This window comes from Rhododendron vialii, chromosome 7a (assembly GCF_030253575.1).
Source record: "Rhododendron vialii isolate Sample 1 chromosome 7a, ASM3025357v1".
Lineage (NCBI taxonomy): Eukaryota > Viridiplantae > Streptophyta > Magnoliopsida > Ericales > Ericaceae > Rhododendron > Rhododendron vialii.
In genome coordinates, this window is record NC_080563.1 from 3054629 (window position 1) to 3174115 (window position 119487).

Sequence of the window (119487 nt, forward strand, 5' to 3'; positions counted from 1 at the left end):
AAAAAGAAGCACATGTGACATTGGGACAATGAATCTTGATCTTTGACCATAAAAGTATTTTCCTTTTTAAAAAAAGAAATCTAAATAAACCTATATGTGTTAAAGGTATCGTATTATCAAAATGTGCTCACCAACCATTTTGGATCTGCGGTAGGTTAAAAATCAAGCAGAAGATGCATGTTAGGTGGAAAGTGTAAACAGGAAACGAGGCTGATTAGTATAGACTAAAATGCTCACATGATCAATTTAGAAAAGTTTGCCTTATTCTGTTTTTGAAAGTAGAATGTCTAGACCAGTTTGCGTGCATCTCGACTAATTTCAAGTTCTTAAGTTAACGATCAGGCAAACTCTCCGATAACTAATACCAAAAACCCATACGGAGAGAGGAGATTGGTGTGAGACTGTGAGCCATAAGTGAGGTTATGTCAGCAATTTGATAAGCTATAAAGCTAACTTAAAGGATGCTTCAAATTTTCTAAATGTTTCAATAGAACATATCGAAACGATTCGGATACTCATCGTAACTGGGCAAATTGCCAAAAGGTAAACCTTTCAACAGCACCAGGGGCCATGAAGAGTTGAGTTTTGTTCACCCTCCACTTAAGAGGGTGAACATTACCCACCTTTTTATTGGTTAAAATGGTGTGGTCTCCATCACAAAGTAATGTCATGCTTACCAAAAAGTGTATTGCATAATAAGCATGACATCACTTTGTGGTGGGATCCACACCATTTCAACCAATAATAAAAAGGGTAATATTCACCCTCTTTTAAAAAGGGTAATATTCACCCTCTTTTAAAAAGGGTGAACAAAATTGCACTCGGCAACGAAAGTAACCGGACAAATTGCCAAAAGGTAAACCTTTCAACAGCACCAGGGGCCATGAAAAAAGCAAAGAATATGCTGAATTCCCAATAGTTTTATTCTTGGTGAACATGGGTCCCATTACCAATCACAATTGTACCAAACCCAACTTTCGACAACAAACAAAAAAGCATACAAGATATACATACAGTGTAACAGAAGGGGAGATTTTCAACCAAACCTTCAAGTCATGACCTCATACCTTCCATCAAGTGAACGTAGATAGAAAGATGAGTAGAAGATAATCTGGATTGAGGATAGGTAGGCTGAAACCAGAAATTCAACCACCACACAAGTCAGTCATCAAATAGGTCAAACCTCTCACATTCCGTTTTCTCTGGTAGGGCCAATTTTTATTGGATAAACCATGAGGTAGATATTTGATTGGCATACCCTTCTTGAATGACTTCATATCTTATATGTAGCGGTGTTTTGATGCATTTTCGGCCATTGAATCCCGTTGAAATTTTCTCATGTGTCGAGATTTTGACATGATCCGTGACTGAAGATGCCATGGAACACCGGTACATGCAAAATTTGGTGTATAGAATTTGAGGGGTTCTTCAATGGCTTTAATCCACTCAGTCCAAAGGAAAAAAAATCCTTGATAACCCACTCACCATTGATGAGCCAATTGCTCAAAAATTGCCAGACATTCCAGAAGGATAATTGAGTGGAATTCAGAGAAGCAAAAATAACAGAAGTAAAAACCCATTTCGGATACGCCCATAATAGTGAAGTAGATTGCTTTCATAAGTTCGACAGTTCATCCAATCCTATATCCATCATTTAAATTCTAACGAGGACACCCATACTACATCTGCCACCACAGCCAAGAACAAGAAAAAAGACCACAAATGTGAAAGGAAGAATATGAAAACCTCATTAACAATCAATCGCGTAACGTTACAAAACTCAAAAAGGTCCAAGAGTAGGTACAAATTACATCATAATTCTCTCTCTGTGGATCTTGTTTTAGTTTGCAGACTTTGCTGCTCGGCTGAACAAGACCAAAGAAACAAAAGAGAAAATTATCTCCTTTTATTACGAGACCTGTAATCCCGCCATGAAATGGCCCGGATCTCTTAGGCTTCACAGTAAACGTCCAATTCAAGAATCCAGCGGAAGCAACTTACATTGGACCACTAGCAACCAAACCCTAGCAAAGTGATTTAGCTGCTGCAATAACAGCCTCTGCTGTAATGCCATACTCCTTGTATATTTTTCCTGCAGGAGCACTCGCCCCGAATTTGTCAATCCCTATTGACTTCCCTCCGCTTCCGACAATCTTTGCCCACCCAAATGTAGATCCCGCTTCAATGCTAACCCTAGCTGATACAGCTGCCGGTAGGACACTTTCCTTATAGGCATCAGATTGTTCCTCAAACAGCTCCCAGCAAACAAAGGACACAACTCTCACAGCCTTCCCTTCCTTTCTGAGTTCATCTGCTGCCTTAGCAGCAATTTCCAACTCAGAACCAGTTCCAATCAAGATGACATCTGGCTTGTTCCCCGAAGAATTGTCCGATATAGTATACCCACCTTTCTCCACTCCTTCAATGGAAGTTCCGGGCAGGTGGGGCAGCTTTTGTCGAGACAGGGCAAGGACCGACGGCCGCTTCCTATTGTCAACCGCGACCTTGTAGGACCCGGCTGTTTCGTTACCGTCGGCGGGTCGGAGCATCATAATATTGGGCATTGCTCGGAAACTCGCCAAGTGCTCAATGGGCTGATGCGTAGGCCCATCCTCCCCAAGCCCGATCGAATCATGAGTCATAACGTAGATGACGCCAGCTTCACATAAGGCAGAAATCCTCATGGCTGCTCTCATGTAATCGGTGAAAACAAAGAATGTTGCACAGTAAGGTATGATGCCAGGGCTGTGGAGGGCAATCCCATTGCATATGGCCCCCATCCCATGTTCGCGGACACCAAACCTGAGGTTACGTTCTTCTGGTGTGGCCTTTTGGAAATCTCCATACATTTTCAATAGGGTCATGTTCGAGGAAGCAAGATCAGCACTGCCACCGAGGAATCCAGGGAGAACCTTTGCAAGGGCATTGAGGCATTGTTGAGAGAGGTTTCTGGTGGCATCAGCTGGGCTCTCTGGAGCGTACGTCTGAGAGAACACAAGTATATATGGTTTTAGCATGTAATATCAAACTTATTGTATAATTCTGCATGTAATTTTCAGGGATTTTGCTTTAACTTACGAAACAAACAAACTGAGTACTTGAGAATTGCAGTCAAGACGGTGAATTTGACTTTGTTTAAGCATTAGCATCTAATTGTGTATTAGGCAAGGCTTGGCCATTACTCCAATCAAACGCAAAATGTCAGCACAGAACAATTTTGCTTCCTCACAAAAGTTAACATTTTACACAGGCCCGCTTAGATTAAAACGGTGACCGAAACTTATTAATGCTCTACTCACCGGGAGAGCTTTCTCCCAACCAGCTGGTAGTTCACCGGTGAAAATAGACTTGAACTCTGCAGCTTCCTCCTTATATTTCTTTTCATATTCTGCAAATTTGGCGTTCCACTCAGCTTCAAGAGCAGCACCATCAGGGACATGGCGGCTCCAGTGCCTATGGAATAAGGTAATCAAATTCATTGAAAGATGAATACTTTAACATTCACATCAATTCTAGAGCAAAAAAAAAAAAACAGTACTTTTTCACATCCTCGGGCACATGGAAAGGTTCAAATGGCCAACCAAGGTTCTTCCTTGTGGCATCAACTTCCTTGGCACCCAGTGCGCTCCCATGTACACTATATGAATTCGCCTTGTTAGGAGAGCCATAACCAATTGTAGTAGTTACCTGCTCAGAGGAGAAGTTGGTTTCAGAAGGCACCAAAACCAACAAATTTAAGTTGGACAGACTTCAATGTATGCTTGAAGGACTCCAAAAGGCAGAACCCACAAAAATGTGAATTGTGATATCTAAAAGTAATGGTTTAGTATTCGAGCTTCCACTTTCTATATCAACTTACTACTTTGCAAAGGTCTCTTTATCATCATCAAGGAGCAAAACAAACTAAATCCATTATAAACCGTGAAAAACAAGAAAAACTTCAAGTAAGAAACTTTTTTCTTCGTTAAAGATTAGTGTAGGCAGTCAATATCTAACCTTGATCAAAGTTGGTTTGTCTTTGACAGACTTTGCTTCCTTGATTGCAGCACGAATTTCATCATAACCTGTGTTCCCATTCTTCACCCAGATAACATGCCACCCAAGACCCTCAAAACGAGTGTCGACATTCTCAGTAAAAGCAATCTCAGTGTCACCATCAATGGAGATATGGTTATCATCATAGAAAGCAATAAGCTTCCCAAGTCCCCAATGACCCGCAAGGGAACAAACTTCATTTGAAATCCCCTCCATTTGACAACCATCCCCCAATATCACATATCTAGATATAATAATACATAAATACAGTCAATCCAACAAGGTTAGTGTTCTACGAAATCCATATCTAAGGAAGAGGAGACGAAAATAAGATTTAAGGATTTATTTTTACGTGTAGTGATCGACAATCTCACTGTCTGGTTTGTTAAAACGAGCAGCCAAATGCTTCTCTGCGAGGGCCAGACCAACAGCATTGGCAATACCCTGACCAAGAGGACCTGCATAAGAGTTAAGAGGACTAGAGGTTAATTCTTATTTGAGTGGCCTTATTTCAGCAAAAGAAAAGAATTATCAGGTCCAAATTCTGACCAGTAGTGACTTCACAACCAGGGGTCTCAAAGTTCTCTGGGTGACCAGGGGTTCTGCTTCCCCACTGGCGGAAATTTTTCAAGTCTTCTTCCTAATAGATAGATTCAAGGGGCAAAAATTTTAGCCATACTCGTTTCATCAGAAATAAGGGCAACAGAAATAATGCATTATGACATGAAAGAAAAACATATGGTTGTTTCCTCCAAGAATTTACTTTTACACCAGACCATGTGAAAAAATCCTAGTGGTAACAGGACCTCATAATCGGAAATACCAAAGCTAGAAGTGAATACCAACTCTTTCCCATTTCATACTTTATATCAAACTATCAAAGTAACTAAGTGGTTAAGAAAAACAACACAACAATAACAGTACACTTGTAATACCAAAACACAATATTGATTTCGCAACATGTTTTGCCTAAAACGGAATGAATAGGTGAACCCGAGCTGAAGTCCAATAGTGCAATATGAACCAGAAGCATTCCCAAACACATAGACAGGAAACTTATATATCCTGGTACTTTTCATTTCTTTCCTGACAACTAAGGCTCCTTTCACTTGCCAATAAATTATTGGGGAAATTATTCCCAAGAAAATTATAGTGAAGTGAAGTAGAAGAAAATGAAAAGTATTTTCCTTTATGCATTCATTTGATATAAGAAATTTAAGAGAAAGTTGAAAAGTAGTAATTTATTTATGTAGAAGCCAGAGTAGAACCAAGATTCCTACAAGAGTTTTGAGGGGACGTTAATACTAGTGGAAAAGTATGAGACTTGGACCCCACTACTTCTACTATCTGAACACAATAAAAATGCAAAAAAATTTGAACATTCTCATTCTTTCCTTTCTTTTCCCTTCCCTGCAACTGAACGGGCCTACAGGGGCATTAAGCCTCAGGTTGGACCTGAAAAACGTGGTTTTCCCGTCGAACAGAAAGTACCCAGATCACAATTTGATTCCGTCACACAAATTCCAACTAAAAAACAGCCAAATTGAGATGGAAAATGCTTAAAACAGCCCAGTTTAAGGTGTTAAAGGTTTAAAAAGTGCATTGAAATACGTGGAAAGTGTATTAAAGCGTGTGAAAATATATGTGTTTTTCCTGTTTTTTTCTGAGCTTATCGACAGCTAGAAGGACCCAATTGAGATATCCAAAGCAAACAACACATAAGTGAATGCATGATCATCTGATCAAACAAATCACATCAAAAAGTCAAACCTTGACACTATCGTATCCAGCGAGGTGAAGCAAGGCGTATTGAAGCATACACCCGTGTCCAGCCGACAGAACAAACCGGTCCCGGTTGAACCAATACGGGTTCTTGGGGTTATACCTCATGACCTCGTCGTACAGTATATGACCCATCGGAGCACAGCCCATGGGCAGGCCCGGGTGACCCGAATTGGCCTTCTCGACGGCGTCGATGGCCAGGAACCGGATGGTGTTGACGGATTTGTCGACGAGGGCGGTGTCGGTGGTCTTGTCGAGGGTCTCAACAACGGCGGAGGCCCGGATGGTGCGGCGGCGCGTGGTCAGGCGTGGGGCGGCGCGTGCGGAGAGGTAGAGGGAGGGTGTTGTGGGGTTGGTGGAGGATTTGAGGGCGGAGTAGGTGGGAAGGGAGAAAGATGGGAGTGGGTTGGAGGCATGGGTGGTGGACCGGGATAGGATGGCTTGGGATAAGGTGAGAGAGGAAGATGAGGCCATGGCTCTCACCCCGGAGAGAGAGAGAGAGAGAGAGAGAGAGAGAGAGAGAATGGGGGGGGGGGGGGGGGGGGGGGGGTGTTTTTTAAGAGAGAGAAAGGGGAGGGGAAACTGGTTCTTGTTTCTGCCGCCGAGTGCCTATTTTGTATGGCTGGAGAGAGAGAGAGATTGTCGATTTGGTAGATTACACTTTGCCCCCTACGGAGTTGAACCTTTTTTAACTTTGACTTCTAAAATTATTTTTTGTTTCTTAGGTCTCGCTAATCATCCATCATTAGGTGGTGAATAATATGCATATAATGCCAAATAAATTAGAATCTTAATACACGTTTCACTATATCAATACGTTTTCAAGGAGAAAATTACATTTTTCTTGGATTTTGAGGCACTTTTTACATATTATTCACTGTTTTAAAGATAGTAATTATCATTTTTCCTTTTCTTATTTCGTCCATGAAGTATCAAATTCTTTTTTAAGACTATCAACTCCTCCGATTAATTTCATTTGATGAAATTATCATGTCGTGTTGTATGAAGCGAGTGATGCCACACAACATTCGTGGCTCAAAAGGAAGTGAGAGAATGGTATGAGAAAAGTTACATAATCAATCGTGTGTGCATCGAGGGTTCAAAAGATATAAGAAAGGAAAAAAAACACAAACTCGATGGTCTAGGCAGGGATGGATTTGTGGATATCAATGAAGAATTGATTGATGAAGGAAGTATGGGCAAGGAGGTCATTTTGCAGCCAAAGCTTGAGAAAGGATTGGTAATACCTGATAGGAGATGGTATTACTAATCCCATAAATTGGGAGGATTGATAATCCCATATTCATCATAATACCATCCCCTTTTGTGCAACCAAAAAACAATGAGTTAGAGATCCCACAGGATTAGCAATCTTATCCCAACCTCCAACTCACTTATCGAACATGTTAAGAGTAGGACGGAAGTTATTTCCAGTGTCCAAATGACAAATAGGGAAAACATTAGGTGAGAAAAGTTATAGTTTCAACTCCTGGTTTGTTTTTGAGAGAGAGACGATGACAACACTTGATTGGCTGGTTGGTGTAGACGAGAAGGGGATGCGGGAGGGGCGTGTGACCGTTAGATCCCAAAGAAAGGTAGATCGAGGCCGTTGATTGTGGGTAGGAAATGAATGCTTTTGAATTCTCCATGGGAATATCCACTAGTACTGTAGTAGTATTTTGTTTTCTCTCTCCTGGTCTACATTTTCGTTGGTTATACTATCCGATAGAAAATTTGTGGATTTGTATGGGAGTGAGTAGGAGAGCACGGGCAGCACGCGAGACGGTTGGTGTAGTAAAAAATTCCAAATGGTTTTTTTTTTTTTTTTTTTTAAACGGAGGAACAACACTTCACCACTAAATGGATAGACTTGATTGAGCAACTCAAACTTCCGGAGGAGCGCACAGTAGTCATAAACCCCACTTACTTCAGAGCACTTACCCAATTGGAAATTAAATCCTAAACTTTGAGGAATACTTTCAAAGTCTAGATATCTGTCCGAATCATGAGGCAATTCTGAGTGTGTTAAATCCAAAGTTTAAGCCAAAGGAGTCGAAATTTTGAGATGTGTTGTAGAAATTTAGAACGGCTACTTTTTGCAATTCTCATATACAACTCCCTTTCTTTCTTTCTTTTAGTCTACGGTCAGGTGTGTTCGGGTCTGTTTATATGCATTTCGATTAATATTTTTTCCGATTCAGTCATAGAGTCAGGTGTGTTCGGTTCCGTTTACATGCATTTCGATTAATATTTTTCCGATTCAATCATAGACAGACCATCTATGTTTGGACTAAGGAATTTACAAAAAATTCATATTGATTGGAATAAATGTAGTACTATCAAAATGCATTTTCTACAGTTTCGCAAAAAAGAATATTATTTGCTGCTTCACCTGATTTGGAGGATTATAATTTGTAACCAGTGGTTATACGGCATGATTACGCGGTGTCATAAGATCCTTAATTACCACACAATCCTGTAAAATCATAAACTTAATCGTCAATCTATACTTGTGTTTTGATTAAAAAAAAAATTAACATCAATAATTTTTCGGTGTTTGGATAGTAGGGGTGGTGGGTTAAATGAAAAGGAGAGATTGTTGGAAGTGCATATTCAAAGAACAAAGAACAAATCCAATTTTGGGTTGAATGTTTGCTCAAAGAATTGCAGGAAACCTCAAAGTACTCGACCCCCACCAACGGTTTTACCTATTAACACAGGGGACTATATAAAAAACCAAGAAACTTTTTGGTATAACAGGTATATAACTCACATGGTATCCCCTTCACAACAAAACGTAGCAAACAAAATTTGAGGACTTCAACTGTAATTTCCGCACAAGCTATTCCTCTTTCCGTACAAAGGCTTGGTTCTTTTTAATTAATTTTTTTTCATTTTATGTGTTTTGTTCGTTCTTTTTTGAATTTTTATTAGATTCACGTGATATTTTTGAGATTAATCATCCTTCTAGACGAGAGGCGTCTAAAAAATACAAAATTATAACCAAAAAAAAAAATCACTAAAGACGAAAAAAAAAATATCAAACAACTGTCTTTTAAAGCTTAAGTGTCGTGTTATTTGAATTTTTTCATTAGTCTATATTTTTATAGATTGGGTATTTTTCATTTTTATATCTTTCAATCCACATATAGGGTATTTTTAGTATTATAAATTGAAAGATACAAAAAATTTCTTAAAATGTTCGGAATAGTAACATGAACACTCCACTCAATATGGAACAAATGCAGTATTTGTTCGAAACTTATTTCAGTACTTTTTACATTTCGCAACTTTTCGTTTAGCTTTTTATCATAATTTTTAGGGTTAATCGTTCATCTTGATGAGACGAATTAATAAAGTATAAAAATATGGACCGATGAAAAGTTTCAAATAAAACGACACTTAAACTCTAAAAGACAGTTGTTTGATACTTTTTTTCTCGTCTTTATTAATTTTTTTTGTCATAATTTTGTACTTCTTAGACTCCTCTCATCTGGACGGATGATTAATTTCAAAAATATCACATGAATCTAATAAAAATTAAAAAAAAAACGAACAAAACATACAAAATAAAAAAATTAATTAAGTTAAATATAACCAAGCCTTTGTACGGAAGAGTAGTAGTTTCTGCGGGAATTACAATTGAAGAGTAGTAGTTGTACCAAAAAGTTTCTCAAAAGAACAGTTCAAATATAGTATCAACAGCTGGTTGGTTACTCGTACCAAGTCGACACGGCTTGACTATTGGTCAAATACACCAAAAAGATCACGAAAATCTGAATCTCAAATTAACGCTCTCTTTCACTGAAATCTTCGTGTCTATGCAAACTTGAATGTAATTAATCTACTTCGTTTAATTTGGACAGAATCCATATAAATTGGTGCCCCATCAAGGATTCAAATCTCATATACAACAGCTCAATTTCAACTAGTAAGCAAGAACTAAGAAGCTAGTCGCAAAATGATTCCACTTACTGATAGACGATAGTCCGATTGCACACAATGTCCATAGATTCATAGGATTCGAAAGCTTGAGTGTTACGATGCAAGGCATCATTTGGTCAGTCTCATCCACACAGGATATATAACCCACCTGTCAATCTTGCTCAAAACTTACATGATTTTTATTCTTTTGCATTTTGAAGCTGAATCCCGGATCCCTTTTCCTGTCACAGAATATGGTGCTGATGCTGAACGAAGAGAGGGAGACTTGTCAATATACGCATATCTTTCATTTCCGTTCCAGTACAAAATGACCCGATTAGTGCAAGCATGCGACCAACTATCACCTGTTGAGAACCATTTAATAGCAAAATCAAATTAGATTGTGATTGATCTTTGTTCTTTCTTTATCAGTTGTTTAAGGCACTTAAGGAGCCAATTGAGAATGAATGTTACCTAGTGCAAGGGTCAAATGGAATGAACCATCTGAATACTTGGTAGTCACCTGATTCAAGAGAACAACCTGCTTTCATGGGAAAAAAAGAAAAAGAAAACACAAACGCGTTCAATAGTTATCAACTAAACTCTATGAGGGAAAGAGCTTGGAAAAAAAAGTACAAATTACGTTATAAAATAGAAACCAAACACAAGAAAGTTGTTGTGAGAAATAAGGAAAAGTGTATTGGGTGTTGTTAATTAACCCCAACACAATCAACTCTTATTTATATAATGGGAAATCATAACATAAGACTACATTAACCAATGTGAGACTAATACCAATATTATATTCTAACAAAAGTCACTGCAGTATTGCAAAAATGACAAGTTCCAAGCAAAATCCTTCGTAACAAGTATTGTGAAAAACATGACAATGAATAAGTATAATAGTTACTCAAAGGCATCTAGTCCCCTCCTTGACCTTTATTGCACTCTAACAAATGAGTACACAAATGTCAACGTTTCATCCTGTCTAAACATGATAATCAATCCCAGAGCATAATTTGAAAAAATACCAAAAGAGAAAAATCATAGTTGTGGATAGAAGAAAACTTGGCATACGCGGAACCAAATTTTTTTAGTCGTGTGGTCAAAAACTAAGATATAGCAGTTTAGGCAATTTAAGAGTTTATTGTGGGTCAAATTAGTTAAAATTGCGTGCAAAACATAGCATTCCTTGTTGAGAAATCAAAGAACGTGGGGTCACTCTGCCCTTGCATATGACTCCACAAAATGGAAACTGCATACTGGAATAAAAATAACAAGTACTAGAAGTCAGCAAACAGGTATAGAAGTCTTACCGCCAAACTGTACTTATTAGCAAGTTTCATCAACTTTAAGGCCATTCCACTGAGTAATCTTGTTCTAAGTGCCATGTCTTCAAAATCTTGACGGAAGTGGAAAGTTACACTGTCAATAATGACCACCTTAACCTGTAAAGACAGTGGGGTGCTGAAACAATGCCATGAGGGGTAGAAAACAAAAACAAAAAGTGACAACAAAACGTTAAAAGAAGTAAGGTTTTGCCTGTATGACAGCAGTCAAAACAAGATGACATTGAGCGATTGTTGAGGTTCAATAGTGAGAGGTTAGGTATCTCATCTCCACAATTAGGAGGGAGAATACAGAAGCAGAAACTTCATCTATGTGCACAGTTTGTATGTTGGGTTCAAAGACCAGAAGAAAGTTAGCTGATATTCTCAAATTTGAGAAACCCAAAATGTTCTGCATATCCATAAACTGTATTTTGCCAACTAGTGAAACAAAATTAAGAAGGTGCTCGTGCTTTGTATGCGTATTGTTATCATTTACGTACATAATCCTGAGGTCAATCCGCTAGTCATATGATGGTGAAAACTGAAAAGTTTTAAAAGTCAAATCAATATGTAAACTAAAGAAAACAGGTAAAGAGAACCACCAAGAGCAAGAGCACAGAAGTGCCAATAATTTGCAAGATATGAAAACCATGCAAGTGCAACACATGAAGTTATATACCTACATCACTATGCTCTGAGATGAATTTTTCTAAATAATTTATCACAGCAATTTGTTCTGTGTAACTGCAGATCCGGAAGTAGAATATATTCTTTAGGAAATCCTTGGGCTGCACTTGAACTTGACTGAGTTGGAAATTTTTCCGTACAAACTCCTGATACTCCGACATATCCTCCACACAGGCTTCAGCAATTTGTAAAGCACGTTCCACCATAAAGCTACCTTCTGTGTCTGCCAAGTACCAACAGAAAGCACACTGTTTGAGCTTGAAGTACTATAGCTTGTAGGTGAACAGTAGAGCTAGCACCAGAATGCCATTTATGACGTCATGAGACTTACCGATATAAATTGCCTTGCCTCCCAGGCCACCAAAATCAACTGGAATTTGAACGTTCACAGCAAGTTGAATCCTGCACACTTTGATTGTATCTCAACAGCGACAAAACTGAACTTAACAGAAACAAACTTGCAACAAAAACAACCCGTACCCCAATTGTGTTTTACCAATGCCTGGTACTCCACCTATAAAGACCAAGAAAACACTCTTTTCACTAGCACAAGACAAGCCTAGTATATGAGCACATAAATTTTTGTGCACAAGATGAACCATGAGTGGACACAGTAGTAGAAATTATACAACTAACCAATTTCAGTTACTTCTTTGCAAGCTATTCCTCCACCCAGGATTTTATCCAAATCTGCACATGATGTAGTAATGCGTCTAGACAAATCCTCCTCATGGAGCATGTCCCAGGCAGTCTGGGCACCTGCATAAGAGGTGATGGAATAAAGGATGGAAAAAAGAAAAAGAAAAAAAGAAACAACACTCTTCAAGTGATCCAAATTCCAAAGAAACACTACATTTACTGGAATCTTCATTTGCGGAAAGGAAACAAAGGTTGTGCTCAAACTCAGGGAAGAGGCTAGGGGGATAGGGATAAGAGATAAGCAGCTACATGCTCGGCATACCAAACATGTGTAATTGGTATCCTGTTGCACCTTTCAAACACTTTCTGTAACCTGTAATATTTTGTAATTTATGTATTCACACATTTTATCAGACAACATTTTGGTAAAAGACATAATCCTTGACAACTTTTTACATCAACATGCCATGATTAAGATATGTGCTTCATTCAGAACTTTAAAGAGTTCAACATTTCATGAATTATAAAGGGACAAATAACACAAGTGAATTTTAGGATGCGAACAGATTAAATACCAGCAATAATAGCATGACTTCCATCAGTTCTGTCCAATCTACCAGATTGTGATGCAGCCTTCAGAATTTCAGAAGCTTCATTCTCCGAAGTCTGCAGATCTACTCAAGAGTAGGTCCAAACAAACACAATAAGTTAATTATTCTTAAAAGATATTTGAACACACAACTGACATATTATAATGCCAAACCAAGCCTTGTGCCCCAATGGTCAGCAGGAGGGTACCAGATATACACCACACACAGACACAGACACAGAGAGAAACTGTGTAATGACTGGCTGAAATACAGAGTGACGGAGCAAGCATGGACCCATATTCTACATAAACATATTTGGGGACTGACAAGTACTTCATTTACATAAAATTTGGCATTACACGAACTAGAACAAATCTTCGCTTTGGAAAATAACTTAATTATCCAGAGAAATACGACGGTTTCTGCTGATCAAACCAACAAATCAGAAACTATCTGATTTTATAAAATTGGTAGAGTTCTGTTTTGGGCCACGAAACCACAATACACACAGAATGGAGAATAAAGCACAATCACAATAAGAAAGCACAACACACATATTACATGGTTCAACAAGATTGCCTACATCCACAACTCACACCATTTCACTTTCTTCTCGAGCGGCAAAGAAGAGATACAACAAATGTTGCTAGGATAGTCAGCAATGGGGCTTGTGAAGCCTAATTCGATTTGGGTTGCACGTTGTTGACTATTCGGGTTATTACAATAATTGGTGATGTAAACCTTAGGTTATAAATACTTGCTATACGCGGCAGCCGATGTAACTTGTACTCTCCTCATTCGATACACAGTGGACAATGGTGTGAGCTGTGCATGTACTCAACTAGATAGTTGGGAACCACGTAAAAATCTCAGTGTCTTGCGTTCTAGGTTTCTGTTCTTGATTATTCGTTGCGATTTGTGTGTTTATTGGTTTGGCTGATTTCTCAACAAGAAATTATATATGTTGGGATACATATCAGCAAAAGCGTGGCCTAAATTCCAATACTAATCAAGCTTCATAAAATCCAACAGTCTGTTCACAGAGAACATACTTTGGGCAAAACAGTGAACAGTTTGCAGGCGATCATTGGAATCAAACTCAAACCAACAACTAAAAGTCGAGCGATTTACAGGTATCTGTATATACTTGTTGACAATAAGGAGATATATAAGGTACCTCGAGCGAGGTCGAAGGGGGATACGGAGGAGAGTGAAGAAAGAGAAGTGTATCCGGCCGAGATCAGCTTCCCTCGCTGTGTTGCTGATACTGGTAGTCTACAAATCTCCATCGCTCTCTCTCTCTCTACTTTCTCTCTCTCTCTCTCTCTCTCTCTCTCTCTCTCGGCGCTTTTTAAAGCACTTTGGCGCGCTCACAGCCTGTTCGCGCCAAAAACTCGCACGGAATTGGGTTTTAAGTCTCCTTAATTTGTTGTTCTCGGAATTTAATTTAGTAAATTCTTTCTTCAACCCAAAGTTTAAGATATGGTTTATATATATTGTATTAAGGGATGTGATTTTGGCGTTCTACTTTTAGCCAATGACACTCCACTTTCTATTTTGCAATCTCACATGATCAACTCACAAAATAGAATGCCAATAGTTAAAATTGGAGTGTCAAAATCAATTTTCTTGTATTAAAAAACTCACAAAATGGAATGCCAATAGTTAAAATTGAAGTGTCAAAATCAATTTTCTTGTATTAAAACATTCGTATTAGGTTCTATGTTCTATTTTTTCTCCATATACCTATTTCTTCTACCATTATATGTGGCAAAGACATTTATACAAAAGTGGAGAATTCGAACATATGAGAGAATGAAAAAATGAGTGAGAAGTCATATTTGTAACTCCATAGAATTGAAGAAAAATAATTCGTGAAAAAACATCAGCCCCAGAATAAATAGTATCGCTTTCTTTTATTGGTTTCTTAATGTAAGTATTTTTTGTTCTTTGAATTTCACTTCAACTTATTCTTTTAAGCTCATGGATTGGAGTCATTGGACGATCCAGTTTGACACTTTCTTCCTTCCCTAGCCCATTTTGATAATTCAAATCATTTACTACCTTTTAGATCTTGTCAATCTTTTGAACGGATCAAAAAAAAAAAAAAAAATCTTTTGAACAAATAGGTTAGATTACACCCAGAAAACACACTAAAAACAAACTGGACTGCCTGTCAATTTTTATGGACCGGAAAGGATCCCTTTCCTTTTGTGTGACTACTATTTTTGAGTTCACAACAAGAGAACAAAAAAAAGGGGGTCAGATTACTACCATTATCCTCAAAACTGTACAATGATAGACTATACAACTTTGAGGGCTCAATACTCTCCTCCTCCTCCTCCTATATCTCTCTCTCTGAACAGAAAACGCATGCAGCTGATCTTACAATGTGGAGATAGAGCAATAACTTTTCTTAATACCACTTCTGAACACTTGATGCAATATCACTCTCCACTGTGGGAAAGCTCTGTTCCTACTTCTCCTGTAGCTGGATCCTTCGGAATCACAAAATCTTTTGTTTCTTTAAACATTGTGCGACGATGGAACTGAACGATGTCTCTCTGTCGTCCAAGAAGTCTGAAGTACTTCCAGCACAACAGAGACCGTGTGATCCAAAGAAATTACTTTTACCTTTGAGATCATGGACTAAAGCAAATGGAAGCCTTGTAGAGATACAGGCTATGATTGTTGTTGCAGAGATGCTTGGATCATAGATGTAAGAGATGGATGAATCCGGGCCGTTTTCAGCGACCGAGCTTCACTTTTACCTTCAGCATATTCCTCTCCAAGTGGCCATCTTGGTCTCAAATCAAGCTGATTCATAGAGCAAACAAAGACCTATTAGTTTGGACAAATTAGATTAGGACAAAAACTACATGAAGCATAATGAGATACTACTAATTAACTAAGAAGTCCAGTCCCAGTCTAAGCTTGTGCAAATCCCCTCATGGGCTAGGCTGCTTACACGACTTACAACCCCAATTTTCTGACAAGCTAATATGAAGAAGTGTAATAATTCTTGACTCAGCCCCCATAGTTTACATGAAGTGTTAAAGGATCGACCGTATGGCTTAATAATCACCTGGCCTTAATGTGGTAAGACTACTTTGAAGAGAGAAGGAAAGAAGGTGAACATTGAACACCTTCATCTTTGATAGTTGATCTACACAATCATTCATCGCTGTCCTTGAAAAAGGTTTCATAATTACTATGAAGGTTTATGTAAAAACGTTCACAGGGTAATCAATCTTAAAAAACATACTATGTTATCTTCAGCTTCATCAGCTGGAGGTGGTGGATCAAACCTTCCCACACGGAAATGCTCAATACCCGTCCAAGCAATCATTACACCTAGCCAGAAAAGAACAAGATGTTAGTCTTCATACGAGGACAAGCATGGTGTACCTTGAAGCAACACTGAATTACTACATATCTAGCCAACTATCTCAAGTTTCCTGTTCGGATAAAAAAAAAATCTCTCAAGTTTCCTGTTTGCTTACACTCAAACCATAAATGTCAAGGTCCCCATCACAATAGAAACTCAAGAACACGAGTGTTCTTTTCTGTATCTCTGTTGATTTCATTAGTCATCTTCCTCAAGGTTCCATCGAGAAGCCCCCATTCACAACTTCATTGCTACGTTGTGACAAACCACTACAGATTACAGAATAACTCACCATTGTCAGTACAAAGGCTAGGAGGAGGGCACACAAGTTCCAGCCCCTTCTTCTTGACAACCTGATTGAGTCGAGCCCTCACATACTGGTTTGATGCAACACCTCCAGAGACTACCTGCAAAAGGTATCAGAAAGACCCAAAACAGTCAAGAGAATGAGAAACAGAAGACACTTGATAAGACAAAATGGAGAAATTGCATTTACATTACCAAATATTTAATGGAGGGCTCAATCTTCAATGCCCATTCAACCGCTCGTTCACACCTTTCCTCCAGATGTAACACTGCAACTCGCTGCAACAAGTTTCCATGGTTCATGGGGGAAAAAACCAAGTAAAAAAGATAGGAACTATTATGATTGATATAGTTTATGATGCACAGAGGCATGCATACAAAGGAATATTATTACCTGGAAAGAGGCGGCAATATCAGCTCGTGAACTTCTGTCTTCACTACTTGCTGAAGAAATGGGAATTTCAGTACTGCTGAAGATAAACATGCAGGCATGAAAAGGGGGCACCAAAAAAATTGAGACAACTGAATAAGAGAAAGTGGAGGAGGAGAAGTGACAAGAATGATGATCAATGTATTCTAGTTCAAGAGGACAAAATGCGTAGTGACGGATATGCTGCATATTAAATAAGAAAACCAAGTGAAGACAGAGAAGTAGATCTCTTAATAGATAGTTTCACATACACATTTCTGGATTCAATTGCCAGCCTCACTTGAGTCTTCAGGCCAGCATATGAGAAGTTGCAATCTTTATGTTGTTTCATTGGAACCTAATAATTAGAAAAAGTCTACACTTTACATGAATGCAAGCATCATATTAGCATGCAAAACGTCCTAGGGATGTGAGGCAGAGGTTAAGAGCGATAGGTAGAGGGGAGTGTTAAGTATTTGAGAACTACTCACAGAGAATTTTACTGATTCGGCATCACCTTCTCGAGCAAGCTCTTCTACAGCAGGCCCTCCACTCCTCCTCAAATCAAGACCAAGCCATTTTGCTGTCTTGTCATATGCCTCACCGATTGCATCATCTATCGTTGTCCCAAGCTGAACATATTGGCCGAGATCGCGTGCAAGAATTAGAAGATTGTGTCCTCCTAAGAAGCATACAAGCAAACACACGATGATAAGCTTCAGGAGAAAATGAGTACAAAGAGACAATGTGACAGAGCTTATAACAAGAGAGATGAAGTGTCAGAGTTCAAAGAAAAAGAGGTGAAACAACAGAGCTTGTCAGCTTGATGATGGGTGTAATTCATGTGGTCGGTGGCAGCCAATGCTTGCATTTGGGTAAATCCTTAAGTTGGATGAACTCGTGAGAGAGGTCGATTGATTTTTTTTTGGGTGCATCGGAATTCAAGGTCGATTGATTCAAAAAGCAGAAAATGATAATGAAATGAACGAGGGTCAAACACCTAGTAATGAAATGTCAGGACCTTGGGCATTCTTATATGAAAGTTCACGTAGAAAAGCCTGAACATAGCCAAGTTGCCAACATGAAAACCAGCTCTTTTTATCTTCTTTTCTTTTTTAATTGGATGAACAGCTGCTTAAACCACTAATTTATTTGTCCATTTTATCAGAATAATGTTCTTCAAGAATGCAACTAAGCTGTGTTGCCTTGCTTGTCCATACATTTCCATAGCTTTTATATCATGCAAAATAGGACAGGTAAGGAGCCAAAAAGGTATGCTTGAACATGAAGTCATTGGTACACTTTTTGACTGACATACAATTGCCTATAGCAAGTATAATAACCGAACAATGGCATCAACTGGCTACACAGTCACATAGCTCCTTTTCCAATAATAGCAACTTCGTGTCTTTTCCCGCTATGAGTTGGGGCAAGTATGCTTAATAACCCATAATCATGCAACAAAACCACCCATACCCGATAACGCAAGAGGTGCCATTGAAAAGCTACTGAACAGGATAAACTTCAATGTGAACTAAAAGAACAGCAAATTGGTGGATTACAAGTCCATACCTGAGATAAGCAGGGCCATAAAAGGAAATTGCAACTCTTGTTCCGTTAACCTAGATAAAGGGAAATATGTTAATGGAAGCATAATGCGTAGACACTTCTTTTGTGTTTTCACTCACAGAAAGCACCATAAACCATATTGAAAACTCCCACCATCAAGTGCTTAAAGGATTCTTCTGCGCTGTGAAGTGCAGCAAAGGGAATTCATGTTTGGAAGTTAAGGAGGAAACAAAACAAAAGGGAAATGAAATTACTCCTATATATGATGTCTGGTAATTTAAATCTACTCATATTTGCAGTGAACATGCATACTTCCACATAATCTTTTACGTTGTACCTGGCTACTAAAGCATGAGCTTCCATGTGATGGACACCAACCATTGGTAAGTTGAAAGAACCAGCAATTTTTCGAGCCTTCTGCACACCAACTACAAGAATTTGCAAAAGAAGGTATCAGAAAGTTTTTTTTTTCTTTCTTTTCTGATAACTCAAGTGTCTCGGCCAGCTTACGGTCACCTCGACTAACCCATACTGTGTAAAGTGAAACGCAAATTTAGGTGCACAATAGGGCATTTTCAGTGCAAAAAATTTCCTAAAGCAACAATTTTTGAAGTGCAGTGAGATGACTGAGAAGCAGAAATGGATTAAATAGAAGAAGATGATGATGATGATATTTTCTCTATCATTATTGTCAAGTATGACTACAATAATTTTCAGCACAGAAAGCTCGAATACTTTAAACAAAATAATCTCGGAGAGCCAAATGCGAAACATTGTCAGGATTTTAGCATACATCAATCAAAACATTATATGAACTAAAAAGTAACAAGCATCTTGTACTTCCTCTGCAGTCAGATAGCCAAATGGAAGCATTTTCAGCATAGCGCATACATCGTATTACTCAACCACCAAAAGTATAATTCAAAAAACCAATTACCACGTAGACAAAGGCTTAAACCAGGTCCAATTGTGACGGCAACAGCAGAAAGATCCAGCTCCTTTACATTAGCTTTATCAAGTGCTTCCTGTACTACCTACACTCCCAAAGCAAAGATTTTGATGTATGTTGGTGTAACAACATCTGTAATGCACAGCACTTTCAAATGGATGCAGCCCAAATTCAAAGAAAGGTGGTACCTTATCAATCACTTGTGCATGTGCTTCTTCGGCCATTTTAGGCGCAACTCCTCCATATCGAGCAAGCAAATCTGCCTGTATGAAGTTTAATATATGCTGGTGGTCATTAGACTCATTACCAGAAAAAACAGTGAGCCAAGATATCAAACCATGAGAACACACCAAAATTTTAAAGTGGCTCGGTCAAATTTGGTTATTGCCAAAATAACATATCAGCAAAAGCTATATGACAAGCAAAACATGGGCCTTCTTTACAGAGGCTGCACGCCGAAGCCTCTGTGCCATGGACGTGGGCAAGCTATCAAATCAAGCATTTCATTTTCTTTCTTGTTTGTGGGAACAATGCGTGGAACTAAAAATTGCATTTTGGTTCAAAAAGATTCGAACTTTTTTTCCCTGCAAGAGACTAGATACCAACAAGTTCTTTTAATTTTTTAAAAAAGTACACAATCTTTTGAATTTAATTAAATTCCTTTTAAGTTCTCATTTTGCATACCGGACATTCTTTTCCGGACAGAAGTTAGAGGAATTATACATGAACTGAAGTCCATGAAACTTAAAATGCTAAACATTGTACCTGAGACGACACAACTTGGCTGAGAATTTCCCCATTACTTCGAACCTAAAAATGAAACCAAATCGATAAAAAAACAAATACCCAGAAAGCTCACAACTGTACCAATAAAACAAGCGGGTGTTTTTGTAAGTATGACTTACAACAGCAGCAGCAGTGTCGTCGCAGCTCGTCTCAATGCCCAAAATGACCAAATTATCGGATAAGTTTGATGGGTTTTCGGCGATGGGTTTTGGGGAATCCGAGTTCGACATCGAGTGTACGGCCGATGAGGAACTGAGTGGAGATGGTGTGGGGGTAAGTTCTCTGTAGGGCAGTTTTGATGTTCTGAGGGCTCTGAAGGAAAAGTAGATCGAGGGTTTGGGCAGAAAGGGTAGGCGGGAAATCGTGGACCCAATAGTCGGTACCAACGACACCATGCTTGAGATAGAGAGAGAGATATGTTTTGCTGCTTCTGCGCTAGGAAATTTTTGGGGGTCGAAATACTGGCAACTGGCAAGTCTTGGAAGGGGAGGTTATGTCATTTCAAAAACATCAGGGGAAGTCCTTGATATTTTCAGATACCTATGACCAAAAACATCAATGGATGCCTAGGGTTATAGTGAACGATTCCAACAGTCCATTCGACAATTAGAGTGGTGCTACAGTACCCGATCGGGAGAATCCCGATCGGAATCCCGATGCTCTTCCGGGCACACTCTAGTCACTGGACGGCCGATTCGAGCCGTCCAAAAATTCTAAAAAAAAACCGAATGGGCCTACGCGAGAATAAACGGCATCCAACGTGTGTAGGTGGCCGATCCAAGCACTCCATTTTTGGCCGATCCAAACACTCCATTTTTGGCCGATCCAAACACAAAAATGGATTGTTTGAATCGGCCATCTACACACGTCGGATGCCATTTATTCTCGCATACGCTCACTTGGTTTTTTTTTTTTTAATTTTTAGACGGCTCGGATCGGCCGTCCGTTGGCCGGAGTGTGCCCGGCGGGGCGTCGGGATTCCGATCGGGATATTGGGTCGGTAAGCCCAGACTTTCCGCGGCAATTAATAGTTGAGATTTCATCTCAGACCCCGTTCCGCTAAGGGATGTAAAATGAGAAATACATATTTAAAAAAATAAAAGATTTAGCAGAACGTCTTCACACATGTTATAGTCCACAACTCGACTCATTCATTTAGTGAACAATGGTCCAAATTTCATTTAAGCTCCTACACATCTAAGCCACTCATTCAAGATGAAATCTAAACCATTGATAGTCTGTCGAGAAGGACGATTCAGATTGTGCAATACAGGGTTCCACTTATCCAACACCGAAAACCTTAAGAGGGAGTAGATCCCTAAATGTCGGGTCTTGAGTCCTTGACCACCGGGCTAACCTTTTTTTCTTTTTTTTTTATCCGCCACCCGGCTAACCTTGGCCAACCTCTTTCTTTCTTTTTGACATATGTTCTTCTAGATAATCACTTCAACACCCTTCCGTTATCACCCTTGTTTCCTATTCCGTTCTTCCATTTTCCTAGAGCTCTTTCTTGTTCTTCCGGTTATGTCAAAGGTTTGCTACGAAGATTGCAAATAATGCTTGTATCTCATCTCCCTCCTCGTTTTGCCCATGGTTCTAATAACATTTGTTTCACTCGGAAGGTTTGGTCCCACCAAAAAAGTTGGATGAGCTAACGGACAAGCCGACTACAACTTTATCCAGTACACGCCAACCACTCAGCTCTAAGGAAAAAAAGAGGCAAATAAAATGTCAATAGTTTGTACCATACAATTGAAAGGGTTGAATAAACTGTCTTTGTTGCGCAAAATCTCCAACCTATGATGGCCTTCTCTGTACACACAGGTGGAGAAAGGATGTTATGAAGACCCTACTACAACACCCTGGATGTTTATGTTGAAATTTGCACTGGGCACAATGGAAAAGCACTCCCTGTAAATCACCCTTCTGTCTCCATCTTCTTGACAAGAAGTAGATAATCAATGAAATCTTCAAGAAAAGAAGACGCAAATAAAACCCGACTTTTATTTTAATCAAAAGAAGAAAGGCTCATTGTGATAAATGATCCTCCAAACCCCCAAATGAAGAAAAAAAAGAAAATTATTGAATTTGGTTACTTTAGTTTCAATTGTCCGAGGATACTACGAAGTATCCCCATTCTAAGTTACAGCAAGAAGAACTCTAAATGGTAAACATGCACCGTAGTTCTTCACAGCAGCATTGATATGCTAGAGAGTCCCTTTTTATTTTCTGGAACAGGTGCCACAGAGTCCCTTGTAAACCAATTTCCGTGCCAGGAAGACTTTTAACATTCGGATACAGTTTCAACTTCATTTCGAAATCTTGGCAGTGAGTTCTCTTACCAGCTTTGCTGCAACCATAGCAGTCATCCCATCAACGGTGTCGCGTTGTGGATTGAACTCTACCACATCTGCAGCAACAACATCCGCTTGAAGGTTGTGGAGTATGTTGAGAACGTCGCGGAAAGAGAGACCTCCCGGTTCGATGTGAGATACCCCTGGAGCAAATGCAGGATCAAGACAGTCCACATCCACTGAGATATACACCCCCTTCACACCTTCCCCAAGTTTCTGCAGCAGAATTAATAGGAACAAGTAGAAATTAGACCACCCGCAGTGTGTAACTAATTTCGCAAGTACACAATATGCCATTGTTTGATATTCTAAATACTTTTCGAAACAGGAATGTTTCCACAATGATTGAGATTTCCCAGTCGCCTGGTGTCTTTTGTAATTTTCAGAAGATCAAAATGTCAGGAGACTAGTGATTAGAGTAGAACAATTAGACCAAATTTCTACAAAGAGACACACGCATACAGAGAGAGAGAGAGAGAGAGAGAGAGAGAGAGAGAGAGAGAGAGAGAGACCAGATTCTCCAATATCTGGCGATCTCTTGAAAACGTTCGCATTTCATATTGCTCTACGCCAAATTTTTTCCCTTGCTCACGACCTTCACTTGTGATTGATCTAATACCGACCTGAAAAAAAAAAATATCAGCACAGATATCCATAAATCTTTGTTACCAAAGCATCTGAGGTAACACTGTAGTACTGTCTGAACTTCAACAGGATAGGAGCACAACCGATATATTGCGAGCTGGTTGGGTGAATATCCAACCACAAGTGTAGAACACATTTTATCCTCTCACCAAGTACCAAGTGTCCATCACATGTTTAGTACATTTAGTGGTGCCTATGTAACATTGATTGAAGAATGGGGGAAACAAAAGAAGCAAGAGTGAGTATTGACAAACAAATATTACTTGTAAAAGCCGCCGAGCATAACCACCCTCCATAATCCGGGCAAATGACGATGCATGGGAATATTTGTTTCCTTCAAAGGAATGATAAATATCAGGATGTGCATCAAGGTGCAGAATATCCAATGGTCCTCCAAGCTTCTCAGACACGGCTCTCACAACTGGAAAAGATATTGAGTGGTCGCCTCCTAAAACCAATGGGCGCAATGGATCCTGAAAAGATGATGACAATTACGCGATGTGAGAGGCTAGATATAAAAAGGAGACGGCTACTAAATGGTACCCTCTGGAGTAACTACCACAGCACCCATCAAATACCAATACCTAAACCCTGAAAAGGGATTGCATATTTATACATTCTGCACGAAAACATAATCTGACTAATAGTTGTCAAGAAGTCTGACATGAGAAATTGAAGTAGAAAACTGGAAAGGTAGAAAAAATAAAAAATCATGATATGACTATATACAAGTAGAAGATTGATCTTGCAATTAAATGTATGCATTAGTATTTAAGAGGAGATACAGGCTCTCAAACCAAGCATGCAAACATGAGGACATAGTGTAAAACATCCACAAGTGTCCTCAAAATAGCAGACTAGTCAAATAAATGCCTTACTTGTTCCATCACAAGCTTGACAGATTCAGAGACAGTGTTCATCAATCTGTCATCGTCCACACCACAATCTCGTATCTCTTGGATAGGAACATCACCAACATCAGTTAAGATCCGGGGATCATTTAATTCTTTCCCTGCATTTTCCAACAACACATCAGACAGAGAAAGCATGATAAGAGTAAATGGTCCCAAAAATACAAAATCATAGGCCATCCATATCAGTTTCAGAAGGATTAAAGATCTTAGTTAAAGGACATCATGCTCTGAAAAGAGTCAAAACTCAAAAGACCTATAGCTTAAAAATTACATTCAAGCTTTTAATCTATGGCATTATCATTCATATATCCAAACTCCAATGATTCATAGCAAAAGTCGACTCAAGGAATTTCCATATCTTAAAGTATCTAATAAGAAAGTTAAATGAAAACTGACCCAACGTTGTCGATGACACAGGGAACTTGATGTTCATATTTCCAAGCTTTTAAAGCGGTGCAATACTTTGGGCATGTAGGACAAGATTAAACACACGCGCACACACACATGCAAATGAAAATAGAATCAAGAATGACACAAAAGAGCATAAGCCAGAGCATCCACACCAGTTGTCAAATTTGACAAAATTTGTTGCCATTTCTCAAAAATGGCACCCAAAAAAAAGAAGGCAAATAGGATGCCACACCCATATTGCCACAATTTTCTCACATTTCTCTTGTCATATATGGCAAAATTTATGGCAAAGTGGCCATTTGGGATTGAGAGAGGGAAAAACAACAAAACAGCAAAACGGGTGCAGCACTATTGCCATGTTTTGACAAAACGACGCTATTCATTGCTCAAAAATGACAGTAGCAATGGAAAAATAGCAAACATGGGTGTGGACGCTTATGAAATTCAGACCACTAAAACAACAACGTACCCCATGGAGCCCAAACCACATCGAATGACAAACTTTACATGAAGCAATGAACTGTAGGTCAGTATTGTGAAAAATCACAACATTTACTCAAAAACACACGCACACAAAATGTTCACCTTCTTCAGTTGTAGAGTTTGTGCTGCCACACCAGATTGCCTCCCTTATGCGAGGAGGAGCAAATGCTGGCCCTTGCAGAAACGACGAATTATGTCCTAAAGGAACTCCAAGAAGAGATGCCGATGCTACTGCTCCACCCATAGCCCGAATAAGCTCTCCCTGGTGAAACGGGAAAAATAAGCTAATAATTCTAGTGCTTTTTTTTATCTTCTCTTGAAATCCCACTTTCTAAAATATGCAGTTCACACAACAATTTTACATCTACATTCTTACACCCCCGATAAAAGTGAGTTAGACTCCAAAAGAGCACCCGTGCATATAACTTGTGAAGATAAACTACAAGAAATGAGCAGTGTTGACAAAGTGTAAAAAGTCTCCAGCGTATCATGTACGGTGTCGTTAGAAAGTAAAATAGGTGAAAAAACTAGGATCACGTTGGTAAATAAACATATTTCCAATAGAGCCCAAATATGTTGCTCGGTATAAGTCAAGTGTTAATCCCACTGTGACGACCAGAAAAGGGCTGGTGGAAGAGCTGTGTTCAAATTCAGGCCCTAAACCAAAACAACTGACCACTGTGAATCAGATGCTAAAGTTTCATAAGAAAAGTACATGACTAAAGCATACCAGCAGAACCCAGGTTCTCTCTGTAATAAGGCTTCAGAATCATACAAAGCATTTAAGTTCTTAACGTTGTCTAACAAGTCTAACAAAATCAGTTGAATAGGCTAATGATTAGACGTCTCCAACAACTGATTAGACATATGGAACAACAGCCCACTCTCATTAGAAAGCCACAATCGGATAATGCAGAAATCATTCATTCCCAGAGTTATAAAGTAAGACGTCACTTAAACTATGCACACCATTTTCAGAGCAGACGCAGACATAACAGACGGAAGGCAAACAGAAATTGTAATTGATTCAAATGAAACCAGTAATACCTTAAGCTTCGCCCTCTCGCGAATAAGGGTAAGGGAAGCTTCTATAACACGATTTTGACCATTTTCTATCAATTCACTTGGAACATTTGCAGCATTCAGTTTGTGCAAGTAACGGATTCCCCTCCTCCCAACACTATTCATGCCTGCAAGCTTCAGGAGAATAAAAGAAAGCTTCACTGATTCCATAGGTCTAAAACTCGAATGGGAGAAAAAAATCGAACGTATTGATAATGTCCAGATAAGAAAAAGGTGGAAGGACAAATTTACCTATGTTGTCTCTTGACATCTCATAATTCACATTTACAAACAAAGACTACCCCTCGGCAAATATGGCCCAAATAGGGAGAGGTAAATAGACTCAAAACCTTGATCAAAACTAAAAAACAAAATCGAAACTCTGATTACTCTTTTGGAAGATCAGATCAACTATTCAACCAAGATAGTCTGGAGTCTGGACAAACATGTCATCAGTTTTACTTATTTTCTCATGTTCAGAGACCAAAGGTGAGACCCTGAGAGTAAAACAGGATTCTGCACTTGAAAATACATGCGCGAAGATCAAGCTTGACAATGCATGCACAAAGACCCAATGGATAGAATGCAAAATAGTAAAGGAAAATCAACTACATTCAACCAATTCAAAATCTACTGACACGTCAGTTTTCTTTTACGTAAATCTTAGACTGGTTTTATACAGCTTTTTGGATGAAGAAACGAGTCAAATGACAACAAAAAGTATAAGTTTAACTTACAAGCAACTAGATGGAGTCCTAGATAGAAAAATCTCTGAACAAATCTCCAAGAACTGATTTCCTCTACACACATAAGCATCGCCTCACTGGAAACTGCCCCTTGTTGTTCAAAGCTAAATGATTGTATTCACTAAAGACAACCCATATCATATACATCCCAACCTACCAAAAGTTAAAGCTACACGGGCTCCATATTTCTTGATTCAGTGTTGTCATAAACTTCCTTATTCAAACAAATCTCCTAGGCTTCTGAGGAGCTGGCAGCAAAAAGCAACCAAAACAAACAACGAAAAAGTAATAAAGCAAAGGAAAAAATCACCATAGACTTCCACTATTTCATTTTCCATTTTAAACTACTCAAGCTAGCATTCAACTTGACCAAGAAGGAGAGTATTAAAATACAAAAAATCGAACTACAAAGAAGGAGAAAGCAATCTAATGATCATAATGAGAGAGAAAACGGACTGCAAATAAGCAGAATGAGGACAGAGTGAATCAAGAAAAGATAAACGACCGATTCAACACAACAACTGACATGCACTTCTCCGTGCAATACCAGTGTACAGAGGGGAACTACGTTAATTCGGTGAAGACAATGATTATAAGGTCAATCCATCCAGGCGTTAAATTTAAAACAGACGATGCTTGTGTTTTGCTATGATAGAACACTCAGTTTTTTGCACACATCGTACCCCCATCATTCTTTTACTAAATCAGCTGAATTGCAATAAAAAGAGCGTCCCTTGACAATTGTACTCCACGCTATGCGATCAGATATCAATCTTCTGCTTGTGGTAAATACTCAGTGATAAATAAAACAAAATCAACCTAAAAAGGTACACCAAATGATTTTTTTCCCAAGAAAATTCAGTTAGTGCCAGTTAAACAGCTATCCAAAACTTTCTCAAACAAAATAGCTCGTGATTCACGACTCATAACCCATTTGGGTAATAAACAGACAGAAACGAAACCCTGATGTTTTCCCCAGTTTAATTTTCCAAACAGAGAATTGAAACAACTCGTCTAAAAGCTTCAAGGAAAAAGCAAGATGGTGGAAGCATTGCTACCTTAAACGATGAAGCCGGGAAGAGAGGAATCGCAGAGCTTGAGCGGCAAAAATGAACAGGGCAATGACGAATTGAACGGATTTTTATTGGAAGGTGATATATATACGGAGAGAAGATAGTGCAGCTTTTTGGGTTGCATATGCAGCGAATGGAACGAACACTAAAACATTCTTTATTGGGCTGGAAAGAGTATTTTAAGATTCAATGAAAATGCGGGTACGAGTGATTAGAATTTTGTTTTTAATAACCAGGTGTTTGATTAGTTTACTAGCCCCTTAACCCCGTTCCAGAACACCTTCTTAAAAAATAAGTATTTATTTCATATTTTTAAATTTAAAAATAATTTAAATGAAAAATAATTTTTCAATTTTTTTTGCATCGTATTAAAGATCTCAATGAGATCTATCAAACAAGATCCATATTGCATATTTTTAGATTTTAATAAGCCTATAATTTTTAAGCTTTAAATTGTCTTCTTAAAAAATAAGGACTTAAAACCCGTTCTGGAACGGGGCCTAATTGACGGCTCCATTCGAAGTCGGAACAAATGTTCATTGACGGCTCCATTTGAAGTCGGAACAAATGTTCATAGTAAACTAGCCCCGAGTGAGTTAATAATACCGAAAATATTTTGAAATTATCGTATGAGTGGATAAACCCTTGCGTCGGAAGCCTTGATCACAAGACCAACTTTGGTTCTCGAAATCTAGAAAATATTTTGATACGGGGTAGTCTGATCCTTCAAGATATACTTTCTTCGTCCCAATTTGTTTGTCCAATTTTAAAATTAAATTTTTTTTAAGAGAATATAATCATTGTACCGATAAATGCTCAACTTTTCAAAAGTTGCCCTCCAAACTTTTTGAGAAAAAATTACTTTTAGTTTAAATGGTAAGGGACAAAAAAGGAATTTTTTTGCTTTTGGACCTTAGTCTTCTAGAATGGACAAACATTTTCGGACAAATAAAAATCAAAAAATGGACAAATAAATTGGGATGGAGAGAATATTTGGTGGTCTTGACTCTTGAGACATCGGCACATGGTACCTCAATACCCTTAAACATCATATATTTTTATAAAATCCAACGCTAAGTATATCGATCCCACCAAAATATACGATAAATAAAGATACCGGACACCACGTAATGGTAATCCAAAACCTTCAAATAATTACTTGTGATCCCGGTGATCCTCCCAACGAAAATACACACATGCTGACATGCATACTCCTCTACAGATAAAAGACCTAAATAATTAGGAGTAAAAAATAAGGTGAAGATCTTCTCTATCCAGGTGGGCCCCGTTCGATTCTTCAAGGCCATGATCAATATCGTTCAAACTTTGCAATCGATTGAAAACAACCACCACATAATTTCACACTGCATTTAGTTTTGAAAATAAAAGAATTAGCACACTGGATTTAAATTTCATTTTCATAAAAACAAATTATTTTGATCATCGAAGTATGTCCGATATGGACAAAAAAAAAAGGCTCCACCAAGATCTTCCAGTTTCAAAATGGAACCGGATAGATCCATTTTGCATGGTTCCATTTTGACATTAACATACTACGTATACTATTTGATTGACACATTGAGGGTTGATTTTGATTGTGTAGATAAGTTAACTTATTGACTTAATGACTTATTGGCTCAGAAGTCATTCGGCAAAAAAGTTATTGGGTTCGGCTTAATATTTTATTGTCTTTTATATTTTCCTAAAAAAAAGGAAAAATGACAGCTCAGAACGTGTTTTGATAATTAATACCTACCAAGTACAAGTTAAGAATATTTGTTATAATGCTGAAAAATATTATTGGCGAGTATCAATTGTCAAAACATGTCATTGACCGTCATTTTCTCAAAAAAGACACTCAATAAGTTAACTTCTTTGACCAAACCCACCAACTTTTTTGATCACAATAAATCAATATTAACTTATCTACGGATAAAATAAAATAAAAACTTATCTAGACAATCCAAATCAACCCTAATTAATGACACAACAAAGCAAATCAATGGATTAACCTGCAATTGATGACCCTGGAAAAGAAATCATAGTTTGCTTTCATTTGCAGAAAACGTAACGATAGGGTCTTGGAAGCAATTGGATGTTTAGTCTGTCATCGAATGAAAATTTATTAAGTGCATCTTGAGTATCATTAAGACGATGTTCCAGGAGCACTGAATAATCGCTTGGCGGAATGGGCTGTTTAGTGGAGTATTTTTAGGGTGCAGGATAAGGATGATGAACGCGCATAGGGATTTGCAGCTGCTCACTGGTTTCACAAACAAGGAGTCCCCAATTTGGAAGCTGATGTCACCGCTTTAGGTGGTTGCTACTGTGCTGCCGTGAAGAATAACAGAAAGTCTACCGGCACAGCAAATTTGTGTACAGATTGTGCACAGATTTTTATGTGGAGCCTATTAAGAGTCCTGCACAAGTGATTCGAGCCGTTCATTATATTTAAAACATTTTTTCAAGGGCCCCCGCGAAAAAATAGCTTAATCCGATACCTATAAGTACTTGATCTAATCGTCTAACTTTTTATTCTCTAAAAACTTGAACAAAAAGTTAGATGATTAAATCAAGCATTTATAGGTATCGGATTAAGCTGATTTTTGGTGAAGGCCCTTGAAAAAATGTTTTAAACATGATGAACGGCTCGGATCACTTGTGTGGGATCTGTAGTGAACCCCGCATAGAAATCTGTACACAATCTGTGCACAGATTTGCTGTGCCAGTAAACTAATTCGAAGAATAAATAATTGGGTGTCAAGTGAGTATCACGTGGCGCTACTCGTTGGCAATCATTTAGGACGAAGCACTAGAATGTCACTTGATCAATAATAGTACTGATACGCATGTATATCAGTCCTAGTTGGACCAACAATTTGAGATGGTCTAGCTAAGGAGAAATCAAAATTAGGAACCCAAAACCCACTTACCGGACATTATTATTTGGATGTCCATCGGTACAATGTCAGGAGAAGTCCACTTTTGACCTGAATTCCAGAATAGAAAAAGAAACCTGAGTACGACCCTTCTACGTAATGTCTCCTAAATTTTTATATAGGTAAAAGACACTCGTCAGTAAGAGATTATATCAGATAAAAGAAGAAAAAGGAATGGGAATAATGGATCACAGGTCACGTGAGTTTCAAGTTTAAAAGCATATGGAAGATAATGTCGCTAATAAGCAACTTCTTCTAAAAAAAAAAGAAAAGAAAGAAAGAGTAACTTCTTCTCATTAAGGAGAATCCTTAATCCATCTCTAGTTATTGACTTATTTGAAGGAAATCTTTCAAGATACCAAATTTGGTACCTATAAGGCATTCTATCATTTATTTCTCAAGCCCTTTGAAATCCAATTTTGCCGGACATTATTTGGATGTCCGTCGATACAATGTTAGCATATCATAGAAAAATAGTGCGCACAACATTTTAACTCATCTGCGATGTACTATATTTGACCAATATACGAATAGGGGTGGCGCCATTTTGCAGCTTCGAAGTGCTTATTTGGCCAATATTTTGAAAAAGAAAAAAAGAAAAAAGAGGTACTCATTTGGCAGGTACTTTTTTGTTTTTAGTATCAACTTTTGGCAGGTACTACTTTAAAGAGGTCTAGTGGATTAGCTTGGAATTGCGGATTTAAAAAAAAAAGAGCTTGAAATCAGGGGACCAAGTAGGAATACGCATGAAATAAAGAGTCTAAAGTGTAATTCACCCAAAATACCAGTGCCCAAAAGACTCCTCAAAAGTGCCGCTGCTTCCTGTCGGGCTTTCATTCCTCGTCACGACTGGATTCGAAATTTGGAAGTAAAGTCACCTCCCTTGCTCGCCGCAGCTATCGGCAACTGCCACTGTATCCCGTGCTCTTTTCCGGCGAATCTCCGGCGGAATACCAGATCAGGTACTTCCAACTCCGTATCGAACTCCTGCGTCGCTTTCCTCGCGTTATTCTGTTTGGCTTCGGGGATACATGTTTGATTAAATGTCATCGTTTTAGGGTTAAGTCCCTTTTTCGTTTCACATCATCCTGCGGTGTTGAAATTAGGCCCGTGGGGGCAGAGGTTTTTTTTAGAGTTTGCCCTGCTACGCTGTTTCATGTTTGATCGTAGCTCTGTTTACCAAACGGAAAACTCCATTTGTAATTTTGTGGATGGTTAGTTTTTTGGTTTTGTTTCGTTTTGAAAAGTGATAAATTTGGCTGAAAAGGCACAAGGAGATGCTGCCCGTGTACAAAGAGAGCGAGGAACATAAAGAAAAGGCCAAACAATAAAAGGATCTATATATAATAACACTCTAAACTCCAAAAATAAATATCTAACGTGTCAAGGAATTGATCCAGTGTAGGGTTTCACTCTCTGGACTGTCAACTAAACAAAGTAGAAAGAGAAAGACTCGTAATTTTGCATTTCGCAGAGGGTCAGTATTGTTCTAGAGTCATTGATTTTTTATGTATTGGGTTTGCGCGCACGTGTGTGTGTTTAGATCATGAATTTGTGGAGGAATTTACGGAGGGAATAGGGAAAGAAATTAAACTGCACAAGCTAATGTGACTTTGAGATCAAGTGAAGAAGTGTATTTGGTTTCCCTGTCATTTTCCTCTCCCTTGATAAATCCTTCTGTGAACCGTGATTCAAGCACGGCGTGAACATACGAGATGGATCGATGTTGAAAACAATAATTGGGCAGGAGGGTGCTCGGAGCGAGACTCAAAGTTTGCCAAATTGAGCACCGTCGGTGCTGCCCTGCCCGGCTTTGGTTATCTAAGGGCACTTAAATGATTAGGTCAACCAATGAATCTTGCAGGGGTCAATTGGAGGACACTCCCATACTTTAACAAATCTAACCTGTCTTAGAGAGGGTTGCTAGAGTCCTAGTTCCATCGTAGGTATTTTTCAGAGAGTAATAACTACTTCAATATGCATTAAAGTATGGGGTTTATCTCATTTGGGGAGTTTCTGTATCCAGGAGTTATGGTACATATCTCTTCGAATCTGGTCCCTAGAGGTTACTGACACCTTACGTGATCTAACCACCGCTCAGAGAGGCATGTCGCGACCTATTGCTTATTGTCACTTGGTGGTGTTTGGCAAAACACTATAAGTTCCTGCCAGCCTGGCTTCTCAGGATCAGGCTTGCTTGACTCAGCTAATTATCCTCTATTTGCTTTTTCTGTCCATGGCTTTTACATGCATATGGTACGACAAGAATCTGATGAATTTGTATATTTTTTTGTCTGATAGGTTGAAGATTATTATGTTTGCTGGATACATCACATGGCTGATGTACAATTTTTGTAGGTAGGCTGGTCATGCACACCTATTCCTTCTATTTTCAAAGTCAGGGTGCTGTAAATTCTGTTACTATGACTATATTTTGGTTACTTTTTGCCTCTATTGTTGGTTATGTGCGAGGAATATGTTTAGCTCACCGTACAAGTACAGCCATGCTATCACTTATCACAGTTGTTTTGTCGTGCAATAAGTAACATAGTTGCAGTCAAAAAAGAAAAAAGCAGAATGGAGAACTGATGGTGCACTATCTCTGACCTTCCAAGTTCCTTATGAGCTTGATCAGCAATTTGTTTTAGGGTCCTTCCCTGTTGAGAGTTGAAAACTCTGCGGACAGCGAATCTCTAGGCTAATTGGGAAGTTCTGGGAAATCATTTGCAAACTCTCTGAGAAAGACAGCCTGGGCTGCTATGATCTACTAGACTACTACCTATGGCAAGAAATGAATTACAGGTCTTCAAAGGCATTCAGAGATCTGTTGATGTAGACCTAGGTAAAATTTGCTTTGATGTTAGGATTAGGTGTGAATGACTTCTGTGGAGGTGACTTGGATGCATCGAGTGCCCTGCCCATTCTGTGAGTTTCATAAGAAGAATTAAAATTCTCCTTACATTAGTCACCCCTGCTTCAAATTCTGTTTTTATAGCTTTCTTGTTCGCAGAGCTAAACAGGGATTTCATTCCAGAAAAGGAGGATAACAACTGCTTGTTGTTTAAGGATGCCTGTTCAGTCTCTGTGCAATGTAAGGTTGTCATGACAGTCTGAAATTTTGTGGAAAAACCAATTTCCCTCCTCAAAGCTTGGTCTTCCGTTTGCTTCGCCACCTTTTTGTGCACCTGAACACCTAACAGCGTGTATTCTGCTGGTGTTCGTGGTTGAGACATATTTGTCATACTTTGAGGTGCAATGTGCCCCTCCGAGAGGGTCTGTCTGGTTAAACTTCTCTGTTCTGTGTTCTATTTGAGAAGCGCTGCTCTGCTCTGCCTGTTTGTCTTCAGAGTCAAAGTCAACTATAGTAGAGATTTTGGTGAAACTAGCCAAATGTATTACTCTATATTGTTTGATGGTTTCCATGATGAATTGCTCGCACTTTAGTTGGAATGGTTAAGTACATTTCCACTGATCGTCATGGTTGTGTTTTCCCTTTTGTCTCCAGTTTTAAGTCCTAATTTGTGGTCTTTGCATATCACTCTTGTGGTCTTGTCACATCCATGCAACCTCTTCAATGTTTCTCTTTTCTATCCTGTTGTCAACATTGTTATGTTGTTTCAAATTTTGAATTACTAAATGCCGACAGTGCCCAGTTAGGAGCAATTTTTCAGTATTTGTGTAACTAAGCAATGTAGTTTTTGGTGCATTATTGCGCATTCAATTATATAGCTTTGTCTGAAGCTGTTACAATTGATACTTTTTGTTGTTGCATTCTCATTTTAGAAGAAGTATTTCTTTTTTTCTTTTTTTCCTTCTATTTGGACCAAGTATTCCTGTGAATCCATTTATAGAAACTTGGTTCGTGTTTCCTCTAGAACTTCATTTCCAGCAAATCCGTTTCCTTGTTTCTGTGTTTTACAGGTTATTTCGCACTGCTTATTTCTTTCAAGGAAACCCATTCGACTCCCTCGTCACTGGAAGTAGCTATGCAACCAACTGGTGTTAGGGACACCCAACTCCGCGACAGCAATAGTCAGAAAGTCCACCCTCAACCCATGGAAGAGGCGACCAATCAGAATCCAGAACCAGTGGAATCCCTGATATCAAAGATTTTCACTAACATCTCCTCCCTTAAGTCGGCCTACATCCAACTCCAAGACGCCCACACTCCTTATGACCCTGATAAAATCCAAACTGCAGACAAACTTGTAATTTCCGAACTGAAGAATCTCTCTGAACTCAAACATTTCTACAGGGAGCACAATCCAAAGCCGGTAAGTGTTTCTCCTCAAGACTCGCGCTTAGCTGCTGAAATCCAAGAACAGCAGAGCCTTTTGAAAACCTATGAGGTCATGGTGAAGAAGTTCCAATCTGAAATTCAAAATAAAGACACAGAAATTCATCAGTTGGAGCAACAGATCCAAGAGGCTATTCAGAAGAGGGAAAAACTGGAGAAGAATCTAAAGCTTAGAGGGTTATCCTCGAAAGAATCAGAAAGTTCGGGTTGTGAAAGTGGAAGTTCCCCTGTGGATTTAACCCCCGACCTCTTCACCTCAGTCGTTGAAACTGCTTACAAAGCCATTCACGATTTTTCTAAGCCGTTGATCAACATGATGAAAGCAGCCGGGTGGGACCTAGATGCTGCGGCAAACTCCATTGAACCTGATGTCGTTTACGCAAAGAGAGCTCACAAAAAGTACGCATTTGAACACCATATTTGCCTACGGATGTTCACTGGGTTCCAACAAGAAAGCTTCTCTGTCAATCAGGAAAATCTTACTTTCAGTAAAGAAAGTTTCTTCCGGCAGTATCTTGCTTTGAGGGAACTGGACCCATTAGATGCTGTGGGTCAAGATCCAGACTCCATTTTTGGGAAATTTTGCCGGAGCAAATACCTAGCTGTGGTTCATTCGAAGATGGAGGCATCATTTTTTGGGAATTTGGATCAGCGGAACTATGTCATGGGAGGTGGGCATCCACGGACACCTTTCTATGTGGCTTTTCTCAAACTGGCCAAGTCAATCTGGCTTTTGCACAGGTTGGCTTATTCTTTTGATCCACCTGTTAAGGTATTCCAAGTGAATAAGGGAAGTGATTTCTCTGAGGTGTATATGGAAAGTGTCGAGAAAAATTTGGTTCCGGAAGAAAACGATGAGAAGCCAAAGGTTGGGCTGATGGTCATGCCTGGTTTTTGGATCGGGGGAAGTTTGGTCCAGTGCCGGGTTTATTTAATAGGTGCGAGGGTTGCTGAATGACTTGCACTCAATGTAAACCGAATGCTCGCTCAAAATGTGTACGTCTCTGTTGTGTTTATCACCCTATGTTGCCTATTTAGTAGTAGTACTTTATTGCTGCTGTATTTGTTGTTGTATACTGGTTTGGAATGGAATGTGATGTGCTGTTTATGTCCTGCCTAATTCATCATTATCCATACACAAGCTTCCGGCGGCAGAGTCTTTTCGCGTTGTGGTATTTCTATCAAAGCACAGATCTATAGTAGTATGTGCTTTGAAACTTTGATACAAGGGTTATGTTGGCTAACCAAAATTAGCAAATGCATTTTGTATCACATGTTGTAGACACTTCACCGTGCGGGCATCTATCAGTTTAGATAGTAGGGTTTCAATGAGACTCACTTCATCATCGGAAGAAGATTTTATCCACCCACCTGTCGTGTGGGTTGAGAAAAAATTTAGTCCATTTTCTAGAAATGTTCACACGGAGTCCTTGGTGTGGCCTATTTCACATTTATTCACTCAGATTTTGACGTAATAATTATAATTAGAAATATGTCTCTACCTGATTATTTTTTGTATAAAAAATCTCAATGACTAGCTTTTCATTTCCTCAGTCTGTCATTTGCAATCTACGGGATTTCGCAATTGTTTAATGAAGTCAAAAAAATATATTTGAATTGCCTCGATGATTGATTAAACACTCTAGAGTCTTAGTGGAATGGTTGGGCGACATTGTATGGCATGATTAAAGTCTTGTTTGGCCACTAAATTACTCCAAAAACAATAATTAGCTTTTTCATCAACTTTATTTCATAAAAGTCTTTTATGAAAACATCTCTCGAATGATCATCACTTTTTTCTATTTTGCCCTCAAACTATTTAAACCAACAATTTCATCCCTCAAACTATCCAAAACCCTTCTATGTCGTCCTCAAACTAACTTCATCCATGTTTTGAACGGAAAAGAGAGCATGTGCCAAGCACGTGACATGCACTTGGGGGCAGAATGGTCATTCCAGCCCCTCATAACCTTGTTGCGCCAAAATATTGGGGTTTCCCTCCAATATCTAGTGTATCCACACATAGGACTAGAAAAAACAGAGTATTGACTGACTTCTCTTTCCCTCAACACTACAAGAAATCATGGTTGTGAAATAAACGCCGGTAAAAGTTTGCCGGTGGCTAGAACCAATGTCTTTTGCAGGGGTTTTTTAAAAATCGGGAAAAGTTTTTTTTTTTTTTGGTAAATTCTTGATAGTTTCATAGCTAGTTCATTCCCCTGTCAAATAACACAAACAGTATACTCCAGTCCAACAAATCTGTCTTCCATATTTCCGAATGAAACACATTGTCGAAATCATTGACAAGATTTTCAATCAAACCACTTACGTCCGAATGAAACACATTGTCGAAATCATTCACAAGATTGTCTATAAAACCACATACGCCGTCTCATTACTATACGTCTGTACCTTACTAGTAACACTAGAAAAATGAATAATATAGATAGAGCTTCCAAAATCTTCTTCAGTTGAGGGATTCTTTCCGCTAACGAACGTGGGCACCATTCTCACGCTTGGAACCTAGTGAGCAGAGAAGTAGAACCAAAGCAAATAGTAGTGTAGCAGTAGGAGAATGAAAGAAAGGGCTCACTCCATATTGCATCCCCTCCAATGATTGTTTGATTTTAATGGTCGTGGAGAGCTGATTCATTGTTTGAGCAGCAGAAAATTCGCCCGATACAAGCATTGCGGTCCCAATACCTCCGCACTTCCAACCCAGTAGCAATTCCCATCAGCTGCAGCAGTAATAGTCATCGAAAAAACTGCATTTCTGAGACAAACATAATGACGCAGCAGCATGTAAACATATTTTTGCGAACTAAGAATCACAAGAGGAAAGAGAACTAGCATTTTGGCAGCCAACACTCTACACATGAGCAGAACTCCATGTCCAGAATTAGTAACATAAGTATCCAACAAAAGAGACTGCAAAATTGAACAATGCTTCGATGTATTGGCCCCATTTTGAGTCAGGAGAATATCAAATCCAGTAGTGCGTTACTATGTACATAGTAAATCACAAAGACTATCAAACCAGGAGACTTACAATTGTAATACTTGACAATAAAAGAACAGATGAGGTGAGAGATAAATAAAAGTTCCTCAAAATGTGATTTTTATCATCACATTAATGTATTTGACCACTCAGGTCATTATCTTTTTCCGTCAGTCCTAAACTTCTTTCCCAACAGATTAAAATTTTTATACAACATGGATTTTTGTTTATCTACACATGCTTTTATTACCATTTTCGTTGTCGGATGTGAAGGATGCATCTCAGTTCATACCTTGAGCATTTTCTTTACCTTCTCAATTTCAAGAATATCTGGCTGACTAGCACCAAATACTTTCTCAACCTGCCAATGTTGAAGGGTTACATAAACAAAGGACAGCTCAACCACAAGAGAATCTTAAGTGAAGACCTAAAGTAATCAAAGTAGTCAAAACCTGCTCTAAAAACCAATACAACTGCAGATTCAACTGATGCAGTAACTAACAGCTTCCAAGTGCAGATTCCAAGTGCAGTAACTAACAGCTTCAGTCCAAGTGCAGATTCATACAGAATGCTGCAGTCACAAACTGCAGTAAGTAACAGCTGCAGTCCCAAACTTCACAAACTGCAGTAACAAACACAGTCATTCCAGTAACACACAGAACCTGCTCTAAACATCTCTTAAACAAAACAGGTTCATAACATACCACATACAAAACATGTCATAAACAGGTTCCAAACATCTCTTAAATGGCATTACCAAAACAGATCTTCAGTTCACAGTCAAAACAAACCAAATTGTTGGTCTCATAAACTACCAAGTGCATAACATACCACATTGACATTAGTTACAAAATTAGACCAGATTATGGTTCTGATAATCTACCTACGGATTCCATATGCAACATGAATGGATCCCAAACAAAAAAGAAGCAAATCAGAGGATTCAATTGGCCTCAAACTGAAATCATAATGATGCACTTTAATTGGTAGTTTCATAAACTGAAATTTAAACACTGGAGCTTGAAACCCAATGTCTCAACAATGAGGATTCAATTTCCTCCGCTTGCATTCGTAATGGTGATATTTTCTCAGAGAGATTCCTCCAACAATACAAGGTCAGTGATGTCATAATAATCACCATAAGTATACAACGGACTGTAGCTAATCAACAACCGCTCGCTCACTAATTTTTCAAGTCATGTACGAAGTGGTATGACTGCTTCAGACCACATCAAAATCAAAACAAATTAAGCAGAATTCCCAAATTGGAAAACCACATTCTTGAAGTGAAACGTACATGTCGAGGCACCGTAACAAACAGTGAAATTATGCATGCAATTCACTTGAACTCTCCTTGGACCAGTGCTTTTGTTTCTTACTCCTTATACAACAAATCAACGACAATTGAGAGACAGAGAGCACACTATCAAAGCAAAAGTTACTCCTAATACATAAAAGTGCATTAGCAATACTTGTCATGTGAGCTCGGATCCTGGCATAATTTGAGCTTCCGATCAACGTGCTTCATATCTGTAGCAGTAAGGGTCACAAGTTTACTTACCTGTACAAAAAGAGAAGAAAAAGTTTGAGGAGGAAGGTGGAGGTGAAACTGAGCTACATTCGCACATATTGAAATGAACATTGCAAAGCTGATGCCTGAATTATATCAGCTAAGCAGCAGCTGTATCAAGTTCACATCAAACTGGAAATTTTATGAAATAAATTATACATTCCTACCAATGAGATTATGGCATTTAGAGAAACAGTGAGTTCTGAAATGGAGTGTGTATCATGCTGGCGAGAGAGAAGGTTCCCAACGTATCTGTGCTTTACATTGATTTTCAGGAAATTGTTGCAACAAATAAGAAGGGAATTAAAAAACAAGAAATTTCATTCAGTTCATATTTGGGAAGCAGTTAGAACCTCTCAAAGTCGATAAGCCCATGCACTTCATTCGCCTGGTACAAAGCAGCCAATGCCAACAGCATCAAAACAAAATCTAATAATTTCAAAAAAGCAACTTCATTTATCAAAATTACGTCACGGACAATGATAGCAAATAATAACCCAAGAAACTGAAAGTTGTCGTGCTGAAGTAGGTGGCTTACTACCTATGTTACCTATTTACGTAGTTTTTCCTCAATAACCATACCATTGAAAAAAAAGTGTTCCCTCTAATATTATACAGCCTTAAGGGATCCTCCTGAGATCGGTTTGCCACAAAGAGGTTTTGGGTGGTCTACGAAATGGGAACTGGCCAGTATGATACAAAACAGGTAAACATAGTGTTCCCTCTAATATTAGTTTGGACCCTTGTAGATACAAAAAGTACTCTATGTACACCACACTGCCTCTGAAAGGCAAAAAGAAACCGCCAAGTAATCAAATAAGAACTCTATGCGCAGGTCCACTTAGAATGCCCATCAGAGTATTTTTCTTATCCTTCCACACAAATCAATGGATAAAGCTCAGAGACCAGATACCACCCTCTAAGGTTTGCATATCTCACATGTTGAAGGTTTGCACATGGCAAAAACATACAAGGTTAGTTAGAGTGTTAGACCATGGAATGACAGGTTTGAGATTCTTTCAGAATACAATCCAAAGTGCAGAGAGTCTCCCATAAGGGGGCAAGAGGTTCCTCATCAACTGATATCAACATACCACAGGGGTTGAACGACTCAAATCAGATGTGGGTGGCAAGACCATATGCATAAAAGTTCAACTTACTAGAGAGAAAAAAGAACTAGTTGCAGAGATTTCTGACATCATGAATATGATCTAGTTCTATACTTCACAACGATAACGATAAGGAGCATGGGCATGACCTACATTTCCAAATAACCAAAACATGAGTGTTGGGCACTCATCACTCGGACAAGGATATGGACTCTGTATCCGACATATTTACTTGAACATGCACCTAGCAAGCCTATTTTCTCATTCGGATTTACCATGAATTATGCAAGAAACTCCTATGTGATGTATGAAAGAGAATTAGTAAACACTAATTAATCGAGAGAGAGAAAAAAGAAATATGCTACCAAATCTGAACTTTTGGCCTTATTCCCATCTCCTTAAGACAGATATTAACTGAACCAATACTTAGACACATACCCGCACTCGACACTTGTACCCAAGTCCATGACGACAGGAAGTTATAAATTGGTCAACAGATATTGCCAACGCTAATTATGATCATCCTCCACAGAAAACCAAAGTCATATTGCAAAGCCAAACCAGACACGACGGACGCTTAACCTTCATACCAAACTGATCCATTGTAAAGGTAAATGGCAACTGAAGTGTGAAGAATTTGAAAGGATAAAAAGGAGGAGACGTGAAGACTCTGCCCCTTCCAAACTAAAATATAAAAATTGCTCTCAAGGTTCAAGATATTTAATGCTTCACAAAAGAAAGCGTAACTAGAAACATAAGAAAGCGAAACTAGGGAATCGAGAAGCCAATTTATAGAGCAACAAAGTGTTCATCCCCCATCAGTTAGTAGGTGATTGTCAACATGACTCGGTTATTGAGTTAAGAAGACTGATGCCTTCAATTAGGGGTGCAATGAAAGAGAAACAAATGCACTGTAGTGGTGGTGCTTAGAGTAGAAAAAAAAAGTAAAGATGGAGTAACTTTATAGGAAAGAAAACGGAATGGACTCTCTCCTGCATAATCACCTGTTTAGATAGCTTTCGAGGAGAGAAATGGGAACAAACCATATTCCTTTCCCTAATAAGCACAAAAAACTATCAACCGTCTGTCATTTATCGTTTATCTTTTCCAAGCACCAGGAGAGAATAACACGTCTTGCTCTTCTTTTCCTCATGAATTATCCAAACCAGATGGAAAGATGCAATTATCAAATTTGTTTCCTGTTTCACTTTTATTTTATCTCAAACTTAACACTTCGGTTTGTTTTCGTTTCCCTCCTAGCTTCTTTCCTTTTCTCGACAATTTTGCCAATTGGACAGTAATTGAGGATGGTGTAAACCTAAAGTACACCAGAATCAAGATTTATAGGTAGTGGTAGTTCGCCGTGAAGCATATCAAAGCAGAAAAATGAAACAAGTAGCCTGAATCAAAAGCAACAAGCAAATGATGCACAAAAAATGTACTGACACAAAAGTACTAGACCACAATACGTATAAATTTGCGAAAAGTCCATTTTATAGGCGCTTTACCCTTGAGGTTTAAACTTGACCACATAATCCCACTTGGGTTTATAGATCTCCATCCATTTTAACAGTTCATGAATCATGTGCCATACGCGCGTAGTTTGCAAAAACTTATGTCAATGAGCATTTTCCCTGCCAAATGAAGACCAAAAGATGCCCTTAGGCTATAAATCAAAAGGAAAGCCCCAATGTTCTCCTCTTCTCCAAACCAGCAGCAAGATTCGGTCCCACCCACCCATATTACCATGTACTTCCTCATCTCCGTCCTCGTATTTCTGGCCCTTCACCTTTAAGATCCCCATTCATCTTCTACCTCTCTGTAGTGAAATGTCTCTCTCAAGCATTGCTATACGTGAAACCATAAGAAGCAACCACTAAATGATCTGAAGCTATAAAGAGCTAAGTCTACAATAAGTCTGGTAGATTTATACGACATAAAGATTGGTCTAACCTCACATTTCGAATACGAGGTTCCAGTGGAAGTCTTACCATGCACAACCAACCACGAAAGCTATGAATTCAGAAATGGAGTTCAAGTTTAGAAAAACCATAGGCCGAAAAAGGACTACCTTCAAAAGCCAAATATCAAACACGTGGGAGGCATATATACCTTGCATCGATTTCTAATGCCGTAAGCAATATAAAATCAAAATCCGAAAAGCTATTAGGATGTGCGCCAATAGAAATTGAATTAGATGCAACAACCACCCATTGTACCTTAGATTGTTCCTCACATTCTTGGCTGCAGATTTGGTTATGTTTCTGAGACTTCTGAGGCACAAATAGCAAACACCCGTTGTAGAGAGAGATGATGGGTGTGGCCGCGTGGATGAGTTCACCGGCTCCGATCGCTCGAGTCGCGAACACACCTCTGCCGGGTGACTCAGCGATCGGAACTCGGATTGGCTATGGTGAAGGTCGACTTGGATCGGCGACATTGTTACAACGGAGTACGAACAGAAGGCGGGAGGAAAAAAGTCTTTTCAAGTTGTAATCAAGTGTTACCGGCTCACTTTTTTCCAATTTTTTTTGGACATATATCTTCTCCGATCAGATACCAAGAAGTACCCGATTGACTTGAAATCTAACAAAATCATTATAATTGATAAGTTCTACACCGTGGACAAATTGGATCATAAAAATTATTCCAAAGTAAGGTCGAAAATTTCAAAAAACTGAGAAGAAGCCTTCTTCTTTTATAAGAGTTGTAATCAAGTGTATGTAGCTAACTTTTTTTAATTTTTTTTCGGTATCTTTCTTCTCCGATTAATATCTATTTGGCACTCGATTAAATTTATACTTTATGTAAACATTATAATCGACAAGTTATACAATAAGGACTAATCGGATCATTAAATTAATTCCAAAATAAGTTTGAAAATTACCACAAAAATGGAGAAGCTCTTTTTCTTGATACTTCTCAGGTTGAAGATGAGAAGTCTGTTTATAACCGATCTTCCAAAAAGTCGCATGTACAAGACACGAACTTACGACAATACGGAACTCGCGCTTATCGAACACGGTTTCCAATAGAACATTGAGTACATCTATACGAGTTTTTTTTTTTGAAAACATCCCTTGAACTCTCGCTTTACCTGAATTCACACTTGAAAACTGCAGTGAGTGAGGCGGCAATCCACCAGCAGAATCGAGATTCTCTCTCTTCTCTCTTTCATCTCCGCCGGATTCATTCAGCTTTCCTTGTGGACTTGTCTCTCACTAAGATGGCGGCAAGCGAAGAAGAACAAGCCCCACCAAAATTGGAGGAGTCGGCCGTGGTGGCATTGAACGACGACGACGACGACGAACATGATTCCAAGGAGAGGGTTCTCCAGAGGTACTTCCTCCACGAATGGAAGCTCGTGAAATCTCTCCTCGACGACATCGTTTCCAGCGGCCGCGTCTCAGATCTCTCCTCCGTTCACAAGATCCGAACCATCGTAACTTCTCTCTCTCTCTCTCTCTCTCTCTCTCTCTCTCTCTCCTCTCATAATGTCGTACATTACATCCTTATTTCGTTGCCAATTGGCGTCGAATTAGTTGCCACCCAATGGCACAGAAAGCTACGGCCGCTAAACACGAGCTCGTGTTCGCTTGTTAAAAGCTCGTGCAAGATCGCTTTCTAATAGAAATAGATAAAGTCTGAACTTTTCTAAAGCTCGTTAAATTTTCAAACAAAGGTTGAACAAGTTATTACTCTGCTCGTTTGGATAATGATGGATAAGAATCCAAGCTACGTTCGGCTCGTGTTCGGCTCGTTTGAGATTTGCTCATCTAATAAGCAAGCTAAGCTCAAACATATTTTGAAGCTTGTTATGCTTCAAACCTAGATTGAACATCCACCTGCTCGGCTAGTTCGGCTCGTTTATCACCCCTAGAGAATACTGGGATCAAGTAGTGGTGGCTGATTGTCCGTTCAAGGGTTCTTCAAAGTTTTGATCTTGTTGGAGTGAATGAAACATTGTGAGTTGTGGACGAAACCATCATCCTCCATGTCCACGGCATCTTCATGCAAAGGAATTACTTATCCTGAAGTTTGCTTTACTCATATCGTCCTAGTTTGCGTCAGATATCTCTCCCAGGCATTAACTGTAGTCTGTAATTGCACTTGTTGATGGGATATAAACACCATGACACGGCGAAATTAGAATGATCACCTTTTGGAACCATTAGTAGCAGTTAGGTGAACAATTTATGGTTTTGTTGAAACTGTAAACCAGCTTTAATTATCTTTTTTCTCAGTACTGACTTTTTACATATTTGGACTTGTGGAAATCTGATGCTTGGATATATAAAATTTATATTGTTTGTTATGCAGGTGGACAAGTATCAGGAACAGGGTCAACTGTTAGAGCCTTACCTGGAGAGCATAGTTTCTCCTCTAATGTTAATTCTGCGCTCTCGGACAATTGAACTAGGAACAGACTCGAACGAGGTTATTGAAGTAATCAAGCCCATATGCATTATAATATATTCTCTGGTGACAGTGTGTGGTTACAAAGCTGTTACCAAGTTCTTCCCACATCAGGTTTCTGATTTCGAACTAGCAGTAGCTCTATTGGAGAAGTGTCATGTTGCAAATTCAGTAACATCACTGCGGCAAGAAAGTACAGGAGAGATGGAGGCAAAATGTGTGATGCTTCTGTGGCTCTCCATTCTTGTCTTGATTCCTTTTGATATCTCATCTGTGGATAGTAGTATCGTTTATGCAAATAATATTGAGGCAGATGAGCCACCCCCCTTGGTACTGAGGATATTAGAGTTTTCTAAAGATTACCTTTCAAATGCGGGTCCCATGCGCACCATGGCTGGGTTGCTGCTCTCAAGGCTTCTAACACGCCCAGACATGTTGAAGGCTTTTATCAGGTTTTTCTTGTCAAGTTGTTAGGCATTTACTTTTTGACTGATCTGGGAACATAATGAATTATTAGGAAGTCCATAGCCTGCAATCTATTATAGTCTAACTAATGTGAGCAATATGGCTGACCATTTTGGTGGAGGGCACTGTTGCTAAATCCAAAAGAATCAAATATTGAACTGCAAGGGTCAGTATCTGTGTATGTGTGTGTGCTTGTGTGCCTATATGTGTGTGCAATAGTTTTAAGTTAAGATTGTCATGTGACAGGTGAAATTATCCACTTGTATCATTGTTGTGGGCAATGGGCATTGTTTTCATCCTTTCAACCTGGGAGGGATAAATGGTGGAAGGAGGTGGTGGCCTTGGAGTATTCATGGGTTATTCTCATTTTGTGGCAGCATAAGAAGCCAGTAAGATTTTGGTGGGATGCATTGTGCATGCGGCAGGGTATATTTAGAGTTGCTTTCCTTGCCATTTGTGAAATGGCAGTTGATAGGAGTGCTTTGCTAACTGATTATCCTCAGAAGGAGGGGATAGAGATTGTATTTGTTCTCAAGCATTGAGACGAGGGAACATTGCTTCAGTTCGTCACTATTTTCATTTTTTTTCCTTGTATGTGGTCCTTAAGTTAGAGTCAGTTATTCTATGGTGCTTTTTGTGCTAAAGTTTGTATTTTATTTATTTGCTTTGCAGCTTCACTAGTTGGACACACAAAGTTCTGTCGTCTGTCACAGATGATGTCATGGACCACTTTCGGTTACTTGGTGCTGTGGATGCATTGGCTGCCATCTTCAAGGTTTGATTTTCTTTCTCACGCTGTCTTATGACTCTTATTCATACCATGTTTCTGTAGGGTATCCTGGGAACCCTCCAGACAAAGTCACAATAGTCCCATCGGCAGTAAGCCAGGGCATGAAAACGACAAACCCACCTGCAAGATCCACTCCAGGGTTGAGAGGGTGTCGCGAGCGGTGTCCAACACAATAATCACGATCACTTTATTAAATATAGGGTTTTATATAGCAAATTCGATCATTGTGTCTCACGCTTATATTCTTCATATTACTTTGGTACCCAAGCGATGTGGGACTTCGCTTCCCTCACGCCCAGCGTGCCCACTTGGCAGCACCTGCCGCGTGCAGGCCAAGGACATGCACCCTACCCCATCCTTGGCATACCCGGCTCTGATACCATGTTAAGTTACCAACTCTCCCAAAAGCTTAAGCTGTTAGGAAATGGGCCCAACAATGTATATCTGGCTTATCTAACAGTTTCACCTCGGATTATGCAAAACAATGGCCGTCAAATAATTGGTGGTAGTGAAAGACAATGGGTTTCAAAGGATACAGGGGAGGGATGAGGACAAGGGTGTGGGGTCTAGATCTTAAACTTTTCTTGTGAAGCTTTGTTAGTTTTTGGAATGTAAGGGCTCTTTCGGATTTGGACAAGGGGGCAACGGCCAGTGGTCACTTCTTTGTGGAATTAGAGAGATTATAGTATATATTTTTGGTGGTAAAATGGTGTATATTAGGAAGGAGCAGGTACAGTGAGCATTTCCCTAAGCCCCTCTCCCTCTCTCAATCTCTCTCTCTCTCTCTCTCTCTCATTTTCTGGCCAGGGGTGGGGGCAGAAGGCAGAGAAGTTGGATTGGCTGAATTTGAGCCACCGTAATCTAACCCATAAGGATTTCAGGCCTGGGCAATAGCAGTAAATGCTGGCTTGGGCTAGATGTTCTCAATTTTTTTTCTTTTACTAGTTTTAAAGTGGATGGTTTTCTGGAGATGTTTTGTGGTTCTGCAAGGAAGGAGAGATTTCATTGCTTGGAAAGGCATTTGGTGCACAAAGACTACTTCATAGTGGTTTTTTTTGGTGGCTTCCATCTTATGAGGCGATATTAATGGTTGTTAGGTTTAGGAGGGTGTCATGTTTTATGTGCGCAAGAGAACGAGGGAGAGCCTGAACCATTTCAAGGTGGCTATGGAGTTATGGTACTTGGCAATGGCTTTTGGTAGTGAATAGGTGATGCGTTGCTCCGTGAGGTTCTATGCGTCTTTGCTGGATCGTCATCTTTGCAAGTTCATGTTGCTTGTTTCTATTGTTGTGCAGCTTGTGCTTGTAGCTGTGCTACTCAATCCTAGCCTCTCACATCACTTGATCCTGGTGCCAAGGGCCACAGGACTGGACTTCCTCTACTTAAACCAAACCAAACTGAACAGAGCCTAAGTCCCAATCAATTTGGTTGGCGCAAGAATCTGTTTTCTCCGTTGAGCTTTGTCAAGGGCATTGAGTTCACAGAGCCTGAGTCCCAATCAATTCGGTTGGCGCAATAATCCGTTTTCTCCGTTGAGCTTTGTCAAGGGCATTGAGTTCCGTGAAATCCAACACACCTACATCCTTTCGCATTACGGCCTCTAAAATAGTTCGAAAGGATCTAGGTTTATGGGGCATCCTCTATTGTCGCGGGAAAAGTGGTGCGCCATCATCACAGCCTTTAAAGAATTCATGAAAGAAGCTTTGGCCTTTGGGACATTGAAAAATTAATAGGAAAAAAATTAGACTGGCTATGCGATATTGCTAATTCAAGAAGAGAATCATCAGGCTCGACTCTCGAGAAATGTAGTCAACCCCATGGATTCTCTTTCTGTTGTTCACTGTATTGATGTCAGTATGTATTTATGATTTGTCCTTTGGAGTATTTGGATCTCATCTGTAATTTTGATTCAACTGCAGGCTGGTAGTAGGAAACTCTTACTTGATGTTGTTTCTGTTATTTGGAATGACACATCAGCAATGATGAGGTCTTCTACTGCTGCTCGAAGTCCTCTACTCCGCAAGTATCTGATTAAGTTGAGTCAGCGGATTGGGCTTATTTGCCTTCCTCATCGTTCACCATCCTGGTGTTATGTGGTAAGCAGTTTTGAACTGTGAGCCCTTTATGATTCTGATGCTTACTGTTTCAATGACGTGCTATGCATACTTGGATCTACATTGTTCCTTTTATTTTTTGATAACTTTCTAAATTACTCTTAGGCTGAAAAATATTACTCAGTTGCTATGGGCCTCAATAAAAGTAAATTTGTGAAGGTAATTGTGTTTCTATTTGATATGTTTTTTTGTGGAAGACTTATGAAAAAATTAGGAATTATTGGAATGTTAAGAGTGCGTTATATCCCATTTATCTTTGAGTTTCTGCAGTTTCATTTAGCCTCCCTTGCGGTTCACTGTCTCTTATTTTTAGTAGTTCTTACAACTGTTCTCCTTGCAGTTATGATAGCATTGTTGTATTTTGGAGCATATTGGTTTTGCAGATAGATTAAGTTGATTTAAGCTGTAGTTACATTCTCAATATTAGCAAATGGTCCTCTGGCAGGCTTTTTTGGGTTCTCTAGTGGCTTGAATCGGGGTTATCCTCTATCCCTATTTTCTTTTGGTGGAGGCATTGAGCAAATGACTGGTAGGGTTGTGAATGGGTGCTTGAATTCACAATTCTTGATGGGCTTGGTAGAGGGACTCTTGCCTAATGTCATGTCTCGAGAAAATCTGCGGGTTATCCTGACCAGGGAGAAGTAGCGTTGGTTCTATTGCATTCTACCTTGTATAGAGGGTTCTCAGGCCTCAGGATTAATCTGGTAGAGAGTTCTCTGATTCAGTTGGGGAGCTGAGGGTAAAGTTTTGGCTGTAAGAATGGATTCTCTTCCAGCCTCTTGGAATTACCCTTTGGTTTATAACTCAAACATTATCTTTGAGGGTTGTTCTGGACTTCTGAAAATACATGTAGGCTGAAGTGCCTATGTCTTCCTACGGCTGGTGACTTGCCCTTACTAAGAACATTATCTCCAGCTTGCCCACATGTTTCCCTCCTTTTGTTCTTTTAGACGACTAGAGGAAATTGTTGTGGGGTGGTTTAAGTTATGAATTTGATGGCGAGTTGAAGAATTCTGTATTGATCCTCGTACCGGATTAAGATTTTGACAATAAAACAGAAGCTTGACACCTTTGTTTCAAGCTTTGTCAGAAACGGTAATGGAGATATGCAATGTAGCTGAACATGTAGAGGAGGGTTATGGATGGTAATTAAAGTTTGATAGATGAGGCTGGACCTTGAAGGGGATTGGGACCTCCTATGGTGGGTTTATAGGAGGCTATTGACAAGTAATTCTAAGCCTATAAAATTTTGGTGTGTAGTTGCCCTATGTATGAAACTTTATTTTTTTTTTGAATTTGATGGCTTACGTTGAATGTCCATATGAGTTTGTTTTAAGTTCTAGCAAGCTACCAAACTTGGTACAAACATCCTTCTGATTTGTATCTTTCGGGTAAACCATTCTTTTTTCTTTAGGGTAGGCATGGCATGCTCGGGAAGAAAATTTCAGAAAACTTACCGCAAAGAATTGATAATCCGGGTTATCATGTTGCCAATTTGAACGCCAATTCAGACCCAAATGCTGGCTTCCCACAAGAGGAAGATATGGAAGTTCCTGAAATTGTTGAGGAAATAATTGAGTTGTTGCTGTCAGGGCTGAGAGATACGGTATGTTAAAAGGGTGAGATATGCATATTCTTTCATGATTTGACTCTATTTTTATGCGTAAGGATTTTCTTTTCGAAGACTTTGGAGTGATGCTGGGTTTATCTAATCTGCTGCTTCTTTCAACCCCAAAAGAGGATAGTTTGACTTTTTGCTTGTCTCGATTGTGTGTAAAAGTTGGGATGATTAGGAATTTAGAAATAGAATTGTGAGGAGTTGATCTTGAATCATTGAAACAATTGACTAATTAATAAGTCAGGTTGGTTTTCATTGTTTATGCAGTTTGCAGTTTTTTTAATAGTTGAGATGGGTACGATTTAGTTTAAAGTTTTTTCCTTTTTAATCCAATGTACTATATGCAAGATTTTCAAACTTCGTGCCCACGCAGCGCGCGTGTCACACTGCCACCGCTTATGGATTTCTGTGTCTGCTGCATGTACTGAATAATTCTTCGTATGGAATAGAAGGTTCCATGGAGGCTTTATAGAAACTTGTAGATTTTAAAGATACATTTGAAAACTCACACTAATTTCATAGGTTGATTCCAATGTAGGCTCATCTTGTTGGTCCAATGGTCCTCCTATCTGTTGATGTTGGCTGTGAAATAGTTCCCTTGTCATTTGTGTACTACGCGTTAAGTTATCCTATTTAGATTTTAATGACTGGGTAGTTATCTTAAGTCGTGGGAATTTTATTTGATGCCACTCTCCCGGGATTTTATGCACCTATTAAACTACGATGGTGCTTCAAAGGTTTCTTGAATTTGATCTTCAGAACAGAGTCCACATAGTCCGTTGTCTATGTCCTTTTCAGTTCTGTCTTACTGCAATGGCGTCCAGACAACCCAGTTAGCCTTGAAGTCCAATGTGTGGTAGAATATCATTTGATGCCACTCTCTCGAGATCTTATGCAACCTAGTAAGATACGGTGTAAATATGGCTTCAAAAGATTCTTGCATCTGGTTTTCAGAATGGAGGCACATAGTGCATTGTCTTTCTTCTATTGGGGTCTGTCTTACTGCATTGGCATGGAGGCAATCCAGTAAGCCTTGGTGTCCAATCTTTGGTTGATAGTTAAATGGAACATGAGTTACATTTAATCGTTGATCAGTCCCTTTGTTTTCAAAGTTGAACTTCAATTCTACTGATTTGATGCTAAAAAGTTTGGTGGTAATTCAGGACACTGTTGTGCGCTGGTCTGCTGCAAAAGGTATTGGTCGCGTAACTTCTCGTTTGACATATACCCTATCAGATGAAGTCCTGTCATCCATATTGGAGCTGTTTTCACCTGGCGAGGTATTCTATTGCAGTTGGCTTCCCTTATTGCGTAATATCATTGAATACAGGCCCCAGTAATGCAGCACTTCTACAAGTTATTCATTTGTTATATTCTGTCCAATTCATGGGTTCCAAGGATGCTGATTTTTTTTTTTTATATATTCCAGGGAGATGGTTCATGGCATGGAGGTTGCATGGCATTGGCTGAGCTGGCACGTAGAGGATTGCTATTGCCAATCAGTTTTGCCAAAGTTGTACCTGTTGTTGTGAAGGTTCTGCTTTTCTTATCCTACTATTTGGCTAATAACCGTAAATTTTATAATTCGCTGAAAATTCTGAATGGTGTTTAAATATTTTTATGGTTGTTTGGACAATTATAGTTTGCATTATGTGTCTTTGATATATTTCTTTATTTTTGTTTCTGTAAGACTGTAACAGTCTGAATTGTATGGATTTTATTGAATGATTCAATACTTCGGTCTCTCTTGTTTCTACTCCGCTCTCCATTTCCCCCCTCCTCTTAAGGCCCTCCTTTTACCTTTGCCTGTGGCCGAGAGCGGTCTCCTCTGGGGGACATAGCTTTTGGTTTGACTTGAAATTGGTCTGTTAAATTTCTAGTTTTTTATCGTGTCAATTTTGTGGTTATGTCTAACAGGGTACTGTTACTTTTCTGTAATATTTTATACAATGGTTGGACACAGATGCCTCTCTTGGAGTATAAATCTATGGTTGATGTAGATTCTCTTGTCCTAATGTGTATTATTTGGGATATGCATATTAGCCTTCCTTCCAGATTGGTTATTCTGTTTCGAGGCCATCATTTCTAACAATTTCTTGGGCACTGATGAGGAGCAAACTTGTGCACAGGCCCTGCATTATGATATTCGAAGAGGTCCCCACAGTGTTGGATCACATGTACGTGATGCTGCTGCATATGTTTGTTGGGCATTTGGTCGTGCTTATTACCACAGGGATATGGAAAGCGTACTGGAACAGCTTGCTCCTCACCTTTTAACTGTGGCCTGCTATGACCGTGAGGTGGTTATTTTACCTCTATTGGCTCTCTTCTTCTGCATTTTACTTCTCCAGGATATCTTCTATCTTTATTGTTGTTATTGCTGTGATCATCATTGTTAGATGTAATGCTTAGGTAAATTGTAGAAGGGCTGCTGCAGCTGCTTTTCAGGAGAATGTTGGTAGGCAAGGGAATTACCCACATGGCATTGACATAGTGAATACAGCTGATTATTTCTCACTATCCTCACGTTCAAACTCCTATCTTTATGTTGCTGTCTGCATTGCTCAGTATGAGGGATATCTTGGCCCCTTTGTTGATGAATTGCTGAATAACAAGATCTGTCACTGGGTATGTTTTAATCTTAAACAAATTTTCCTTCTCTTATTAAACGTCTCTTAAGAATTGACGGTGATGTTGACTAGACAAATGTAGAAGTAGTCGTTGTTCATTCCTATTGATTACTTTTTCTTTTATGAGCTACTTATCACTTTCTTCGAATACTGTAGTGAAGATTACTTCTATGGAAAAGATGCCTGCTAAGTATAACAATCTCAACAAAAATCATTAGCTGGAAAATTATAAACCACTTCATTGATCTTCTATGATTCTGCATTATGTGTCTGAATACTAAAGATGCTACTTGGCTACTTGCGTCTTAGAGAGATAAGAAATTAAGAAAATAACTTGACACTAGTTTTCGTTTATAGTAGTTTCTGGAGAAAATAATAATTTCACAGGTGGAGAGGCATTCCTACAAGAAGCTCCACCAATGTCTACCTCTCCTCCATCTTAGGGATGTTGTTGTAACAGGCAGAAGGTAACCAATCTACAGATTATGTGCTTCTGAAGTATAAGTTGTCAGAACTGGTTACTGATGCAAGTTCAGTCTTTTTGTTTGTGAATCTGACATTTCACATTAACAGTTGATATTTGTGGAGATTTGATATTCGGAAAATTATTACTAGTGACCATCTTAAATAATAGTCATGTATCTTGATGGTTCAATTCAATAGTCATATTAGATGTTAATGACAATCACATCAGCTTCCATGCCTAATATAATGTTTGTGCCATGCATAAACCAAGCTACTCTTAGTTGTGACTTGTGTGTTTACTGAGGTTATGTCAAGATGGTATAACTATGACACTGGTACACTGAAAGTTGTTCAGCAGTCTGGAGGTTTGGAAACAAACAGATTCTTTCAATGGGATAAAATCGTTCAATAGTATAAATGGCCTGTTTTACATCTAATGTACATTGTCAGCACCCTTGTTACTTGTTAGGGTTATTTAGACCAGTTGTGAGAAATTAAGGGACTTGTGGGTAGTATGTTCAGGATTGATTTTCAGAGAGCCTTGATCGTCTCTTTTCTTTCCCCCCTTTCTTGGTATGTAAGCAAGATTCCTTCTAAAATGTCCATAGGAGAGCCACCTTGGTACATGTAAAGTATACAGAAAAAGCAAATAGATCATCACGAGAACTAGTGAAGAGAACGAAAAACTAGAATCACAAACTTTCACGCACATTACACAGTAACGGAAACCTATGGTTCATGGTTGTATGGGTGTAGGAGGACTAGACACAGACCTAACCTTTGTTCATATATGCACAAAGTGGTCGCTTTCATAAAGTTACCACTTAATGAAATCATTGAAGCAAAGAAGACTGCCTATGAATTTTCTGTGTTGATCCACAGTCTTTTGTCGGGAAAGCCCCCAGAGTGTTCCTAGCTTTTCTTCCAGAAACCAGCTCATCAAACACCTTGAAGCCACTACCCAAGAGCCGCACGCTGGGACTGATGCCCCTCTTGTGCTTGCCTCATGAATTTGAAACACAGAGGTTGGCTCAACACCGGATACACCAAAACATATTGATTCATTGGCTCTACATGTTTTTAGCTCATAACAGTTGTTTACAAGTGCCTCAGTGAATTTGTCATTTCCTGCGCATGCACCATATTTGGGAAGCTCAGAATTTGAGTAAATGACATTCCCTCGTCATTGTCCAGATGAAGGAAATTACTTCAGTTTGTCTTCTAATATTCTTATTAGGAAGCATTGCAGGTGCATCACTGCTTATAATAGAGATAGATTTGGCTAAATATTTACCATCTTTATACTTCCAGCTCATTCATCATCCCTAGTTGTAGGATCTTCGCTTCGTAAAAAAGCTTACTGCAGTTATACGCTGCCTTCAACTCCCATCTTACACGAGGCTACCAGTCAATCTCTTATCATTTTCAACAAGTGCGTTTTTCCTTGATATCTTTGCTAAACAAAAATAACACGAAAAGGGTGCAGCTGTGCAGTGCTCCTAATTAGTTGGATGTGCTTTTTCGTTTTCAGTTCTTGTTTCAGCAAGGAGACTTCGCAAGTTGTTTCCTCTTGTTCATCTATCATTCATTCAAGAATTTCATTTTATCTATCATTCAGAAATTTCTAGTTGCAGTGCATGACACATAAACAAGTAATTTGGGTTTGTTGGTGGTTTTTGTTTTTTTATCATCCTTTTGTAGGTAATTAATATGGCATTTTCTTTTCCTTCTTGACTAGTAATGATGATCTTCTAATTGTCACTTTCCACAACTTCAGGACAAAGGCTTGAGAGAACTTGCTGCAAATGCCCTTGCTGCTCTTGTAAAGTATGATCCTGAATATTTTGCGAATTTTGTTCTCGAGAAATTAATTCCTTGCACTCTCTCATCTGATCTGTGCATGCGTCATGGTGCAACTTTAGCGGCAGGGGAACTTGTTTTTGCTTTATATAAGTGTGATTATGCTATTTCAACAGGTAGGTGATGATTCCCCCTGCTTTTCAAGATTGTATGATTGAAAATGAAAATGCAATTGAAGCTGTTCTGTCTGTGCTTACAAAATAATATGAATGTGATTTTTATCCACATTACGATGCGATACTTTTATTACTTTTCTTTGAATAGTTGTTTTTTGCGAACTGTGTTATCTTTTACCCTTCTTTCTATAAGGTTTGGTAAAAGGAGAGGCTTTGCAGAGGAAGATGAATACTTGTAACATGTATCATAAGTTAACTTTTTCCCTCGTCCATGTGGATGGCTAAGAAAATAATTTTCCATTTTTCCCTTCTCAGATCCTAATTCAAGTTGCATAATGTTACTTAGATTGAACCTTTCCATGCTCTAATGGAGCATTTACCCCACAATCTTTCTAACAGATAAGCAGAGATATGTTGCTGGCATAGTTCCTGCTATAGAGAAAGCACGTCTGTATCGTGGGAAGGGTGGGGAGATAATGCGTTCTGCTGTTTCTCGCTTAATTGAATGCATCTCTACAGCTCATGTACACTTGCCAGAAAAACTTAAGAGAAGTTTGCTCGATACCATCAATGAGAACTTAAGACATCCTAATTCTCATATACAGGTATATCCAACTCCTGAACTCTGTCGCCGATAGGAGTAAGATTAATCTATTCATACTGCATTTTCAATTTAGTTATTTTTTCCGATGTCCAGAATGCTGCTGTTGAGGCCCTGAAACACTTTGTTCCGGCTAACCTTCTCAATGCAGAGGATAAAATTGTTAACGATTTTGTGTCCAAGTACCTAGAACAGTTGAGGGATTCTAATGTGGCTGCAAGAAGAGGGTCTGCATTGGCAATCGGTGTACTACCTTTAAAGTTTCTGGCTACAAGATGGAATGTTGTACTACCGAAGCTTTGTAGTGCTTGTGCTATTGAGGTATCCTTGTGGAAGATTTTTGGTTCATCTACCCTTGAGATTCCGAGTTATGAGCCGCTAAAATGAATAATCTGTCAGTTTGACTGGGCACTTCTTCTGAGTGCAGGATAACCCTGAAGAAAGGGACGCTGAAGCACGTGTAAGTGCAGTCAAAGGTCTCATCTCAGTGTGTGAAACGATAACAAGCTCAGTGGAGTGTTCCGAGGTGGAGGGTATTTCCCTGTTCTATTTCATCAAGAGTGAAGTGATGCAGTGTTTCTTTAGAGCTCTGGATGATTACTCCGTGGATAACAGAGGTGATGTGGGTTCTTGGGTCCGTGAGGCTGCTATGGATGGCCTTCAGAGATGTGCATTTATCCTTTGCAAAAAAGACTCCATTGGCAACTCAAGTGGATTAAATAAAGCTGAATCTGCCTCAGAGCAGTTTGAAAGTGATATGATCAAAGATGACAAAATGTATACACTTTTTGATGAAAAGCTTGCCAGGAGTATAGTTGGAGGAATTATTAAGCAAGCTGTGGAGAAGATGGATAAAATAAGGGAAATGGCTGCAAAGGTTCTCCAAAGGATTTTGTATGACAAAGCATTATATGTGCCCTTCATACCTTACAGGGAAAAGCTAGAAGAAATCATTCCTGACAAGGCAGACTCAGAGTGGGGGGTATGTGTAAATAAGTCAATTAAAATTTGATTGGTGAGTTTTTTTTGGCTCACGAAGAGATCAATATGTACTTACCTGCAGGTGCCCACTTTCTCGTATCCTCGTTTCGTTAAGTTACTTCAGCTTAGTTGTTACAGTAAATATGTGCTATCTGGATTAGTTATTTCTGTTGGTGGGTTGCAAGATTCTTTGAGGAAGGCATCACTTACTGCTTTGTTGGAGTATCTTCAAGCCTCGGACTCTCAAAAACAGACTGAGAAAATCTCCAGAGAGGTCATGTTATCTACCGACATTCTTTGGGTTCTCCAACAGTACAAAAGATGTGACCGAGTCATTATACCTGCTTTAAAGGTAATTGTTAGAAACTGCGCCACTAGAATAACTAAGTCAGAGGGTACACATGGATGTGTGTTTTTCTTTGATACAGTTGTCAAGTCTTACATGCCTCCGCCTGACAGTATGACCATTTCTTTTTTTACCTTTCTTTGAGAGCTTTGTCTGTATGCAGTGAGTATAACCTTTGTCCTTTCATGTCGAAGAGGCTGTCTAAATGAGAGTGTTATGACGATTCACAACATAATTAGTTGGGAGTTCAGACATCAATATATTTACAAGTAGGGAAAAAGCTACTTATTTGATACTAGTTTGAAGGCATAAAATTGCGAATCGGTTTCTTGCTTGGGTTTCCAGAGTTCTTAATTTGATCACAGGGACTGCACATAAGGATAGTTAATATTCAATTAGAACCAAAAATGTGCAAAAGAAAGTGAAAAGGCTTTGTAGGTAAAACCTAACACAAGGGAAAGAACCAAGAAGTAGCTTTAGGAGGATGAAAGTGTAGCTAAGTTCTTGCCCTCTCGTTACAAGCTAGAGTGATATATTTGGATGCAATTCAAAGTTCAAACCATCTCGTCCTCGATCTTGTAAAACAAGAATTCTGAATTTGGCAGATAACACGGTGCAATTAAAAGAAAGGGAGGGTAATTTCAAATTCCAGGAATGCAGGCTTCGTTTCCAATTCCGTAACATCTGAAGAGTTTTCTTAAATTGAACCATAGGGGAGCAGTTTGGCCCTTGCAACTCGTCAATTCTTCTCAGGAAGCAAGAACCTTGACTTTTATGACCATTTGGTTGATAAAGTGTAAATTCTTTTTTATGATACTGTTCCAGATTACTCATTGGCTTCACTTGTTTCTGGCAATTAGTTGTGCCCATTTATGCCTTCACTTGTATTCTGAGATCTTGACATTTTCGTATTGTTCAATCATGTTAATGAACCAAATTTTTGTTACAGACTATCGAGATTCTTTTCAGCAAAAAGGTATTCTTGGATATGGAGGTAGGTCCCTTCGACATGTTGCCACGCTCAATTCTCTGGTATTTATTGTTTGATTTTTGACTTCATCTTCCTTCATTTAGGATCAAAAAAAAAAATCTTCCTTCATTTGTTTTAGTCCTACCCTACAATTTTGAAATTTATTATCTCCCTTACCATGCATCCAGATTCTGAAGTTAATTACGAAATACAAAGCCCACGTTGAGATAGTGTTTATTTTTGGAAGTATTTTGACCATTCTTTCCTCTGTCATTTTTGTTCTCAATGACATCCACATGGTTCTCCTATTTAGGCACCTTTTGTCCTTCCTTTTGTCTCTTTGAAAGTTCGGCTAATAGTCTTTTTAAGTTTCGAGAGGATTCAGTAGCTAGAAATCTCATTTCAAAGATTTGTTAATTAGCAATAGTTTTGTAATCCTTCAACTCTAACCTGGAGCTTGATCATGATTTCCAGGCCCAAACTCCGCTCTTCTGTGCTGGTGTTTTGGATTCACTCACCATTGAGTTGAAGGCATCAAAGGACTTCTCTAAGCTATATGCAGGCATTTCTATACTTGGATATATGGCATCACTTCCAGATTCCATCAATGTCCAGGCTCTCTCACATCTTTTCACTTTCCTTGGCCAACGGTACCCTAAGGTTTGTGGTGCATCGTAGTTTTCTCAAAGCATATCTGGATAGATCATAATTTCACACCCAACAAAAAGGAGGATAAGCTGGCATTGACACCAACACAAGATAAAGAAAAACAAAATGAAAAAAGATAGGTAGAAGTGTATAACTCTTCTAATAGAATATCTGCAATTTGGCTGCCCTCAGATTCGGAAGGCTTCTGCGGAACAGGTCTACCTTGTTCTCCTACAAAATGGAAGTCTCATGGCAGAGGACAAAGTGGAGAAAGCACTTGAAATTATTTCTGAAACATGCTGGGAAGGTGATGCTGAAGAAGCAAAGCGGCGAAGGTCACATTTATATGCGGTAGCTGGTCTAGAAACTGCTCAATCTCTGAAACCTAGCTATCAAGTATCAAGGGAAGATGGAAAGAGGTCTTCATCCGGCGATGAAAATGCAACATACTCTTCATTAGTAGGATCTGCTGGGTTCTGATTCTAACAGTGTAAATTAGAAGCTCCTTTTTACCCCTGAATTTGTATCATGATTATTCCCATGAGCTTGCCACAGGAATACGTTCAATCTCCTCCGAAGAAATAGAAAACAACTTCGTGGTGAAAACTAATTTGATTGCTGAGAAGGAAAAGACTTTTTTTGACGAACAAGAACATCCCATTTATATTAAAACTCTTGGAAAAGACTTGAAACTCTGGGACTTGAAAATGTTGGGGTTGGTGGGACTCAAATTGGAACTTGAAACTTCTTTCTTTGCATGGTATTTTATGAAAATTGATATTCGTGTTGCACTTTTTACTGATGCGCTCTACTTTGTTCATGAAGTTACTTATTAGTAACTTCACATTAAAATTGGATAGCCATCAATAAAAAGTAGAGCGCGAAAATCAATTTCCTATTTTATTCCTTTACTTTCATTTTGGGGTGGGGGAGAAGAAAAAAATCTAGCGCTCTGATTTTTCAGATCTGTGAAGGTGAGTTCCAACGACAATGTGATTCCTCCAACATCCTCCAGCCAAACCCACGAGCAGATCAATGGCTTTCAACATCGCAATTGTTATTTTTTGTGCCTATTTATTTATCCTTTTTGTTTTCTCATTTTTGTTCAGACCTTCAAGTTTCTTTGTTGCATCTGTTGTTTCTTAGACTTATAGGCCGCAAAATTTGTATATGATTTTATCAACATAAGTAGCTTTTCTCAGAAAAACACTTTTATGTTCAAAACTGGGCTCTTCCAGAAACCAGAACGCCTTCTCTGAAAAAAAAAAAAAAACCTGCAACATCAACAAGACCATTGAAAGTTTTTGCTGCAGCTTGCTGAGGCAGAAAATGGTGGAGGCAAGTGAAACCATTTCCTTTCACTTGTACAGCTTCTTGAATCTTCTACATGCTTCCAACACATTGGCCCTATGGCCGAAGGCACTAACCCTAATGAAGCCATCACCACCTGGTCCAAACCCACTGCCAGGAGTTGTAACGACATGGGTCTTGTCAAGAATCTCACCGAACACGTCCCATGAACTTTCGCCAGGAAAGTTCACCCATACGTATGGTGCATTTTTCCCTCCGTACACATTGAAACCAAGTGATTGAAACGTTTCGACTATGATACGAGTGTTTTCTTTATAGAAACCAATCACCTCCTGCATAGCCTGTAACAGTAATATGGCGTCACAATTCGATGAATCAGATCAATATGGATTCAACAGTAAAGTAAAGTTTCAAAGAAGACTGGGAAAAAACTATAATTAGTTTTTTTTTTTTTTACATATCTATAGTAATTAGTTAGTGTGGTGGTTTTCCCTCTATTTTAGAAATAAACACTCCATTTGCTTGGGAGGAAAATGTTTTTTTTTTTCTGAGAACATTTTATGTGGAAAACATTTTCAACAGAAACGGTTTCGAGTGTCCGGTTGATGCTACTTGCTATGGTTGTCATGGTGGTGAGTGGTAGTGGTAGTAGTGGGGATGAGTGGTGACGTGGTGGTTGCAATGTGGTAGTAGACTAGTAATGTTCTGTCTTTATAAAGTACCTTATTTGCCATTCCCAACTCAATTGCCGTTAGACAAAGAAAACATTTTTTTGCTTACGTTCGTTTTTTGACGCACCAAACACAAACAAATATTTTCCGCTGAAACAAATGGAGTTAAATAAGGGATATTGAACTTGGAATGTACCTCAAGGCCTTCTGGCGAAAGGCATGCCAGTCCTCCAGCTTGGGCAATGTTAGATGCACCATTGAAGCAAGTACAAACGATGCGATTAAAGTCTTTGGCAACGGGAAATCCATCAGAAAATTGCAGTTCTTTTGGAACCACTGTCCAACCTAAACGAACTCCAGTAAACCCAGCATACTTGGAAAATGATGAAATCTCTATTGCAACCTGAAGTACAAACGGATTGTCCATTTTATGCACAAGGATGAATTAATTCAAGGTATCATTTAAATGATCTCAGAGAAAAAAAGTACCCAACAGACTCATCAAAATCAAATGAATGGATTCAAGATACCATTGAAACCACATTGGAAAAAACGAATTCATGTAGCCGACCCCAATGGACTGGGACTCACAGCTTGGTTTGTTTTGTAGTAGCATCATTTGCATGAGACATTCAGATGACTCAATCTGAAAAAAGACGGACAACAATAGAGGAAAGGTTTATGCAATTGTGCAGTCCTATGGCTATCAGAATTCTGTGAAATACTAGTTTCATTACCAAGAGAAGTAGTTATCCATAAAACAAAGTTTTAATACAACTCCAAGAACGAATGTAGATCACAATAAAATAGGAGGACGAAAAAAAAAAAAACACGACACTGGCCATCTTTTGAGGTTAGGTAAGGCTCTTATCCTCAACCAAGAGCCTAAATTGATTAAAAAAAAAAAAAAAACCTAAAGTGAGCAGGAACGACAAACCCAACCAAGACTTGGAGAAAAAAATGTGATCTATTAGATCCACGTTTACCTCTTTGGCACCAGGAATTTCAAAGATGGACTTTGGGGTGTCATCCGTCATATACAATGCATATGCAGAGTCATAGATTATTATTGTCCCATTGTCCTTTGCAAATTGTACCAGTTGAGTCAGTTGATCCCTTGATGCAGCAGAACCAGTTGGATTGTTCGGTGAACAGAAAAATATGACATCCGTTCGAGAGATGGTAGATAAATCAGGAAAAAAATCATTCTCAGGAGTACACTTCATGTATTCAATATTTCCATAGCCAACATTATTTTGATACTGCCCAGTCTGACCCATAATGACACCTGAGTCTACATAAGCCTGCGATAATAGAAAACAATCCAACATTTAGGGAGAGATTAACTAGAGGGAACAAAAAATCCAAGATATGCAGAGTACCACTTCCTCCGTTTTCTCCTCTTATGAGGACCTCTTCGAAGTCATTATATGTACAGGATCAAGACGGATCTTACATAGTTTTATGCTTATACAGCAATTGCATCTAAATATACCATGTACCATCCATAACAAACGCGAAACCAACTAGGTGTTCAACGGTGACATGTCAAGTGAACAACCAAAAGTAGAATAATGACTAGTAGTCAAATCAGAGATGAATTTCTATGACTTGAATAAGGCGAGTTCTACTTACCGGGTATGATGGGTCTTGTACAGCAATCGTAACATCAGAGCCGAAAAGGACCTGACACAATGAACAATCGAGGTAAAGTCAGGGTTATAATGACCATCAGACATTTGCTACAAGGTATGATACTTTTATTGCATTTCAAGAAACATAAATAGCCATCAAGAATAGACTGGATCTAAGTAAACCAAAGAACAAAAGATCAGAGGTCTAGCTTAAATGAAAGTTGAAGACAAACATAAGAGAAACCAAAACAAACCTGGAGGCGGGAGATGTCACTTTTTGCACCATCCGAAATAAATACATCATCTTCCTCTATGCCAAGGTTTGCATAAAAAGTTGAAGCTATTGTAGCTCTCAATAACTGGGCAGATCAACGCCTCACATTACTTCTCATTTATTTCAGTTTTTAAAAGGGAAAATTAACCAAAGAAGACACTGGCAAAGATATAGAAAGGGAAGTGCCAAAAACAAGTACTAGTACACTCAATTCTACAACGCAAATGTACGACGTGTTAAATGAGAAGTAGCTACAAACTAAGAGGCAAGAGGTTGGCCAAGCATGATACTGAGCATACAGTCAAATAATTTTATAGCTCTTGTATATCAATGAAATTCAATTGTAGAAGACTATGTTCAAGTTCATTTCCCATGACGACATAAGTCAGCCACGCTATTGCCACCAGTCAACAGATTCGATGCGATAAGGTTTGGGACCAACTCTTGATAGAACGTCTGGAAATTACCATACAGATGAATGAACTCATAGTAGCAAGATCAATGTCGATTTTCTGTGTGTCAATCCTGCAAAGAAAGAGGGTTTGCACAGCTTGATCCACAGATTTGCTCAAGCACTGGTATAATCTTACAGTTCACAGATAGGATCCCCATATTCCATCTTTCCTTACTTTTCTAAGAAAAAACCCTTAAATAGTCCATTAGTGGCTAGGCCTATAAACCTACTGATCACGTGAGATACAAACCATGTAATTCATTAAGACTATCTAATTCTTCAGGTGAACGAAGTCTGTTTACCATAAATTTGAAGTGTCAGAGAGATGTCTTTCAAGATCTCAACTCAAAACATCACTACATGAAACTTTGTGCCATAACTGTTCAAGAAAACTGAAAAATCAAAGAATCAAGTTGAAGTCATCCATTGACGATGAAAAAAGGATGTCAAAAAAATCACAGCAAGTTCAATAAAAAGGAAGAGGAAAAACAAAGAGCCTGTCAATGCTTTCTTTACAGCGCATGTCTTGTAGCTAAAAAATTGCAAAAGAAAACAAAGAGCCTGTGAAGGTGTTAACTCTTTCTTTGCATCGTATTTTATTCCTTTACCTTTATTTTGGGGCGGGGGGAGAAGAAGAAAAATACGAAAAAGATAAATTGAATCACTATTGTTTTACACATGTACTACACAGGAATTTAAGAAGTGTGTGCGTATAAATTCTACAATCCTTATAATTTGAATATGCAACCAGACTATACCACCGGCTAAAATTACACTGCAAAAAGTAACATTTGCTATACATAAGCAGTGTACCATGTATCATAGTACACAAGCAACTCTGTTTAGAGAAAGTAGGGGGAGGAGGAATCGCAATAACTAAGCATCGGAATGTCGGGCAAATTTGCATTGCGACCCTATGTCATTATGAACACCTAAATTGTTTGTGAAGTAGAATATGTAAGTGGTAAATAGGGAACTAAAATGATACATACTTTTTCGCCTTGTTCAGCTCCATAACCACTGTAACCTTCTATCGTGGCAAGTGAATTTGACCTCTGTCAACCAAAATGAAAGAATATCAAACATGTCAGAATCTGATGGAGGGTTAACGGTGATTTGAAAATTCAGATATGGGTTGTCCTATCATTGTTGTCTTGATTGGAAATATTTCACCATTCAAAAATAAGTTTGTAAATAGAAAAGGTTCAAAGAGGGTAATGAGACAACATATCAACTTATGACCAATAACTGGCCTGTGCAAGATGAGATCTCACAATAAAACAACATTGCAAGACCAGAAACTACAACTTTCTCGATAAACTAGGAGCAATTTTGTCTGGAAGATGAAAACCCAAAACAGATAAATCGTTTCATTAACACTAATTTTGCCAAATTGGATCAAAAGTCGAAACCATGAAATCTCATGCAATATACAACCAGAAGCATAACAATAATGAGAAGTAACAAAATGAACTTCACCATAAACAACTCTGTGAATGGTCGAAAAGCTAGTCCCTTAAATAGGCAATGAAAAATAAATTATGTTTTGCTAAATACCCAACAAAATTCACATCATATCAAAACTGCATACCTTTGCCATAGCAGAAGCTATAACATCAGGAATGGGCTCAGTAGTGTCACCAATTCCAAGGCTTATCACTGGTGCATCAGGATACTTCAACATATGTGCAGTCCTCCTTCTAGCAATCTAATCTCTCAAAGAGAAAATCACAGCTATCAAGCAACTATACAAGCAGAGAAATGACCTAAATAGAGACTCTGTAGAACTTTACAAATTGTTCCTATCATTCATGACATAAGAAAACTCATCACTTTATGTGTACAAGTTGGGACAGGCATCTAGGCAACATATGAATCAAATCCCTACAGTTGCTTGCCTATATAAGGACATAGATGAATTACCAATGCAACCTATGTTCCATAATCTCCAATTTAAGATGACATGGAGCTTGTAGAGAAATCGTGTGTTTGGACTGGGCTGCTGGGCATCTACATTCATCTTGAAATATCAAAGTGATGAAGTAGAAACATCACAAAATTAGTATTAATATCAAAGTTAAAGGGTGACATAGTTAAATGTAGAGAGATTGACTCGGGAACAAACTTGGTTGTGATCCCACCAAAGCTCACTTCGGTTCCTACACTCTTTTGCCATTTCAAGGTAAAGACATCAAGCCAACACATATAAGGGTGGGCTTCTATGTTGCTTGATTTGAATCTTTTAAAACTCTTGTTTATTGGATTGTATGTAGGGTAACCATGGTTTTCCTAGTAAAAATTTGGTGTACCAAAGGTTTTCTGCTTTTATTTTGCGTACTAATTTATTTGTTTTACAATTGTTACAATATTGTGCAAATGAAACTGACTATTTAATTGATATGAATTGAATTCCATATTGTGTCCTACTATGCCGCTCTTTCAAGCAAAAAACACGACCGCGTAGATATTCTATCTAGTCATCCAATTCATCTTGCTCTCAAACCGTACTACAGTATCATGAGCTGAATATCCATGCCCAAGCTTTCCATATATTCAGCTCCAAAGGGCAAACACGCAAATAGAGAAGAAGTTGCCCATGTAAGACCAAGTTGTTTAGAAGGCAATGCCAACAGCTTATATTAATCCTGCTCTCAGACCGTACTACAGTATCATGAGCTGAATATCCATGACCAAGCTTTCCATATATTCAGCTCCAAAGGGCAAACACGCAAATAGAGAATAAGTTGCCCATGTAAGACCAAGTTGTTTAGAAGGCAATGCCAACAGCTTATATTAATGCGACAAATAGTAGCAGGTAAATGTGATGTACCTCTGGAAACAGGTAACCGGCTTGAAGTTTGCCCATGTTTTCATTGCGAGAGACCTTTGTTTTGTAAGCTTCAAAAATGCAGCAAACAATGTTAGATTGTTGATTGCCAAGAAATAAAACTTCTCTCGAGACAACTTCCAATCAAATTGATCCTTTTAACCTCATAAAGTGCCAACTCAGAACCATTCTATTCACAAACAAAACTGCGGCAGAAAGATGCTTTCTTCAAGCAAATAACAGAAAAGGCAGAAAGAAGGAAATTCTCAAACCCTAGAGCACCTCCATGTTCTCCTAACAAGGGATGGACCACCTCACCAAATAATTGCAAAACCCCACAAATAGAGTAGCATTTTTGTAGAATGCTGCAAGTTATAGGGGTTCACTGCGACACCACCCCAAAATAACTTGGGAAATAATTTAAATATGCACTACCCAAAAATCATTTTGAAAAGAACAATCCACCACCGCAGATATATGTGCTACCCAAATTTAGAATCATGCATCCGCCCATGCTCTTTAACAGTGGGAGTAGTCAGTAGAGCATAAAACATGAACAATCTACAGCAACCAGTAGTATGCCAGACTAATTGCATATATATCTCATGTGTATACACAAACATCTATACAATTCGCTAGTGATAAAGCTACAATTACTGACAAAAAGGAGCCTCTACCAGTTTTCTCAACAGAAGGCGTCGCAACGCATTTACAAATCCAACTTTTTGTTGCTGGAAGCAAGACATTCTTTGGTCTGCAGTAGAAATGATTATTAATGATATGTGGATGAAAATAAGCCAATTATTTCCACTATCACTACTATAGAGGGATGGAAAACAGAATAGAAAACCAAATTGATTGATGAGAAACAATACACACACACACACAGATTGACACAAACAATGGACAGTGATACCTTATATCCAAGAGGTGATCTTGACCAAATAAGCCCGAGGATGTTGAAGAAATCGAAGTCAACAATTGATTCATCACCGACATTTTCAGTGAGAGAGAGAGAGAGAGCCGCTGGTTTGAATCTTGGTCCCAGACTCTGAACCCTAGCAGTTGAGAGAGATTAATTGGGCCGTGAGTGGAGACTCTCACATTGACTCCGGTGCAGGTAGATAAATTAGGACCTTTTGTGCTAAGAAAAATTGTGTGCATTTTTTTTGTATCCTTGAAGTACTATTCTTTTATGCAATTTTGAACTTTATTCCTAAACTACGTTAAATTGCGTTTACAAATCACGCCTTAATTAAGTGTGTTTAGAAAACAAGCCTTTCTTGTTACTTAAGCCGTCATAAACACAAAATTAGAGTTAACCTTAAAAGCGTGTTCGAAGAACACGTGTCTAGCTGCAATTGGTTTTTTTTTTCTGTATTCAACTAAAACCATGGTTTTAAGCCACGCTTTTTACAAAGCGAGTTCGATAAACACGCGTTCTAGAACTCGTGTTTCGGAATCAAGCTTTTATAAAGCGTGTTTCACAGTCAAGCTTCATAAGTCGTTATTGCTAATCACCTTTCTTTTGAAGGAATGTTGTGAAGGTCCAATAGCACTAAATTAAGAAATTAAGTATCCCATTTCTGAAGTCATCCATTTTGGATGCCATGAACCAATTAACACATTATGCATCCACGATGCCAACTATCAGAGGCGGCGTCACACTGTGATGGGGGTGTTCAAATGAATGCCCTTTCTTATAGTCTGCGCAGCGGCAGCAATAGATATTGTTAGGTTCAACACAAGGTTTTGAACACTTAATCCAAGCAGCATTGAACTCCTAGCCAATTCAAAACTCTACGAAGAGTCATAGATTTTTACTTAAAAAGAAGAAAAGAAAGACAAACAATGCAAAATTGGAAGTGTAATAGTTTTCCATGAAACTTCTTAGGACGAAAGCAGAAAAGAATTGAGGAAACAAACAATGATATATATATAATAAGAGAGCAATGGCATGAAAGATTTTGGTTTGTACTTGGATAACATTGTTGATGAATATACAGCCACACCGTCGAATCTTGTTTCCCGTGCATCAAACAGGTTCAACGCTAGTACATACATACACAAACGTACCTCTTACGTATATACTATAACGTATGCATACAACGCACACATACGTACATAGAGTTAGAGAAAAGCACAGAGAGAGAGAGAGATACCTGGTCTGATCGGAGCAACAACGCTGGCGTGGCGGCGTCCGATGGGGAACGGAGCTCCGGGCTAGAGAGGGATGTGTGTGCCTCAGTTGGTGAGGCGGCGCCACACCGTGACTTGTTTAATTCAAACTAGGGTGCCGCTATTGGCAAGCCTTTATTTTCTCCCATAACCCATTACATTTCGATAAATGGTTGTTGAAAATCATAAATAATATTTCGGTAAATTGCCGTTGAAAATAAGATTATATTTCGGTAACTACGTATAAAAAATATGTTCAACTTTCGATAAACAACTGCCGAACATTTATTTTCGGTAAATAACTGTTGCAAAAAATATTATATTTTCGGTAATTGGATGCTGAAAATATATCTCAATTTCGGTAACTAACTGTCGAGTATAATTGAAAATTTTTAACGGGCTATGGGAGAAAATAGAGGGCTGCGAATAGCGGCGCCCTAAAACTATTCTAAATTCTTTTAATTCGTCCAAAAACTATCTATTCAACTTATTTTAGTCCCTCAACTCTCTGGTTCATCCAATGCAGTCCAATTACAAACGCCGTTAACTATTTAGACAAAAACACGCCTAAATATTTAGTACTATTTTTTTTCACTTTGATAACTTTTGTACCGCCTTTCTAGAGTTTTTATTTATTTAACGGCAAAAACTAACTTGCTTGAGTGATTTCAACTTGAATTGTAACCATGTGATAAACATTGGGCAGACCTAATTGGGTAAACTGAATTTTTGGAATTTTGAAGATGAAACCGAGAATCGTACCTCTTCTCATGGTTGACGGGTTGCTATGGGCTAGTGCAGTTTTTCTGGTAGAAATGGGGGAAGTAAGCAAGACGAAAAGAGTGTAGAGTGAAAAAGGGAAGAGTATGTTACATTTGTTGCATAATGCGTAATGGGTAATGGAGAGCATGGAAGGAGTGCTTCTCCAATTGCATTGCTATGGCGTATGGTTGAAGAAGCGTACCGAGTTTCGCAACTGCTAGGGGTTTTGTACGTGTATGGACTAAATTTATTTAGTTTGATTATATTTTTGCCCCTACAATTATTTCGTGGGAAGGTTCAGGAAAGTGAAAAATAGAGATTTTTTTCCGGTAATTTGGAAAAAAGAATGTGTGAGCCAGCCTCAAAAAATTGTCAACACCATAAAGAGGGTGTGTGAGGAGGCGGCATACCCCCGCTGAGGGCTAGCGGTCTGATTTCACCTTATGATAAGCAGCAGCAGTTGGTGCCTGGGTACCTTTGAACAAGCTACATTTTCTGGATGCCCACTGAAGAATTGACGGATGTAGTTGGCTCAGCTGGCACTTTTACCCTTAAAACGATGGACCTCCAAAAGAGATCAATCTCGAATGCTGCCATTCAGATGGATCGAAGGGACATATGATAGAGCGAACTCAAAATCTCGACACAGGAAGTTAAACCACTCAGATCGCAGAAAGATGGGAGCCCAAATGGAACTATTGGAAAACATTTCATGGTCTTCACTAGACTATAAAAACCCTTGGTTATCTCGTTTATAGCAACAAGTCTGAGTCCCAAAATGCAAGCACTCAGTTGGAAATGACTTAATTCAGAACCTTGTCACAAATGAAATGTGAAACCAAAATTTCCAAAATCAAGAGATTACAAATACAACAATGCAGAAAGGGAACAGAAGCATATCGCTTTGCTATGTCACTGATGGTATAAAAGTTACTAGCCGAATCGGGTCCAGTCTTCAACTCCCACCAAAATTTACTGCCACTAGTTATGAACTTAGCCAGGGAAACACATTGGGGGATGAAGGCAAGCGCGCTGTGAGAACTTCTACACCCGTTTCCGTCACCTATAGAAACACAAAAACAGAAATTGATGAAAATTTCAGGTGGGTTATTCATTGATGCCAGATGTACTGAATCAACATCCAACAATAAGTGCTGCATGCATGGTCTCTAAGCTTTAATATGTTTATCAAAGCACTCATTAGCATAGGGAAGGAGGGATGAGCTGGAAGAGGGGAAAAGTAAAGATGGAATAAATGGAAATGTTTATCAGACTAAACCCGTGACAGCTTCCAATTGGTAGCTGTGATGCCACAAGGCTGTTCAGGTCTGGATTCAATCCTCATTTCCCAGACACTCTGCAGGGATGGAGTTTGCTTGGGGGGGGGGGGGGGGGGGGGGGGGTGATGGAATACTTTGGGGGGCAACAAATAAAGAAGATACCAGTAAGAAGGTATGTGGTCTGCTCAGTTCTTTTTGCTGGAACATATGGGTATTTGTAGCAGTGAGCAAAGGGGCAGGGGGATTACTTAATCATAATCACCAGAGAGAGGTCCAGCAGACTTTTGGCAATGTCTAAGGAGGTTGCAGTTCTTCATCTTCTCTTGAGGCTCTGAGCCTTCAGAATTGGCAGCACAAATTAGTCTTCAATACAACTTTGGATATGTTGGGATTGAGTGGGAGGCAGCGAGTACTGGAAGTATGCTGAATGGAAGGCCCAGATGCTGCTCAAGCATGCCCTGGTTTTTACCTGGTATGAGAATTTTCATACTTGGCTTGTAAGGGTTAAATACTATGGTTGTACGTCTAGGGAGTCAGGGACCATCCAGTTTCATGATTGAAATTTTCTTACTCCTACCTAGAAGAAAGCAGTAGGAACAACTCCTACTCATTACATATGCTGTATCCAAAGTTCAATTTCATGACAAGCACATGGAGGTATTGAAGGATACTCCAACACCACCTCGTAGCAAACATCATATCTAGTTGCTCTTCCCATAGATGATGCTACAACTTCATTGGAACATGCTATTCTTCTTTCTTTTTTTTTGGTCAAATGGAAATATGGAACATGCTATTCACATGAATTTCAAGACTATCATTGGATACAAGTGGAAGGCCTCTATCTACTAATTGCAAAGGATTCAAAACTACAAGGAAACTGAGAGTCCTAGACAAATGCAACGTACGAGATGAAGGACCATATTATGTCAGAAATAGTCGAGGGTAAAACTGCAAGTTACCAAAAGTGTGTGCTCAAACTGAGCACTGCGCTTGCCATCTGCAGTAACAGCAGTCCATCCATCAGGCCACATCCGATCACGCCAAACACCTATTAACAAAACCCTTCAAGATGTAACCATCTGTTGCAAAGTTCTCCAACTAACAGGCTCGTTGTTCTTAAAAAAAAAAAAAAAACTAACAATACCTGCATTAATCATAGGTTCTATCGTATAGGTTTGCCCAGCCTTCATAACACCAACTGCTTTATTTCCTAGTTAGGTTAAGGTCGACGAAGAAATAACAAAACCATTGGCTTGCTATCTAGTATCTACATTCCAATGCTTGCAGTACATCATGGATAACTTCATACAAAAAGCATAATGAATACAAGACAAAGATGTAATAGGGGACACCAATCCCAAGGACATTTTAGACAAGGATACTTGGATAATGGGGTATATTTGGTGCACAGTGGAAGAGCTCTCCAATTCCGTGACCACAGTATGATTTCACCTATTTTAACATGACAGCCAAATATCAATACTGAATTCTCAGAAATTTCAATGTATAAACTGCAGTATACGTGGATGTGAAGCATATTGTTACCACAGAGAATCCTGCCATAGAAGCATGTCGATTAATCACTTCCCCAATTTCCCTGAATCTTACCCCTGGTTTCACTGATTGAGTGTTGACAGACATAAAAAAATGACATTAACAAGATTTGATGGGAAATATGACAGAAAAGGAAGCTGACTTAAAGTAATACAGCAATGGTGTTTTACAGTGTAATTTTAGCAGACACATAAATCCTGATCAAAAGAGGAAAGATCTATCTTGTCTATTAATACAGATCAACCAATAGGAACCACACTTTAAAGAAATGAAGGTCATGTTAAGACTACAAGAATAAAACCAGGGATACCCCTTGGTTTTGAGATCCCCGTGTTTGCAGAATTTAGTTCCAGTTTAATGTGATACCTACCCGTACCAAACTTTGAAGGTAAACTTGGTATATCAAGAACGAATAATTTATTACCTCTGAAGACTAGGAATTAAAAAAGTCATCCTGCTTGTTGAATTGCGAAAATATCATCAGGAAACATAAAAGGCAAGGGGTAATAGGAAGATGTGGTAATTTTACGAGGGATCAAATAAAATATAAAAGGCACACTGAACACTGAAAACCCACAAATGCCAGAGGAAAAAAAAGGCAAGGTGTAACAGGATGTGACCATTTGAAGTTCAATAGAGGTTGATTTTACCTAGTGAGTAATAATAGAGCAGAAACATACCGATTGCAATTGCCTTCTCTAAGCACTCATAAGTACATTGGACCAACTGTCGAGATGCTTCGTCAACATTCCCCACAAAGAACGTTTCATTGAGGTCACCTGCAGAATGTGCAATAATGACACAACCTAATGGTCCAATTCTTGTGGTGTATATTATGATGCTACTCAAATCAATATAGAAAGTATATGAACCTTACCATGGACACCTTTATAATACACAGTCACATCAACGTTTACAATATCGCCATCCTCTAATTTCCTGAAACAGATAGCAACAATATGATCAGAAAAGCATCATTGAGGCTGAACTTAAAATCTAGAAGTTAATGGCAATCCAATTATTACAAACTTGCTGGACTGTCATAAGTTATCAAATGAGATGTAAAACAAGGTATCCTCCACATTGTTGGGGGAGTTATGGACCTTCAGCATTCTTAGTTTTGTATATTCTTAGTTTTGTATCAACTGGATTATGCATAGAATGGCAACATACCTACCCAGCTCAAGATTTCTGATAGATGTATAAGAAAATTGAAGATGGCCCACCAATATATTGTTAGTCTAAGATGAAGGAAAGGAATAGGACAACTTTCGGGAATAACCTAAACTAGAAAATTAAATGATTATTTATGAACTTTAATGCGCATGATTCAACGTCACTACCTTTTCTTGCTTTCATGTGTTTTTAAAATAGGGAATTCCAGTTCTTGAGGAAAAAAAATCCAAAAAACCTTACTAAGAATTCCTCAGTTATCAACCCCTTCTTGTTATCCCTCTACAGGAGGTTTGGTCATTATTGTACCTGAGAAATTAAATGGCATACAACTAGAGGCATCAGGCAAAATACTGAAAGATATAAGAGTGTATTCCTAAAATCACATTAAATAACCCTGTAGTATACAGAGAGGCAAAAACTCGACGTAGTCAAGAATGATGAAGTGACTAGCATATAAATTAGACATCCAACTGTAATGAAATAATCAAACTGCTCTTGTACCAGACATTGCACTACATTAATAGGTAGTATATCATAGGCTTGCAGAATGAAGTTATCCATTTTTTCAAAAAGTATCATTCATATGCGTAAATGTTTAAATAGTGCATAGCAATAGCAACTAAAATGAGAAAACACAAAGAGCATGCACAGTGAGTACGGAATAGTCTGTACTCTGTACCTTGCATCTGGAATCCCATGGCAGATTACTTCATTAATTGACCTGAGACAACCAGAAGAGTAATATATGTTTGCTTAATCTGTGTTACAGTACAAGTTACTTCAAAGGACAAACATAAAAGAAGTACCTACGTGCAGCAGGATTTCGGGAAAAAATGATAATTTAGTGGAGACGGATATCCTCCTACAACAGGTAAAACCAGAGTAGCAGTAAGCAAATCCAATCATTACTACTCCCAGTACAAATCGGCAGAATCCAAAAGTTCAAAAACGTTTAAAGGTCCATAGGCCAAAAACTAAAAAATGAAGAAGCAAGGACTCTTGATACTAATAGCAGTCCCAAGGACCTACCAGGAAGGTGTGGTTACTACTAATTCATCTTTTGAGGATCTAAAGTAAAAATTAATAGGCAGTACTCCATTAACAAAATAAGAACAAAGAAAACCAAGACACCGAGAAGATATTGGTAGGGCATTGCTGAACCCAAAAGCCATCCTCTCTGTTTCCAACAGCAAACGGGAAATATAGTGGTCATTACAACCAATCCATGATAGCTCCCTCAAATCATGGTGTTATGTCCACAAAGCCGTAGCCATCCATCTTAGCCATAAATTATAGATGTAACCTACTCAGTATACTTCAACACACATTTTATTAACCACGTAAAGAATAGACCCCACAGAAGAAGTATCTTTGATGCACTTTCTTTTAAGCTCTTCAAGTTCAATTCTTGTACTTTTGATGAATTTTTTTCTTTTTTCAAAAAAAAAAAAACCCAAAATGGCTCAAAACAACCAAAAGTCCACAAAAATCAACATCAAAGATCCAATATGTGATTTTTTGTAAACAAGATGGTAAAAGCTGAAAACTAAATAAAACAACAGAACAAAAAGAATGAGTCGGGCTGTGACAGTGTGGATCATCGCAGTGTGTGTTTTCTATCATTCGGCCTACACTCACTTCTTGATCTTAGACCCCCCAGTCACTACAAACACTCCTGATTAGTGCAATAGGATGTGTCTATTGATCTAACTCTTGACTCAAAATGGAAGCAGGTTTGAAATGACTTTGAATGTCGCACGTCGATATGACTCGTGTTGTCAATTGTTATCATAATGCTGTCTAAAACATAAAAAATATAGCATAGGCAAGCCAACACAAACACCAATGCTTGACATATACATACATCAGTGACTTATATGCTAAAAGAGTATTTCAGCCCCAGCTGCACAGGACTTCAAAAATAAATTAGAAACCTATACCAACCCTGGGAATGGAGGAAAAAATAAATAGGAGAGGGTCCGGTATCCAATTCTTAATCTTCCAAGTTCTTGGTCCTTTGTCAAGAGATGTTTATTTACTTTAGCTTAATAAACCTGATAAAACCAACAATATAAAAAATAGTAATTGCAACTATTGCAGAGTTCATGGTGTCAACAAACCAGCAGCAATTGTTGCTTCATGAACCACGTCATCAATTTCATCAGTAGTCACACCCGGCTGAACAACACGAGCAGCAGCATCCAGAACCTCCCTTGCGATCTGAAGGAAACAAATGGAACAACATGACTCAGGTTCTATATTTGAAAATGGGCCATGAGGTTCTGGAAGTATCCAAGAACTTATTCCCCTTCTTTTCACTTTAGTTTTCTTTTTTAGCTAAAAAATCTTTGATTTTGACCCACACGACATTTGAAGTTCTGAAACTTTTGTTAGATCCGCATTTGATAAAGAACATATGACCACACATTCTAATGGTCAGAGGCCTTGCCTTCAAGCAAACATTTCCACTGTTACACGATGTTAGTTTATTCCACTTCGCCACATAATAAGACTAGAACAACAAATTAGAATATGCAAAAGGTGACTCCACACATGTTAGAGGCATATATACAGTCAATAGAAACCAATAAGACAGGTTTGCTTCACGCAAATGGAACTCCTAAACTTCCTATTTCATCTTTCTTTGTACATACGTGGGCGCGTGCACGAGAGAGAGAGAGAGAGAGAGAGAGAGAGAGAGGCGCGTGCACGAGAGAGAGAGAGAGAGAGAGAGAGAGAGAGAGAGAGAGAGAGAGAGAGAGAGATATTACCCGGCAAGCTTCTCTCATTCTATCAATTAGCTCAGGAGTCTTGATCTTCATAAAAGAAATCAGAAGTAAGTGGGAAAATGGCCAACTTGGATGAAGATTCAAATTTAACTGAAAGAACTACTTCTCCAAACAAATTATTACCTCAACGACATGTTGAAGATCACTATTGGGCTCAATTATAGGGATTCCCTGCAGTTAAAATAAAAGCAAATGACTGTTTGTGGAAATGTTGGAGGAGCACATGACAAGAATAAAATGGAAGCAACAGTGTCAGAAAAATCATGAACACATCCAGATAAAACAGAAGTCTGAACTATAAGAAAATGTGGAATGCAGAAGCTAAATTTATAAAGTGATAAACATGCTCACATCCCAAAGACAAATGATGAATTCATCAAATTGCCAAAATATCATCTCATCAAAATATCTTTTGACAAGTATTCACCTAAAAAATATGCAATGCAATGGCAACTAGGAAACAAAGAGATAAAGAGAATGGGTAAGAAGCGAAGGCTTGACATCAAAAAGAAGAAGTCAAATTTACTCACACCAATTGCCCAGTCAGGTGGATCGATGTCAGCAGGTACAGCACGCCTTCTTGATATAGGATATGGCCTCAGTGACCTGCAGAATAGTATCATGAATTGGATAATCATGGGGGAAAAACTAATTTTATTTACATGCCAGAGCAATGAACTGTAAAGCAACAGCAACAACAACAAAACGTTTACCCATCTTCAGATTCTAACGATATCAAGCACATTGTACTACCATGCGTGACCATGTCCACAAACATGGTAATTAATGTTTCCTTCCCATTCAACCACCAAAAAAACAAATAAATACCAACGAAAAGTTTTCCCGTCGGACAAATCGACCATGAAATGAAATACGTTATATTACCCTGTCCAGTCAAAATGGGGAAGTTTAGGTGTTTGAGCCTGTCCTTTCTTTAAGCAATATAACCAGCCATCATTTGGTGAGGCTGAATTTTGTTCACCAGGAGCACCAAGCCCAAGTGCGGATAACTTTTCCTTCAAATGAACTGACTTATGAGTGCTCCAAGATGACTTGAAACAGTCCTGGGTGCTGGTAAGAAACAGCACTTTATCAATACAAATTCCCTAAAGATGAAAAAAAGCTGGAAAATACACATACAAGTCGGAAAAATCCAAAAAAAAAAACTGATAGTCAGTAAACCCATCGAAGTCAAAAAGCCTTTTTCACTACATCTATAACTGCATGATTTTCCCTAGGGCTATTGCTTTTGTGGCAGTTAGCAGCAACCAAAACTACATTCACAGAATCCAGAGAGCGTTTACAAACCAGAAAGCAGCTCCTTCCCGAGGAAGCTTCAATTCCACACACTTGGGGCACCTGAAAACATAGGAAGCGATAATCAGTGCACCAACCATTACTAAACATCCAGTGAACCTGACTCTTTTCTCTGAAACAAAACAAACACAAAACCAAAGCTACATAAACAAACCTTCAGTTAGGCCAACCCATAATCCTTAGTTGACATGGTTAAAAAAGGATGCACGAGACATATAGAGACACATTACAAAAAGGATTCCCATAGAGTGCTGGTGTTCTATATGCTGAAAACAATAACCCCGATTCTGAGAAATTAATAAATAGGAATCTAAATAACAGATATTGAAGAGTTGTCAAATTATCTCAGAGTCTCTACACAAGTAGTCTCCTCAGATCATGGTGAAGCAGTCCCTTAATGCCTTCTTATCAATATAATTAATTACTTGTCAAAAAAAGAAAGAAATATCATGGTAAAGTAGTATATGAATAACCAGGGATACAACAGAAACCCACAAGAGCATCTATGACGGTATAACCAACTATGGAACTTCAGAGAACCAAACAATGCCTGCTTTTTATAACTTTAATCACGGTTAACAATTCCATCACATTTTAGTCCATTTCCGTGGATAAACTAATTTACTTTGACCGCACAAAATATTTTTTTTTTTTGAAATTTACACTTCGTCATATGAACCAAATTCATCCTCAACCGGTCAACCCCACCCCAACCACATAACACAACCTGTTGCTGCTCTGTACCAGATCAAATGGTCATTGGAAATCATCGTCAACCCCAATTTCTTATCCTTGTTTCTCTCCTATTTGGACTTCCCTACACTTAAGTTTAGTTAGTTAACTCTAATTTACTACTCAACGGTTGACTAAGCATTAAGCTCGAGTTAAATGGTTGCTGCCCTAGGGTTTCAAGTTGCGTAGTCTGCAGCCGATACACCTTTAATCAGTTTGATATTATTCAATAAAATTGTATTCAGCTTATCAATAACTACCTCATTCATCAATCATCATCCTAAACACCTTAATTCTCTCTCGATCGCTCAAAATTATACTATTCCTTAGACAATACTAAAGTAAAGCAATCATCTGTAAGTATGTGCGTGTAAATTCCCATGTGATTGCTGCAAGAAAAGTAACCAAAAAAAAAAAAAACTCGTTCTTTACAAGATAAATAACTGAGAGAGTGATCAAGTATCAATAGCTACGGGAAAGGGTGAGATTTAGTACTGAAGATGTGCAGGTTTGCCGCATTGAACGCACGATAAGGAGGATACGGCCGCATCGGATCCAGTAGCCATCAAAATGATCCCTGCTATAACAAAAACCAGCTCAAAGTGCGTGTATATGTACGTGTGTAATGTATACGACACGGAATCGGCCAGAGAACCGGATTACCAGAATCTGAGGGATACCTGGATTGTGTAAGGGAGTCTCGAACGGCGATGAGTACGAGAGAGAGAGAGAGAGAGAGAGAGAGAGAGAGACTAGGGTTTATGGTGAATTCCAAAGGCAAAGTAGGAGGACACCTGTGAGCGGGTTATGTTTATTACGACAATTTTTGGTTTTCTAATGTACGACAATTCTTACGACGACAATTCTAAATTACGACAATTTTTGGTTTTCTAAGTTATGTTTATTACGATAATTCTAAATTATGACAATTTGTGATTTTCATTATGACGATTTTTGGTTTTCTAATACATACTCCCTCCGTCTCTTTTTTTGTGTCCAGTATTTCATTTTGGGCTGTCCCTTAATAAGTGTCCATTTTGTAAAGTTAGGGAGGTAAAAGTTGATGTATTGTCTATTTTGTCCCTAAAAATAGATTTTATTTTGAAAAGTTAGTGAGTAAAAATGTAATGATGATGGGTAAGTAGGGAAAGTAGAGGAAAAAGTTGATGTGAAAGGTGTAATGATGATATCTTTTTAATAAGTTGGAGTTACGAAGCAGGACACTAAAAAATGGACGGAGGGAGTATTTTGTATGATAATTATGACTTTTACTTTAAAATTTACCTGTTGAACATGGCATTAACAAGTTGCCCATAGTTAAAAAGTATTGTTATTATGTAACCATAATTATTCGTACCAGAAATCATAATACTTATACTACAACCAAATATATGTGTACAATATCACAAATTAAATAATGTTACACACAAATGTATGACAATACCATAAATTGGCATTATCTTACCACAATGAGTTGTACAAAAAATTCTTTGACACGTATGATATTCCGTAACAAAATCAAAATATGTCGTACCAGAATCAACAATTGTTATACCCAAACAAAATACATGTGTAAAATACCCCAAATTCAGTAAAATAACCAAATTTGTCATGACAACACCTAAAATTGTCATTTTCTTACCACGGCGTGTCGTATCAAAAGAAAACATATTTAAATACTACAAATTATATAATAAACCATAATTGTTATGACAATACCATAATTTGGCATTTATGCCCACAATTATCATAGCAAAGGAAATTGATTAAACTATTCTGTAATAAGATCAAAATACCACAAATTCAATAATATAACCAAGTTTGTTATGACAACACAATAAATTGACGTTTTCATACCCACAACGTATCATATAAAAAAATTCAATCGAAATGTTCAGTTAATAATAGTTATAATTAGCAAAATACCAAATCACAAATTCAATAATATAACCAAATTTGTTATAACAACACCATAAATTGATTTTTTCATACTCACAACGTGTCGTATAAAAAAATTCAATCGAAATGTTCAATTAACAACAATTATAATTAGCAAAATACCATACCAAAAATTCAGTAATATAACCAAATTTGTTATGACAATACCATAAATTGACGTTTTCATACCCACAACGTATCGTATGAAAAAAATTCAATCGAAATATTTAGTTAACGATAGTTATAATCAACAAAATACCAAACCAAAAATTCAGTAATATAACCAAATTTGTTATGACAATACCATAAATTGACGTTTTCATACCCACAACGTATCGTATGAAAAAAATTCAATCGAAATATTTAGTTAACGATAGTTATAATCAACAAAATACCAAACCAAAAATTCAGTAATATAACCAAATTTGTTATGACAATACCATAAATTAACGTTTTCATACCCACAACGTGTTGTATAAAAAAATTCGATCAGAATATTCAGTTAACGATAGTTATAATCGGGAAAATCCTATACCATAACTAAACGTCGTTAGCGAGTATATTTTTTGAATGATCGATCATAATTGTTAGAATATCAAGTCATACGATATTCAACATTATCACCAAAATTAGATATTGAAAACTGCGTAATCGAAAAAATTTAATGTATCCAGATACAATAATGAAGTTGATCGCTTATCATTAGACCCTTAATCAGACAAAAAAAATCATTTTACTATTAAATTCGGGTGCCGATGAAAAGGACTTTCTAAACCCTATTGAGCCAAAAAATTATGTGAATTATTTAATCAACAAATATAACGAAATCAATGGTTTTGATCGTGTCACGGTTGCAAATTAACCGTACATTCAGTTACAACAGAGAAATTTGTTTTATATCAAATATATTGAATGCACAATTCTAAATGTTCTTTTGGTACGACACATTGTGGTAAAAAAATGTCAATTTTTTGTATTGTCATAACAATTATGGTTATGTTGTATAATTTGCAGTATTTTACAAATGTGAGAGAGAGAGAGAGAGAGAGAGAGAGAGAGAGAGAGAGAGAGAGAGAGAGAGAGAGAGTCAAGGAAGAGAGAATAACATATTACCTGTTAAGCCATTTTTTTCATTTTATTAATTGATTTAATAAATGAGTAGTCCGAATTATTCACTTTTAAATCCAAGGATTTAAAATCATGGTGCGTATGGTACACTTCCTAATAAGGAGTGTGTATCATAAGACTAGTCTTGCATAAACTAAACACAAACATACAAGAGAATAAATTCTTTACATCGTGGGTGTTAATATTTGTTTCCTTTCCTTCAAATCAATTGTATTACGCCACGTTGCCATGTTTAATTATTTGGAACCACTGTTTTGGCAATGCAATTAATTTGGATGAAACAAATATTTACACCGACGGTGTAAATAATTTATTCTCAATATACAAATACTTATACACAAACTTACTCACATCACCTGTGGGATCCACATCTACTATACATCTCTAATATGTGTGGGGCCCACATACGATGTGAGAGAGTTTGTGTAAGTGTTTATGTGTGGTTTTAGAATTATAGTTTTTTAATTAATCCGTACTTGGTTGGTTTGTACTCCCTCCCTCCGTTTCAATTTAATAGTCCCTTTTGAGATTTTGTGTCATTTTTCAATTGATTACATATCTTGTAATTTACAATATTTTATGTGATTTTAAAACATTATATTACATAATTAATCAAGGTCTATCAAATAAAATTTATATTAGATATAAAATTCATTATCAGTTTAAAGATATATTAATTATTTTTTAATTCGGTTAGAATAGAATGAGAAACTATTAAATTGGGACGAATAAAGTAATTTTTTAACCAAATGCCAATTCATCAACTTTTGAAGCCAACGGGTTGGTTAACTTTCTTTATTTTTTTTGACGGTTTCGACTCAACGAGTTAGATGGTTAAATTTAATTTTTTATCCGCTGAAAAAGTCAACTATTCCAGCAAATCATGAAACCAGGAGTATAAAAATCTGGTAACTACCAACCAATATTCGAAAGGTTAATGGTAATATCCTACTGGGTTAGAGATATAGCAGGTTTGGTGGGGTTAACTTAAATACTATGGGTTAGAGATTAGATATTATGTTTACCCACCCAATTCAATCCGCTCATGATTGCAATCAATGATTTTTTGGCGTGAGTCGGTTCGAATTGGGTTGATTTGACGGATGATAATTTTTTGCAGACCTCAATGTGACCTCCTACTTTGATGAGATGGGGCAGGTGCGGGTCCTGATGAGATGAGGCAGGTCAGAGTCCGTCCTCCGTCACCATCCCATTCCCATATAGCGGCGGAGCCGGAACCGGGTGATGGGGAAATATCGGGTCGTTTGTGGTTGGAAGAATAGGAATTGGGGGATGGTGCTACACACCTTCGAGCCGTCGGATCGTGCATCCAACGGCTTAGATCTAATATCGACAATAAACGACTCTCGATTGTTAATTGCCAAGATGAGATCCGAGCAGTCGGATGTACAATCCGACAGCTCAAAGGTGTGCAGCACGGTATTGTTGCACAGCACTAACACGAAATCCGAAGAATACTATTGTAGCATCCTTTATGATGACAACACTCAATTGAGTAATGCCTCCTAAAATACAAAAACAAAACTCAAACATTACACACTTTTCGAACGAAATAATGTGGTTGAACTAAGGACATTCATTTCAAATCGGAAATAACCCCAAAAATGAATCTTTATCTAACGATTCTCATCATTCATGTTAAATATTTTCTCACAAGTTACAAGATATACAATAACCACTCACTCGATATGCCGAGAACCTATTAGTTCTCCTACTTAGACGAGGGATCGAGACTATCAAATGCCTTTCATTTACCCATTATAAAGATCAATTAACCGATATGTGACGTACTTACAAGCCATTGTATAATAATATCCACTAAGAACTCAATTGGGACTCCGGTTTACAAAGCAATCGATTCGTAAGATCGTTCCGGATAACCCAAAAAGAACTCAGCTAGACTATGAAACGCTGTTTTATAATGTAAAATACATGTTTCCACATACAATTTCAACCCCCACAATCAAAATCGTTGCAAGGGGAAAATCAAATGTCAAGCCAAAAGGGCACACCAGTGGCCGGAATCCAAGACTCCCCCTGTATGAAGTTCCGAACGGTAAATGGGCTAGCTTCCTTCGGGTCGCGGATCACATGAAACCCGACCCATCTCACCCTTCCACGGGTTAAAGCCCCGGTACCCGAATTCAGATACTCCCCATAATACAGAGTAGAAGGGGCAAGTCCTCCAGTACCCCATTCAGTCCACCCTCTTGGATCAACCAACCCATCAAGGTCCGTCTTCAAAAAGACGGTCCTAGAGTACTTTCTCCACGGGCGGCCCAAGTAACTTTTGAACCGCCCCTTGACCATGCTAAACTCAGGCGCTGGCCTGACGCGCGAGTTCAATATCGAAATGCCCGTGTGTTCGTTGGGATTTTCCCTCCCCTGGGCGGTTATCATGTTGGATTGGTTGTCCAAGGGCTTCCTCACGTAGATGTCGCAGTTTTGGAGGACTACTGGGGCGTCGCCAAATATGAAGTCGACCGTGCCATAAATTTGGCAGTCGCGATAGAACTGCCTCTGAGAATGCACGTAGAGCGTGTCTTGGTAGCCTTTGATGCTGCATCGGTAGAAGATTGCGAGGTCCGAGCTCACTCTCAGTGCCACTGCTTGATGCTTATGGGGACCGGCTGTGTTCTCGAATGTCATGTCCCTTGCCCAAAATCCGTCTCCTGATACTCCTGCAGCAAATCATAAGGAGGTAATCTATACTTTGCCCAAACCATTGAAGATGGTAGAAAACTCATATCAAATGGTATGACATTGATTTGGTGAGTTTGAATTACCAAATGTGGCCGAGCTCAGAGTGGTAGCACCGTCCACAACATTTCTGCTGCCGGTGACGATGGTCTTGTCCATGCCGTCGCCCACAAACATGAGGTGCTTCAAGTCCCTTCCAATCTCCACTCTCTCGTGGTAAACCCCGGCTTTGACGTGGATTACCACTCTCTCCAGCCGCCTTCGGCCCATTCTACCGACTGCAGCCACCGCCTCGTTTATGGTCTTGTGACTGCCGGACCCATCTTGAGCTACTACCAGGTTGGCCTTGGATGTTGCTGCATTCCATGCTGCTAACAGCCCCCCAGGGTTCCGGCTGGGTCTCCTTTGCCGTCCTAAATAAATTTGTAACAAAAAGAATAGAAAGAAAAAGGAATCGATGAGGACAAAAGAAAAAAATGCATCATTTTCTGTGTCTTGTATTGGGCTGGTGGTCTTTGTAATATGGTTTTTCTGCAAACTGGTTTGTCTATATGATGAGCTAGATTTGTTTTTTCCAGAATGATCCATAAATATAGGTTTTGATGTAATTGGAACGTTTCGATTCATTAAAATGATAGATTGGAGCTTAAGGGCGGAAACACGGGAATGTAGTTGCCTCGGTCTTGCACAACTCTAAATATACACCTAGTTACTAATTCTATATAGTAGTTTTTCAGGATAGTTTGAAAAGAATTCGCCGAATTAGCACCGCAGATCTAAAGTTTCTATATATGTGTGGATAATAAGCCAAAAAGTTTCCCGAAAGGACGCACCATTGCTCTTATTCCCCAAATCAGTTTTATTATTAGACCCATAAAAGGCCAGAGCTTCTCCTAGCAACACAGTCAAATTCCGAGCCACCGAGCCACCATTACTCCCAAACAACAAACCCTTCTCCTCCAACCCATCCAAACAGCTCCTATGGCTAGCCACCGCGCCGCTTAGCCACGTCACCGCGTCGGACCTCGTGCAATACTCCTGATCACCTGAGACCAGCCGCTCGAGCCGCGGCTCCGTATCTTCATACAGCTTCACGCAGTCACCCAAAGCCACTCCCACGTAGTAATTGTTCAAATCTTGGCCCGACCCAAGTGGGCTCGAATAGGCCCGAGCCCAGTCCATGGCGTTCTGGACCCCGGCTCGGGCTATTTGGACCACCTCGAGGCCTTGTTGGTCGCATGAGATGAGATTTGCGATGGCTAATAGAGGAAGAAAGGTGGTGAGCAGAGTAGGCATTTTTTTTTATTTTTGGTTTATGTGAAACGGTGGAATGAAGAAGTGTTGAGAGGGGGTTCCTATATGAAGCTGTTTATTTTCGAGTGAGTTACAACACGTGGACCATGGTCCTAGCCAGGTGTCGCAGGGTGCGGAACATGGCTCGAAGATGGTCAGAGAAGGTTGTTGTGAAGGTGGTGGTTGTGAGGTGACTCAGGTGAGGGTGCATTGAACCATGCATTTCTTGACTCTTGAGTCATGACATCTGGTTTTTACAAGGATTTTGTTCACATTTTGGTGTTCAGCTGTTAACTAGTGAAATAGAGGTCACTTGATTTAAAAAAAAAAACTGAATATCCGTGCCAATTTAAGCGCACTTCAACGTATTATCAAGGAAAACGAATCTCACAATCCACTAACGGGGCTCATTTAAAGCCAAAGAAAAACTAGGTCTGTATGGTTTCTCCAAAAAGGAGAGCTTCATTTGTTTTTTCTTCATTACGAGACACAAAAACTTGTTATGAATATAGGAAAGCTTATGGATTTACGTGATAAGTAACGCTCAAAGATTTGGACGTAACGGGTTGGCCAAATGCACTAGCTGGCTTCAACCGACACAAAAAAAATGTCACAAATGGTTTCTAGATAATGAAAAATGCTACTACGATATATGCGTAGAATATTTCTCTTTGAATCACATTAAAATTCAGAACTTCTGTATTAATTAAATTCGTATCATTTGTTTAAAGATTGTTAACATTTGCTTAGCAATTCATAACTTTTTTATTACAAATTCATAGCATCAAAATAAAGAAACGTACGACTTTATATATATTCTTCACTAATTTTACTAAGTTTTCATTACTATTCACAAAAGGTCTATGGCATTCGCGGAAAAACTTCCCTGGTGAAAATAGGGCTGCAAAAGAATTGAGCGGCTCAAGACATGACTCGTTAAGAGCTTGGCTCGACAGATTTTGTAATCGAGCCAAGCTCAATGTAAGATCCCATGCACATTGGATCGGAAACAAAAGGAAAATGGAAGTGGAATAAAATAAAACGCGAGCAAAGCCATGTGGTTAGGCTAAGGATTAACACAGGTCAGATGACGCGGGTCATTACACGAGAACTCAAGTCTTAGGCTATGTTTGGAACTTGTAGAAAAATGTGGAGAAGAAGGGAAAATTTAAAAAAGTTTCCTTTCCTTGTTTGGTTCTACAAAAAGAGGGGTGAATTTCAAACACAAGTTCAACTTTTCTCTCTCCTCTCATAATCATTTTCCCTTCCTAATTTTCTTTTTCTTTTTCTAAGTTCGATCCAAACATAGCCTCAAGCTCGTCCACATAGGATTTGACTCCTCCGTTGGACATGCTCCGAGCTATAAACCTGATATCAATCTTGTGTCCATGATTTGAATAGGTTCACGTACGGCCAGTCACATCTTGATCAATTTCAGGTCTCATTATATACAGTTCAAAATCCTCTTGCATCACAAGATAACGTCACTTCAACCAATTTATGAAAGTTTCGACTTTCGAGAGTGTATAATTAATGTTAATTTACAGAATATACTTTTATTTGTGTGAAGATTAATGTGAGTTTACCCCCGAAAAAAATGATTTTGTTTCACCGTCAGATAATTCTATTATATTTGATATTTTCTCATGAACTAATCCAGTAGCTGCTAAGGCCTTGTTCTCAGAAGTTTTTTGAGGCTTTTTCTTGTGTTGTCTTTATTTGAATTTTTTTTTCGCGTTTGTTAGTTTCATACCAAACTTTTGTGGATTATTAATTCGTCTCGACAAGAGAAATCGGATAACCCAAATATTTTTTTTTACTTTCACTCAAATATTTTTGAAAATATTCAAAGATAAAACCCCCAAAGTCGATTTTTTGGGCTTTATCTTGGGTATTCTAAAAAATATTTGGGTAAAGTAAATTTTTTTACTTTTTCGATTTCTCTCGTCGATAACTCACAAAAGTATAATACAAAACTAACAAACGCAAAAAAAAAAAAATTGAATAAGAACAAAACACTAAAAAGTCTAAAAAAAAAACTAAGTAGACAAGGCATTGTTCGGCAAATAGTAGCCTCATGAAGGACCAATTGGATCAATTTTTTTTTAATTGAAAGTCAAAATAACAGTCTTTGTCAATCACATTCTAATCCTCTTCCAATCGGGGAGGACATATATAAATACTTTTTAGCTTTCCAGGACCAATTGAGTTGATGATGAACCTTCATTTCTTGAGTCAAACATATCAATAAGCCGGTTAAAAAAAAGGAGTTAAATACGGGTCATATTCCTTTTTTGATAGGCGATACTTTAGTCTTTTACCCTAGTGAGTTTAAATAATTATGTTTTCATTCTAAAATTTGAGAATACGAACAAAGCCATTCAATTTTTTAAATGAGAAAGAGCAAGCCGGCCACTTAACTTGTGGCCGGGTGCTACTTCGGTGGAATTGGTTGAGGCATTGGGCTTCCGATATACGGTTTTGACGGCAACCACTCATGGGGCAGTTGATTATTTACTGGAAAGGAGACGCGGAGAACATTGTTCAGATGCTACAAGGAAAGATTTGAGTGCCAAAGCAAACATGAAAGTGATCATTGGTGACTGTTTCAATTTAGCTAGTTTAGTTCTTTCAATTTCGTTTCTCGAACTAGTAATAGGGTGGCTCACTTTGTAGCCAAGAATACCCTATCTCTTGAAATCCCCAAGACCTGACAAGGAGATTTTTCGAATTGGGCTATTAGGAAAGCTGCTCTCGATGTTCCTAATTTTGCATTAATAAATGACAGCTTTGCTGATTGAAATATTATACCGATGACGTATTCATCAACGCCTATTGAAATCTCTCGGTTTGCCTCTTGCCAACTTTTTCTTTTGAATTCTCGGTGGCATACGATTGTTGATCAGGAGTGTGAGTGCCAAATCGTTGGGATGCTCGCTAGCTCCTTGTTATGATACCTTTGTGTCTTGAATATAAGAACCGTGGGATCAAATCCTCCAAATAAGACACCACCTGAATTCGTAGGAGTTGTATCATGGACATGAATGGAGTTAAGATTTGGACTCGAGGGAGCTCAAATTAGAGAAGAGAATTGTAACAGACCTCAACCCCGTATAAATGTTAAGGTGTTAATCACCATATTTTGATTGGGAATTTTACACAATATAAATGTTAAGGTGTTAATCATCATATTTTGGTTTTAGATTATGTCTTAAGAATTAAAATTTGATCTGAGGGTGATTGTATTTCATGGTGTTGCTTGAGGGTTCGAGCTGTTACAATACTTGCGGAATTTATTCCGTTAAAACTGTTGGAAAAATGGGTTTTTGATTAATAAATTACTAACACAGTAGCTAATTTTGGTGGCTAATTAATGTGGGAACCACTCATTTTATGAGATGGGACCACTTGGGAACGATAATGCTCTCTAATAGGATAATCCTGTTTTCTTTACTTATTTCCAGAATTTTGTGGACCCCGGTTTCAACAAGAACTTTACTCATTCTATCCCACTTTGTACAAAATATTTTATTTTATCGGCAAACAGAATAGTTTTTTTTTTTTTTATCTGCGCAAACAGAATAGTTTAAGCTACTGATTTTGCAACTCCCCTATTTATTAACGTTACTTCCTTTTTTGTTCTTATTAGGATAAATTTACTAAAATACCCTTACATTTGTAAAGAGATAAAAAGCTAGCATCATATAATGTAAGGGTATTTTAGTAAATTCATCCTAATAAAAATAAAAAGTAGCAAAGTTATAAGACCTCGAGGACGGTGCCTCTCTTTCTCTGAATTTTTGATATCGAGGAGAATTCTTGTGGTAGCGGGTTAGCGACTGAAGTTCTCGTTTGGGCAGCAGTGCTTGGGTAATTTCGGAGAAGTGTGGCCCGGCATGGGCCTTGTTTCAGTGCAACGGTTGTTTTTTTGATTCTAGGCTTTGGTTTCGGGCTTGGCCCTGCTGATTTATGGTGTAGGTGTTAGTGTGCTTAATTAGGGTTTTCCGGTTTTATTTGTAATTTTCGGTTGGCATCTTGCCTTCCTTTGGGGCTGGTTTTCGAGTGGCTTTTTGTTGGAAAATATTATTGATATATAATATTTTTATTTGGTTTGAATGTGAATTGACTTGTTTTAGAGTCATATCTTTTTAGTGACACCTATTAACGCGTCTTATATGAATCGATGTATCTCATCCCTTGGTGACTATTCCGAGTAGTCACCACCGGTTGGTCTATAAATAGGATGTTTTCCATTCATTCTATATATCGATTGGAAAAGATGTTTATATCCTTATTTTCATGGACATTCAACAGATCTATTGATTGCAGTGTTGCTTTTGTGGGGAGTTCGACCAAGTAGTGGTGGGAGATGGACGTTCATGCAAACCGTAAGCACCGTAGCGGGGACGAATCTGTCTTTAAGTACAGAGGGTGACACACTCACACTCGCCTTGATCACCAACTTTGTTGCATCAAATTCCAGGTTTTGAGTTCCGATTTTATTGCACTCATATTATCGGTTTTCATCACAAAAAGTAAGCATATTTTTCCAACAATCTTAAGACAGATTCGTGTTTACTTTTGCATGTGTACGTATTCCTCGGTTTGAAATCTTCTGTTAGCCTGGAAAATATGATCATCAATTTTGCCGTGATTCTTGTTTTAGTTTGGATTTCGCCTATTGTGATGCATATGTCGGTTGGCCACTTTATTCTTTGGCCCAACCGGCAATAAGTTTTTGAAGGGGCACAATGAAAAATACTACTAGAGTAATATGAATATATAGCCGTGATCGGTTTGTCTTGTTAGAACTTAGAACCCGAAGTTTTGGTACTTTAATTTTGTGCTTAATTAGTACTATGTGTATCCATTATGCTTGGAAAATTGGAGACTGGCATTTTTGTACTGTTTGGGGAATTATGCATTCTTCTGGTAATTGATGATCAGATGCGCACTTAATCATGTTTAAAGTTCCACTTAAGAGATTCGAATGAAGGTTATTTCCAAGTAATTTTAACGTGGACATCTGTTAATTACTGGGATTTTAAAAGGTTCTAATTTCTTTGCGAATTAATCTTGTGACCACATATCTTTCGTGGAGACGAAAATATATGCATTTGTGTATCTTTTGTGCGGTTTCATGTATTCTCAAGTTCATAAACAAAATTGATTATCAGGCTTAGAAGTGTAGGCCGATCTATTTTGATGTTGAGAAACTTGAAGATTAATTGGTTATCAGTTCACAAACAATTAAGTGCATAGCTAGCCTTTTATTCAAATTATTTGATATTCATTCGACTGGATTGGAACACAGTAGGTGCACACTGGACGTGTGTCCACATTTGACCAGTGTTCTTTGGTGAGGGACACATTGGTTCGGTTTCGGCAATTGATTAAGGCAACTATGTATGTCATGTGATTACTTCACGTTAAATGTGGGTTAAACATTGTCGAGTTTTCTCATTTGCCCGAGTTTTGCATTCTTGCTTTTTATTTTGACTAGCGGAATTTTTCCTTCGCCGATCGTATGATTACACTATTGAAATGACGATTTCTAGTTCCATTTATGGTTTTGGGCACGATATTGTGTTTGCATGTGTTACTCATTGATTCATGATTGCGATAATATTTAACAGTATGGTTGGGATAATTTGTGAACAGTGGCGGTTCATATTGGTGTCAAACCGTAGGTGTGATTCTGTAACATGTGACTCATGGAATTGACGATGGAATGCATCAATGAAGAGCAAGTGGTCACTTTGGTTGAAAGTTGAAACCGTGTAATTGGTTTTTGCACCTTTGAACATTTGTGTTGCTTCAAGTTTGGAAAATGGGACCATGCGACTTTTAGTGGTATATAATAAAATGGACCCGTGGCTGCTAACAGTGTTGGGCGTGCATATACTGGAACCTTTGGTTAAAAGAGTTTTTTTTTTCCCTAGGTTTAATTAAATTGTGTGACTTCTTGTAGTTAAACCAAAATATTGTAACCTTTGGGTTTACCTCAAGAGACATGACTTTGAGATTTAAACCAAGAGAGGTGACCGTTGCGTTGACACCAAGAGACGTGACCCTTGATGAATAAGTTACGCGACTATTAGTGAAAAGTCACATATTTTTTGACTGTCTGAGTAGTCAGTTGGGCCAAATCTATTGAAAATGCCAAATGTGTAAATTCATGTTTTGGATTCTTTGAATTGAAATTCAATTTTGATTGACCTAGTAGATTGGCTTGCTATATTTGATTTAGCATGAAATTGAAAATGAAATAGTATTTTAGTTTCTACGAACTTAAGCGGTTGGTAGTTATCAACAACTACGCCCCACATGATACTTTTGAATAAAGTGAAATTGATATATATGCTATAGAGAGTATCTATTGATCGGCAAAGATACTTACAATGCATGGTGTAGTTAGCATAAAATTATCTCAATTTGAGTATAGAGTTACTCAATATGGGATTGTTTCTTTGTTGATGTCTCTTAAAACATGAGACATAAAGAGAGGTTTTGACATTGTCTATGTCATGTCATAAATTGAGGAAATTATTTTGATAAATTTTGAATAAGTTTCAAAATTATGGGGGAAGAAATAATTATAACATTCCACCAACTTTCGCAAAATAAAATTACATGTTGCACTATGGGAGATGTTCAACTATACTTGAGGAATAAAGTATTGTGATATAAGTATCTAATTTAAAGTTTTAGAATCCAAAGGTGGATTCAACTGTACAATTGGAGTGCGACAATGATTTGGAAATTCTCATGCGTGTATAGTAAGGTCTAAGATGGAGTCTGATCAACTCATTGTATTAGACAAAGAGGCTAATAAGCAGATGATTGTGTCATCTCTTAGAGGAAGTTTCAACGGGGGTCCAATTTAATGCTAGAGTTATAATGTGATGGCCATCAGTAGTTGAAAGGCATAGAGGACCATATAATACGGTATGTCTCAATATTTTTGTTGTAGACAACTTACCATTAAACATTTGTTCTCACTTGAGAATGAAACGTCAAAAATTTGTTACGGATCAGTTAAATTTGTTACGGATCTGTTGAGTTGATTTTTGACTAGAGAACAAATAATCATCGAGGGGAATGATATTGAAGCCTATTAATTAAAAGTCTCTATAACGGCAACCCAACCTAGCTGACAGGAAATCCCAAGATCTAGGTTCAATGGGACAACCGAGTTGTATGAGACTTAGGAGTATCATTGAGGAGATAATCTCTCCAACTCATTCCTACGGTGAAACAGTGATGCCTGCAACATATCATGTTAAACTTTGCTTTTAATGATTCTTATACTGTGGAAATTCCAAGTGGGGTATAGCAGGATACTCTTAATAAGAGATCATTTATGTGAGTGTGAAGGGGCCGCTTCTGTGAGAATTTTCTAAGGCTAAATTCTCTAAAACACTTTCTGAAATCAATTGGTATTCCAAGGCCAAAATGGGCACAACCGCACGAACCAACTGTGTTCGGAAAGATTCTGTGTGAATTCTATTGTCTTGATTTACACAAAACGCTGAACAGTTCAAGGCATCGCGTCTACTGGTTAGCAAGTACTCCCTCCATCCCATAATATTTGTCCGGTCCGCAAAACGAGGACTATAAAATAATGTATTTCTTCAAGAAAAAATTTAAATTTTTTTCATAAGTTAAAAGAACTCGTCAAGATCTAGTAAATTGTTAAATTTTTTTTTCAACTTTTCTTACAAAAATTGTATTATTTTTACGTCTCCGTTTTGCGGATCGGACAAATATTATGGGACGGATGGAGTAAATCCAATAGTCTTTCACAAGGGAATGTTCAAAGCTAAAAACTACCCATCCTCTGTAGAAATTTTCACTTGTACTCTCTCAGTCGTTTGCATTGGTTATCGAGTCAATTTCATTCATGTGGGGGATTGTTGAAAAATGTTATTGATATATAATATTTTTATTTGGTTTGAATGTGAATTGACTTGTTTTAGAGTCATGTCTTTTCAGTGACACATATTTGTTGTAGACCGACGCGTCTTATATGAATAGATGTGTCTCCTCCCTTGGTGACTATTCGGAATAGTCACCAGTTGGTCTATAAATAAGATGTTTCCCATTCATTCTATATCGAGTGGAAAAGATGTTTATGTCCTTATTTTCATGGAATCAGAGTCATTCATTTTGAGAGAGTACAAAGAGTTGTGCTACGTGCACAGCAGCTGGTGCACAGCAGCTGTGCACAGACCCCGTTTTCTTCCGCCTCGGGTCGCGCAAAGATGATCGGAGCCGCTCATTTTGTTCAAACCTAAATTCTGAAGTGATTTTGGGTGTTTTGTTAACGCCTCTAACGATATCGAACGAAGCTCATTTTTTACAGAAACCTTAAACGACATATTTTGAACAAAATGAGCGGCTCCGATCATCTTTGCGCGACCCGAGGAGGAAGAAAACGGGGTCTGTGCACCAGCTGCTGTGCACGTAGCTTTTCTGGAGTACAAAACATAAGGAGGTTCAATAAACTCATCAATCGCAGTGTTGCTTCTGTGGGGAGTTCGATCAAGTAGTACTGGAAGATAGGCGTTCATGCAAACCGTAAGCACCGTAGCGGAGACGAATCTGTCTTAAGTATAGATGATGACACACTCACACTTGCCTTGATCACCAACTTCGTTGCATCGATTTTCAGGTTTTGAGTTCCGATTTTATTGCACTCATATTATCGGCTTTCATCACAAAAAGTAAGCATATTTTTTCAACACTTTTTGCTGGTATACTCAAGATCTGTTTAATCTTTGTACTTTTCTAAAAATTAATAAAAAAAATTTGCTTAGGGAAAAAAAAGTAATAAATTTTAGTCACACAGGTGGTGCCTCCCCATAATTAGTACTCGACCGACCCTTTATTTCATTTGTATTATATATATATAGTAATATAAAGTAAGGAATTGAAGACATAAACAACATACCAATTCTCTCAAAACCCCTATTCTTCTCTCATACATTCAAGCTTCAAAACTCTTAGACCAGCATCTGTTTTTTGGGTTAAGCACTCGACCAACATTTTCATAAACGGTACCCCAAAATAATGCCGATTCAATCGTTCATCGCGGCACTTGCCTTTCTCTCTCTCCTATCTCCGGCCGTTTCTGGCCATTCCCCGACCGATGTAAGAGCTTGGTGCAGCCAAACACCCCACCCCGAACCCTGTGAGTACTTCTTGACCCGCGACCCGAAATATTACGCCCGACCCATCAACAAAAAATCTGATTTTTTCAAACTCTCCGTGGAGCTCGCCCTAGACAGAGCCGTGCAAGCCCAAGCCGACGCTTACCGGCTCGGCTCAAGGTGGGCTAACGAGCTCGAAAAAGCCGCGGCAGCTGATTGCCTCGATCTCTACAACTTCACCATAAAACAGCTCAACAGGACGTCACTCGATATGCATGCCAACCGGGTCGACGCTCAAACGTGGCTCAGCTCCTCTTTGACTAACCTCGAGACATGCCGAGCCGGCTTCATTGATTTTGGCGTCACTGACAATATTATTCTCCCCTTGATGAATAACAATGTGTCTAGCTTGATTAGCAACACTTTGGCCATGAACAAAGTCCCATATGGTATTTGGGGTAAATATAAACAAGGGTTTCCTAATTGGGTTTCGCCCGGTAACCGAAAACTTCTGCAGTCGACATCTCCGGCGGCTGTGGCAAATATCGTGGTGGCCAAGGACGGGTCGGGGAATTATACGACGGTGGTGGCAGCGGTGGCAGCCGTGGCGGGGATGCGGTCGGGGAATGGGAGGTTTGTGATTTATGTGAAGGCAGGGACTTACAAGGAAAATGTTGAGATAAGATTGTCTAACATTACGTTGGTTGGGGATGGCATTGGTAAGACTGTAATTACTGGAAGCAAAAGTGTTAGAGGAGGCTCTACAACCTTCGCTTCAGCTACTATTGGTGAGTTCAAAATTAATATAATGCTTTCAGCACAAAAAAAAAAAAATTTTTTTTTGTCAAATTTAGTCTTACTTTTAACCTTTTTCTTTTTTATTATCTTAGGTTCGTCTTTGGTAATAAAAGGATTCAATATTTAATATCCTATTTGTTACAATTTTTATGTGTGCTCTTTGCGCCTATTGTTGGCCTTTTTAATCCGATCTTTTATAACTTTCACCAGTATAATATGAGATAAGGATATCTCTTTGAACTAAGAATCATGTTTACGTACGGCTGCCGGCCGTCTTCACCAAATTGTAGTCATTCTCAATAAATTAGCAAATTCTTTATATAGACAAATAGGCAACAACCGTAACATGGCACGACAGGATATTACGTACCAATACGTGGAATGTGATAAAGATACCGAGTAAATTGCCATATTGGTCCTGGATTACAGAAGTCAGAGCTTTTTACCAATTACTCCAATGTAGACAAGAATAACAATAAAATAGGAAATAAAAATAGGGAGAGAGATTCTATCTACGTATATATGTGCGATCGATATTTGTATATCTTTTATGATCGTGATCATGCACAATCGACATTTGTGAGCAAGATTGTGAAAATGTCGAAAAATATGAGTTTCTTTTTGCGGGTATTAAAAAAACACATACGTCTGATTGCTTTCTTATACTATTTCATTTTTTTTTTCAAATATAAATCAATGCCTATGACAAAGACAATTTAGAATCATAATAATGAATCAAATGAGGAGAAAATTATTTTAGTATCAAGGACATGCCCATGGGTGAAAAAATAATGAACCAATCATATCTAAAAAGTTAAGCTTTGGGATGGTCCTTCGGCTACAAGGGCCAATAGGCTTATAATTATCAGCTTAAACATTTAATGACCGTTAAAGATTAGGTCCTTTGGCTACAAGGGCCAATAGGCTTATAATTATCAGCTTAAACATTTAATGACCGTTAAAGATTAGGTTTGCTTCCCTCACTCATTTGCCATTAATGCATATGCTAGCAAAATGGCTTTTAAGTCTATTAATGAATCAATTCAGCTGTCAAAGTAATAATTTGACAAACTTTTTTTTAGCAAAATTCAAGTCGACATGTTGCTATATCTTTTGATCACACATTTGGCAACAGCTTTTGCATTGCTATTAAGGTCATCTTTGATGCCACATTTGGCGTCAACTTTGGCGATGCTATTTCTCGCACCTCATCCAATCAAATTGATTTGTATCGAGAAAAGATATGAATTTAATTCGATGGTCTGAATTTGATATTGTGGCACAATTGCATCAAATTGGACCACGAACTAGCATTGCTAGGAGTATTTTAAATTTATTGTTTTAAGACAAACAATTTTGACAAAGTCATTTTAACACCAACTTTAAGACTTGCTCTAAAAGTTACTTGTACAACAAAGATAATTTATGTCCCCGTTATATCTTGAGCGTTTAATTAATCATTCTTTGCTATCATTATCAACTTAATTTTGAAGTGTGTGTATGTGTGTGTATATACATATATATATATATATATATATATATATATATATATATATATGAATTTGGCTTGTTTGTAGTCCATGTTTGGACTGTACAGTCCACGAGATCGCAACCGTCAATTAGTAAAAAACTAACCGGGAAGGACTTGATTTGAGCAGTTTTTTATTGAATCGTTCAATAAAGTTCAATAAAAAACTGTTCGGATGAAGACTTTTCCGGTCATTTTTTTTGTTGATTTCTCACGAGGCACTCTTAAAATCACGTTCTGATTACATTGAGCGGCTCGGATCAACAAAATTCGATCGGAAACTTGGGGGTTTTTTTAAGGGTCCCCGGAACCGCCCCGTAATATATATACTTTTCAATAGTCCAGGGAAGCCGGATCCTATACATAAATATTTATGTATAGTATCACTCTGGTCCCGTGTGATGCATGATATTCTTTAATTATGTGTTCATGAAATCATGTCAAGTGCAGGCCCTCAAATTAGTATCCGGCTCGGAGTGATTCAAGCTGGGACCAAAATCGTGTGACCTCCACCACTTTTTTTTTGTTTGTGTTTTTGTACTTTGATAATTTGGTATGCGAAAAATTGACAAACCTGGCAGGTCAATCCCACAATCCACTTGTAGACATCCCGATTAAAATCAGGGTAACATCTCGTAAGGACTAGTCCAACTCGAAATTAGTAGTGTACGAACCGGGAGCCGAACCTCAGATCAAAAACTTCTCGAGGATTCGGTTGCCAGGTGACTAGAACTTGCTAACCTCTTTGAGTTTTTTTAATTTTACTTTATGGTTTGTATTGCTTAATATTGAGAATAAATTATATATACCGGTAGTATAAATATTTGTTTCTTGCAAATCAATTACATTGCGCCATGTTGTCACAACGGTGGTTCCAATTAATAGAGTAACTCGATCATGGACCAGATATATAGTGTTACGAGAATACTTCACCAACATGTACCTAGATGAATTTAAAATATTACTTGTTGCTCTCTGCATTTGACACAATTTGTATCTCATTTATTCAGCGGTGGTCGGAGACGGGTTCATTGGACAAGGCATCACAATCCGAAACACGGCCGGAGCAGCTAACGGCCAGGCCGTGGCCCTCCGGGTCGATTCCGACCTCTCTGTCTTCTACCAGTGCAGCTTCGAAGGGTACCAAGACACGCTTTACGTGCATTCCCAAAGACAATTCTACAAGGGATGTGACATTTATGGTACGGTAGACTTCGTATTTGGCAATGCCGCCGTAGTACTCCAAAACTGTAGCATTTACGCACGCTATCCCGGCCATGGCAAGGGCAACACCATAACCGCACAGGGTCGGATCGACCCTAACCAAAATACCGGAATTTCAGTTCACGAGTGTCAGGTGATTGCAGCCTCTGACTTGAAACCACTTTTAGGGTCGGTCCAGACGTACCTCGGGCGGCCTTGGAGGAAATATTCGCGCACGGTTTTCATGAAGACTTACCTTGGTAACCTAGTCAACCCCGCTGGATGGTTACCGTGGAGAGGTGATTTTGCCCTTTCTACTTTGTACTACGGAGAGTACATGAACACGGGTTCCGGATCATCCACGGCTAATAGGGTAAACTGGACTGGATACCATGCGATTACTAGTGCCAGTGTAGCTTCTGAATTTACCGTTGCAAATTTCATCGCGGGTGAGTCGTGGTTGCCGGCCACCAAGGTTCCATTCACGGCCGGCCTTGGATGAAAAATTAATAGTAGTCCAAAATATAGCCCTCATTTAAGTTTTCATCCATGGCATCATCATGCCCATTATTTTTCAGTTATGAGTATTTGGGCGCTAGCTACTTCTATAGTTTCATTATGTCAAATTGAATTGGAAAAATGAATTGGAGGAATGGAGAAGAATCCAAGCGTCTCTCTTTCCTGCAAGACTCAGCATTCCCTGTGCTGGTAGTGGCATAAGGACTAGCACTTTTACGGATTCTCATCATAGGAAAGGTCGGTCAATGTCAAAAGCTATCGGTAATCTAAAAATTTGTAATCAACAACTCAGAATCTGAAAAAATAATTGGCTACCAAACATTTTCCTTGTTAACAAAAGTGTTTTAAAAGCTCCCATACAAAATGAATGTCATTAATCTAAATAATCTCTAATTGTTTTGGCCATTTCTAAAGTTAACTTATTTTAGCAAAGCCAATTTTGAAAGCCAAATTATGTCTTTGGTTATTGCATTGTCATTTTCTAAATTTTGGCGAAGCCAATGTCACTAGAAATTTGACAAGCCATTGGACTTGGAGTGAAGTTTTGGACGCTCCTGACGAAAATTAACTAATTAACTCTGGCCATCGATTTTAAATAATTTCGACAAGAAAAATAGAAAGTCATGGGGAATGCTAGCTAGTTATCTCTTAGGGCATCGCCGGCCAGCAGGCTTGGTACTCCAAGTCCTTAGCTTATTTGGAGAGCTTCAACAGAAAAATCCCATCTCCACGAGCAGCAGCCTAGCTCAATCAAGCATATATACCTCGAGAATAAAGGAGGGATTTGGCAAAGGATTTTATGTCAATATTTTAAACCTAAAGGAGATAGAGACATCATTTTGCTCTATCTAGAAAGAGAAAAAGACATATCCAAGTAGCTGGGGGCCGGGGAATTAATATTTTGGTGGCTACTTGAAATGGGAATCAGCTTCCTTTTGATTGGGATGGAAATTAAATATGCAAAGTTTATACTAGTAGCAAGTACTCCCACATAAAACGTGTACTTAAAATGGACACAATTAAGTGGAATAAATAATTGTCCCAAGAATAATATTTATCTTGAAAAGAAGCATATGTATGCATGGGTCCTTTTACAATGACCTCCTGGCCTTCATTTCCTTGACAAATTGAAACCACTCTCTTTCTACCTTGATCCTGCATGAACAAGACGGATCATCAATCCTCGTCGTCATCGTAGTCATTGTCAACATCGCTCTTAAATTGGTTTGCGATCGTGAGAAAGCAATAAGTGTTTTTCCATGAGATTACAGGTTTCATTCTTACAAAGGCCGAATTAACAGATCAGCATTTTGTGAGAAAGCACTAATTAAGTGTTTTCCCTATTTTATTTATAAAAAAAAAAAAAACATTGCTCTAAAATTTTAGTATGAGCTTAAAGTACTAACTAAGGTTGTCTTTGAACTATATATATAAATTTCAAACACGATTTAAAAAGGAAATCAAACAAAAACTTTAAAACAAATTACTTTCCAACGTACATTATATACTATTTTATGTTCTTAACATATTAATTCTTGATTCAAGCACAACCTAGCAAATTAATTTGTTCGGACTTCGGATCAGAGTTTACGTATGGAAGGATTAATTTACCAAGAGAACGAACTAAAAGAACAAAGAAAATAATCTGGAATATAATCAATCGTCTTCTTATTCAAAATTAATCTAAAATGTTGAGATGATTTGTGAGAGATTTTACCCACTGCTCTTTGGCAAACTGAGATAAGAACAATGAAAACAGCTACGCCGGCCACCACCCCTACAATTATGGCCACTGTTTTTCCCACCTCATCCTCGCTGGAAGAATCTAATTAAATACGAAGAAGAAGAAAAAGCAAAAGCATATATATGATCAGAATATATTACACTAATATTCGTAAAATCCATCAAGGCTGCCACTATGTATACCTCCACAGATTGCTTCTTAAAGTTTTCTCTCTCATCCTTTTACCTAGCTAGCTTTCCAAAAATCTTAATCTCTTAAAGATAATCTCGTTTAATGTGTGTTTGCTTTAGTGGAAGAGTGTAGATTCTGTACAAGACTTGCAAATATTATGTGCCTTTGGGTGTGAAATTATCAAAATTACCCTTAGTTCACGAGTCACTTTTTTCATGTGAAGGGCAATTTAGTACTTCCACGTGAGTAAAGACCAAAAAACAAAAGAAGTGTCAATAGATAAAAGAGAAGTGTTAAAATCAATTTTCTTTTGCAGTAGTACTTGTCTATGGGTAAAAGTTAATGTCGACCTTTTAAGGGTTAAATATATATGATTGAATTAGATTATTGGCGACGATCAAAATCAAGCTAACAGACACCGTAATTAATTGTAAAAGAAAGTAGTAGCCAGCTAGAAAAGGAAAATACCAAAAGAGAGGATAATTGTACAATGCCAGAAAGAAAAGGAAAGGAAGTACTGCAAATGCCCTTGCTTTAGTAAGTTACAAATAAAAGATTATATGTTGACCACTGGTGTTGAAATTTTTTGAAGTTCTCTCCCTCCCTCTCTCTCTCTCTCTCTCTCTCTTGGAAATTTTTGAACTGTTATCTCTCTTTTTCCATCTCATGCACTAACTAAAAGTAGCAGCATGTTCAAAAATTGATCTAAACTCTACCTCTATCAAAAGTCAGCCCAGCCCAGGCTACGGGCATCACACAATCTTGTGTATCGTATTACGTCATGTCATGTCTTAATGTACTACGTCATGTCATGTCTTAATGTACCAGAATACACATAAAAAATAGATTCAAAAGAGAAATCGGATTGGTTATAACTAGACAAAAATTCGTGAGCATGGTAGCCTGGAGCAAGTCCATGATTGTTCTAAATGTCATCTTAAAGTCAAAAATTGACATCAAGAACAACAAAAATCTCTCCATCCATCGATATGCCAAATTGAATGTCAAATCTTGACAATATCATTATTGGTGTCAAATTTTGTGATCGATAAATTTGCCGGATCATCTTCAATGCGCGAGAAACAGTCGCAAAGGGGGAAAAATGTGGTTATGCTAAAATAAACATTACAATTGTGAAACAAACCTGTTGTTAAAATAAAACCGTAGACAAAAAATAACTTTAACGATACCGTTTCGACATCAACCGGTGATCATGAACTTGCTTTTAGCATATTTGTATCTAAAAAAAGTTTACTTATTAAAGTGCCCTCGAGATTTTCCCAACCTTACCAAATGCTTTTAGCACATTTTTATCTGAAATATTTACTTTATCTAACTTTTAAAACATCACCATTCTTCATGAAATTCATGCATACTAGTAATATTTACCAACAAATGAACTATCATGCAAACTATTACGTCTACGTACCTGAAGAAGTATCATAATAGCCAGAAGCCCAGTACCTGGCATAACACTGGTCCAAGAACACATCAGCCGCCACAGCCGAGCCACACAAGCTCTTCAGCTTCCCGACGGCTTCCGCCAGGCAAGCCGTACAATCCGCGGCTCCCAGATCACCCAGACACTGCCCGAACCCTTCGACCAAACCCGAGCTACTGACCCGGAACCCGATCGCCCCTTCCACGTCGGCCAGCACGTCATCCCTCCTCCTAAAGAACTCCTCGTCGTTCGTCACGCTTTTCACGCTACACTTCTTGTACCTTAGCCCCGCGTCCAATTTCCCCAAGAAATCCATATGCTCGTACCTTAATTTATTATTTACGAAAGAAAATTTCCTTACGATAGAGAGATTAAAAATGAAACCGATACAATAGGAAAACAAAAGCATAGAGCGAGCTTCGAAGAGTACACAAGACTCTTTCAATCGGTGCCTCGTACCTTATAAAACAGCTGTCTAATTGCAAACTAGCCCCTAATGCGTAGGGACACACTAGGCTGATTTGGTTTATTGCACTTTGCACACATCTGGAGCAGTCTGGCAAGTTCAAGTCCCCACGGCATTGGTACAGGCCGTAGACGGCGGGTTCGTCTGGTGGCGTGGCCGCCGTGGCAGGGGAGGTGGTGTCGTTGCCAACGAGGGCGAAGCTGTTGTAGGAGGACTGGGAGGAGGAGGAGACGGCGGAGTTGAGGAGGGTGTTGAGGTTGGTTTCGAAGGGGGAGCTCGGTTGGAATTTCTCTTGGGAGCAGCCGGCGTAGATGAAGACGTTGGCGGTGGCGCGGCGGAGGTGGTCGGAGAGGAGAGAGAGGAGGAGCAGAGAGAGTGTTGTGGAGGAGTGTGGGTGAAGGGTTCTTCTACTCGACATTTTTTTGGGGGGGTTTTGTTTGGGGGTTTTTTGTTCTGTTCTTATTCGGTTTTGTCGTCCTTCAGTTAGGTTTTGTTTTTGATGCTACGAGATAGCGTGAGTGAGATTGTGAGTGGGCTGATTGGTTGCTTTTTTGAGAACATTCTTCAATAATGGTGGAGACTTTTACTTTTACGATAGGACCCAATTTGACCCGAATAATGCTAGTATTAAAAACGATATTTGTAGGAAATAATGATTATGATGTCATTATTTTAGAACAAAACTCTGGTCCACCGTAATCACTAGATCATGAGCCCATAAAATATACTCCCTTCGTCTCATAATATTTGTCCGGTCCGCAAAACAAAGACGTAAAAATAATACAATTTTTGTAAGAAAAGTTGAAAAAAAATTCAACAATTTACTAGATCTTGACGAATTCTTTTAACTTATGAAAAAAATTTGAATTTTTTCTTGAAAGAAATACATTATTTTATAGTCTCTGTTTTGCGGACCGGACAAATATTATGAGACGGAGGGAGTAGCCAATTAAAAAAAGCCTACGAGGAAGACTGAGAATATCATTCGTGAGACTGAAAGCAGAGAAATGTACTAGAAGAGTCGTTCACGTCTTGTTCGTTTTGGATTTTTATAGAAGTTTTTTAAAATTAATGAGTGGAGATATATAAATAGAAAAGATTTATTTGAGTCCGTGCGTAGGTGTTTTGAGACCTCAAAACAAACAAGCCATGAGTGATCTAACTAAGAGGCTTTGAATAAGTTTGAGCTTTCATGAGTAGCAACGCTAAAAGAGTCATTGACTACTCTTCGAAGCCCTTTCAAAGAGTTTCTTTCTTCTATTTTCATCGGCTTTGTTTGTTTTGGAGTCTCAAAATCTCTAGACATTGTCTCCAAATCTCTCTCCATTCATTACTAAAAAAAATCTCTTTTAAAACACAAACCAAACAAGGCCGATGCAAATAGGTGGTCATAACGATCCATCCCCACCTAGATTATGAGCTCAGATCAAAACAAACAAAAAAAAAAAAACCTAGATTATGGGCTTCGATCCATTTTCCGAGTCCATGGGCTGGTGACTGAAACTTGAAGAAGCCAATTCAGACTTCTTTCTCAGGCTTAATTAAAAAAAGAAAAATGACGGTCAATGACGTATTTTTGATAATTAATACCCGCTAGCGAGAATCCGTATTCACAGCAAAACTGGAGGCCCACATGTGCTGTGGTCGGACTGGACAATTCAGCCCACTGGGAAAGCCCATTGTTTTTTAAATACTAAGAAACATCATTGCAGTCGGAGATGCTCTATACTTAAAAGTGTTGATCCAAACTCTTTAAGTTGTCAAATATATAATCCAATCGCTCTTCCTTTTTGGAGTGTTGCGAGGGAGTAAAATTATTCATTATTCTTGAGACATCTTCACGTGGTGTCTTAACACCCTCTACACAATTGTGCAATTCGTTCGTGACCCAAAAGCAACACACGGATTTTCAATTGTGGAGCGCATTGCGAAATAAAAGAGTGGACCAACGGGTTATTCAATCTACCGAAAAGAATGTTCGAGCTCGAATCAACTCCCGGAAGAATTTTCCTGCCACCCCGGTTGCTGGAGAATCAGAGGCTCTGATCTCAGTGGAACCTTCCTAGGTGGATTTTAGGCAGGAATAGTAGCCTTAGGGTCGGTTTTATAACGTGAATAAGAATTTATTTTTTGTCTAATAATAAGGCATGTTCCACAAAATGGTGAATAAGTATTAATTTTTTAAGAATGTAATTTCAAGGTCAAAAATCATGTGCTTACACAAATAATTTTCCTATCAATATGGATATTGTTTGATAGATTTCATTGAGATCTTTAATACGGTGCAAAAAAATTGAAAAATTATTTTTCATTTACATTATTTTTGAGTTCGAAAATATGAAATAAGCTGCTTATTTGGGCTTTGTGGAACAAACCTTTTATTTTTCTTTGAGAAATTCCAAAATAAGTACTTATTTTTTATGAAAGTTTCTGGAACAAAGCCTTAATCTCTTGTTTTGATTGTTGTTTATATTCCATCCGTCCCATAAAATTGGTCCCTCATCCCTTATTTTATTTTTGGCTGTCCCATTTTGCATGTCCCTCACAAAAATAAATGTCCAAACTTTGATTATTTGTTTTCCCCTTCTGCCCTTTTCTATTCTTCGACGGTGGGGACTAAATCAAGGCAAAGGTACACAAAGTCCAACAAAACTGCACTGATTAAATTCAAACCAGACATCATCTCTTTGACCTGAACAAATAAATTTAAGAAATTGATTTTGGCACCTTAACTTTTTGTCTTTTTTTTTATTTGAAATTATAGTAATACCTTTTTTTATGTGTGAGAAAGTGGATGAACGCTAACAAAATAAAAAGTGATTCAGTAATTTCACATAGAATAAAGATAAAAAAATAGATTGTCAAAGGCTAAATGTGAAATGCTTAAATCACTTTTCTAAATTTAAGATATTCAAATACTTAAATATTGTTGATGGCAATTTTGGAAAGTGACATTGAATGATTGTGTTTCTATAAAAAGTTGGAATCTCGGAAAGGGACTAAAAATTTACGGGACGGATCGAGGGAGTCGTTGTGAGGAGGCCGTTGTCCTTGAGTTTTTTGCTGAGGTAGGGACTTTGTCCCAGTGACTCTTTGTATTGTTTTGCTCTGGTTTGATCAATAAAAGCTGCTAGTCACAAAAAAATAAAAATAAATAAAAATACATGGCGGCCCCAGGACCACTGATTCACTGAAGGGTCCAAAAATATAATTTTATTTATTTATTTTATCGGAAACTCTTATATATTTTAGAAGACTTATGTAACACGAAGTAGTACTAGGACTAGGGGAGGGGGTAACCTAGATGAAGAAGTGCCCAATATAAAAGTTCGTTGACGAGGGATTAAGATTAAGACAGAGCATAGAAGCCCTCAAACGGAGGGATCCCTTTCTTGTGGCTTATCAGGATGGACCACTTCAACCACAAGGTCCCAAATGAGACAAAACCGGGGCATTGTCACGTCGTGCTTTACAATCCTGCAACGTCGCTTACTTTTACGAGGTTCACAATTGAAAGTCCGTAGGAATAAATGACGTTGTAGGAATTGGGGCAGTGTCCAAACCACTTAATAATATTTACCCAAAATGTGACGACAGTGTTGTCATTTCCTTGTCAAGGGGAATTGGATGCCCTTCAATTATGCGTGAATCTATTCTAAAGGAGAAATCTTTCGGTGCCGAGTGGGTATATTCCACGTAGTATCCGCTCAGTACTCCAGACCATCCAATACACTTTTGGACACTTCGGATTGAAACCTTCTATCTTCTCTCATCCCAACACTTTTTCTCTTTCCAAATCTGAGCCGTCCAAAAACGCAATGAATAACTCGGGTGCGCCAACCGGGCACGATGTGGTACCCACCAGGCACTAAAAAAACTTCCATTCTAAAGGTTACCGGTTATAGTTTCTGAACCCACCATGGTGGGTGACAAGGACGCCCGATGTGATAAACATGTCGACTACCGGGTCAAATGCATATCTCTATACATTTCTCTAAATTTAACTAAAAAACGTGCAAGGAATTAATAGTATATAGTAGGTAACATTTATAGAAATCTGCTCACATTAGTCAAACCTTATAGTTTTTCAGAAAGTCTACAAATGTACACAACTTTAAAATACAACTCCGGACATAACTATATGTGTCCGGAACGGTTTGATATACATTGATCCGTGTGCATCGAACAGTTTCAAACATGTATAATTGTGTCCGAAATTATATTTTAAAGTTGTATGCATAGCATTCCTATGTATTCATTAAATGAAAAGAAAGATTCAAGCAGAAATAATATTCTTGGAAAATACTATTCGGTCTCTTATCATCTTCGTCGAAAAAAATTATAGTTTAATGGCGTTTCTACACTTTAAGGAATATGATTTTTTTAACTCAGCATATAGCATCTCACACTGCTTGTATGAGATTTGATGATGAAAACAAGAGTGTGTGTCTATATAAAAAAAATGACCGGGAAGGGTTTCATCCGAGCAGTTTTCATTGAACGGTTCAAAAAAAACTGCTCGGATGACGCCCTTCCCGGTCATTTTTTTTTGCTGATTTCTCGCGGGGATCCTTAAAATTACGTTCTGCACACATTGAACGGTTCGGATTTTCAAAATTTGATCGGGAAATGAAAGTCCCTCATTTTAACAAAATGAGGGATCCCTCACTTGAAAATTCCTCTATATATATATATTAGTGCTACCTCGTGCCTACGGTACTATGCATTCCGATTGGAAGGGGATGACAGCTGTGAGATGGCAGTTGTGTGATTTAGGTGAAAATCATGGGCACTTAACCGGGAAGTGGGAGAATGTACTATAGCCTTTGGATCAAATGAATCTAAGCCGTTCCAACAACTTGTCCCCACACCCTTCTATTTTATAATAGATATATAAATATATATATATATATATATATTAAACCATTCAATAAAAAATTATTCGGATGAAGCTTTTCTCGATATTTTTTTTGTCGATTTCTCGTGAGTACCCTTAAAATCACGTTTTGATCACATTGAGCGGCTCGGATCATCGAAATTCAATCGGAAAATGGGAGGTGCGGACGGTGCAGACTGGAAGAGGTGTGGACTTGATCCGGACACTGTGTGTGTATATATACACACACTAAGTACGGTGATAAAATGATTGCTCACTATTTTCAGTATTTCATTTCGTGTTAATTCTCTGAAATCAAGATCCAAAAATGATGCATCCAACTCTCTATCACGGTAACACCTATGTCTTGAGTTCAACTTTGAGGCGCCTCTGTTACTGTAATTGTTTCAAAAAGGAAAAAGTATCTTGGGTTTCCAGAATAAATTACTTATAAGGTCAAAAATCACCGAACGTACACAGTCATTTGCCAAGGGAAAAATGTGAAAATAAAATGCCATTGTTGGTCATATTTAGATGAAAAATTAATAAAGAGAAAGCAAAAAAATGAGCTTACCGAATTGGTCCATTTCTTATTCATCCCAAACCACAAAGGAATGTTCTCTTGGCTACTAAAATCCTGAATAAAGAAAAATTTAACGAAGGAAAAATCTCTACATATTTTTACATCTATTTGTCTAATTAATAGACCATGTATTAAGCTCAAAAAGTTAAAAAAAAAAAAAAACAAAAACAAAAAACAAACACTCCTATGATTCTATGAACTTATCTAAACCCCTCCTACAAGACTCTAAAATAAATAAAAACGCTCGTAAAATGCTACGGACACAAATAAAACCCCACAAATTTGAATAAAAGTATTTTTTTATCTGTGCCCGAATTTGTCGCGCTGTCAGGCTGTGTCTCAGCATTGTCGTACGACCAGGGCGTATGCCGTTACCCATGATCATGTCTTATCGTCATCATCCTCATGAAACTAAAATAAAACCACTTCCATTCCAACCTCAAGACCCCTTCCTCCACGTCAGCAACTTCCGGCAACCGCGCCCGGCTGCGATCCGGGTCTTGACACTCTCGAACTCCGATATGCGACAAGGGATTGTGATACCGCCCGGGTGATCGAACCCGTATTCCTTCTCCGCCTCCCTCAACAAGTCCCCAAACAAGGGGTGGTTAAAATATATCACCGGCACCAATACCCGACGGAAATCACCATCTTTCTGTCCCACGTACACGGCCAGCTTCCCCTTCGGCGCCGCCACTGGCTTGTCCAGAGGCGCGTAGCTCCGACCCGAAAGCCGGCCCGGGGAAGTGGAGCAGAGGGCCTTGACCGTTGTCCTGATGCAGGAGAAGAGTTTGGATACTGGTTTGGATCTGGGTGTTGGCGGGTCTAGGCGGTGGTACCCGGAAGATATGCAGTTTACCCGGGACATGCACCGGAAAAGTGTGGTGACCCGGTGCTTGAGTTTGAATCCTCGGATCCTGAATTTCATCGATCGGGTTGATGAGAAACAGAGTTGGAGATTTTGAGTAGGGTGATAAAAGGAGCCAAACAATTCGAGCAGGCGATTGATCAGACTTGATTTGAAAATTTAACAAACTTTAATCAAGCAAAACACGAGCAGTTCTTGAGAAGCTAGAATCTTCACTGGGTTTGGGAATTGAGAAGTGTAGATTTGAAAGTGTGGAATTTCTTGGGTGTACTTTGAAGCGTTTCTTTTGTTAGTTTACGTCTGTGGATGATATACCAGGGAAAAAAAATTATCACGAATTTTCTCTGGGAATTCCGACTTGGTGGGGGTATGTTGAGTTGGATTTACGTGGGTTCGTGAAATAGAAGACGGCACTGAGGGTGGTTTATAGCGTTTAAGAGGAGAGAGAGAGAGAGAGAGAATGGAAGACGAGTTTGACGAAGTAGGCAGTCGACAAGGAGTTAGGCTCAACTCTAGACTTTGAGAAGTTTTTTTTGGTTCGGAGCGGGTACCACGTGGAAGTATTCATAGGCAATCTGGACAAACGTGTTTTGGACGGTTTAGATTTATTCTCTCTTCTTTCATCCCATCACTTTCTCTTCTCATTTTTTCTCTCTAAACTCCGGACTGTCCAAAACAAAATTGAATGATCCGAATCGCCGGAGTATCACGTGTGTGGTACCCTACTTGCACCCAAAAATTTCTCCTAGACTTTTATCCGCCATACCCACCACCACAAACCATCACTCGGGGGCGTGGTCCACAATAATTAATCGCAATCGTTTGGTTGGTGGTTTAAATAGAAAGTACTCCCATTTAAAAAAATGAAAAGAAAAGAAAGGAAAATACTTTGCACATAAATACAAATACAAATGTCCCTTAACCGTTCGATAGATGTGAGTCTCACGTGTATCGTGACGAATTTACATGTACTCAACTGTTTTGTGTCTGAACATGTGTTCGTAATATTGCTTTCTTAGTTTATAAAATAGTGGCAAATGCAATTTTATTTTACGTCAACGTATGTGTACACGTGCCTATTAATGTCAGTTCAGTTTTGGTTTCCCACCAATGGAAACGATCATAATTTGGATGTGGGTTAGGGCAAAAAGCGTAAATTGGGTACAAGATTTTTTCCCCTAAATCCTAAACTCTAAATTAACGATGTAACTGCAAACCTAACCCTAATCCTAAAACACAGAGTTCAAGTTAGGCACAAAAAAAAAAGTGTAAGATTTTGAAAAATATTTGAGTGATTTTAGATTTGGATCGACTTTTTGGAGTTAATTAGTGGAGTTTTCCTGTCGATGGTCAAATGCAGAGAAAAATTATCTAGGCATATTCACTGTCGAGTAATGTGGATTTCGTCATTATTAAAGTTTATAGTAATATAGTGCTTTGTAGATCAATGGTTCCAGAATCATTAATTAGACCTACCACTAAACAATTTCTACAAAATAATAAGTCAAAGATCTCGGCGAATTTTCTTCATTTTAGCTCCGTTCCGTTAAGGTTCTTATTTTTTATAAGTACTTATTTTTCGAATTATGAGACAGATCTTTCTCTTACAATACATCATATTTAATTTAAAAAATAAATATTTGTTTTAGTTAGTAGAAGAACACACCGTTGAATTGCATTGTTTGAAGTAATTTTATTTTTAATGATTTCTGTTATCTTTGGATAATGTGCGTAACTTGCAATTAGTTAGATTCCTCCATTCAAAACGAAAATCGGAAAAAAAGAAAAGAAAAAGGAGAGACAAAAACATTGAAGTAAATCTTGAAAATTAAAAAAAAAAAAGCAGAAAAAGAGAGTAAATAACCGATCAAAAAAAATTACGGAAAGAATTAATTGAGGACAAAGGCACCTTAATCACACTGCAAAGACCTTCCTAATGAGTGTACGTTTAAACCTACTAGTACATCCGTTCCAATTTAATTGTCACTTTTGGAAGTTCGTGCTACTTTTCAATTGATTATATCTTATAATTTATAATGTTTTAGGTGATTTTGAAAATATTATTTTATAGAACAAATTAATCGAGATCTATCAAATAAGATCCATAGTGGATATAAAATTTATTACTAATTTAAAGATATAACTAATTTTTTTATCCAGTTAGAATAGAATTGTGACAAGTAAATTGAAACGGAGAGAATAGCAATCAAGTCTAATGACCAATTGAATAATTTCTCTTTCCGTACGCAAATGTCGTACTTTACACGTCTACATTATTAACAAGTGGTGGGACCGGCTAGTGGAAACTTGAGAACCGTGGTTTCACACTCTTTTAACAGAAATGATACTGGTACAGATTTATATCTGTACCAGCGTGTACAAATGGCTTTTTGGGCATGTTTTGGCTCTCAAAAAAATGATCGGAGCCGCTCATTTTGTTTAAAATACTTTGTTTATGGTCCTTGCAAAAAATAAACTCAATCCGGTTCCGGTAAGAACGTTTACAAAATATCCAACTTTGCTTTAGAACTCAGGCCTGAATTTTATAGCAAAGTTGGATGTTTTGTAAATGCCCTTACCGATATCGGATTAAGCTTATTTTTTACAAAGATCATAAACAAAATATTCTAAACAAAATGAGCGGTTCCGATCATTTTTTTGAGACCCGAAAGAGGTCCAAAAAATCATTTGTACTCGCTGGTACATATTTAAAATCTGTACCAGTAGCACCACTCCTCTTTTAAAATGTCGTTCGCTTTCGTTCTTAGTTCTTACGTTGCCCTCGCAATTTTTGTTCTCGCTTTTATGAGTACTATGAATTATTTAAGATATGATTAAAAGACACTTTCATGTTTATGCAGTCACTTGTGTGCACGCGCGCGAATTATATGAGCTGGGTCTGAGGTGACCAGGACGAAACGTTTGGTGGGGCATGTTGGATCGAACGCGAGGAAATACGGACACCTAAGGGGCAGAAGAATTCAAAAGCGGTGGGCGGATCCGGTTTGGATACGGACCCGACTGATTGGAAAGTAAGGAGATATTACCCGAACATTCCTCTCTCGTAATGGACCAGTCCCCTCACAGAACAAAATGAAATGTCATCTCAATTTAAAGATAAACATTAGTGGAAGAAAACGAGAGAAAATTAAGAAGCAAACAAAGAACAAGTTGCGAATCAAATTAATAATGTTCTCCTTTCTTCCAAACGTGGCAAAACAAAGAAATAAAATATTTTCTTTGAAATTGTCAAAGAATTATAAAAACCAGGAAAGTGAAATGATTAAAGTGAACATGTTATAAATGTTTCATTTTCAAGATGAATAAGTCCTTTGCCTATCAAAAAAGAAAAAGAAAAAGAAAAAGAAAAAGATGAATAAGTCTGAATCCTCATTTATCATCTACTCGATGATTTCTTACAGAAATGAATTTCTGAACATTTAAAATCGATGTGGGGTAAGCTTATATCGGTGCAGAAACTGTTATAATGTACGTTTGTTCAGCAGGCGAATTAGGATATGATGAAAAGGTTCAATAAATTATTTATAAGGGTTGCTATTGATATTTAGATGACAAATTAAGATTATCTATTATGAAAGTCCGAAACCATAAATAGTTCAGATCACCAAGGTAAGTCCCAAGTTGTACACCCTCGACCTCCTATTGGGTCATAATATTAATTAGGGAATATTTCAAAATAAACTTTGAACCCTCAACCAAAAATCTCATAAATACCTAAACGTCCTTACTTTATTTCAATTAAACATTTGTGCTTTACAAAACCCCGTAATTTAGGCACCCAACTTCATATCCTGTCCAATCGTTAGTAGAAATCGCACATGTGACATTCTCACACGTACTTTGAGATGGATGTACATGTTTTTTTTTTTTTGCTTGGCATGGATGTACATGTATTTATACTGAGATGGCAAAATAAAAGCTTATTGGCGAATCAATTAGTAATGTTTTCCTTTCTTCTAAACGTGGCAAAACCAAGAAATAAAATACTATCTTTGAAATTGTCAAAGAATTATAAAAACTAGCAAAGTGAAATGATTAAAGTGAACTTGTTATAAATGTTTCATTTTCAAGATGAATAAGTCCTTGCCGATCGATCAAAAAAAAAGATGAATAAATCCGAATCCTCATTTATCATATACTCGATGATTTCTTACTTAAATGAATTTCTGAACATTTCAAATCGCTGTAGGGTAAGCTTAAATTGGTGCAAGATTGTTATAATCTACGTTTGTTCAGCAGGCGAATTAGGGTATGAAAAGGTTCAATAAATTATTTATAAGGGTACGTTGCTATTGATATTAGATAACAAATTAAGATTATCTTTTAAGAAAGTTTACCATAAATAGTTCAGATCACCAAGATAAGTCCCAAGTTGTACACACTCGACCTCCTATTGTGTCATAGTAATATTAAAAACTAGGGAATATTTCAAAATAACCTCCGAACTCTCAACCAAACATATCATAAATTCCTAAACCTTACTTTGTTCAATTAAATATTTGTGCTTTACGAAACCCCAAATTTAGGCACCCCACATCATATCCTATCCAATCGCTAGCATAAATCGCACATTTGACATTCTTACACTTTGAGATGGATGTTAATGTATTTTATGCTGAGATGGCAAAATAAAAGCTGATTGGACTTGTTTCAGGGAAAAAAATGCACACGTGGCCCCTCTCTCTCTCTCTGATGACCGTACTGCTACGGCGACGGTGGTGAGTTGTCAGAGAAGAAGGTGAAGAAGAGAGAGATGAAAGAAAGGGGAGATGGGAGAAAGGAAGAAGAGAGGAGAGAGAGAAGAGGAGAGGAGGACTGGAGGAGAGAGGCAGGGGTGATGGCAGTTGTCGACCATGGCTACCGCTAGATGCATTTTTTTTTTTTTTTGCATTTTTGAAGTAAAATAAGGGAGGGGATGCAGAGAGAGAGGGAAAGAGAAGAGAAGGGGACTATAAAGAAGAGAGAGGCGGGTGGTGATGGCAACCATCATGGCGGCCATGGCTAGTTGCCTCGGAAGCTTTTTATTTTTTCCGTTTTGAAGTAAAACAAGGGAACGGGTGCCTAGAGAGGGGAAGAGCCGAAGAGGGAAAGAGAGAGAGAGTTACCGCAGGAAGAGAAGAGATCGCCGGAGATGGGGAGTTGTTGGATTATTACACACACAAAGATCAGCGTCCCAGTCAGCATATAACATAAAAAACAATCCACGCGTGCAATTTTCGTTAGCAATTAGACAGAATATGAGTCGGGTGCCTAAATTAGGAGGTTATGTAAAACAAGGGATTTTTAATTGAAATAAAGTACAGTTTAAGTGTTTATGAAACATTTAGTTGAAAGTTCAAACGTCATTTTGAAATTTTCTCTATTGATTAACCATATTCAAATATTGGGAATAAATGAGCCTCACCAATAGATCTTCTTTTAATTGGGAACCATACATGTCAAATTAGGATGTGACCAATGTAAGTTATTCTAGATATATGCAACAAAACAAAGCATCAACCCTAAAATTAATAAAGGAAATTATGGCCCTATTAAGAATTTTATTTTTCATCCTGCCATAAGATCAAATAGTAATTTGTTCAGTCTAGCTACCTGTTATTTCAAATTATAGTCGTATAGTTGGGTCGGTTTCCATGCATCTTCCCTTGCTAGGAAAAGTAGAAGAAAAATTAATTGAAGTTGGTCCATTCCATTCTTTATTGACTTTTCCAATTCCAAAGGACAGTTAAGTTAACGTAGAGATGAAAAATTCTCCCGTAGTACGTAAAAATTCAAATTCGTACAGCCGCCAAGTACGATTTTCGTTGTCCACATGCTGGTTAATTTCTCACCCACACGCCCACCGCCCACCCTATGTTTGGAACTTAAACTTAATCGTGGAAAAGAAGAGGAAAGGGCAAGAAAAATTCCTTGTTTGGTTCTCAAAATTACGTAATTAGCAGATCGAGAAGGGAAATTCTAGAACATGAGTTCAACCATTTCTCTCATTTCCCTCTTTAATTGTTTTTTCCTTCTTTTCCCTTTATTTCCCTAAGTTCTAATTAAACAGAGTCTTACGGGTCGTTTAGTATGGTATTGAGGGAGAGTTTGGGGGTAACAGGTGTGTGTGTGTGTGTATATATATATATATATCTATAGAGAGAGAGAGAGAGAGAGAGAGAGAGAGTAATAGTGGAGAGAAACTTATATACTATGCACAGAAAGAGAGAGAGAGGATTTGAGACGTGGCCAAGAGAAAAAGGCTTTGCTATTCGCAGCCTTTTATTTTTTTTCATAGCTCGTTAAAAATTTTCAATTATACTCGACAGTTAGTTACCGAAATTGAGATATATTTTTAGAATCCAATTACCGAAATATAATATTTTTGTCAACAACCATTTACCGAAAATATATGTTCGGCAGTTGTTTACCGAAAGTTGAACATATTTTCGATATATAGTTACCGAAATATAATCTTGTTTTCAACAGCTATTTACCGAAATGTTATGTATAATTTTTAACAACCATTAACCGAAATGTAGTGGGCTATGAGAGAAAATAAAAAGTTACGAATAGCAGCGCCCAGAAAAAAAACCTTTAGTGTCAGTTATTACAAATCCATCCCCCACCCCATAGATTTAGTCTATTGAATGGTAATAGTAACGCAAACGATCAAGTTTTATGATGTACTACATGCAAGAGATCCTTTTTGTATGAACACATTAGAAAATATTTATTACAATAGATAAAAAATTGAAGCGGAAAACCGGGAAAAAAAAAAAAAATTGAAGGGTGATGAGAGGTAAAATTTTAAGGGCGTGATAGTGTTTGAATTATTGGTGAATGATGCAAAAGGTACAAAAATCTTCAATGAAAGAAGTTTTATTTTCGATGATACTAGAAGATCCTAGAGTAGTAGGACCACAATACGTGCAGCAGTGAGAACTAGCAGTACATGATTTATTATCCAGGGCCAGCCCTGATTTTTATTGCCTAAAGCGAAGATTAAAAACTGACTTTTTTATTATTTTATTATATAAAGGTATCAAAGTAGGAGGGCATTTGATAATTGGCAAATGCTACAAAGCGCGATATTGCGCTCTATATGTGGATCCCTTTCGGCAGAGTTTTCCTTCTTTCCAATGCAAAGTCCAGAATAATGATATCACAAAAGCACTTTTTGGTGATTTTACAAGTTTATTCTTATTTTTGTAAGTAATAACAAATAAACCATTAGAAAACAATTGGCGGGTCCTTTTTGCTACTTTCAGGCGCCATTTCCCCTTTAACTTTTCACAGTTTTCACCGCCATTTTCCCTCCACCCTTTCACAGTGCAGATGAAATTTTTGTGCCGCACGTCTAAACTTTTGGAGTGGATGGGCATGTTTGTGTAGCTTTTTTTGTGGGATTTAGTTTATGTTCTGACGCGGGTACATGACTATCATATGTTCTAAACTTGTTTTTTGTTCTTACATTTTGTATAGTCATGTTAATTGCTCATACAATTTGACTTTGTTGATGGGCAACAAAAATAAATCAATGCCCATGTATATTTTTGTAGTTGTGGGTTGTTGAATGATTCTTGATATGAGGTCATGATACCTTGTCTTTTTGAAATTATGTCATGTGAAAATGAAACTTAGCAGAAACATGATGGTTTATGAAATTTTTGGCGTTGTTCGAGTTCTTACTTAATTACGCACTTACAAGTTGATTTATTTGTGGCTTCAGGTGTTTAGGCATTTCTATGCACTTTTGGTGTTATTCAAATTCTAAAATACAATATTTGGATTCAGGTGTTCTTTTGATTTGTGTAAATTTGGCTTGGAAACTCTGACTTAGACTTGTCAACTACCTCAAAAAGAAAAGCAGCTGTGCTAGCTTACCACATGGTTTTATCGCACATTTGTACTACATGGCTAGTGAGATCCTATTCTGGGTTTCACAAAAATACAAAAAAATATCCATAAATTTAAAAAAAAATTATGGGGCTTTGTAAAAAATCAGTTCCAATGGATATCGGTAAATATTTTTTTTCTAGATTCGTAGAAGCAAAATTTTTTATATTACTCCTGTCGATACAAATCAATAATTTAAAAAATTGACGCAAAACTTTAAAAGAGAAAAAGCGACGAGGTAATAACGTGCTTGAAAAATGTATCTAAAATATAGTAGCAGGTGAGAATATAAAGAGAAACTAAAAAGAAGATTAAATTCGTCAATTCAAGTTAGAGTGAGAGACAACAAGAAAATGATTAGTATTAAGTTTGCCAAATACAGCAAAAGCTGTTGCAGCTGACAGGAAATATCTGACTTTTTCCTCTCTTGTCCGGCACTATAGTGCGGTCATTAGCGGGACCGTTGATAATTTACAAATTTTTGGGGGTCTAAAATAATTGCATTTCAAATTTTAGCTCAGAAACGACTATGTTATTATTGAGAGTCTGGGACTGAGGTTCTGTTCCAAAACACATTTTTAAAAAATAAAAATTTATTTTACATTTTCGAACTTAAAAATAATGTAAATAAAAAATAATTTTTAATTTTTTTTTTGCACTGTATAAAAGATCTCAATGAGATCTATCAAACAAGATCCGTATTGATAGAAAAATTATTTGCTTAAATACATAATTTTTAAGCTTAAAATTATCTTTTTAAAAAATAAGTATTTATTTTCCTTTCTGAAACGGGCCTCTCGTCTGTGCTTTTTATTGTCGAAGTCAATGTTTGTCTGTTAAAGAATTCAGAATGGGATCCTGCTACCGGTACAGATTTTTGTGCACAGATTTCGTTGTGGGGCCCACCACGGGTCTCACACAAATCATCCAAGCCGTTCATTAAATGTAAAATATTTTTTCAAGGGTCCCCGTAAAAAATAAGCTCAATCCAATACCTATAGGTGCTTCATCCAACCATCTAACTTTTCATTCAGATTTTCGGATAATGAAAAGTTATACGATTGGATCGAGCATCTATAGGTATCGGATTGAGATTATTTTTTATGGGGACCCTTGAAAAAATATTTTACATTTAATGAACGGCTCGGATGATTTGTGTGGGACCCGTGGTGGGCCCCACAACAAAATCTGTACACAATCTGTGCACAGATTGTATGTGTGTGTAGCATTTCTGTTCAGAATGCTTGCATGAGTTGGACCCAAAACAGCATAGTGCATGCATAATGGTTTCCACTTTCCTGCTAGTGGAATGCTCAAACAGCGTAGTGCATTTTAATCAAAGTTTTTTTTATTAGTCAAGTTTTCGGGTTAACTTACACACGCCTTAACTAATTTCGGGGCCCAATATCACCGCTCACTTACGAAAAGCCCAATTAAAACTGAAAAAAAAGCTCTGTATATATGAACACATGGCTTTAAAAGAATTGATAACACCTGAGAGGTTTGATCCGGAAACCTTAGGAAGAAGCAATCTCCTGAGTCTTAGGCCTTTAACTATGAGGCCCAATGTTGTGAATTCTATTCCATACCGGCTCCTACGTACGTTTTGTACGGGACATAAATCGGTAAACAGAAATAGGCGTTCTGTACCTAGCTCCTCAAATACCGGCTTGTACCGGACGATACCGAGGCTCCGTTCCAGAACACCTTCTTAAAAAATAAGTACTTATTTTACATTTTTAAACTCAAAAATAATGTAAATGAAAAATAATTTTTTATTTTTTTTACACCGTATAAAAGATCTTGATAAGATCTATCAAATAAGATCCATATTGTTAGGAAAATTATTTGCATAGACACATTATTTTTGAGCTTGAAATTGCCTTCTTAAAAAATAAGTACTTAAAATGAGTTCCGGAACGGGGCCCGAGCATGTATCGGCCGGGACAATTTTTTTTTTTTTTTGTGTATTTTGTTCTTTTGCTTAAATTTTAGGACAATTCAACAAAACTTGGAGTTTATAATATGTAAATTATCCTAATTTGTTATTAGGACTAATTTTAAGGTATATCAAAGTTTTTAGATTTTATTTTACACCTTTACGTTGAGTTTTTTTTGTACATATATTAAAATATATAAAATATCTATTATCGTTAATTTGGAACGGTACCGAAATATAAACCAGTACCTACCATTCTAATAGAGAAAACAATATATTTGCCGGTGCAAAATTGATAACTTTGAATTGAGGCCAACTCCTTGGCGTTTCTAATCAAATTTTGATAATGGAAGACATCTTCCGAAACAGTATTAATGTTTTGCTCAGAAAAGACACGATTGTGATTTTCTTTGCCTATTTTCTTTATCCCTAACACTCATTTTTTGCTAGATCAAATCGCAAATCTCTCCATTATAGTAGAAGTAGAACAAAGACAAACGATCACCATAAAGAGGGGGACAATGACATAACTAAAGCATCACATAATTGGTCACCTTTTGCTTTAGCTTTACAAAAAAGCAAGTACAAGATTAGGATTCTTTATACAGGAGTACAACCATTATCTCTCTTTGCCCCTTATTTTCCCTCTAAATTACTCGATGCTTACAAACGTAGCATGGGACGCTTCCTTTGAAACCTTATCCTTTGAAGATTATTTAGGTCCCACGCAATCTAATGAGCAATTATGACAACCCCGAGAATATTAGTTTATTTACTTGCATCTTCTCGGTTCTTGCCATATTTTCTCTCATTTATTATTACTACGTACTATTTTGTAGTGCTTACATTTCATTGTTGGAACACTTGTCTTCTTTCAATTGCCTAATAATAAAGGAGACATAATGGAAGCTTCGTTTGAAAATGACAATACTGTTATAACTGTTACTCATATGTTAAATATGGAAAAATACTAAAGAGTTCTAGAGAGAATGCCAGATGCCAGAACAGAGCGGAACAGAATTAATGGAGCAAAGTGCAACGAGTGGAGCGACGGCATCTGGCCCATCACCAATGATTTAGTGAAAGTAGACTGCGCCGAAGGCTCAGGTGTTCCGTATGGTACGGTATCGTACAAGGGTATTTTTGGGATACAGGTCAAATCCGGTTAGGGTTAAAATAGAGTATGTATAAATACTCTATGTTGTAAACCCTATTCCATACTGTGATAATAAAGAACAGCAG

General features: G+C 38.1%; 13 protein-coding genes across 26 annotated transcripts; 3 read left to right on the plus strand and 10 right to left on the minus strand.

The window, feature by feature from the left end:
- Nucleotides 1-1725: 1725 nt before the first annotated feature.
- On the minus strand, nucleotides 1726-6401 carry LOC131334412 (transketolase, chloroplastic). The gene is made up of 7 exons (XM_058369405.1): nucleotides 5806-6401; nucleotides 4585-4675; nucleotides 4388-4493; nucleotides 3997-4279; nucleotides 3539-3687; nucleotides 3300-3453; nucleotides 1726-2984 (listed from the first exon to the last, which is right to left on the minus strand). Exons 1-7 carry the CDS (start codon nucleotides 6289-6291, stop codon nucleotides 2025-2027), a joined length of 2229 nt encoding a protein of 742 aa, XP_058225388.1. The 5' UTR covers nucleotides 6292-6401; the 3' UTR covers nucleotides 1726-2024.
- A 3189-nt stretch (nucleotides 6402-9590) lies between these two features.
- On the minus strand, nucleotides 9591-14448 carry LOC131333066 (DNA repair protein RAD51 homolog 3). The gene is made up of 9 exons (XM_058367388.1): nucleotides 14166-14448; nucleotides 12974-13072; nucleotides 12396-12518; nucleotides 12240-12273; nucleotides 12091-12161; nucleotides 11756-11982; nucleotides 11058-11189; nucleotides 10216-10282; nucleotides 9591-10106 (listed from the first exon to the last, which is right to left on the minus strand). The coding sequence occupies exons 1-9, from the start codon at nucleotides 14275-14277 to the stop codon at nucleotides 9931-9933; spliced, it is 1041 nt and encodes a 346-aa protein (XP_058223371.1). The 5' UTR covers nucleotides 14278-14448; the 3' UTR covers nucleotides 9591-9930.
- Nucleotides 14449-15142: 694 nt separating this feature from the next.
- Nucleotides 15143-20892, minus strand: LOC131333646 (probable tRNA N6-adenosine threonylcarbamoyltransferase, mitochondrial). 3 transcript variants are annotated; one of them, XR_009201856.1, is made up of 14 exons: nucleotides 20515-20892; nucleotides 20375-20419; nucleotides 19798-19872; nucleotides 19598-19694; nucleotides 18998-19088; nucleotides 18664-18713; nucleotides 17583-17773; nucleotides 17364-17449; nucleotides 17077-17152; nucleotides 16878-16961; nucleotides 16669-16783; nucleotides 16254-16342; nucleotides 16074-16172; nucleotides 15671-15805 (listed from the first exon to the last, which is right to left on the minus strand). XR_009201856.1 is itself a non-coding variant. In XM_058368271.1 (13 exons), exons 1-13 carry the CDS (start codon nucleotides 20788-20790, stop codon nucleotides 15671-15673), a joined length of 1407 nt encoding a protein of 468 aa, XP_058224254.1. In that variant the 5' UTR covers nucleotides 20791-20891; the 3' UTR covers nucleotides 15143-15670. The 3 variants fall into 3 exon arrangements, 2 of the variants coding, with proteins under 2 accessions (XP_058224254.1, XP_058224253.1); XM_058368271.1 differs by lacking the exon at nucleotides 16074-16172 and having other exon boundaries at nucleotides 15143-15805; nucleotides 17077-17149; nucleotides 20515-20891; XM_058368270.1 differs by lacking the exon at nucleotides 16074-16172 and having other exon boundaries at nucleotides 15143-15805; nucleotides 20515-20887.
- A 1485-nt stretch (nucleotides 20893-22377) lies between these two features.
- Nucleotides 22378-28277, minus strand: LOC131333666 (arginase 1, mitochondrial). Of its 2 annotated transcripts, none has more exons than XM_058368300.1 (7): nucleotides 28069-28277; nucleotides 26250-26399; nucleotides 25305-25464; nucleotides 24273-24406; nucleotides 23658-23867; nucleotides 23262-23372; nucleotides 22378-22965 (listed from the first exon to the last, which is right to left on the minus strand). In XM_058368300.1, exons 2-7 carry the CDS (start codon nucleotides 26388-26390, stop codon nucleotides 22705-22707), a joined length of 1017 nt encoding a protein of 338 aa, XP_058224283.1. In that variant the 5' UTR covers nucleotides 26391-26399; nucleotides 28069-28277; the 3' UTR covers nucleotides 22378-22704. The 2 variants fall into 2 exon arrangements, with proteins under 2 accessions (XP_058224283.1, XP_058224284.1); XM_058368301.1 differs by lacking the exon at nucleotides 28069-28277 and adding an exon at nucleotides 27002-27100.
- A 3550-nt stretch (nucleotides 28278-31827) lies between these two features.
- LOC131332474 (protein GRAVITROPIC IN THE LIGHT 1) lies at nucleotides 31828-36439 on the plus strand. Of its 4 annotated transcripts, XM_058366736.1 has the most exons (4): nucleotides 31834-31984; nucleotides 33049-33227; nucleotides 33324-33380; nucleotides 34944-36439. In XM_058366736.1, the coding sequence occupies exon 4, from the start codon at nucleotides 35009-35011 to the stop codon at nucleotides 36275-36277; it is 1269 nt and encodes a 422-aa protein (XP_058222719.1). In that variant the 5' UTR covers nucleotides 31834-31984; nucleotides 33049-33227; nucleotides 33324-33380; nucleotides 34944-35008; the 3' UTR covers nucleotides 36278-36439. The 4 variants fall into 4 exon arrangements, with proteins under 4 accessions (XP_058222718.1, XP_058222720.1, XP_058222719.1 ...); XM_058366735.1 differs by lacking the exon at nucleotides 33049-33227 and having other exon boundaries at nucleotides 31828-31984; XM_058366738.1 differs by lacking the exon at nucleotides 33324-33380 and having other exon boundaries at nucleotides 33049-33278.
- Nucleotides 36440-37568: 1129 nt separating this feature from the next.
- Nucleotides 37569-43670, minus strand: LOC131334034 (cyclin-H1-1-like). 6 transcript variants are annotated; one of them, XM_058368902.1, is made up of 7 exons: nucleotides 43216-43670; nucleotides 40241-42844; nucleotides 40055-40139; nucleotides 39790-39878; nucleotides 38770-38888; nucleotides 38610-38678; nucleotides 37569-38092 (listed from the first exon to the last, which is right to left on the minus strand). In XM_058368902.1, the coding sequence occupies exons 2-6, from the start codon at nucleotides 40303-40305 to the stop codon at nucleotides 38674-38676; spliced, it is 363 nt and encodes a 120-aa protein (XP_058224885.1). In that variant the 5' UTR covers nucleotides 40306-42844; nucleotides 43216-43670; the 3' UTR covers nucleotides 37569-38092; nucleotides 38610-38673. The 6 variants fall into 6 exon arrangements, 4 of the variants coding, with proteins under 4 accessions (XP_058224885.1, XP_058224886.1, XP_058224884.1 ...); XR_009202006.1 differs by having other exon boundaries at nucleotides 38610-38917; nucleotides 38975-40139; nucleotides 43216-43667; XM_058368903.1 differs by lacking the exons at nucleotides 38610-38678; nucleotides 38770-38888 and having other exon boundaries at nucleotides 43216-43649.
- Nucleotides 43671-44083: 413 nt separating this feature from the next.
- LOC131332420 (tubulin-folding cofactor D) lies at nucleotides 44084-59708 on the plus strand. Its single transcript, XM_058366632.1, has 17 exons — nucleotides 44084-44438; nucleotides 45317-45864; nucleotides 46550-46652; nucleotides 48587-48763; nucleotides 50196-50387; nucleotides 51563-51679; nucleotides 51829-51933; nucleotides 52529-52699; nucleotides 52812-53027; nucleotides 55272-55470; nucleotides 55870-56075; nucleotides 56168-56392; nucleotides 56499-57053; nucleotides 57135-57404; nucleotides 58348-58392; nucleotides 58843-59028; nucleotides 59209-59708. Exons 1-17 carry the CDS (start codon nucleotides 44223-44225, stop codon nucleotides 59494-59496), a joined length of 3819 nt encoding a protein of 1272 aa, XP_058222615.1. The 5' UTR covers nucleotides 44084-44222; the 3' UTR covers nucleotides 59497-59708.
- Nucleotides 59709-60164: 456 nt separating this feature from the next.
- On the minus strand, nucleotides 60165-67240 carry LOC131332421 (LL-diaminopimelate aminotransferase, chloroplastic). The gene is made up of 10 exons (XM_058366633.1): nucleotides 67104-67240; nucleotides 66865-66941; nucleotides 66191-66258; nucleotides 64952-65068; nucleotides 64353-64415; nucleotides 62887-62991; nucleotides 62634-62684; nucleotides 61985-62302; nucleotides 61195-61401; nucleotides 60165-60668 (listed from the first exon to the last, which is right to left on the minus strand). Exons 1-10 carry the CDS (start codon nucleotides 67184-67186, stop codon nucleotides 60375-60377), a joined length of 1383 nt encoding a protein of 460 aa, XP_058222616.1. The 5' UTR covers nucleotides 67187-67240; the 3' UTR covers nucleotides 60165-60374.
- A 2577-nt stretch (nucleotides 67241-69817) lies between these two features.
- Nucleotides 69818-78798, minus strand: LOC131332422 (methionine aminopeptidase 1A). Of its 3 annotated transcripts, XM_058366635.1 has the most exons (17): nucleotides 78659-78798; nucleotides 78474-78555; nucleotides 77238-77288; nucleotides 76815-77000; nucleotides 76460-76535; nucleotides 76053-76100; nucleotides 75912-75956; nucleotides 75261-75360; nucleotides 73951-74002; nucleotides 73820-73861; nucleotides 72842-72903; nucleotides 72645-72743; nucleotides 71956-72029; nucleotides 71793-71862; nucleotides 71555-71620; nucleotides 71370-71458; nucleotides 69818-70190 (listed from the first exon to the last, which is right to left on the minus strand). In XM_058366635.1, exons 2-17 carry the CDS (start codon nucleotides 78542-78544, stop codon nucleotides 70113-70115), a joined length of 1209 nt encoding a protein of 402 aa, XP_058222618.1. In that variant the 5' UTR covers nucleotides 78545-78555; nucleotides 78659-78798; the 3' UTR covers nucleotides 69818-70112. The 3 variants fall into 3 exon arrangements, with proteins under 3 accessions (XP_058222618.1, XP_058222617.1, XP_058222619.1); XM_058366634.1 differs by having other exon boundaries at nucleotides 78474-78757; XM_058366636.1 differs by lacking the exons at nucleotides 71555-71620; nucleotides 71793-71862; nucleotides 71956-72029 and having other exon boundaries at nucleotides 78474-78757.
- Nucleotides 78799-83008: 4210 nt separating this feature from the next.
- Nucleotides 83009-84353, minus strand: LOC131331952 (probable pectinesterase/pectinesterase inhibitor 36). The gene is made up of 2 exons (XM_058365933.1): nucleotides 83852-84353; nucleotides 83009-83746 (listed from the first exon to the last, which is right to left on the minus strand). Exons 1-2 carry the CDS (start codon nucleotides 84351-84353, stop codon nucleotides 83052-83054), a joined length of 1197 nt encoding a protein of 398 aa, XP_058221916.1. The 3' UTR covers nucleotides 83009-83051.
- A 9664-nt stretch (nucleotides 84354-94017) lies between these two features.
- Nucleotides 94018-98337, plus strand: LOC131333284 (pectinesterase 2). Its single transcript, XM_058367741.1, has 2 exons — nucleotides 94018-94998; nucleotides 97547-98337. Exons 1-2 carry the CDS (start codon nucleotides 94131-94133, stop codon nucleotides 98239-98241), a joined length of 1563 nt encoding a protein of 520 aa, XP_058223724.1. The 5' UTR covers nucleotides 94018-94130; the 3' UTR covers nucleotides 98242-98337.
- Nucleotides 98338-99257: 920 nt separating this feature from the next.
- On the minus strand, nucleotides 99258-102535 carry LOC131333063 (plasmodesmata-located protein 8). Its single transcript, XM_058367384.1, has 4 exons — nucleotides 102074-102535; nucleotides 101603-101940; nucleotides 99976-100083; nucleotides 99258-99413 (listed from the first exon to the last, which is right to left on the minus strand). Exons 1-4 carry the CDS (start codon nucleotides 102496-102498, stop codon nucleotides 99403-99405), a joined length of 882 nt encoding a protein of 293 aa, XP_058223367.1. The 5' UTR covers nucleotides 102499-102535; the 3' UTR covers nucleotides 99258-99402.
- Nucleotides 102536-107521: 4986 nt separating this feature from the next.
- Nucleotides 107522-108896, minus strand: LOC131333980 (auxin-responsive protein SAUR36-like). The gene has a single exon (XM_058368843.1). It carries the CDS (start codon nucleotides 108465-108467, stop codon nucleotides 107979-107981), a length of 489 nt encoding a protein of 162 aa, XP_058224826.1. The 5' UTR covers nucleotides 108468-108896; the 3' UTR covers nucleotides 107522-107978.
- Nucleotides 108897-119487: the final 10591 nt, after the last annotated feature.

Bases quoted from the DNA above. Each gene is read 5' to 3' on its own strand.
- LOC131334412 (XM_058369405.1), bottom strand. From the start codon at position 6,291: ATGGCCTCATCTTCCTCTCTCACCTTATCCCAAGCCATCCTATCCCGG. The intron at 3,688-3,996 runs GTTAGATATTGA...TCCTCTGAGCAG, and splicing joins ACAAACCAACTTTGATCAAG to GTAACTACTACAATTGGTTA. The intron at 3,454-3,538 runs GTACTGTTTTTT...CTTATTCCATAG, and splicing joins GTGCCCGAGGATGTGAAAAA to GCACTGGAGCCGCCATGTCC.
- LOC131333066 (XM_058367388.1), bottom strand. From the start codon at position 14,277: ATGGAGATTTGTAGACTACCAGTATCAGCAACACAGCGAGGGAAGCTG. The intron at 12,274-12,395 runs GTTAGTTGTATA...TGGTCTTTATAG, and splicing joins CAAAGAAGTAACTGAAATTG to GTGGAGTACCAGGCATTGGT. The intron at 11,983-12,090 runs GTAAGTCTCATG...GGTACTTGGCAG, and splicing joins AGGCAAGGCAATTTATATCG to ACACAGAAGGTAGCTTTATG.
- LOC131333646 (XM_058368270.1), bottom strand. From the start codon at position 20,790: ATGGTGTCGTTGGTACCGACTATTGGGTCCACGATTTCCCGCCTACCC. The intron at 19,695-19,797 runs GTACCACCTTTC...TTGGGAGTGTAG, and splicing joins ATGCACAAGTGATTGATAAG to GTAGTACAGGAAGCACTTGA. The intron at 16,343-16,668 runs GTGAGTTATTCT...TTTTCTGGCTAG, and splicing joins TAGCCTTTGTACTGACAATG to GTGTAATGATTGCTTGGACG.
- LOC131333666 (XM_058368300.1), bottom strand. From the start codon at position 26,390: ATGAATAGTGTTGGGAGGAGGGGAATCCGTTACTTGCACAAACTGAAT. The intron at 25,465-26,249 runs GTATTACTGGTT...CCGTTTCACCAG, and splicing joins GCGAGAGGGCGAAGCTTAAG to GGAGAGCTTATTCGGGCTAT. The intron at 23,868-24,272 runs GTAAGGCATTTA...TCATCTTTTCAG, and splicing joins TCAAGCTTGTGATGGAACAA to GATCCATTGCGCCCATTGGT.
- LOC131332474 (XM_058366735.1), top strand. From the start codon at position 35,009: ATGCAACCAACTGGTGTTAGGGACACCCAACTCCGCGACAGCAATAGT.
- LOC131334034 (XM_058368901.1), bottom strand. From the start codon at position 40,305: ATGCTGTTGGCATTGGCTGCTTTGTACCAGGCGAATGAAGTGCATGGG. The intron at 40,140-40,240 runs GTTCTAACTGCT...TGTAAAGCACAG, and splicing joins GGGCTTATCGACTTTGAGAG to ATACGTTGGGAACCTTCTCT. The intron at 38,889-39,789 runs GTATTGCTAATG...TTGTGACTGCAG, and splicing joins GATCCGAGCTCACATGACAA to CATTCTGTATGAATCTGCAC.
- LOC131332420 (XM_058366632.1), top strand. From the start codon at position 44,223: ATGGCGGCAAGCGAAGAAGAACAAGCCCCACCAAAATTGGAGGAGTCG. The intron at 52,700-52,811 runs GTGGTTATTTTA...TGTAATGCTTAG, and splicing joins TGGCCTGCTATGACCGTGAG to GTAAATTGTAGAAGGGCTGC. The intron at 55,471-55,869 runs GTAGGTGATGAT...TCTTTCTAACAG, and splicing joins TGATTATGCTATTTCAACAG to ATAAGCAGAGATATGTTGCT.
- LOC131332421 (XM_058366633.1), bottom strand. From the start codon at position 67,186: ATGTCGGTGATGAATCAATTGTTGACTTCGATTTCTTCAACATCCTCG. The intron at 62,685-62,886 runs GTTTGTTTTGGT...TCATTGTGTCAG, and splicing joins GTGACATCTCCCGCCTCCAG to GTCCTTTTCGGCTCTGATGT. The intron at 62,303-62,633 runs GTAAGTAGAACT...CTATTATCGCAG, and splicing joins TACAAGACCCATCATACCCG to GCTTATGTAGACTCAGGTGT.
- LOC131332422 (XM_058366635.1), bottom strand. From the start codon at position 78,544: ATGGCTACTGGATCCGATGCGGCCGTATCCTCCTTATCGTGCGTTCAA. The intron at 77,289-78,473 runs GTACTAAATCTC...CTATGTTTTCAG, and splicing joins GGCAAACCTGCACATCTTCA to GTGCCCCAAGTGTGTGGAAT. The intron at 75,361-75,911 runs GTAATATCTCTC...TGTTTCCTTCAG, and splicing joins GAATGAGAGAAGCTTGCCGG to ATCGCAAGGGAGGTTCTGGA.
- LOC131331952 (XM_058365933.1), bottom strand. From the start codon at position 84,353: ATGGATCATTCTGGAAAAAACAAATCTAGCTCATCATATAGACAAACC. The intron at 83,747-83,851 runs GTAATTCAAACT...GATTTGCTGCAG, and splicing joins TCTGAGCTCGGCCACATTTG to GAGTATCAGGAGACGGATTT.
- LOC131333284 (XM_058367741.1), top strand. From the start codon at position 94,131: ATGCCGATTCAATCGTTCATCGCGGCACTTGCCTTTCTCTCTCTCCTA. The intron at 94,999-97,546 runs GTGAGTTCAAAA...TCATTTATTCAG, and splicing joins CTTCGCTTCAGCTACTATTG to CGGTGGTCGGAGACGGGTTC.
- LOC131333063 (XM_058367384.1), bottom strand. From the start codon at position 102,498: ATGTCGAGTAGAAGAACCCTTCACCCACACTCCTCCACAACACTCTCT. The intron at 101,941-102,073 runs GTACGAGGCACC...TAATAAATTAAG, and splicing joins TTAGACAGCTGTTTTATAAG to GTACGAGCATATGGATTTCT. The intron at 100,084-101,602 runs GTACGTAGACGT...GTATTTAATTAG, and splicing joins CTATTATGATACTTCTTCAG to ATTCTTCCAGCGAGGATGAG.
- LOC131333980 (XM_058368843.1), bottom strand. From the start codon at position 108,467: ATGAAATTCAGGATCCGAGGATTCAAACTCAAGCACCGGGTCACCACA.